Source organism: Pseudopipra pipra, chromosome 15, assembly GCF_036250125.1.
Source record: "Pseudopipra pipra isolate bDixPip1 chromosome 15, bDixPip1.hap1, whole genome shotgun sequence".
Taxonomy (NCBI): domain Eukaryota; kingdom Metazoa; phylum Chordata; class Aves; order Passeriformes; family Pipridae; genus Pseudopipra; species Pseudopipra pipra.
In genome coordinates, this window is record NC_087563.1 from 7,596,026 (window position 1) to 7,740,204 (window position 144,179).

The following is a 144,179-nucleotide window of genomic DNA, read 5'->3' on the forward strand; positions in this document are numbered from 1 at the left end:
TAAAGAACAGGTCATTATACACTCAACTCTCTACCTTATTAAGGCATTAAGAGCTTAATTTCGGGCTTGAGCTGGAATCTGGGAGAGCAGAGCTGTTCCCAGCCTCCAGGTTCAGGCCTGCGGAATCTTGCAATTAAAAAATACTAGTATTTCATTGAATAATATTAACTGAATAATGGCACTTTCAAAAATAATGCAGAAAATGCAGTTTGTCTGAAATTGTACTCACACCACCCTGTTGCTTACAGGTTTTTGAGATGCATTCTTTTCTTATTGATTTTCCAGATTTTACAAAATATCTTTATTATGGCTTTGCCATGGAGGTACGATTCAAACCTAAATGGCTGCTGTAGGAATTTTAAATATTTTAAAAAAGTTCTGTACAGCTCAGCTTCAGACCATTGTTTTTGAGATCTGCCACAGTGGCAGATACCACATGGAACATTTTTGTCTCCTTCTGAAGATAGTATCAATCACGTCTGTTCCTGACAAGCCCTGAGGAGAAGAACATTTATCAGTACCTATTAGAACAGTCTAAAAAAAATTCTAGAAATGACATTTCCTAGCGAGGGTATGATCTGGTTGGAAAATAGCAGAAGCTTGATGCTTTCCCTCAAAAATTCTGTGCTACCTCCTTATATAGCTGCTGTCATCACACCCTCCCCACACCTCATTCCTCTTATTTCAGGAGATCCTTTTTATATATTTTCACGTCAATCCCGTGGGGGAAGATTCCAAAATGGGAGTGAGCAGGAGGCCAGACCCTGTTCAGTCAGCCCCAAACCTCCCCAAAGTGCTGAGCCTACAACTTTCTGTTGGCTCCTGCCCCTCAGTCCCCAAACTAAGCAACGTCTGCTGCAGGGATTTGAGGGAAGTGTGAGGGTGGGGAGGCCCTGGCACAGGTTGCCCAGAGAAGCTGTGGCTGCCCCATCCCTGGAAGTGTTCAAGGCCAGGTTAGACAGGGCTTGGAGCAACCTGTTCTAGTGAAAAGTGTCCCTGCCCATGACAGGGGAGTGGAAGTGGATGAGCTTTAAAACCATGCTGGGATTCTGTGATTCTACAGAGCAGTGAGGGACATCAATAGGCAACATTTCCCTTTTCCTGCTCTTTCAGGGCCAGACCCAGCCAGCAGGTTCCTGCCCTGGCACTGGTGACATTCTTTCTTCAGAAGTGAGCAGAAGTGTGGGCACTCTTCATCCATGGGCATGTCTTCTCTCCAGCAGGCACTGTATCCCCCAAGAACTGTCCAGAACTTCATACGCTTAAATTTGACACCACATACCTTCAGCTGTAACAGTAAAATCAGTGGGACCATTAAAGCAGATTATGCACTAATAATTATGCAAATATTCCTTCAGTGAAACTATAAAAATCTCATGAAGATTTAGTATATGGCTATTATGGGTTAGAGGAATATGTGGGAAATGAAAATGAAGATTGTCATTAACTTTAAGGAGTTAGGGGAATTTTTTTGCTATCATTTAAATACATGATATGGGACATCTTTGCAGGTTTAACCTGGAGGAGATGATTAGTTATAATATTACTAAAATACAGCTGCAGGATGGAAATTTGGGCTGCTTGGAGACATGGTTGCTGGAAGAGAACTCACCTGCTTTGTCCTTTTAGAAAGAACTTTATTACCGCGTTAGGGCATTTATAAAAAGCAGAATAACATTTGTATTCCTATCAGGTAGATCTAAAGGGAATATCCATCCTCCTGTTTCAGGGCATAGATCAGTGGTTGGAAGAAATTACACAGGGGTTTGACCTCTCCAATGCCCTTGGATTCAGCTGTGGCTGGAGGAGCAGGAGCCTGGTGGTGGCTCCGAGTAGAGGGTGGAGCAAAGAACCCACAAGCCAGAATAGCAGGGTTTTCACTATGGTTGCAGCTGTGAAGTGATAAAATATTGAATGAAGAGACCACCCAAAGGAGAAAATTTAATTTACTGAAGTTGAGTTCAGCATCCTGGTTGTAATGTAGCACTTTGTTCTCAATTAACTTTAAACCTACAGAAACCTCTGGAGGTGTAGACACCACACTGATAGGAGGATCTTCAGAGCTGATGGATCTATCCCAGTAGAAATAAAAGAAAAAAAAAAGCTATTTTCTTCATTATGATTAATTCTTGCTTGGGTACATTGAGGTCAGAAATCTAAGTGGATTTTACTGGCCGTGGTGCAGTGCCCAGCTCTGATCCAGCTTCTGCTCACCCAGTGCAGTGCCTGAGGGAGTGAGGAGCCTGCAGCACCTTCAGACAAGGGGCCAGGATGGGATAAGCAATGTGCTGCTCCAGGATGATCTGGGTGGGCATCCAGGATGCTTGGCTGCTCATCCAGGATGCTTCAGCCCTCCACTTACTCCAAGAAGATCAGCACCAGAGGTAAGGATGCCACAGAGGTGATTGGGTGCATCCCCGACAGCTTAAAGCAGAGGAAAAGCTGTCACTGCTCTCCCCATCAGGTCCCTGTGGTACCACACAGAGCCCCAGCCACCATTCCCTTGTACCATTCCAGGGACAGGGAGAGGGAACTGTGCTTGCTCATGTTTTGTTTGCTGGGGAGGCACATTGTACAGCCACAATTGAACTGCCAGTTTTGAGTTCTGCTTTGTTACCTGGATTTATTCCTTAATCACAGTGCTGGGAGAAACAAACATGTGACAGGGTAGAGATAAGTGCTAACACTGCACTGCAGCGTGGGGCAGCACCAGCAGCACCAGCACAGGTAAGGGGCTGGGGAATGTTTTCTGGCCAGTGCAGCTCACTGTAGACACAAAGGGATGTTTAATGTATGACACAAAGATGTGAGCAATTAAAATATATGAAATTATGAGGGGAAATTTTCAGCCTTTTGTGTTGACTAAAAGCTGAAAAATGTCTGAAGAGGCTGGTGAGGAGTGGAAAGATTTCTGTAGATAATTAAATCAATATATTAGGTTTGTGGACAGCTGAAAGAGTTGCATGGAAATGTAGTGACAAATGTGGCAGTAGCTGTGTGGGAAGAACAGTTGAAAAGAACATTCCTGAGCAGGATACAAAGCCAGAGGGAAAGAGGGGCCATTGGGGCAGAGGGAAGGTATGGCTGGAGAATCCAGACCTCTGCACTTTAGGGGCCTCAGTCCTGTGGCCGCTGTAATCAGGGGCAGGTTTTCCCTTAAATAACAATTTTACCATGAAAAAAGAGAGCAGCAGTGGTGGGTGCAGGGACAGCAGGCATCTGCCTCTCTCCCTACCCTCCTCCCAAGCCTGGCCATCAGGGTTGAAATGATGGGTCATTTCATCCAGGCCAACACTGCTGTTAATTGAGGGGTTATTAGAGACATATTTTTACCCCTTCTATTACTGCCTGTGTGGGCACTGACCTTCACTGTCACCCACCCCGGGCTGCACGTCTCACCTCACTGTGTCACTCAGCACTGGCAGCTGTCCCTGTGTTGTGATGACAGAGCTCAGCCCTGCCTGCATCCTCTGCATTCCCTATCCTTTTGCCTAAAGCTGGACCACCCTAGCCCCTGCTCTCCTCAGCTCTCACAGGTTTGATTGGATTAATTCATTATGCAGAAAGCCAGGGAGAGATATGGTTGCAACAGGAAAAAATGAGTTTCTCTCTCACAAGGCCCTGTCACAAACAGTTGTCCCACCCCCCCAGGACAGGCTGCCCCAGAACCTCTTACACCTGTTTCTACCTGTCCATCTTTCCATGGCACACTACCAAAAGCACATTGGGAAAGCGTCGTGGTTGTTCACAAGGCTTGTGATAAGACAGAAAGTATCTTATGACCAAGGGAAGAAGGATTCAGATGTAATGGTTCTAATGAACAATTATAGATATTTTATATTATTATATTTTATATTCATAATGATATATTGTAGATCAAGACTTGTTCATTTGGGCTAATGATGAAAACTAAAGCTCACATGAGTAGTGCCATTGATTTTAGCACTGGTAATATCACTAAACTATACACTATTCCCAACACATTATGTTAAAATTGCACATATAAGATGTCTTTATTGGATTTAAAAAATAATTAGGGTAGCTTAATAACAATTTCCAGTAACAGAGGCAAGATCATAGAGAAAGCAGAACTCATATTTTGGGAGTGTCCCTGAGTGTCGGCACCATCCAAGTGTCCTGGAGAGGGGCCAGGTCAGGGTGGGGGCAGGTGGAACTTGGGGTTAATGTCTGGGACTGAATGAAAAGGAAGAAAACCGTGGATTTCTTTTGGTGGTTCAGCCAAAGGCATCATTGGTGCCATCAGCATGTACAGTCCATCACCCACGTGGTGCCCTTTACCTGTCACTGATCATCTGCTGGATCTTATCTGCATTTTATATCAGCTCATAACGAGGGAACGGGGGGAGGGACACAGTGATGTTGGAGTGAGATGTACTGAAATAACCCCAGCTCCGTGCAGAGGGGGGATGGTGTCCCTTTGCCCCCGGCGGTCGATGGGGGGTGGCACAGCTCCCGGGGACAGCAGTTCCCACAACCCGGCTCTCTTCCCGACCCTCCCGCCAGAGCAGCTGGGGAACACCGCCTCTCCTGACAGCCCTTCTCCTCTGGAGAGCTCAACCCTGCCCGGATCACTGTCCCATTAGCACGAAGCTCTGATCCCCAGTGATGTGACTGCCGGGATTTCAGGGCTGTAGACGAGGTCTGGGATGTCAGAGCAAAGGCAAGAACAACCCCGTCGCCTTCTGTTCCGCAGCTCAGCAAATCCAGCTGCTAAAATACATTTACATTGAAGTGTGCTAGAGGATTTTTGACAGCCCGGCACTGTCTAAAGCTGGAAGGCTTCAGCAAACCCTTCCCAGAAAGTTCAAGGGGTTAAATTCCAAGCAGAGTGTCTGCCCAAATTCCTTCTGCTCTCCCAGCTCTATTTCATGGCTAAATGGCTGCTCACAGATATTGAGTTCCCAGTTCAGTCAGCACTAAGTCTCGAAATCAGGAATGTTTTGCTTCAGTAAAGACTAAATAAAAAGTGCTAAAGGGTTTAGATGTGGCAGCCCAATGTGGCACAGGCACACCTAACTGGGAATTTGGTAAGAGGAGGTGCTTTTAGTACCTCCTGACTGCTTTTGCTGGGATCCCTGGGGCAAAATAACCCTAAGAGCTGTGCCTCGTTTTCTCCTCCCATTAAATGGGCATAATAATAAAAATACATCTGGAAAGATACAAAATTTATGCCGTGGAGAGGATGTTTATAGTATTAATGGTTTTAGTGATTTTTTAACGAGTCTCTGATGAACCTATTTTTCTCAAGCTTTTCTTTGGGAGGCAGCTCATTAACATGCAGTATAATTGCTGCAAGTTTTGTTTTTCTTGCTGTGCTTTAAAAATCCTGAGCGTTTTGGGATAATTTTTGAGCCATTTGTGATATTTGTGTCATCACAGCCCTGTTTCACGACTCAGTATCGCACCAAGATCCTGGTACAGCTCAGGGCTCACCCAGAGATGGCGACAAGCATGCAGCTCCTCTTCCCATGGACCTCAGGGGACATTTGCTCATCCACTCCATTTAAATGGGTGCTGGTCTCTCTTTGGAGAGCACCCCAGGAATTGATGTGCTGGGGAGGAGAGGCCAAGGGCTCTGCAGCTTCTCCTGTCACAGGTACCATCTCTATACTCAAGTGCCCACTAGGGGCTCAGCCTGGGTCACACAGATGATGCCAAGTGCCTTTTTTGTCTTTGGTTGATTTTTATTTATCAATAAAACAATACTACAAAACATGGGAAACATCTGCATTAAATACAGACCTGCTGATACTGTGCCAGTTTTTAACCTGCTGTATTTACAGAGCTCTCCCCACAGACACCTCGGCAGCAGTAGCACGGGGGCGGAGGCAGCACCAGTTCCCGGCTCTCGGCAGCAGCAACGGGAGAGAACAGTCGAGGGAGAAGTGAGTATCCGATGCTCTCTGCCCTCACCTGACACCATCCCGTTGTTCCAGTTCCCTGCAGCAGGTTTCCTCATCGCCCTGACTCGGGACAGAGGGGAGAGGCTGGAGGATGCAGGGTTTTGCGTCCCAGGCACTGTTATCCCACCCACATCCTGCCTGACAGTGGAGGGATCTTCTCTCCTGGATACCTCTGAACAAGCTGCTGAGCTACTTGTTTGCTCTGGTTTTGGGGCACAACAATAATTTAGTCCCATTCCTGTCAAGCCCGGAATGACCTGCAGGGTCACACCTCTCCTTGCCCGAGCATCGTGCCAAGGGGGAATCGCCCAGGTCAGGGAGCAGAAGGGGTGACAGAGGGACTGCCCACAGCCTTCCCCACCCCACACCTCCTCCAGAGACTGACCACAGCCTTCCCACCCCCCCACACCTCCTCCACAGACACCAGGCGTGGGGATAGCTTGTCATTTTGGGGGGTTGGGGATTACCTCTGGGGAGGGGTGGCCTCTCCCCTGAAAGGGCTGTGGAAAGCAGTGAGTTTGCTCTTCCCACCCCAACTCACCCTTGTGGCTTACGGCAGCACTCGGCATGGAGCAAGCCCAGTTCTAACCTAGTGCTGCCTACTCTGCTCCCAGGCCAGAACGACTGTAACTCCAGCAGCAAGAAAAAGAAATGTACGTATATGTGTGTGTGTGTGTATATATATATATATATTTCTATATATAAGCTCCTTTAATTATATAGTTGTAAGGCAGATTAAAATCATTTTCTGGTATCACCTGGTATCAAAGGGAATCTCTCCTGTTTTCCATGCACATCATCCAGTGTTGCGCAGGGGAGGTAATTAAATCCTCAGTAATTATTGTGCAGGTGTTCTAACCCGAACACCCACTACTCTTTCACATCTGCCCTGACATGAAAAGAAGACAAGACAGTGCTCAAAAGTGCTCAGAATAGCAAAATTCAGCTTTCTGCCTCAGAATGAGTGTGGGAAGCAGCAGAGGTGAGCTGCTTCTCAGAACTGAGGGGCGTCCTGCTGGAGAGAAGACCTGCCACCCATACTGGGGGTCTCAGCTGCTCCCCGTGTGTTCTCCTGTATGGAGAGATGGATTGTGAGAGACAATCCCAGCGAGGGGTAACAGGGCTGCAGACCCCTGAATTTGCTCAGGAACAGCAGCAGAACTGTCTCCTCGGTTCACCCTGCCCTCTCCCCCAGCTCCTTGGCTCCAGGCAAGGGGTGGCTAATCTGGGAGAAGCTCATCCGAGAGCTGTAAGGGGGGTTTAGGGACACTGGCCCTACTGCAGGTGTGGCTCCGAGGCAGAAGGCAGGTGCCTCCTACAGAGTTCTCTGCCAGGATAGGGATTGTGCCAGGATCACCTGGCTCATGGTGCTGCCAGCACTGGGCTGGTGCCGCAGGTACACCCGGCGAGCAGCCGCCTCACCATCTGAGGAGACACAGCTTCCAACACACTTTGCCTTCCATATGCTTGTGCAGACACTGCAACATCCAAATCCCTGCTACAGGGAAGTACCATATGGGGGAAATGCTGCAAAGATGGATCTTTCACCTTCTCCCAGAAGGGGCCGTTGGAAAGGGCTTCCTCTCAACCACAGCCAAGTACCACAGATTAAAAATAATAATAAAACCAATCATCCCTGGATCCTCAGCTCCACAAGTGAGCCATCATCTGGTTTTCTGGCTTTTTCAGCCCCAGCTTGCCTACAGCGATGCTTCCCAATTCCATCCATGCAGGTATGACTGGGAGCGTTGGGAGCTGGGCCACCCACGTGGCAGTGGCAGCAGGACAGAGCCCTAATTGCTCCCAGAGAGCTGTGCTGAAGGGAGGAAGATCATGGAATCACAGAATGGCCTGGGTGGGAAGGGACCTTAAAGCCCATCTTGTTCTACCCCCTGCCAGGGGAAGGCAGGAACACTTTCCACTAGACCAGGCTGCTCCAATCCCCATCCAACCTGGCCTTGAACACTTCCAGGGATGGGCCAAGATACAGCAGTAACCCCAAATTGTGAATCTGCTGCTCCAAGAACAGCCATGCTGGGGCAGAACAGCTCCTTCCCACCACCTTTTCCCCTTTTATCTTTGCAGCAGCTACTGCAGGAAGGTGAAGTCTTCACTGCTGGACACCATTCCCCAGGGACCTACCTGGGATGGATGACTGAGGGCCAACTCTGGAAAAGGCCACAGCTGGCTACCTCTCCATGTCCCAAAAAGATATCCTGCCTTTCCCCCTGTATCTTTCTCCTCTTGTCATGCCCTGCACCTCCTCCACTTGTAACTCAGCCGCTGGCTGGGATGAAGCCATCCCTTGCCAAGATGTCTTTAAAATGACAAAGGATAAAGTATTTTTGGATACCCTCTGGCAGGTAACCCCTAAGGCAGCAATGGCTTATCCAGCTGCTGGGGCCAGGACTTTCAAATCACAGCATCACAAAATCTCTGTGCGAGACAGGGAGGGAGAAGAACTTTCCCCTGTGACCACTGAACTGTTATTTTCAGACCAATCCAGAAATAAATGAGGAAAAATACCCATCACTTTCACAGGAGAATAATGCCCCACTGGGAGGGAGAGAAGTGGTCACAAGGCCTGATGCTAAATCCCCATGGGCAAGAAAGCCTGGATGGATCTCTGGATGTATTCCTGCGTGTGTATGTGACAGTTGAAAGATACCAACTTATTTATTCTTGTCTGTGCTCTTACAGTGTATATTCACTGCTTTATTTGAATGGCAAGACACAAATTGGCTGCAGTTTTCAGTGGCCCAGCGTCCTGACACCGGTGCTGTGCTACCCCATGCAGGGTCTGACACCCCCCCTGCACATGGAGCAGCTCTTCACTCATCATCCCCTGAGCCAAAGGCCAGCTATGCTTCCAGCAGCAATGCCAGAGCAGAAGGCAGCAGCAACACCTTCACTTCCCACCTCCCAGCCTCTAAAAATGGCATTTTTAGCGCCTGTACCACAGCGACCCAGAAGGTGCCATTGCATGAATGACCCCACACAGGTCACAGCTGTGACTTCATTTTTTCCAAGATCTCTCTTTTTCCTGGTGTTCTTTGCACCAGAGAAATACAGCAGGCTAAAAGCTACAAGATTTTTTTTTTTTTACATACCACAGTAGAAACAGTTACCGAGTTATATTTGTCAGAGTCACAGTAGTTTATGCATATTTGCTATTCACAGACTGCAGAATATTGCCAATAACCTCACTGGTGGGGACTGACAACACGGATACATGCATTCAGGTGAGACCATTAGCAAGGATGTCTATACTGTATTAAGCACATTCATTTTTTTAAACACCTTCCAGTAAAATCGATTCCTTTAAATTTGTAGTTAAAACTTTTTTTTTTTTTCCACAATTACGCACAAAAGAACCTGTAAACAGTTTGACATTACACTTATGTACAAGTGAACCACGTTGGAAAGTCGAGAGGTAATTCAGTGGGTGCCACTTAATCTACATCAATGTGCAACAGACTGACTCAGCCTCAGCGAAGTCATTAAGTGCTGTATGAGGTCCGAAAATGTAACGTAAGCAAGGCCCCGAGAGATCACAACATCACCAAACCCCCTCTACACCCCGTGTTGGCTGGGACAGTATTGCACTGGCAGCACCTGCTCTTTTGTACAACCCCAAATGACTGGGGGGGGAACTGGTCCAGCCACCTCCCTGGGGCTGGGGGTGGCCAGAGGGGACCACAAAGGGGCCCCAGGGAGGACATCATCCCCCTCAACTCCAACGCCCACCCGTTCAGCCAGCTGGGCCCTGCCTCCCTCCTGCTTCACCTCAGTAAGTTTTGTCTGTGTAACTCTGAATTCTGCTTTTTTGTGTTTGCTTTAGCATTGCTATAGTTTAAAATCTGCAATATCCTATTTATAAACGGATTTTTTAGCTAAGTGACATCGATGCCAAGAAAAATAAAGAATGTCTTTTTATAATACAAATAATTTAAAAGTGCTTTTTCTTTTTTTTTTTTTCTGTCCTTTTACTATTAATCTACAAAACCCCGTTGGGGCATAAACTATCCATAAGACTGGACAATTATTTTGTACCATGATACACATGGGGCCTTGTGCATAAAGTACTCTGAAAGTCCATACTCGCCGTGGTAGGAAGGGCTTTGGGAAGGGTAAGGAGCTGGAAAGTTTCCTCCAGCCTTCCTAGGGCTGGGAGAACAGATTGGGACACAGCTGAAGGGCTTGGCTACGTGATGGCCATTGCCAATAAACTCCAACCTTGTCTTCTCCTTCAGCCCACAATTTGAAAATGAAATTAATAAATGGACCACCAAACTAGAATTAAAACACTAAAATGTTCTCCAGAGCACTGTGAAGCCTCTGGAGAGCGTGTGCAGATGGTAAAATAATTTGGTCCCTGTGGGTCTGTGTAAACTGACACATTCTCCCTGTGTCTCCCCCTGATGCTCTGAGTCCTGCTCAGGTGTCTCGAGGTGTTTGGGCACATAACAAAACCCTTGGAAACTGGGAATTCTGCCCAGGAGAGGTGGAAGCTGTCATGGGCACCGGGGCAGGTGGGATGTGGGTGGCTGTGACAGGAGCTGTGTCACCCACCCATAGGGGCAGGGGTTGCTCACCACGTTCCCTCCCCAGCGCCCTAAGCTAAGCTTAAGTAAGACCAGGCCATGATATTTACAGACTGGCTGTGCCACACCATCCCCAAATGACTGGACCTGTGCCACGCAAGCAATGTACATGGATGTGTATGTTCTTACTCATCCTCACTGGGACAAGTGCCCATTTTTCTTGAGAAAAGTTGTTTTAGGGGAGTCTCAGTCCCACTGAAGTCAATGTAAGTTTTTCAGTTAATTTCAACAGAAGTTATATTTGGTCTTCGTTATGTGTGGAAAGTAGCTCAAAGTCCAGTTTGCCCCCAGATATTTTAGAAAGAATAAAGTACTCTGTGAACTGAGTTTAATTTTGGATTGCTACCAAAACTGTCCTAGGGAGAGACATGGGTTCTCTCACTGAAAGTAGAGAGTAGAATTGAGTAGAATATACTTTAGAGCCCCAAACCCATCTGCCTTTCTGGCAATCTCATTCCAGTTTCCTTTTTTCCTCTGAAATACCTTGTCTCCATTCTTCCCTTCATGGCCCCATTTCCCAGCACAGCCTCAGGGAAAAGCCCTGGTAGGAGGAAGGTTCTGGACACACCAAGCATGGGCCACGTTCCCCTCCTCCTGTTGGCCATAGGCTTTGAGGTACCACTTTGACACCCACCTATTGCAGGGATTTCCTGTCCCTGGGAACAGTGAGAGATGCCCACCCCTGAGGGGATGGGGAACAACCTTTCCAAGAAGGCATTGGCACCTGCCTTTCATCCCTAGGAGTGTGATTATATCTATCCAACTACATGGAAGTATATATAGTTTTGTGTCTCTATATGTCCATGGCACTATTTTTAGGAACAGGTCTTCCAGAGTTACTGTCACCCTCCTGCCGCCATCCTGGTGCCTGTAGAAGGTTTGATTGCTCTTTCCTGACCCACTGCCACACACAGCTGAACTATGGGGCCACCATGGAGCAGCATTTTTAATTCCCCTGGTCCCTGTCTCTACCTGCCCATGGTTTTTCCACACCATTGCTGGATGCTCCCATCCCCTGCCCCTGCCCAGTGGTGGCAGAATGAGGTGACCTAAATGTGGCTTTTTGAGGGGGTGCCATGGAACCGGGGTGGTGCAGAGAGAGCAGTGAGTGAGGATGGAGAGAAGGGGAGCTCTGGGCAGCATCCACACAGCTCTGACTCTGCTGGGGAGGAGTGACAGCCCCCCCCCACCACTCAGGCCTCCTGTGTTCCACCTACAGCCCACCAGTCACTGTGAGCAGCACAAAACCTGGCAGCACAGCCCCAGCTCTATACAAGCCACTCATAAAACAACCATACATGTAGTTAGACCAGAACAAGACCCCTTAGTAGCACAGCAGAACACACACAATCATGCACACACACGAGCCCCATGTCTGGGCACTGCCCTCCTCCAGCCCCATCTCAAATTGGGTTTCCCAGCAGGTTCAGCCTGCTTGTGATTACTGAAGTTTAAGACCTTTATTTCTGTAGCACTGGAGAGTAATAACCATTTCATCTCAAACTGGAGACATGAAGGCCACATAAATCAGGCCCACTCAGGCGCATTTCATTTGGTCTAATTTTTCCACAGTTATTAATCACTGAGCAATCCTGTGTCCCCGGAACATCAGCCTGGGAACACACACACACACACATCCAATGCCTGTTCTTCCACTCTCACATGCAGTTTATAGCCCAAATATTTGTGATATTAAAGAGAGACTTGGAAAGATCGGGATTGAAAGGACAAGGTTTTAGCTCCAGTCTGCTGCCAAGGAACAAGGGGACCTGTTCCCAACCCCATTCTCTGCTGGAAATCCGGAGGTTTTCTTGCTTGGTGCCAGAGCAGGAGGGTAAGGTGTGGGAAATGTTTAGCAGGAAAAGAAAAATGTTATAAACTAACCACAACACAACTAAGCAGGGCCAAATGTGTGGATCTTGTGCAAAACATTGGTTTCTGTGGGAACATGTGCCTTTTGAGCCTGTAAGTGGAAGGTGGCACAACAGCCAGGCCTGAACTCCAGCATGAGGGAATGTCCTAAAACCTGAACTCGTTCTAAAGCAGAATTCTGGGAAGCTCTGAGTTTCCTCACTGAGCATTTCCCAGCCCAGAGCCTCTCATTCCCAATCCTTGGTACCAACATGGCATGCCAGCTGTAAGGAATGGCACCTTCTTCATGTACAATCTCCATAGAGGTGGTGACCAGCTGCTACATCCAAGCCCTGTTCTGCCACAACCTGGAGATGTATTGCTGGGAGGGTTTCCCCCTCCCCACAACCAGCTCATGCTTATGGATCCCTCTGGACAAGTATTGCTTCCTATTGTTGCTGGTAAAATGTGCATCCTCACCAAAACACACCTGTGTGCTTGTGAAGACTTCACAGTTCTCTGCCAAACCCCTCTGTCCCAGCTGGGCATGATGGAACCCCACAGGAACCAAGCTTCCGTCTTGCTGGAACTGCATGAGGATCACAGAGAGAACCAGTGCAGATGGGACAGCATCATCTCCCACAGCAACCTCTGGAATTTAGTAGGTGGGAAGCCCTCGAATCTGCAGGATGCTAAATGAGTCAAAATCCAAGTGCTCTGTGCTACCAGCACTGTCATTGTCGGTAGTTTTTTCTATATATATAAAAATCTTCTTTCTGTGCCTTTAGAAAATGAAAAATTTATCCCAAATCCTCCAGCTGGGTTGTTCCCAGATGTGGCCAACACAGGCTAGCTGGAGCAACTAAGTTTTCCATCACTCTCCATGGCTTCCCTCCTTAGCAGCCTGAGCCCCCAGAGCTGATCCCCCCCGGTGCTCCCCTGCTCCCAGTTTGGTTGATCCCACGCCTTTGCCACCTGCCAACCCCCCGACGCTCTCTGGTCTGTGCTGCCATGCTCAGGCCTTACCTGGCCTTGGAACTTCTGCACCCCATAGACCCACCTGCACCCTTTCCCCGTGGGTCAGTGCAGGACCAGCCTTTCCCATGGCTCCGGGGGTGACACGGCACACACGGTGCAGTTTGCTGGCTGTCCCACCATGGGATCTGTGGGATGGAACGCAGGTACCTCCTAGGGTTGTACTTTCTCTTGGCACACACCTACTCTCTCCTCCAACAGTGGATCCCCACACACAAAGCACCATGGGGCTGGTTGGGTGGGTGATTTCTGTGGGTGCTTCTGTGCCGGATGGGATACAGTGCCCTCTGTCCCTGCCAGCTGGGATAGACACCCCTGGCACTTGTGCCTGGCATCCACAAAAACCAGCACAGCCACTCCACACACAGCCGTGGAACCAGCCCTACAGCTTTCCAGCTGGGATCAGCACACCTTTAACCCACTGACACTGGGGAGCTTTGAGGAACACAAGAGGTGTGGGGAGGACACAGAGGGACAAGATCATCCAAAACAAATGGGAGTATTTGCTGATGGTAACAAAGAACCACAGACTGCACCCTGATCTCCACTGAAACGCATTTACAGTGTCTCAGAGAAGGGGTAAAGACAGGGAGAGGGAGCAGGGGAGAGACAGTGAGATGGACTTCTACTGTTCAGCCCTCAAAGACCTGGAGAAGAAACTGAACATCCACAGACGGCTAAAAAATGCGCTTTTCTGAGAAAGTGCAGTTATGAGGAGAGAGCCAGAAAATCTTTAAGCAATATATATTGATATATATATATAGATATATATATACATATATATATACACAGAGATATATATACACACATATATATATGCACATATATATATATACACATGCTTAAACTGCCACGGCAGAGCTTGGGGCTTCGCAGTGTGCACCTCCCTCCAAACAGATGTGCTCTGAGCTGGACACAGAGGGCACGGAGCTCACATCCCCCTGACCTGCCTGTTCCCAGGCCACGCTCCCACGGCACTGGCAGCTGCATGCAACCATCCCTTGGCATGGGTCTGGTTGTGCCCTTAAGGTTTTCAGCTTGTGTAAGACTCCGAGTTTACAAACGAAAGCGTTTGTCATTGTGCTTCCAGGACTGCAAAAAATATCGTTACCCTACGACTAGAAATGTTAAGGTGAAATAGGCAAATTAGGCAGTACTAGAGATGGATTTTGGTTTCGGTGACCTAATAAATAATTATTATTGGGAATTATTTTTGTATCACTTAGGATCTGTCTCTAATGTAACAAGGTCATGTGCTCTCCCCACCCTGAGCCTAAAGGTGGTACTTCCGCAGCAGTTCAGATTGCCAGGGGTGTTTCCTCTCGGGAAACCGGTCTGGGATTTTGATTTTGAGGAAATCCTGGATACATTTTTCCAGCTCCTCCTCAATGGAGAGCTTCTCCTTCACTGCTTTTTTCTTGCTGGAGTTGGACTCCCGGGAGCCAGAGGTGAGAGTCCGGAGCAGGTCGCTCTTCCTGCGGATCTCGGACTGCTGCAGCAGCTGCACAGGGCCCTTCTTGGCCGGCCGGTCCAGAGTCTGTATGTTGGTCTGGCGCGTGACAGGGCCGCAGATGACGGTCTCCTGGGGGGAGCTGGCCTCCGACTGGCTGTCGCAGCTGGATGTTGACAGCTCGTTGCAGGATGTGCCGCTCTCTCCCTCCTTGTCGCCTTTGCCGTTCTTGCAGCAGCAGTCGCAGTGGGACGAGGACCACCGGGAGGGCTCACCTGCAAGAGGAACAGAGATTGCCTGGGGTGACCAACAGCTCCAGACCCCCACCCACACTCAGGACAGGCTGCTCAGCCCTGCCGGGACCACGGGGGCCGGGGTGGACACAGGCAGCCAGTGCCACAGGAACCCTTGCAGGGAACTTCCCTGAACGTCACCACAAACTGCCAGCAAACCCTCCAACCAGTCGCAATCAGGAGCTGATTCCTATTAACCCTGGAACTCCTCCATCCATTCTGCTGGCATGTGCTGCTCAGGTCCCTGCAATATCCAATGTGGGTCTGAAAATTTTCTGAGATCCTCAGTGAGAAATCTCCACTCAAGGATCCATGTTTAACCTGAGTGAGGGACCACAGCTGGAGCACCCAATTTCTCCAGACACCCTTTCTTCTCTGAGGCTCAATTGCTGAGCCAGCTGGGGCTGCCAGATGGTGCAGCCAGCATCGCCAGCCTCTGTCCTTGTGGGCATCAAACCCCAGCATCCCCTTACCCTCCCCAAACCCGATGCTGTGGGTGTCCCACCTGCCCCTGAGCAGTCTCCCCACACACGAGGGCCTGGTCACACACAAACCAGAGGCTTTGAGGAAACACAGTCCTCATTTGCATGACCTCAGTGATGGAACCACAGGACAGTATCTATTTCCTGATTCGTGCGGTGGAGGGATGGAATTTTTGTTTTTCAGCTGGAATCCTGCCCAGCCGCAGTAATCCGTGACAAAGGGGAGAGCTGGCACTGCTAACAACTGCTCCCTGACCACACCGCAGTCATCACGGAGATAAATGTCATTTGGAAGCATCCATCTTCCCACTAAAATGGAAGTACCATTCCCAGCTCATGCAGAGTAGTAACATTATCCAAACCAAGAGAAGCATCATTAAGCTTTGCAACATCAGAGCAGCACTGCAGCCCCTGGTCTCATCTGTGACCCAGAGTCCCACTGCAGCTCCATCCCCAGAGTCACATCCCAGGGTTGAGGGGTCTCTTACAGCGGGACAAGGAGCAGGGGACAGGATGGTCTGGTCAGAGCCACAACACTGCCCTGGGGTTTGCAGCAGTGACAGGTGACACACAGTGCCAGGGTCACAGCCCTGCCAGGGCTCCAGTGGAGCAGCAGGAGGTGAGGCCAACGAGGAAACCTCCTCACACCACGGGCTGAGGGGACAGTTTGGTGTCACCATTCCAGACACAGACCCTCACCAAAAAATGGGGGGAAAAAAGGAAAAATAAAACGGCCAATTTGCAGCTCCTGAGCCCAAGGATTAGAGCCTGGAGTACGGGCCCTGTGAGCTCATGGTGGTTACAAAGCCACTGACAGTCACTGCCCTGCTCTTCTGTGTCTCCATCTTTTCTCAACTGAGAACACAGAGCACGTAATTTACAGGAACAGGCAGAAAAACAAAGTCACCAAGCCTCCTCATCTCCTCCTTCCTCTTCCTTGTCAATGATGAAGGAGTCTCTCGGTCTGTGAGCTGTGGGGCTACATCTAATTTACAGACTCGCTTCAATTCTGTCCTGTATCTTGTCTTAAAACAGTCAATAATGGCTAAATTGAAGATTTTTATCATTTGCTGGGCTTGGACAAAGGCACCATGTACTGAGCCCGTGTAAAACCCTGATCACGTGTGCTCTGAGAACACTTCCAGGAGCTGTGTGGATTCCAGCTCCTTATTGCAGCTGACATTCCAGCTCCGTGAGGGTTTTTCTGATGGCTGCTCCCTGCGAGGGCTGGCTCCAGAGCTCTGCCCTTCCCAAACACAGAGTGAGTGATTCCAGCAAGCAGCCACTACTGCTTGGAAGGCAAAATCAATCAGGTGGAAGCAGTGAGCATTTTTGTGGCCAGCCCTGGAGAGCAGGTTGGTGTGGGAAGGGAGAGTCTCCATCCCAGCAGTTCCTGCTCAGCCCCTGTGAGCACTTTCGCTCTTCTCACCTGTAAATCAGTGATTTTCCCCATGTCGCCTCTGTGCATTTAAGGACAACAGTGAATCCTAACAGAGGAAACACATTTGACAAGCAGCAGTGCTGCCACCAGCTCTTTCCCAACATGTTTTCCCTCTGGACACTGTCTCCCTCCTTCCCAGTGAACAGCAGGACCAAGCTCGTGGCAGCAGCATGGGGGATGCTTGCCTGCCCCAGCACCAGAGTAACTTGTTCCTGTTGCCCTCGCTGCTGACCCCTCACACCAAACTGAATGAAGTCTGAGAAACAGTGAAAAACGAGCTGAGAGGGAGAAGGTTATTGCTCAGGTCAGTTGCCATTAGCACCGTGTAACCTCCTCCCACCTCCCACCGCCGGCTCTGAGCGTGGCACTTCTCGTGCCCTCCTAACAGCTTCCAAGCCAATTCATAGGGACATTCAGCCAAACCACATCTACATCCCACAGCAGAGGGACAGTCCATGAAACCCAAAGGGCTGCACTCACCCAGCCAAGGAACAGAGGTCCAAAACACGCCTTAAGTGCCCAAACAGCCCAAATCAATCATCAACCCCTGAACATCCGCCCCTGCAGCAGCACAGGACATTGCTATGATCATCCAGTGAAAGTCTGTAAGTCTGCCCTCATGTTCAGCACATGCTCAGGTCACAGACATGCTTCTCCCAGCTGTAACTTCATGGCTGTCATACAATCCCAGAATGATTTGGGTTGGAAGGGACCTTAAAGCTCATCTCATTCCAACCCCCTGCTCTGGGCAGGGATACCTTCCACTATACCAGGTTACTTCAACCCGGCCTTGAACGCTTCCAGGGATGGGGCAGCCACAGCTTCCATGGGCTGTGGGGAAGAAGGGACTCAGCCACCTGTGTCCTGGCCAGACCCACCTCGGGGTTTGTGGCTTGTGCAGAGGGACCCACCAGCTGCCATCAGGCAAAACTACAGTATAAACTTCATTATCACAAAACAAGGCTTTTATAAGTCAATTAAGACCTAATAGATGCTAATTTCAGTTAATGAATATTCACCAACTCTGGGCATACCACAGGTGAGCCGGGAGGCAGAAACTCATCTATTCACGAGGCAGAACTGCAGAACCCAGGCGAGATGTGGTACTGGGAACAGCCACAGGGTTTGGAGATGCTCCCTGGGCAGAGGCCTCCCCTGGCACCAATGCTCAGTGAGCTGGCCTGGGCCAGCTGGTGGGGAAGGGGCTCATGGGACAGAAAGATCTCCAGACCACTGGGAAATGTGAAAGCTCAGCTAAGCTGCTGGTGCTGCAGGGAGAGCTCCAGCCAGGTTGATCTTTCTGCACCCTGAACTGCTCCTCCACTCTGAGAAAACCACGGGGTAGAGGAGAACAGGTGTCTTTTTGTTAACAACCACCTCCCCACACTGGGGCACCCTCTCACACTGCCCAGCAGGAGCCTTTTGATTAGAGGAAAACTGCTGCCAGGGTCACTTTTTTCCTTTGGACAACATTTTGCCATGAAATAAACAGTTTTGCCAGAGCCCCAGGAATAATCTCAGTGCCACAGGTGAGAGATTTCACTGAGTTTGAGTCTGGGTCAGCAGAAAACATTTGTTCCCTATGGTAAGGCATTAGTGTTCAGTGTGCAGGGGATGTGCATCTCCTGGGCTGGGGGATTTGCACAGCTCCCAACAGTGTATATCTAACCAGCTCTCCTCACCCCAGATTTAAGTGCTTTCAGAGTGACAGACAGAACCAAAAGGAGAAAAAGAACTATTTCTCTGTGTTTAGCAGCAAGAGGGAAGCACCTGCAGCAGCATTCACCCTGCAGGACCCAGGGCTGGGCAACTAGAGGTGCTGAGCCTGAGCTCGGCCATGACTCTGGTGCAAACCAAGCATTGTGCTCATTTAACCATCGAATTCATTAATTAATGTCTAAATGCTATGAGATTCTTAGATAAAAGTGGCTAATTAATTCTGGCCTGGCTTTCCTGCTTTCCTCCCTGATCTCAGCACATTTCTCTCCCAGTGCCCTAATTATAATTATTATTATTAGAAGCTTCTGAAGCAGCAGCAAAGCCTCTGATGTATAATTGACACACAAACCATCAGCCACCCCGTTTTCCCCTTCTCTCCCTCCTTCCCAACAAACACACTGCAAGGAAGGAATGGGAAATCTCCAGTGGTTGGCTGCTGTAAGAAAACAGAGGAGCAGAGAGGAGTGGGATATAAACCAAGATTAGCACAGGACCTTAAAACCAAATTCAACACAGAGTTTTATGGTGAAGGATGGCACAGACCCTACCCCAACCAAGTCCAGCTCAGACATGGAGGTGTTTAAATTTGGAAGTGCTGATCCTGGCATGAACAGCCCAATGCAGATCGCCCTGGGGGTCTCAGGGCAGGGGTCCCCCATCCCCATCCCTCTGCCCCCCTGCCCCCCAGTGGTTACCACTGAAGAGCAGAGGGGTTGCAGAAAAACCTGAGGTGTCTGAAAGTGCCCCGAAGCCTAGTTCCACAGCAGGCTGGGACATCTCCCTCCGCCCCCTCACTCCAAGGGACTTTAAGAAGGAGGTTTTTGAGTTAATTCACCCAGAAAAAGGCTAACAGGGAATTTCTTACTATTCAAATGTAAATACCACCCATAGGTGACTCCCAACCAAGTCCTGTTTGACCAAGTAGCTGCACACAGGTCTGAGTCTGGTCTCAGCCTCTCCCTGTCCCCAGCATTGAATCCCCCCAGATTTAATACCAAACAAATTATCCAGCTGCTGTACTGGATAGAAATCATCCCCCACAGCTTTCCAGGCCCACCTGGGAGCACAGTGGGAGCACAGCCACACATGTGACACCTCTGACAGTCACAGGAGGAAGGGTTGAATACTTCTTGGGCATTTTTTCACTGGTAAATGCTGCTGTCTTGAAATATTCTAAAGGAGCACAGTGGCTGTGATGACATTTGCACTGGGAACGTGCTCAGCCAGATCATGACAACACCTCCTTGCATTTTGACATCTGTGTTACAACTTTAATATCACACCATATATAGTTAATTTTCTGTTATAATGCTTCAGACCTATAGAAGTACAATGTTGTGATATTTCAGAATAAGTGTTACAAATTACCATTTTACAGGAAATTTCAAAATTTTTATTTTTTTGCCTACTGAATTTGGACTGGAAGTCCCTAGGTGAGAGACAACATGCCAGGGGATGGGAACTGTGCTCTCACATAACTCTGACCTCACAGGCAGATGGCCTCATTCTCAGAACTATACTTCTTTTATTCAGTTTCTGCAGTTTTCAAAGCCCTTTTTCCTGAAGTCTGTGGCCTGTTCCAGGAACGGTGTCACACCATCCCAGGAGTGTCCAGCAGGAGTCATGGCTGGGAAGGGACAATGTTCCCAGGCAGGGCACAGAGCTAGGTACTGTCTGATGCCTGGCTTTGAGGCAGGCAGGGATATTTTCTGTGTCCAGACTCTCTACCTCCATGTGTGTGGCTGTACCAACCTCCCAGTCTGTGACCATCATTTAAGCCATGTTTCCCGCTGTTCCTAATCCAATCTGGTCTACTTACGTTGTCCTTTCACCTTTTATTCTTCTTCCAGCTTCTTCTGCTTTAGGGCTTTGATGTTGGTTTTGATTTTTTATTTCTGTTTCACATTCCTTTTCTCCTTCCTTGTCCCATGACTTTTACCTCTCCCCTGTCTTGGGGCTTTGCTGTATCCTCCACACTAATCTCTTCTCTTGGGGCTATTGCAACACCTGATTTCCATTTGGGTTGTAATTAACCACACTGCCCAGGCAGGACCTTTGGCAGGCAGGAACAGGGTGATCCCCAACCTGTGGGGACACCTCCTGACCCGCTCTCCATCCCACTGGGGTCCCATCACCTGTGTGTATGAGGGGCTGATGCCCTCGCCTCTGAGCTCACCTTTGTCTTCAACCTTGTGAAGCCAGTGTTCACCTTTCAACACCAAAAAATGAAGTGTGGAAGCTTTTAAAAATGTCACCCCTTGTTCATATGGCAAATCAAAACTGGATTGCCTCTGGGGCCCAGGATAAGTGAACGTTGGTGAGGTGACAATTTGATTTAGATCACGCACTCATGCGAGCCCAGCGCCTCCGACAGGTTTGCATCCATGCAGGAATTAAAGGTGTTGTGATTGATGAGAGACCAAGCTCTAATTGCTGTTTTAATAAATACATTCTGACGTGGTAATCGAGCCAGATTTATCAGAAGAAAATGTCCCTGTCTAAATAAAATTACCAAGGTAAAGCTGAGGAACAATGACAAATGCCAGGCAGTAACAGGCTCCAGGATCCACACTGGCAGCAGAGTGGACACACTGTGGGTTTATTCGTATTTAGGATCAAGTATCTTCAGTAAAATTTCAGTGAGAAAAAAACGGGGAAGTACTTGGTAGTAATGTCATTGGTTTGAACCCTCCCATATGTTCAAAGCCAGGACTGGGGGGAGGAAGGGAACCAGGGAAGGAAGGGAATCCACAGGTGTTTCAGCCCCCTTAGCAAGCTCATACAATTTTTACTCTTGTTGGGGAAGCTGTGGTGCTTGAGCTGCTTCCCGTAGATTCCTGGTTCCTTCCTAGCCCAGTCTACAAATTTCAATTTTCTATTTCAAAGCTTTTTTCATTTATATATTCCGAACTTGCCAACTTAATATAAACCCCAGAATTGTTCTTGTTCAGCCATGATCTCTCTTTTGTATGCAAAGAGGATTTCAGCCAGTCCCCAGCAGCACAGGCACTTCCATCAGGAGCCCAGCACATTGTCATTTTACCAACACTCCTGCAATCTTTCCTAGAAAACTCAGTTCAGGAAATGAACTTCTGTAAGAGTATCAAATTTGTTTGGAAATAAAAATAAGTTCCCCAAATGGTGGAGAAAAATAAGAGACCTGGTGTTAAAATACCAGAAGGCATTTTAAATGAGCCAAAATATTTATATATGGCTCTATCTCAAAGTAACATGTGATGAAGTTAAAACTTGGAGCGGAAAGAGAAGCCCGAAGTGTGAACAGCAGTGTGGTGAGAAACGGAAAGCGCTGGGAGAAATTGGTCAACATGGTCATGGATGTTGTCAGACTTTCTGAAAGCTGTGGTGTATCCCATGTCATACAGATGACTCCTTGCACTTCATAACAGAAGATTTTTAGAGCAGAAAACTCCTTCCATGGTCAATTTATTCTTTTGGGCATCACTTTGCTGTGTAATTTTTGACTCTACTGGCGTCCCCTGTGCTGGCTCACCTGGAGACTCAGCCTGGACCTGGGCTACTCATCACTTGTCTAAAAGTGTCCTGAGAGGACCCTTCAGCTTCAGGTGTCTCCCACCTGGGCAGGCAGGTGGTGGCAGTGGCTGCAGGAGCAGCCTGGCCTTACCCGCATCCTTCCCAGTGGATGTGGTGGCTGTCCTGCTCTGCACCCTCCAAACCAGCACAACACATGAAGGAGACAGCCTAGAGGGGCTCCAGGCAGTCTCCTCAGCAGGTCTGATGGAACCTGTGCAGATTTTCGGGTTGGGGGGCAGCAGGAGAACCCACGGCTCAGGACATCTCACCCTTAAGTGACTCACTGCCGTGCTCAGGAAACTGTTCTGCCTCTCACTGTGAAGATGTGCAGTGATACCTCAGCAAGTGTCTCCATCATTAATTCAGGTCATCTGTCAACTTTTAATTGTTTCTGATTATGGTCTCTTCAAATCAATCCTTTTTTTAAAGCTCTTTATCAGCCTGGCCGTAGCTGTGTGCTTAACCAAATCCTTCTCTGTGAGCACTGAAACCACTCTGGCCTGCATAGCCCAGACTTATCTGCACAACCCAGATCTACCTACACAATCCAGACCTATTTGCACAGTCCAGATTCATCTGGACTGCCTTCCAGTCTTTTAGTTCTCACCCAGATCTGCCTTCCTGTCTTTTAGTTCTCATCCACTAAGGAAATCCTTGGCCAGGCTGAAGCAGGGGCAGGGCTGAGCAATGCTCTTCCAATTCTCACTGGTATTTTTCATTGATGGTTTAGCAAGGACTTTGACTGAAGAAGAACAGTAAAATGACCAGCTTGGTTTGTAGGAAAGGCTGGAGAGATCTGAGCATTCAGCATTCCAATATAAGTAGTAATTCAAGCAGTAATTCAGTACTGCTTCCTTGCTTTGTGCTCCCCTTTCCCAGTGCTCTGACTAGAAACAATATTTGGCCATCAGCACAGAGGCATTTAAGTGTATTTTCCTCTGGGAAAATGACATTGATATGAGAACCTGACACCCAAGTTTTCTTCCACTCACAGTGTTTGCTCTTTCTGTCCTGCCATCTCCAGCTCTTGTAAGTTTAGTGCACAGAGAATTAATAGCTGCCACTACTGGCACCTTCCTTCTTCAAGTCCAGTCTTGCTCCCTCAAATTTAAGACTCTTCTGAATATTTTTTGATTTATTAATGATGTATTATCTTAATACAGTACCTTATCTTAATACAGCCTTTCCTTTTATCTTTTGTTACTTAAAATTTATGCTCAAGAACTTGAAAGTGAAGTTTGATGGAATTAAACCACTCTGGGCTAAGGAGTAAGGGCTTTCCTTGTCCTCTCTGGACAATTCTCAGGAGTGACCCATGGCATGGGTAAAGAGCTGCACCAAAAGGCATGAAACCCTCTGGTCATACAGCAAACTGACAGCCAGAATCCAGGGAAGTGATGCAGGCCAGGCATTAGACCAGGTTGCTCCAAGCCCCATCCAACCTGGCCTTGGACACTTCCAGGGATGGGGAGTCCACAAAGTCTCTGGGCAATATATAGGTATTTCCATACCTATAAGTAAATCCCCAATTTACATTAAACTTGAGCCCCGTTTTGAACACCTGTTTTAATTACCAAAGCCAAAGTGTGGATTGTTCCTGCTTCTATAAGATCTGTATTTTAAACTGCTGACAGATGGTTGTGCTAATGTGGGAGCCACAATTTTTGAATTTTTGAAAATTAGAGCTCATGAACTCAAAAATGCTCTGGAGATCCGAAGTTATCATGTCAGCCTATGTTGTTCCAATTAATTGCAATCAATTGCTAATTGAGAGCTATTTTAAGACTTGTCATTACTCTGAACATAATGTAGAATAAATTGCGTGTTCCCCTTTACCCCCCACCACAAATGACATCAATGCAAAGAAATCTCAGGAAACGGAGTGAAAAAGAGTAACAGGAACCTGATACCTGATCACCTTCTGCCTCTTTGGCAGGTACAACAAAACCAGGAGCTGTAGATTTAGAAAAGTAAGAAATAAGGGCTGAGACAAGGAATCTCAGGGACTTCCTGGGGCTTCACCTCTAAAACCTGCAAAAACAGCAGCTCTGATATTACTCGTATTTTAACAAGCTGGAAGTAGACGATCTTTAAGATCCCCTCCAACCCAAGCCTTTCTCTGATTCTGTGATTCTCTGATCCTATGATATACCCCTGGCGACAGGAAACACTGTTTGGAATGGGTTTATTGGGGAGAGCAGTTGGTTTGGCTTTAGCTTGACTGGCTTTACAGCAACGGCCCCAAATCCTGACAGAGCTACATTGACATAAAAATCAAATGACCTAAATAACTGTACAGCATTAGGCAACAGGCTGGATGCTTCCTGCAAAGCTGGTGAAGCAGGCAAATCCAACAGGGATAGAACTCTCAGAGGCACAAGGCACTGACGAGACCAGCACTCAAAGACAGCGAGTCTGTCACTCAACGTCGACGCTCAGACGCGCACCAGCTTGACAAGCTATTTCATGATGTCAAGTAGAAAAATCCCCAGGCAGAGAGCTAACTAATTCTTAAATGAGGAGCTTCTGCTAACAGCGCCGATTTCAACCAACAGCTAAGATATTTTTTAAATCCATCTACAGTTCGGCTGTCTTTTCATGGCATTTTACTGTGGTTACAGTCAGAGCAAACCCAGCCCTCCTTTTGAAAGACCCAACTCTGACTTTTTTCTCCTGATTATTTAATCATATATTCTCTTCCCGTTTATTTCCCACCTGGTCCTCATACATAAATATATCCTATATATAAATCTATCTCTCCTTGGATCCTGTCAGTGGCCTCTGTGTGCAATTATCCTTGCCATCATCACATGGACAAATTCACCTCTTTCACCTCTCATTTGTTCTGTTCTTGCAGTCGCTCCAGTTTCTTCCCTCTCATCTTTTACTCTCAGTATCAAGTGATTTGCTATTCTTGGAGTATCCTCCCCTTGTCTCTTTGTCTCTGCTCCAGTGCTGTTCCCAAAAGTCACCCTTCCCAGGAGGAGTTCACAGGGGCTCCTCAGTCAACTCTCCCCTGGGCTCTGCAGTCCAGTTCTTTGGGTTTCCAACTTCTTGTCTGTCTGCTTTACCAGTCCTTTCCCTTCACTTCCCACATTCACAGCAGGGGGGGGTTGTAATGCTATAAACCAATAATTAAGCTGTGTAACTGGGCTATAAATCAATAATTAAGCTGTCTAAAAGGCAGGAAGTTGTTATAACGCACAACTGAAGTGAGGCTACTGAAAAGGGGGGGTGGTGGGAGGAGATTCTTTGAATTTAAACTCAAGATTACTAAAGGTGACTTAACACAGCCCTGCAGCTCACCCTTACAGCTCACGGGATGGCTGAGCAGCCTCCCAGGGAGGAGAGGAGAGGATCAGCTGCCAGCCCCTGCTGTCTCCTGGGAAGGGAACCCCCAAGAAGGGGTCTCCAGCCTCTCCCCATGCTGGCAAAGCTCAATGCCCATGTTGGATGCCATGTGAAGGGTGGGAGTTGGAGGAAACCAGCTCTTCCATGGTGGCTCCTGTAGATCTTCCAGCAGTACCCAAGGACCTGGAGGGGAGTTGCTCCCATTCAGACCGCTTGTGAAGCACCACTGAGAACCCCTGCACAGCCAATGGAGACGCTGCAGGAGCAGCCTGGAGTCATCAGCCCACAATGAGTTTATTAGTGGCATTTCTTCTCTGCCTCGTTTAGCCCTGTGTGCTGTGTTGTCCCCCAGGCCTTGCTGGCAGCGGCAGAGCTGAGAGGAACAGCTGCTTTCTGGATGGGGAACAGTGACATGATGAATGTCGTTATTACGGCGGGAGATGGACCATGGCTGGTGCACCTGGACCAGGCACAGCGAGAGGGGTGAGAGCAGCAAAGCAGCCAGAGATGGTTCTGCTGAGAGATCCAGCTGAAAAAGTTTCTTATGAAAACAATTACTTTGGAAATCACTTTCCCTTTTCCTGCTTAAAGCCCTTACTGATCTCCTAATTAGGAGGTTGTGGCGAGGTGGGGGTCAGCCTCTTCCCACAGGCAATGAGAGATAGGACAAGAGGAAACAGCCTCAAGTTGCACCAGGGAAGGTCCAGATTGCACATCAGGGAAAATTTCTGTACTGAAAGAATGTTTAAGCATTGGAACCGGCTGTCCAGGCAGTGGTGGAGTCACCATCCCTGGAAGTGTTCAAAAACCAAGTAGATGTGGCACTTTCTGATATGGTTTGGTGGACATGGTGGTGTTCAGTCAAAGGTTGGACTTGATGACCTTGGAGGTCCTTTTCAACCTTAATGATTCCATGATTCTAATTGCCATTATATGGTTTGAAGCAGTCTAAGGACCTTCGCTTACCCTTTATTGTTGTGCAAAACGGCCACTCCTGGCCCAAGAAGGGACACCAGTGGCACTGCTAGGAGCTCCTGGTGGCTGCAGCACCCCTTGCCCATGTGGGCTGCATGCTGAGGAGCTTCCCCATAGACCCAAGGCACTCTTCCTCCATCCTAAGGATTCATCCCCAAATGAAGGCCCACATCACTTCCCTAGTTACCAGGAATTAGCTGCCTTCCATACCTAAAAGGAGCTTACTGGAAGGGTGGAGAAGGACTTTTCACAAGGGCATGGAGTGACAGGGCAAGGGGGAAAGGACTTAAGCCAATGGAGGACAGGGATAGATCAGATACTAGGAAGAAAACCTTCCCTATGAGTGTGGTGAGGCCCTGGCACAGGTTGCCCAGAGAAGCAGTGGCTGCTCCATCCCTGGAAGTGTTCAAGGACAGGTTGGATGGGGCTTGGAATAACCTGTTCTAATGGAAGGTGTCCCTGTGCGTGGCAAGGAGTGGAACAAGATGAGCTTTTAGGTCCCTTCCAACCCAAACCATCCTGGGATTCTATGATTCTATAGGGAGAGTCAGCTGCAGAAGCTGTCCAGCAGTGCTGCAGGGCATTCCCTGCTTTTTTATCACTCAGATGGCATTTTACCCTGACAATGGACACTAACAAACAACTCAGGTTCTTTGTTGCAGCCCTGAATTTGCACTAGTTCTGAACCAGCTGCATCCTTCATAAACACATTCTGAGGAAGAGCTCTGTGTGGCACTGGCAGACCCAGCAATGGATCATGGTGCAGGACAGCAGTGCCAGCCCAGAGCTGTGACACAGAGTGGTGTGTGTGGGGTGGTGGCTCATCATCCACCCAGACTGCTCATCCTCACCGGCTCCTGCTCCCACCAGCACGAGAGAACACTGCAGCTCCATAGAAAACCAGAGAGTGAGGGGCTGTGGGGTAAGGAAGCTGTGAGAAGCTGTTGATTTTTAATTATCTGAAGCATGCCCAAGAGAGTTGTTGCCAGCAGAAAGGAGGGATGGTCCAACCCCACAGCAGGAGCATGGATGGTGTTGGCATTTTGCATCAAGGCCATCACATTTGTGGGACTATCAGATATCCCTTTCCATAGGGGCAGATGCTCATTTTTTATGAGCTATTTAAGACACTCTCTCTGGAAGTTTTCTTATTTTTTCCCTGTCTGAACCTCATAAACTGGGCTTCTGCTCTACAGAGATAAATTTGATTTATGTGAGAAACATTTCCAGGCACAGTGGGCTTTGCCTTAAACCCTGTATCTCGTTGTTCAGTGTTGCTGTGGCTTAGCTTGGTTTATTTTCTATCCTCTAAGTGGTGAATTGAACTTTCAGAAATGAATGGTTTGGTTTATCTGATTTAGCATCTAGAGCAAAGCACTTTTGCATCAAATAAATGCAGGCAGTGGGAGACCCTCCAGACACTACTTTATTCCAAACATTTTCAGCACCGGTTTCAAGAGCAATTAAGTTACCCATGCCTGGGCAATCCTAAATGCTCTGAGATCACAAGCTTTTCCCTTCCATGGAGGGTTTTGAAGGGATGGGGATGGTGCTGAATTGTGGCAGGGACAGCCCCACTGTGGCTGGGCTCATCATCCGTTGCACGCAAGGCTCTGGAGGGCACCAGCTCTGAGTGCTCTCATCTTGTGTAGCATCAATGAAACACACATCTCGTTCCATTTTTGCAATGTATAAAAAGAATAAAAGTAGAAACCAGCCAAAGTCCAACGTGCCCCATCACTTCCAACATCAGAAAAGGTGCTGTGGGAAAAGGGATGAGCAATTCCAGAAAATGAATCAGAACATCGATGAAGAGGCTCCAAGGGAGTAAATCCAAGTGAAGTCTGGGATGAATCACATTTAGAGACGGAAAACACAGCACAACATCCACGCTCAGTGACAGAGGTGATGTGTGGAACACACCAGACCAGATACAATTCTCTCTGTGAAGTGAGAGGGAGGTGGTCACAGAGAGGCAGGTGGGGCTGTGGGGTCCTTGACTGTCCCCAGCCTTGGGACCACCCGACCAACCCTGCAGCAGTGCCATCCCTTGGTACAAAACAGCAGCAGTTACACACATGTCCTGTGGGAAGGGTTTTCTACCAGGTACTGAAAGACTCTTCCCTAGTGAGTCCAGAGGATAACTTGACTTTTTTGAGGTGGGCAGACTGTGTTGCCCATCTGGGGCCTGTCTGGCCCTATCCAGCACTGGGTTGGAGAGGTTTGGGGAAAATAAACTAAACTGGTTTGAGTTAACTAACCTCCAGCTCTGCCTTGCAGTTACAGAAGAAGAAAATAATTTTTTTTCCCCTGCTAAATCTGACAGATTATTTGATTTTTTTTCCATATTTTTCTAAAGGAGAATGCAAAACTCTGTAGGGATATTAGAGGTTCCTATTAAACTTCTCTGGAGGACTGCAGTAAATCTCAATGATTATGAGCCCAGCACAACTGTGGTATTCACAGGCAGTCTCAGAGCATTACAGATGTATTCAAAATCATAATAATGGAAGGAGTTTTCTACACGCTGTAATGTGGGAATGCATCAAACACGGAAAAATTGGACTAACTGTCCTTTGACCTAGAAGAAATGCTGAAAATTTAAGTAAGCTCTCAGCTATGTACAGACGTGATCCTAATCCCTCTGGAAATAATGTGAGCATTTCTGCTGACTGGAAAAGACTTCAAAAGAGCCCACCAGCTGCAGCTGCAGCCTCGTGCTCCTCACCTCACACACACTTCATTGCTTCAGAAATCACCACGTCTCACAGCTACCCCAGAGCTAATGAGGCAGATTGTGAAGGCTGGCTGAATCTAAAGAAAACTTCAGAGGGAAAAAAAATATATATACAGAGTTAATTTGAGGGTTGGTGTGTCAGGCTTCCCCAGCTGGAATAGCAATTCCTCTTCAGTACAGCACAGAGTACTGATGGAGCAGGAACAGGTCATGGGGAGCACTGACCTGGCTCTGGCCACTTGGGCAACCCCTCTGTTGGCACAATGTGACCTGTGAGTGTTGCAGAGGAAACCTCCATCTGCAGGAGACAGGACACGGGCAGGAATACATGACACCAACAGGAATACACAACGATCAGTTCATCCCCATGGCGCTGAAGCCATGGGATGGAGGTTCCAGAGCAGCTCTGGAAGAGCAGCCAGGGTTGCCTCCATCTGCCTGAAGTGGTGGAGCTGAGAAGTAACTGAACATCTCATTTGTGTTTTCCTGATTTCTGTTCCTCTTTTTCTGTTTCATCAGAAGTACTTGTAATGCATTTCTGGAGTGACTGAACGCAGAGCTTCCAGCACTTTCTAGACAGATGAGGCACACAGCCAAGGGTGGCAGACATGGGAGCCCTTGCCCTGGCAGTCTGCACACTCTGGCTCCAGCCCCACCAACCCCATGAGATGCCACCTGCAAAGTCATTCAGGAAGAATTTCGGAAAGAATTTCTTCCCAGAAAGGTCTGTCAGGCATTGGAAGGGGCTGCCCAGGGAGGTGGTGGAGTCCCCATCCCTGGAGGTGCTCAAGGAATGACTGGACGTGGCTCTCAGTGCTCTGGTCTGGTTGACGAGGTGGTGATGGGTCACAGGTTGGACTCGATGATCCTGGAGGTCTTTTCCAACCTAAATGATTCTGTGATGCGCACACATAAAATTAAAAGTAATTACAAAATTTTTGGTCGACATCTAATAACATCCAAGGAATAAGCTGACCTCCCAAAGGGCTTTCCCTGCTACTCACAGTGAAGATGTCACACGGGGGCCAGGCCATGTCCCAGCCTAGCTTCTCCAGGAAGGACTCCCAGCCCCCTGCCCATGTACCTCTGTGCTGCTGCAGCCCTTACACAACAAAAGCCTCCCGAGGAACCAGCGCAGTTTTAGGGAAGCTGAGTGTTCAGCTGCTGTAATCACTCTAATTACTTAAGACGTTTCCTTTCTCCCTTCCCTCCTGCACCCTCCTGGGCCCTTTTGCCTTCAAATCAGCTACAGAAACAAAGTAATTTGATCAAGGAAGAGGCTTATTAACGCATCAGGGAGCTCAGCAGCCCAAGAAAACAGAACCCAACAAGGTCCTTCCTCCCCACGTCCTGACAGACTGAGTGCCCTCAGCATGGCACAGGGGTTCCTCTGGTGGGGAGGGGGAGGAAACCTCAGCAGCCTGTAATTTTAAAGACCCCCCTCAGTCCTTTCCATTTCAACTCAATTCCCAGCCATAAGGAAATGGTCTAGAACTCGTTTTTGGGAGTTATTTTCTTTTGCATCCAGCACTGATGCTGACACAGGGACTGGGCTGCTCAGGTCTCACCTGTTGCTTTATTTCAGCTTTATCTGATGAAAATGAAATGCTGCAGCCCAGTTCTGTTGCTCAGGAAAGATAAACTGCAGTCTAAATGCATGCGTGACCTGCTGGTCAAGATGCTTGGTTTAGTTGTTTTATGGTCATTATTTATTGACCAGCTGTGAGATCCAAATCTAGTCCTCCGAGCTCTCTAAGCTGGGCTGGAGCTCACAGGAGCTCAGACACGGACACGGTGCAGTCGTGGGGGTGCAGGGTCTGCCCCCCTCTCTGTGAACTGCAGCAGCCTCATTTCAGCATCACTGCTCAGGTGAGAGAGTCTAAATGTTTCAGGTTCAGCTCAATACCTGATTGTGTGAGAAGAGCTTCTGCTTACATCACTCTCAGCTTCCTGAGAGCTGCTCAGGGCTGAGTCACCATGGGGCTCCCTCCTGACCTGTCCCTGGTGGCTTTGCATCTTTATAAAGCTGCTTTCAGGCAGCCTGAATCCAGCCAAAAGTACATCCTGCTTCCTCAGGGAGCTGATATTCCTGACATCTCTGCTGCCCAGCCACAAGAAGAAGCTGCAGATCCAGTGAGTAGTTCCTAATGGGAGCTGTTGGACCTGAATTAATGTGGAATATACTGCACACACATCACAGTGCCACACTCAAGGCTCATCCCAGCTGACAGCCAGACAGGGCTTGCGCCCAGGAGGGGCAGGAGGGTCCCAGTGCAGCAGGAGTGGTGCAGAGTGGTCCTAGGACTGGGGGAACAGGAATAGCAGCAGACCCCTGTGGGAAGCCAGGACTGATCCATCGGGGTGCAGTAGGTACAGCCGAAAGGAAAAAGGAGGGAGAAGTTCAGCAGCTTTGTGCCAGGAGGAAGCCCCTTTTCCACCTGAGAAGGCTCCGGCTCCCAGGGTCTGGGATTCTCATGGCTGAGTGCTCAGCTTAGCAGGATTTATCCACTCTCTGGGGCTTAATATTATACTACACTCTCAAAGTTCAACCTACTGCCTTCAAAAAATAAAACAAACTCTTATTCAACGTGGGAGATTAATCTGTAACACAAAATATTTAATTAATCCAGTGAAATTTCATTTCATGGGTACTTGCATTTGTGCTGTGATAAGCAGTAGCTGAAGATCAGTGATTCACCAAGTACTGCCGACGACAAAGGAATCGTTCGTCTACATCGCAGTCAAGCATAGCAAATATCCAAGTAGTATTTTGGCATGGTCTGTAATGTTTGCTGTATTAGTCCTGTACATGAATAATTTACAGCTAAAGGTCTGTCTCGTTGCCATCACCAAATCAAAAGCCATTTGCTCTAGTTATGATATCACAGTGACAGCTTGGCTCAGACTGTTTCCACACTGCCAGCCTATGGATTTCACTGAGTTTAATGGATTTCTCTTACGTATTAAGCAAAAGTAAAATTAAAGGAAGCATTACCAGTATCTGGAACAGAAGCTCACATTTGGTTACAGTTCAATCATGGTTCAACGACCAAAGGATGAGCTGAACTGAGACACCTCATCACTGTGAGAGCAGCCCTGGGCTATCCCATCCTCCCAGCAGAGCTGCTGGGACTGGGGTTGCCCTGTGATGGGCAGTGGGTGCTTAGGAGGGCTGGGGCAAGGGCACAGAGAGGAGCAGTGTCGGGGAGAAACCCAGGACCCTGCCAGCCCATTGGACAGAGCAGGGAGCTGTTCCACTGAGGCACATGCTGCCTCTGGCCACGCTCCCACTTATTGCAGGGAGTTTGTCATTGGGAAAGTATCACAAATCCCAAACCAGTGGAGTCAGATCCTCATTTACACATTAAGCCTTTTTATATCTCTCTTGCTGCATACGAGTGCCATAAAACAAGCAGCAATGTGATTTACTTGCGTTTCAAGGCCCCTTTACAGAGCCAAAATGATTTATGGGGCCCTCGTGCACATGACCAAGAGGCCCTTAATATTTAACAGCTGTAAAAATCCTGCATGAATGCTGCACATTCCCGAGGCAGCTCTGGCCCACAAACAGATTAAGGTAACTCTGCATACACTGCGCCTGGTCAAATATTAATCATTGAATAATTTATCCTGTGAATTTATTTTGTTTTAAAAAAATCATTCAACAGATAAATTTGCCCGCTCCAGTGCAAATACATATTTATGATATGGTTATTGGTCTAATGTATGTTTTCTGGTATCCTCATTTCAGGATATATATAATAGGAGTCAAATCCATCCCTAGGAAAAGGAAGGGCGGAGAGCCCAGCAGAAGTTTTCTATGCAGGGCTACGCTTGGCTGAACGGCACTGCCTGCACCAGGGAGCTCTGGAAATGAGCACTTGCAGTCTCTTTAAATATTGATGGCTTGGCTGGAACTGTTACAAAAGCACTGGGGAGAGCACTGGGGCTGATGGAAAAGCCCCAACACGTGGAGCAGAGCACGCAGGAATCCCGGCAGGGCTGGCTGGTACGTGTTGTCCTCAGCACCCGCCAGCCCCCACCCTAAATGAGCCCCTGCACATCTGAGCCCCAGAAGATCTGAGCCCCTGTCTTCCAGCACACCCCAGCTCCACTCCAGAGTGCACAAAACAGTGACGTGGAAGTTAGAATAGGGAACAAGTACCCACAGAGGTAGCTAAAGGTATTTGTTTCCCAGCATCTTCCAGGCTCTCAGGAGGACAGGGATCCGATGGCACAAGGCACAGCCAGCCCTGGCCCTGAGGAGCCCCTCAGGGGAGCCCGTCAGCCTGGCCAGGGCTCATGGCTCCACGGGGGCCAGGCCAGGTCTTATCCAAAGACATCCAGCCAACATGTTCCCATCACACAGCCTGATGACTCCCAGGATTTTAGGGGAGCAGTGCTCACACCAGAATTGCACTGCTCCCTTCCCAAGTCCTCACTTGGGACCCCCCCCTTAAAACATTTTGATGGTGAACTGAAGGAAAAGCTGTGAGATTTTGGCACTCATTAGTATCCTGGGAAGAGCAGAGTCAGCTTGGAGTCTGTGCTGGAGAGTGAGTCTACAAGATCCTGTAGCACATCTGAAATGTCACGTAGATGAGCCCAAAGGGACCAGTGCTCAGGCTTTTGCTGGAAACAGCTTGTGCAGGCAGCTAAAAGCAGATAATGCCTGCACTGTGAGACACACACTGCCGTGGGAGTCTGAAAGCACAAATCCGGGGGCCTTTTAGGGACAGAAAATTCATATGGGAAGCAAGTCCTGAGCTCAGGCTGGGCTTCCAGCTCCCTGAATCCCAGTACTGCCCCACTGCCTTATAATCATTACCTGTGGAGTCCTGCTAGATAATTGTAAAGTGTACACAAAAGGGGATTAAAGAAGGCAACACGACGGACATTGCTTGATTAACCTCAGCCAGGTGTTGAATTCAGATCATCAGAAGTTCCACACTAACGAGTGAGAGCTGGACCGGGGCATTTCTGAGCCCTCCTGCAGCCCATTGCTTGAAGGCTTTCACCAGAGACTCCAGCTTGGGCACTAGGGGCATGCACCTTGGGGCAAGTCAGCTCACCCAGCAAAAGAATGGCTGAAGAGCTTGGCCAGCAGGATGGGCAGGTCAGTTATTCCAGCTGTTCTCCACCACGGAGAGGCACCGGGATCATCAGAAATACCCTGATTCATGCCGTGTGTGTTGGCTGTAGAGCAGTCACTTAATGACCCTAAAATGGCACATTCACCATGTGCACTGTGAATACACCACTAGAACAGCTGAGGGGAGGTATTTCTAGCACCTCCCTTGTCAGCTCACTGCGACACAGCTGCAGCTCTTGCCCAGCTACCGGTTGTGTGGGAGACAAAAACTCTGTCAAATATATCAAACTGGAAAAGCAGGACCAAGGTCTTAACCAGGACTGACACCTCAGCCAGGACTGACACCTTAACCAGCACTGCCACAGTGATTCCTGCATCCCCTGCATCCGATTCAGCCCCTACATCCCCTTCAGTCCCTGTTTCCATCCCAGAAGCCAAGGACAAATCCAGCAACCATCTGAATGCATCAGCATATCTGAGTTCCCCGCCTGCTCTGAGCCAGCCAGCACTGCCACTCCGGATCGAGTGCCTGAAAACCCCTGTCTGAATCCTGACAATTCCTCTGTGTGCCTCCAGACAGGATCGGATCCATAGCCAAGGGCAACCTGGCTTTGTTTTAAAAGTTTTAAAAGTTGCCTCTGATTTTTAAATCAGAGCAATTGATTATTGAATCAAAGCCCCCAGGCCCTGTTGGCTCAGCTGTCCTGCTCTCCCCATGACAGCCTGCAGCAGGATGTTCCCTGTTCTTTGGGGCCTGATCCCTCATTCCCCTTACCTCCACACTGCTTCTGGGCACTGCCCCTCACACCTGCAGGTCACCTCAGGTCCTCCCTCAGCCCCCGTCCCCCAGCAGCCTTCAGTAGCACTGCCCAGCATGAGCACTTCATCCATGCTCAAACTGAACAAAACCCAGCACAAACAGCTTACCCTTGCTCCCATGGCATGAAAACTCCCACAGTAATAGTTAGGATTTTCATTTCTTCATTATGAGGTAGTTGTTGGTCGGCAACATTGAGATTTTCGCTTGGAACAAGATTTTTCTCTCTCAGGTTCACCCCACACTCATCAGACCTTCTCGAAAATCCCCCAGTGACCCTTCACACAGGAGCCGAATCACCAGGCAGTGGTGTCATTCTGCAGGAATGGGAGATTTCAGCCACGCTCCAAACAGAGGGATCAGAGAGGTCCCTCATCAGAGCAAAACATACCCTGGAAGTGGGCCCCAACTCCTCACTAGCAGCCTGAGCTGCTTCAGAATTTAGATCAGTTGGGATTTGAGCTGTGAGCATTGGACTCCTCCTCGTGCTTCCTCATGTGCCACACACAGCTCAGGTGAGACTCTGCTCAGCCCCTCTCTAAAAAGCCCAGATAGCAGGAGCTGGACTTCCAGCTACAAAGAAAGAAGTTTAAATTTGTGGTAAACTGAGAGTGATCCTCCATCACAGCAACGAGCCTGACATTCTTTTAGGAGAATATAAACTTAATTTTAAAACATCTGGGAAATTCCATTAAGCAGTTTATCCTGTAACTGATGAAACTGCAATTTACTTCAAAGCCCCAACCAGCATTAGAGCCAGTCTCGTGAGCTCAACAGTACAATATTTGACACTGAAAATTACTGTAATAGCAAATAGTGTCAGTCTCCAATTAGCCTGATGTGGTAGATCTCGGTATTGGCGAGCAGCGACCAATGCTCTGGGATGGGCACGCTCAGCTCACCACAAACTGCCTTTAAGTGCAGTGAGAGGAGTGACACAGGCACAGTCAGGGGGTCCCAGGTGAACCAGCACCATCCTGCTCCATCCCAGCCATATCTCACCCCTCCACAACCTTCTCCTCAGAGCAAAGAGCTAAATATAGTGACCCGTCACCTGCAGCCTCTCCCCTCTGCACTCTCCTCTGCAGCATCACAGGCAGCCAGAGGATTGTACTGGGATTAAGGCTGGGTAAAGAACCCACTGTGCTGCAGGAGCTGCTCTGTGCTGCCGGCCCAGCTACAGCCTCAGGCAAGTCCTGGGCTCCAGGGAATCCAGGGCAGGAGAAACCTCCATGTCCAGCCAGCACATGCCTAATTACTGTCCAACTGCCTCTTGTGGTAACTGGTGACTAAGATCCTTATTGATCTAATTAGCAGCAAGAGAAGAAAATTCTGCTTTTTTTGTTGGGGATTTTTGTTTCTGTTTTTAAAGGGCTGTTGGCTGGTTCCAGGTCCCAGCTGGAGCTCTGATAGCTCCATGCTGGCATTTGGGCAGCTGGCCCCAGAGCCCAACATCCGGATCCATCACAGGCAGGTGCCCTGGGCAGAGCTCAGCACCACACACAGCCCAGGGCTGGGCAGAGCACACAGGATGTGCCCAAACAGGACAGTCCTGAGTGAGGACTGTGAGAGCCAGTTCCTCCCCCAGAAACTGCCTTATTGAACAGCCTTGGCCCCAGTTTCAGGCTATAACTGAGCTGGATGGAACTAGAGGAGACCCAAGGATTTACACCCACCCTATGTTTCCTCCCGTTATCCTCAAACAATGCTGGGGCTGCTCCAATATACACACTCCCTGCCCCAGTTACACCACCCACCCCAGCAATCCTGGTGTGCACAGAGCAGGAAGGGAGCAGCAAGGGGATCTGCTCCTGCCCTGTGCTCTGCCATAGGGATTCATGTCCAGCAGGGAATGCTAAATGGGCAAAACATACCACTGCCTGGAAATGTTTAGTTTGAAAAAAAAAAAGGATGAATGGAGGAGGGAAGGAAGAAGAAATATGTTGGTATATGGTGTTTGTTTATCTTCTGAAAGGAAACAAAGACTTCCCGGGACTGAATAGCTCAATTAAGCGCTTGCTGAAGTGACAGATTTACTGCTTGCTCAACAAATACATCTCAGACCAGAAGCAGAAACAGAATGAGAGAATGAACAGAGAGATCAGGAGAGCCTCAGATAACCCAGGACAGGATCCACCACCCTGCACAGGCTCTGGGAGCTCCTACAGAGTCGAGTCAGATGATTTGTTCTGCAGCTCTGCATCCCTGGGAAGGAAGAATAGCCTTGAGGAGAGACACAGCTCCGCAGCCCCTGCTCACCTGGCAATTCCCAATGAACCCTCACAGCCCTGCATAGGGGATCCACCACAGCGGGATTTCAGCCAAGGCTTGTTCTATCAGGTTAAAGGTTCACCTCCAGCTGCTCTCCTGGAGACATTTTCCTAAAAACAATGACAAAGCAATTACTTCCTGGTTTCTTTTTCATTGATTGCTCCTTACTCATAGGCTGGGGATGAGGCTGTCATCAAGCACACAGTGCTGAGCACCTGCCAAAACGCTGGGAGAGATGATGAGTCCTTGTCTCTCTAGTCACACATGGGGCAGAGCCCAGCCCTGCAGTTACACCTTCATGAATACTCAGGTAGTAATTTAAACCTCAAAAATCAGATGCAATCCTTCAGTTCAATAGGAAGCACTGGACTGTGTGTCCCTCCAGGAGCAGCAAGGAGTGCATTTTTTATTATGGGGACTGTGCTGAACAATGATCCGCTCCACTGAGGTGGGTTTTGATGAAACCAGACAGAGGATCACCTATGTGAGTTAAGGTGAAGCTGTTCCCAGCCAGGCTCTCTGGCAGGCAGGTTTTGTTTCAGCCAACCAGTAGCAGTGGCAGGAATTCAAGATTTGCAGGTGCCCAGATAGAAGCTCAAACCCTCCTGTTACCAAACCTCCCTGCAGTTATGGCAGACAAATCCCTATCCCTCCGTCAGCACCCAGACCAAGAGGATTCGTGGGTTTTCCGTTTCAGGCAGATTTTGAAAGGCACAAAAGCCCATTGTGTGTGAAACTCCCGGTGATAATCAATGACAGTTGGGTCCTCATCAATCATTATGTACTCAGAAATCTTCACTTTTGTGATTAACATATTGTTTCTTTGGCTCTCCTCTTGATTAACAGGAATCACAGAGAAACACTCACACATCCTATCATTACTGGCTCAGGGAGCTCTGCAATTACAGATTTTAATTAATATCCTGGTTCATTTCAGGGAAACTCAGTTTAAGTCTACTTTTTTGACGACCAAATAGCAGCCATGGCATGGATTGAGAGCTTTCCTCCCACAGCCTGGGGAAAGGGCAAATGAGAAAGAACATCACTCGGGAAAACTTTTTTTCTTTTTTTCTAAAACCTCTTTTCTTTTCCAAACAAAATTTCTGATTTTAACCCAAGCCAAGTAGTGATCTATTTCTCTCACCCACATTGCAAAAGGCTCTTTTTGTGCAGCACAACAAACCTCTATTTGCAGTTTTTGGGGAGGTCACCATGACAATTCCCCAAAGCCATTCTTCCAAGACATCTTGAGTAAACCACAGCCCGACCATCACACCATGTTTTAATCTGGTTTTCAGTTATGTGGCACATAGGTCACATAATCACAGAATTGCTGAAGTTGGAAAAGACCTCCAAGGTCATCGACTCCAACCTGTGACTGATCCCCACCTTGTTAACCAGACCAGAGCATGGAGTGCCATGTCCAGTCGTTCCTGGAACACCTCCAGGGATGGTGACTCCACCAAAAAGTGTATCCATATGGATTCAGGACCTGGTCTGGGCCTTGACCAAATGTGGTGTGGCATTAACCTGGCTGCAGGTGAGTGTCTCATGTGGGTTTTAAAGCTGAGCCTGGCCAGGACCTGGGTGATGCCACAGCTCCCATACCTAAAAGGACCTCCATCTTGCACCATTCCCTTTTTTTCTTATACTTTCTCTTCACTCTTGACAGTTGACTTTTCAGCCTGTTCCTTTGCCGATGGCAGAGGGGTGCTGTGGCTGGGAGCTCTCCCCACAGCTGTCCCCACACTTGGGTTGCTCCCAGGGCTCTCAAGGGGTGCCTGCAGCCATCACCAAGCACAGAATCCTCCTCTGAGCTGCACGACACAGCTCAGCTGTTCTTCAACCTCCTCAATATTCTGATTGCACCCGGATGCCATGAAAGGAACAATCACACAGTTCGCACCGAAGTGCGAATCACAAATAGGAATTTTTCTGCAATAAAAAATCAAATGGTGCTGGAATGTGCTTTGGAAGAGGGTCGCACAGGCAGAAGTAAGACAAGATGGGAACTATTTTATTTTTAAAATAGGAGAACGTTTCTGTGGGGAAATACAAAATGCTTTCAGTCTTGAAATGTCTTTTTTTTTTTTTTTTGTCATGTCTTCCTAATGAAAAATGATGAACAGCCTCATCTCTGCGCAGCCTCCTGGCTGTACAGGTGAAAATGACCTGGCACCCATTGCCAAGTTCCAAACTGAGGGTTGTCAGTGCTTTGGATCCCATTTGTCCTGCTGGAAAGTATGAATCATGGAAGTCACACTTTAGGCATTCCTGAGATTTGGAGAGAGAATTTTATCCTAAATGAGAAATAAGTCAAGCAGCCACTGAAGTGAAGTGACTTGATTTGAGGATCCACTTTACCATAGTCCTGCAGGCATTTCCCCTAACTATATGCCTTTGCCTTGGAAAACAGTCAGGAGCTGAGGGCAGGACCCCCCACCTCTCTGGGGGCAGCTGCTGCTCTTCTTCCCCTCAGTATTCCAGGGTGGCCAGGGCAGAGGTGCCTCTTCCCCCCCTGAACCCTCCCTAGGTCCCAGGCCTGCTCCCCTCAGTGCCAGCTACAGCCGGTGGCATTCCTATAAACACTGGATGTGCCACCCAAAACCATAGTGAAAAAGCCAAGAGCAATTACTTAACTGCTTTGATCTGTGCTCTGGTGAGATCCACGGAGCATAATTACATTCTTGCTTTAAAAAGAGTGAAGAAGAAAAAAGGCTTTATTTTGATGTTTTAGTGTTTGCTTCACAGCAATATGTGCTTAAAGGGAACTATGGTAATTTATCTTTCCAATGCCTGTTTTCTACAACTGAAAAAACAGGAATAGCTTCTGTACATTTGCATCTCATTTTTAGCTCAAGCTTCTCAACAAGGATTCAGCCAAATGAATCGGCGCAGTTTGCACCGACAGCAGCTCAAGGAAGCAAAACCTCTAGGGATGCCGACAAAAACAGGCATTAAAATCGGGATCTGCTCTTCCGTGGGGAAAGGAATTCAGCACTTGTAGCAGGATCTGAAGTTCACTGAACTCCTTCCATCAGCTCCTCAGGCTCTGGATGGCTCCCAAAGATCCAGTGATCGACTGTGGCTGAACCTGCTGGGGCCAAATTCATCTCGAGACTCGAGACCATTCTCTCCGTGGCAGAGGAGGTGAGCACAAGCCCCTTGGTGGCCCTGTGGCATCCCCACTCCCACCAGGGCTCCAGGGAGAGTGGAGGGCAGGCACCACTGAGGGGGTCTGGGAGCAGCCAAGCTCCCCCAAGCCCCCAGGTTTATTCAGAGTGGCTCTTTCAAAGTTCCTCCCGAGATCATGCAAAAGCCTTCACTTTCAATTCACTCCGGAAAAAGTGAGGAATATTGGCCAGCTGCGCTTTTTATGGGGAAGTTATGAACACTGATCTCGGAGAGCTGGAAAACACGCACCAGTTTTGCATAACAATTAACTTTTATGTTTTTCAAGAGGGCTGTTCCCTTTGCTGTCTCGGCACTCCGCGCCAAACGCCCTCCCCGTCTCAACCACTGAAGCTCCGCTGCCTCCAGCCACGGCGATTTCCCCAAACTGAGGTTTTACTCTCTGTTTTAACCCTGCCTTTGTCTGAAGGTCACCCAGGCTCCGAGGGAGAGGTTTCAGGCGTGGGGAGGACTCGGCTGGCTCTAATCCCTGGCTCCCAGGGAAGCAGGGGCCGTTAATGCAGCGCTTTCAAACCCTTCCCGGAGCCCACTTTATCTGAAAGTGCAGCAGTCGGAGAGGCTGAAAGCAGAGGTGGGGCTGATCCAGGCACTGTGGGAGCCCAACAGACCAGTTTAATTAGTAAGACTGAACCGAGATAGAAGCTTTCATCTTTTGATACAGCAAAGAGGACAGAGGAGCAGCGAACGATCTAAAAGGTGCCCATTGCCCCGGGCTGGCTTTCACTGGGCACTGCTCCCTTTGTTGCTCAGTCCTTTTGGTCTGGTGAATTCAGTCAGTCACAATGGATTGCTTATTGCATTTGAAAGAGTGGGAGGAAAAACTACTCCCAGAAACACGCCTGCAGTCAGGGTAGAGAAGTTGGAGCAGCTCCCGGGCTCTCTACTGCTTTTTTCAATCAAAGGTGTTCAAAACTGTCACCTGGGATAGCCTGGCCAGTGAGGCTGCGAGTGACAGCCACAGTCAGGCGAAAAGTCATCCCCACGGGTTTTATTCCAGGACAAAACAGCAACAGGCATCATGCTAAGAGTCTCCATTCACCACCTGGATATCTGGGGCACAGATGGTTTTCTTCCAGCATGGAGCATCTCTGTAACCCACTGCAGCAACACTCGGGTCCCAGCTGGTACTGGCAGGGTCAGGCTCTTATTTGTCATTTTACAAAGCACATGTAAAGTCAGCAGTTTCTGAGCTCTTGACAGCAAAGCCTGAGTACTTTGCAGGGCATCATCACCACAGCATCTCTAAGAACCCACATGGAAACAGCAAGTTCACCACTGGGATCTGACTGGCCCCAGTGCCTGGCTGGGAGCACCAGGCTGGTCTGGCTCATTGGGCTGCTGGCCCTGGTCACCTGGGAATACAGGGAGGTGTCACAGCAGGATTCCCCCTCCAGACCATTGCAGATCACAGAATCATAGAATGGTTTGGGTTGGAAGGGACCTTACAGCTCATCTTGTTTCAACCCTGTGCCATAGGTAGGGACACCTTCCATTAGACCAGGCTGCTCCAAGCCCTGTCCAATCTGGACTTGAAAAGATGGATGTAAAGCTTTCCTTGCTTTCCTTGCAGACCCCTCACACTCAGAACAACTTCATCAATTTTACATTGTTGTACAACATCAAATCTAGGGCACATTCCAGGAGATGATTGGGAAGGCTCATGACATTTCCAGTGAATCCAGGACATGCAGGAACTGTGTATTGGCATCACCCCCAACTCACCCTCCTGCAGGTGGAATTTTGCCATTTAGTTGAACAGAAAGGTAAAACAACACAAGCATTTAGTTTTACTAAGAAAAGCTTCAGACAGGAAAAGAACAAATCTTTTTTCTTTGGGATCATCTTGTTTTTTTCTCCAGACAAGATGAGGCAAGTGACACAAGCAGCTATAAATGATTCTTTTCCAACAGCACCTGTATGGCCATTTTTATCTGAGACAGAGGAAGAAGAAGCCTCAGACACACAGTATTTTCAGTGGAATATCTCAGGAGCCCTTTGAGCTAGAAATGACTACACCAGCTCCCCTCTAGCAACAGACTGCTTTCTGATTCACAGAATGCAAATGCAGATGCTGTTCTTGGCACTTAACCAAATTATTGCACAACACATTTGTTTCTAGAGGAGCAGCGTTTAATACAGCAGCAATAAAAGGGAAAATAATACCTGCCATCACCTGCATTTGCCTGGGTTTGTTATTTCTGCATATGACACAGTGAAGATCCTAAACTGACAGCAACCATCAGCCCTGGAGACATCTCGGGCTGCCTGTCCTGGCAATAATGAACAGGGAGGAAAAGTAACAAGAATTTCTATGATGTCCAAGCCTTCAGCACCAGGGTCATCCTAGGGGTCACTTTGTAGGGTGAGGTCACACAACACAAGCCCTGCCTGGCTCCTGCAGTTCAGCCGGGAGGCAGAATGGTTAAATTAAAAGAAATTTTAATTTATCAAAGCCAGGGATTCAGAGTCTCTCCCACTTCAAAATATTTGGCTCAGGATCAAGAGAAAGACAATTAATCTGCATTAACAACACAAGAGCGGTTTTCTGGGATTCAGTTCTGACATATATTACAAATATGGGTTTTGAATCAAGATTGGCTGCACCAGCTGAGTCACAACCCCGTGCCCAGAGCTACCCAGAGGGACCCAGGATGGTGGCAGGGAGCCCTCCCATGTGGCTTTCTGCAGACCAGGAACATCTACTGCTGCCAAATAAAGAGAATTAGGAGAAAAGAAAAATTCCACATTTTCTCTCTGCCAGAATGACTCCAAAAAGAACCAGAACACACTTGAAAACATGGAATTGTAAGTGAGGGTCAATATCTTGCCCCTCAATAACAAGGAAGGAGAGATGCTGTCTTTTTTCCTGACATTTTCTCTCTCTGTTCCCACTTGGTTCTGCTGATGTGGCTCTCTGTGCCCCCAAAAAGGTGGGGAGCACCCAGAAACCTGCCTGGGGTAGTCCAGACCCTACTGCACCCCTTGCAGTGACCCAGCAGGCTCAGGAGGGTGAAAATATCTTCACAAAGCTGAAACTCCTGCCTCCAGAGAGCCTAGGGCAAATGCTCCTACATCCCTTTACACTTCCAACCAGTTGAGTGGATCAGGTTTTAAATGCAAGGGTCACCTTAATTAAGCTATAACATTTCCCTGCTTGAAATGAGCCCATTTCTCCCTCCAGGTTTCATCAACAGCCTCCATCTGCAACCACGTTCCCTGTAAAATGCCATTGGAACACCAGGGATTACTGACATGCCAACTCCTCACACAAATTGCATCTTATCAAAGAGGCATTGAAGTACATAATACAATTACTCAAAGAACAGTTTTCTGGTGGCAGAGCCAGTGTTTTACATCCACCACTGAATTTACAGTCAAAGACTGAACACTGTCAGTGAGCACTGATCTGATACATGTCCCTCCTTGGGGCCTTTTCTTCCTCCTTCCTTGGGGCCTTTTCTTCCTCCCTCCTTCTTCTTTCAGCTCAAGCCACAGATTAATGTCATGGCTACGCTTTGCAAATGAAGATTTGGGAACAGACTAATGTATGGTTGGAGTTAACAGCAGGTTAATGACTCCTACAGAGATGGGCAGGATCCCTGTCAGCAACCACAGCCACACTAGCACATCAAAAACAGCTCCTGCTTCCCAGTACAGGCAGGAGACAGAGCAGTGTGGTCCATACACTGGATTTCATCATCTCTCCCATAAATCACAGAATCATTTAGGTTGGAAAAGACCCCCAAGATCATCAAGTCCAGCCTTTGGCTGATCACCACCTAGTCAGCTAGACCAAAGCACTGAGTGCCACATCCAGTTGCTTCTTGAACACCCTAAACATCTTGAACATCTTAAACACATCAGGGTGAGAGAGAACGGAGCAGTGCACAGGACACATCCTCAAATGGCACCAGCAGATGAGGTTCTTCAAAACCACTTACATGATATAACATGTATTTTATGCCTATTATATATAGACACATGAATATGTATCTGCAGAACATGCAGATATTTTGCATTGCTGAAGACTGAAGAACCATTTGGTGCTTGTGTTCACTAAATCAACCTGACCTTTTGAATCACTGAGGTCTGTTTCACAACCAGGACCCTGGGAACTGGATGCACCTCATTTCAGGTGACAATGACAGCAGCTCCCTGGCCTGAGGACGTGCTGGTACCTCAGTGTAATCACAGCTCTACTCGTACAACTCAGGATGGGCAGCCTCACCTTCCACATTTTACTGTTGGTTAATTATAAATATAACATCTAGATTTTTATCTGTTTATCCAGATTTCTGTACATACAACAACCTTATTTACCCAGGCAGGGTGGTGTGGGCACCAGTAAGCAAATATTTGATGAGCATTATCTGAATCTTAAATGTTATTCCTAATAAAAATGTCAGCTTGAAAAATCAATTAAGTCCCATGGAACCAGATTCACAGCAGAGATGAATCGGTTTATTTCTGGGAAAGTCAATGAAGTTAAACTAATTTACACAGCTGCTAACGCCACCCTTACTCCTGAACAACAATAAATAGTCTGTGCTTCCCTCTATTTAAGCAAAAACACATTACTTGTTTAAAAAGAAAAAGCTTTGCAAAAATAGATAATGATCTTTTGGCCTAGAAGAGATTCTGCCTTTTTTTCACCCCAACAAGCCAAAACTGCTTTTTGCATTCTTTGCCTTATCTAATATCAGCTGCACTCACAGAGTCATTATGGCTGGAAAAGACCTTTAAGATTGCCAAGCCCAACTGTCAATACAGCCTCAGCATATTCACCACTAAACCATGTCCTCAAGTACCACCCCCACATGTTTTTTGAACACTTCCAGGGATGATGACTCTGCCACTGCCCTGAGAAGACTGTGCCAGGGATGGACAATCCTTTCCATGAAGAAAATTTTTCCTATTATCCAATCTAAACCTCCCCTGGTGCAACTTGAGCCCCTTTCCTCTCATCCTGTCACTTTGTCAAGATGTCTCCTTTTTTAAACCAATTTGCGGGGTCTGAGATAGGAGCCTGAGCCAGGCCTGTGGTGGGTTTGCCACTCAGGGTTCTGCCAGGAAAGAGTCTGACAAAACTACTTGTCACTAATTAAATCTAGCTAAACCTCCCAAATTTTATGGCCCCATGAGAACTCCCACACGAGTATTTCATGCCAATTTTATGAGCCCGAATTACAGACACTGACAACGTGATTTAGGAGGACGTGGTAAATATGCTCCTGAGGAGTGGTGCAGAGCCTGGCAGAAGGCATTAATTGAAGAGAAATCACAGGGCCCAGGCTCACTCTGGGTCAGTCCCCTGTTTGTCAATAGATGTTGGATGGAGCAGAAACAAATGCTGACAGACGCCCTTGTGGGGCACAAACCCAGTGCTACACCCACCCCAACTGCCATATCAACCCAATTCACCATCTCCTGAGATGTATTTTCTTACTGCTGTCAATATTGTACAGAAATGGGGATGTACTGTACCATAAATATTTAATTACAGGTAGCTAATGAAAACACTGAAGTTAATCAAAACCTCAATGCAACGTGCACAAATTCAGCAAGGGACCTTTTTACATGTAAATGAAAAAATAAGATAGCAAATACTCTGGGTAAAACTTTTAATGCTGCTTAACTAAATTCATTCAGGTTAATTAAATCCTTTACAAATCATTATTTGTTTAGTGTTTGTTATAGAACACATCACAAAGCACGTCCCCCACTGCTCTGTATCCAGCAATTACACAGCCTTTTCCATGACTGTTTTGTCTCTTATGTTGGATTTGGTTGAGCCTTCCTAAGCAAAATAGAGTTTAAGTGTTTCCACGTCTCCCTCAGAAGCTGAGATACTGACCTTGGCCTAAAAGAAAAAGAGCAAAAGTCAAAAAGGAAAAGTACAGAAGTACAAAAATTTAATTTCAGTGAGAAACTGAAGTGGTTTTCCAGGAAATCTGTTCTTCCCATGGGGCTGCCACAGCCAGGCATCACTGTGGCCAAGAGTGGCTGTGACATGTAACATTCCTGCATTTGGAAAACCTGATAAACAAGGGATTTAGAGGTATAAAATGAGCACAGAAAATTCCATGTTTCAGCACATGGAAAAGTCTCTAACAGACACTATTCCCTGTGAATAGCCAATAAAATTACTTGCATCTGTCTTGGAGCCATCAGCATTTTTGCCCCAGAAGCATTTCCCTTGCACTTTCCCCACCATTAAAAAACTGGTTTCTTCCTCCAAAATGTTTTTCTCCCAATGGCATTTTCTTTAAAATTTAAATTTATCTCAACAGCTGTGGAAATTCACAATATTTGCTAACTAGAAGATCCCAGAATAAATTAAATATAAACCACAATGACACTGATTTATCCAGTTCTAGCGATGCAGTATCAGGGCCAGGAGGGAGCCTTGGGTGTCCCCTGTTGTGTCTGTCCTGCATCCATGAAAGGTTCATCACCATAATTTTAAGAGACATAAGAAACTGGATTTTTTTATTTCACAGTTGGGAAGTTCAGCATGGGTCTAATTGTGAGAAAGAGTAATTAGGCATTTGCAGAGAAGTCTAGAGGGGGATGGAGATGAGGAATTTATCATACTCCTCACACCTAGACATCACCTCTGCTAGGGAAACAGGAACTTATAAACTGAGTTTCAATTCTTCAGTGGGCTACAGTACAGGTTAATGATGGCTCACGACATGAGGTGCTACGTATTATTTGTGATCTTTAAACTACTTAAAATCATTTCTTGAACTCTGTTTTTATTAGATGTGCCACTATGGTTTAGTTGACAAGGTGGTGTTTGGTCAGAGGTTGGATCTTGGAGGTCTTTTCCAGCCTCAGAGATTCTGTGATTCTATTCTATCACAATATGAAGTGATTATAAACGCACAGAACCAGAATAATTAGCACATCATTATTAATAAAAGGGGGTCATCAAATAAAAGATACAAGATAATTGTATTACATAACCCTACAGCTGGAAAGGCACAGAAAATACATGGGAAATCAGTTAAGCCCAAGGAGTGATTAGGCTGACTGGGACTGCGATGATGTAATTGCAGTAAAACAAAGCAAACATCCCTGTCCTTCCTTGGTGGCAGCGGGAAAGTCGCTGTCTGTAATTGGACTCTGCCAGGGAAGGAGCAGCCCCTAATCCCTGCTATCCTGTGTCTGGCATAACCCACTGCTCTCCCAGCCCATCGTGCACCAAATGCACCTGGAAAATGAATTGATGAGGACATTAATAATTACCAGCTTCTCAGCAAATTCCCTGAACATGCAATTATTTCACCCCGAAACGCTCCTGAGCAATCAAAGACAAGATGGAGAACAAAGCATTTAGCAAAAAATTGTGTAATCAAATAATTATTTATATTGTAATTGGCACTGAAAAAAACGTGCGTGGAGGGCGAGACAGGCAGCGCGATAACTCCAGCGCTGCAGAGACCAGCAGCCACACGAGCCTGACTGCAGCCACCCCCCAGGGTCGCTCAGCCCCCTCCCACACCATCCCGCCTCCTCACAGCCTGTGCCCACATCCCATTTGTTTTGCTCATTAGTGAGCAGCCAAGCGGAGCCAGCGGGAGCCGGGCTGGGATCAGCAGCGCCAGGCAGAAAGGATTGCTGCTATCTTAGGATATGCTTCACTGGAGCCTCTTCAGAAAGGGAACTTCACCAAACAAGAAGATAAATCACTCTAGAATGCAGGAGTGACGGGTGGATGGATATTCCCTGCATCCCTCGCAGGGCAGCGCCCACCTGAGAGCAGCCCCCGGGGAGCGGGCGGGCACTGCCCGCTGCCCATGGACACGAGGCTGATTTGAGTCAATGGAGAATTCAGACCCTAAACTGCACCAAATGACTTGGAGCATCCAAAAGCATTATATTTGTGGTGTGCATTGAAACAGAAGCACTAAACCTGAGGCCCCAATGTTGCAGCTCTCCTGGGAGAGCAGGAGTACAGCCCTGCCATGACGGCTCGCCTCGGATCAGGGAGAAAAAGAAAAAAAGGAGGGAAGAGTTTGTCTTTAGCAATCAAGTTTGCATCTGTGTTTCCTCCATCTCACACAGATTGTTGCACTGTCATCTCCTGTCACCTCACCAAGCCAGGGTTTCCAGAGAACTCACAGGCTCATGGCCACATCACTCTCACACAGCCTCCCTCTCCCAGTTCCTCAGCTCCTGGTTCTTGGTGCTCAAATGTTTGTAAATGGACTGTCTTGGTTTTATTCCAAAAAGAGCTTGGAGTCAAAGCAAACCAGGACTTCGGAGGCCTTGGGCAATGCTGATGGGAAGTGACTCAGAGCCCCGGCAGCAGAGAGCACAGTGCTGGTGGGGGGGGCTGACCACCCAAATCCAGCTTGATGCAGCTTTTAAAGTACTTGTGATTTTACCTGCACAAGTGTAAATCCATATCAACACTTCTGTGGATACAAGCAAACCCCTCTCTGCAACAGAACAGGTGGGTGTGGATGAAAGCGATGAATGGCTGCAGACCACAAACACGATAACAGCTCCTCCTAAAAGGCAGCTTTTATCGGGTTTTGGTGGCCCGTAGAGCCACTTGTGCAACTCCTCCTTTCCCCCAGCTTCCTGATCCAGCCACTCCCCTGCTCACAACATGGTCCCAGCAGCACATGCAGCCTTGGGTGCTGCTTGTCATTCCCTATCTCACATGTTCTTTTTTTGTGGTGAAAAGAGAAATGAAGTGGAGCCAGTAGGTGCAGACCAACCCTCAATCTTCTCTTCTTTCCCTAAAAAGAGCTTTTTTTCCCCCATAAGCAGGAAGGTATCAGCTCCCATAAAATGGAAACACTAAAAGGCTGGTGGAAATTGGGAGATATACGACTGCAGACACACTGGAAATGTCTCCATGTGCAGAACTGCAGCGTCTTAAGCACCTGGTCCAGGAGTCAGATAAATCACAGGCTGAAAGATGAGCTCAGGGAAGTGACTTTATGGAGGCAAGGCAGGCAGAGGAGATGGCCCATGTCAGGCAGAGGAGATGGCACACCAAGGGCAGAAGAGATGGTCCTTAAGGCTTAGGGCACAGGGGATGTAAGGAGTGTGGGAAGAGCAGCATAATAACACATCCCTCATCCTGCAGCAAAGACTGCCGAGCAGAGCCCAGAATCCCATTATGTGCACATACCTGCATTATACTGGGATGGATTACACTTGACAAAGTGCATTTCTACATCTCTTCAGCTCCTTTCAGCCTTGACACACAACTCCCAGCATTACCATCACCCACAATGCTTCCCATGGGCAACATATTGCTCTTATCATTCATGCTTTGCACTGATGCCACAAGCAGGAACAAGAAGGAAATCACCCCATTTAAACAGAAAATAAGTTTAAGAAAATCTATTCTCATTTTAGGGCTAGATCATCACTGCTCTGTGAACCAAGTTTGTGTGTGTAATTATGGCAGCTATAAACATCAGTGGAGTAACCACACATGGTAACAAGCTCTTCTGCCCAGAGGGGCAGCTCTGGGCATGGCAGTGGGACAGTCAGGGATTGAGGACTCAGTCATGGGCTCAGAACCCACAGGGACCTTGTGAACGTGCCAGGCACACGTGTGTGAGCATCACACTGTGCCTGTGTAACCCTCCATTTGAGTCAGATCTGTCTCTCAGTGGCCCAGATCTGAACCTGAAATCATTCCCCTTGAAAGCTTTAGTGTAATTTATCCAGAATCTGATCCTAGACCTGGAAAGGCCATTCCTACCACCACCCAGCTCAGCCCCACTGACAGCCAAGGGCCTTCCCCAGGATCCAGCACTACATACAAACACAAGCATTGGTGCAAAGGTGGATGCAGGCTCAGGGCTCAGAAACATTTCACTCCCCTGTTCCTCAGATCATCTGTTCCACTCTTTTCCCCATGTTATACTTGTGCTTGCACACGTCTCCTCACTTGTGACATCAGTTACCCTGGACCATTTGTTTTGAACCATATGTATGAGTGTGTGCTAAAATAGCTTATTTTTCACTATCATTACTATCCTGTTTCAGAGGAATGTATTCATATAGATATAATAGTTATTAAAATTATTATTCCATTTTAAATCTTATTCATAATCCAGGTCTAGAAGAGGATTGGTGTCAGGGAGGCGAATGGAGGGCAGCACACCCTTCCATCTGCTGGCACCAGGGCAAGATGCTCCACTGGAAACTGCTGAAGCAACTGATTCATGAGACTGAGGGAAAAGGCAGCCCCCATATGGTGGAACTGGAGCTGGTTGCAAACACCAGCCGCTATTTCTGGGTGTGACTCTGCAACACCACCGTGGTACCAGTCTCTGTTCTATGAGCTCGACTGTCAGTGCTTGCCTGGCACCACATTCCCAGGGCGAGTGTCAGATCAGGGCACAGGGATGGCAGGACTCACAGCACACCTGGCCCCTGTCGGGGTCATGCTTAAAGGTACCAAAAAGCATGAGGAGGGGGCTGAGGAGCTTCATGCAAAAAGCAAGCCTCAAATTTAAGGGGCATTATTTCTAACGTGTTGATGTCCTCAAGGCCTTTTTAAGCACAAGAGCTACTGTGCTGCTTGTGGCCTTTCCAGAACACCAGCTAACAGGCATTGATTTTTGGGTTTAGATCCATTTGCCCTGAACACTTGCTTGGGTTAGAAATGCAAATAAAAACAAAAGTGAAAGGGAAGACAGTTCTGTGGCTGCTAAATAGGGGACATGTTCACCTTCCTTGTATTGAACTGGGCTCGTCTGAGATGTTGTGTCTGAACCGAGTTGTAACATAACACCCACAGTCACTCCTTGGGGACACCAGGCCAGGGACCACATCCCAGGGCTGCCCCAGCCCAGGTGAGACAAGGTACATGCACTGCTGTTCCCACCACAGTGCCCAATCCCTGGGGAACCCAGGGACCCTGAGTCCATGAAATGCACATTAACCTGTCACAGCTGGGACTTGCTGTCCTGTCCCACACTGTCTCTCAGGAAGCAAAGGGACTGAAAAAAACACAGAATCGTCCAGGTTGGGAAAAACCTCTAAGATTATTGAGTCCAACCTGTGACCAATCCCCACCTTGTCAACCAGACCAAAGCACTGAGTTCCATGTCCAGTCATTCCTTGAACACCTCTAGGGATGGGGACTCCACCACCTCCCTGGGCAGCTCCTTCCAGTGTCTGACAACTCTTTCCATGAAGAAATTTTTCCTGATGTCCAACCTATCCAATAGCTCCATAAAGCCCAGAAGCAGAGAAAACACACTTGCACCAGCTCAGCATCATCCCTTAACATGTTCACTGTTTCCAGTCAGAGGTAACAGTGCTACAACAGGAGATTTCTTCATATCAGACATCCCCCACTGCCACACTTCCTCCCCCAACAGCCAAGAGGGAATGGTGGGAAATCAAGATCTGGTGACTGATACTGCAGGTCCTGTCCAGGCACGAAGCTGTGGGAGCTGAGGCAAAGGGAAGACACAAATACCATAATTGGAAGGTGCCAGGGAGCTGTCAGCACTATCAGCAGAAAGGCAATTACTATTTGAAAATTAATCTTTTTTTTTTTTGTTACCCTATTGTTATTCCTTTTTTAATGTCAGAATGAGCAAAACAGGAGATTACTTTGTGATGTTCTCCCTTAAGGGGAAACACAGTTTTAATGGAAATAAGCACTGAGCTGGCAGCACCCACCCTGACCAAGGGAAAGGCATCCCATACCAACTCGGTGATCAGGCTGAAGCCCTCCACTCAAATTCCTGTGCCACCTCTTATGTTTTTATCATTTCCCAACACAAATCCACTTCTCCATTGCTCCCAGACTGGCCACCCACAAGCCCACTGTCCAGGGAACAATATCCCCATCACCCCACACACCTCTCATCTGTTTCTCCACTGTCCCTGCTTTCCCCAAGGTCATTAAAAGCTCAGCTTACAGATGGTGTCTCAAGTGTGAGATGTTCTTTCTTTCACTTCCACCCAAATCCAGTTTGAGTCCTGGCCCCCACACACTGCTGGAACCTCTCCCGACCCCCCAGGTGCCCACAGGAGAGGATGCACATCTGTCAGTCCTTCCAACACAGGGATTCAGACTGCTCCTCTCCTCCAAACAAAATCTCTTCTGCAGCTCCAGCCCATCCTTTAGAGAATCCTCTCCAACAGCTTTGTTAGCTTTCTGTGCAGTACTCAAACTGTCTTGTTTGTCTTTGCTTCTCATTTGTTTTTGCGTAATTTCATCCCCCAAAACATCTTTAATTAACAGTTTTGTGTTGATGACTCACAGATGCACCTTTCAGCTTCAGGCATATCCCCTTCAGTTCAAATCCCAAATTCCACCCTCCCAGCTCTGGGGAGGTCTGGGGACACCAAAGAGATCCCTCTCTCTTTCCAGGTTCACCACACACTTGTTTCCATCACTGGGGTCAACACCTTGATCATACAAATAACTCAGCCTCATAGCTGGGATCATCCTCAGCTTGGATGTCCTGATTACATCCACACCTTGCAAGTTCTTTAGCCCAAGGATTGAAGATACCATCTCTCTCCTATTTCCATGTAAACAAAATCCCAGGTCTATAATTGTGAAATTGTTCTCTCTGACTGTTTCACCTTCCTGCCGTTCACGTGATGCCAGAAGATTCTGGGAAACGTCACACCCCCAGGTATCACCTCAGTGTCTGCTTGCAAACCCTTTCTCTACCCTCCTCTTCCTCACAACCATAAGCTGGTGCCTTACCTCCCTCCCCTCTTCTGAAACAAGGTTTGTGGTTATCACAGAATCCGAGACTGGTTTGGGTTGGAAGGAACCTTAAAGCTTGTCTCATTCCACCCCCTTGCTATGGGCAGGGACGCCTTCCACTACACCAGGTTGCTCCAAGCCCTGTCCAATCTGGCTTTGGACAGTGTCAGGGATGGGTATGGTTGTCTCCCTGGAGACCCTTGAAGGAAGGAAGCGTGACCTCTCCAAGGCTTCTGGGGAACAGCCTCTTATCCTGGCACCTAAAGCAGTGACCCAAGCCCACATTCATCCCTGTGAGTACCAGCCTGCCAGCCTTCAGGAGTCTGGCTCTGGGGATCATCAGCCAAGTTATCTGATAATTCTTGCTGTCACTATTCATAGGGAGCAATGGAGAGAAGTCACAGGCTCCAAGGCAACTCACGACTCAAAAAATTTTGTGTGGAGGTGGAGGGGGTGGTTTGAATTCACATTTATCGCATGCAAGTAAAGGGAAAACTAAGCTTTGGCTTCTTTAGCAAATCATACACTCGAGGACCAGCATCCAAAACCAAATAGAATAAAATATGTTCTTGATGCAGCAGAGAAGGCTGGTACAGAGGGAAAAGATGCCAGAAAACACAGGAGATGATAAGCTGCACTGGCTGGCTGAGGAGACCAGAAAGGAGAAGGAAGGAAAACTGAGAATGGCAAAAGAGATTCATGAATGATGCCTATTTCTTGTAAAAATAAATAAATTAAAAAAAAATCATCACTTTCAACGCTTGGTGCTGTAAACAGGCTCAGGAACACACCAGATGCCTTTTCCTGCACTGCCCCCCCCTCAGCAGGAGCCTGCAGCCCCCCGGGACCAGCACTGCCATGAACAAACGATGGGAGAACAGATTGCCTGGTGCCAGTCTTCACCTCTCTCCAAGACGCAAACAATCAGGGACATTTGATTATTAGGGTGAGAAAACCATTAATGATGTGTTGATGAACACAAAGTTAATTTTCTGATACATTTCCTACAAACTGTTTCTTTAGGAATTCTCCTCGGAGCCCAGAAAGCAGCTTGAAAGAGATACTGTTAAATATTGACTGCTGCTCTGGGATCATTATGGAAAATGTGTTTGGGTAGTGTTTTGCAGGGCACACCAAGGGGGCTGGGCAATTTCTATCAGGAGAAACGCATTTCCTACCCCAGGAGGGAGGAGGGGGAAGTGCGACACACTAAACTGGTCACTGTTTGTTTGTTGTTGAGTTTTTCCTCCCTCAGAGCTCTCCAATAAAGCCCAAGGGCAGCAGTTTCCTAAGCTGGGCCAAGCAGAGAGTGGAAATTCAATGGTAAAATGGAAATATCTTTCACTGCACCACAGGGAAAAGCAAGAGCAAAGCAATTGGGAGGGGAAATGGACATGGGGAGAGGTGACCTTGGGACCAAAAAGGTCACAGGAAGAGGGGAGGAAGGAACAAAAAGAACCCAGCAGGGTATGCAGGAGTAGTATCCAGGTGAGCAGCCACTGCCTGGATTTCCAGGATCCTGCATGGCACTAGGAAAGCCCTCGGCTGCCACGGCCCCAGGTGGAGGCACCGGGGCACCGGTTGGTGCTCGCTGCATCACTCCACAGCAAACGAGCATGACTGAGCACATGGAATGGCTAATGCTTCAGCAGCACTTAAAAAAGAGCATTAGAAACGTAGTCTGAGAGGATAAGAAATTGAATTTTAAGCCCATAAAGCGGCACCCGGCCGTATCCGTGACGGAGCCTCCGCAGCACGCGGAGCTGTGCCCATTCCCAGCTGCTCTGTGTGGGTGGGTGCAGGTGGCTGGTGATGCTCAAGAGAGGGTGCTGGGCTATTTCAGTGCCAGCACCCCAAAAGGTGACTGTTTCTAGGAATTCCTACACATTCCCAGTATCAAAAAAACATTTCCAGTGTTGATACAGAATTCGGGGGTCTGAGCAGGGAGAACAGAGCTAAGCCAGGCACTTGCAGTGGGAAGCAGATGTTCTCCACATGGATCCAAGCACCCACAGAAGAGGGTACTTTGCATTTCTGTTTCCTTCTGAATGAGAAAGCACCAACTTAGCAACAAAATGCATGGACAAATAGCTCAAGCATAACGTGGTTTTCCACTATAATTTGTACTGTACACTGCAGCTAACGTGCATTATGCTGAGGGATTGCCGATTCACTGATTTTCCAGGCTTCTTAAGCCCATAATAAAGAGCACATGTCAGGGATTTCATTGCCCGCAGGCAGTGGCAGAAGCTATTCTTCCTGGCTGGCTAATACAGTAAAAGCCACAGTTCTGCACTTGTGCAGTACATGTCACTGGGAAATACAGATCTGCGCAGTAAACGACGGCCTGCGGGGTTGAGTTCATCAGCTCAAACCCAGCAGCACGGAGAGAATGGCTCAATCCATCAGGTTATGGGAGGTTGGTGCTGTCAGGCTCCTTGGTCTAGCTGTGGAGGAAGGGAGGGACCTGTCTCCATCACTCCCAAATCTCCTGCCCGAGGAGAGGCACCATCTACCCATGAGGGTGAGAAGCGGCAGAAGTTGATACCTGGCTCCTTTCCCACAGCTCTGCTGCCCCTCCTTGTCCAGCTACCCGGGGGTCAACCCACCTCCACACCAACCAGATGAAGTCACTTTGGTTTCACACATGAGAAACTCTGGACTGCTCTGCACACACTATAACGTCTTTCAGGCATGGGAAGGGGCTGCCCAGGGAGGTGGCGGTGCCCCCATCCCTGGAAGTGTTCAAGGAATGACTGGACGTGGCACTCAGTGCTCTGGTCTGGTTGACAAGGTGGGGATCAGTCACAGGTTGGACTTGATAATCTTGGAGGTAACACATGAAGAGTAACACATGAACATCACCAGATGAAATGCTTCGCATTCTTTCCATTTTTCAAACACTGGTGGATACCAGCTAAAGGACAGCCTGTCCTTGTGCATCATTCACATTTACTAGAGCATGGCATTTATTTTCATGTAACAAACACTATAAGGAGAAGGGGTAATGACTAAATTAATTTTGTACTTTGGATTCAGTTTTACTTATGAGAGTATCTAACAACATTATGGTTTGTTTTTTTAAATAATCATACTTTAAAAATGGAAAAAACCTCACTTTTTGCTTTAAAAATTAAAATTCACTGATGATACATTCTCAGCAGTAAAACAGCTTAATTTTGCTCATCATCATCAAGAAGCATCTGAGTGACAGAGTCAAGTTAAAAAGCCCTGATTAGCACATGAAATGACATAAAAGATCCAAACAAAAGCAGAGCTTCATATCCCTCAAATACCCCAAACAAATGAAATGTTGGTGTTGGCAAAGTTTGTTTATGGGATCTCCAACTCATGAGAAAAAAGAATCCCCCTTTTCTCTTGGAGATGCCTCAGATGTGGATATATATCAGCAAGCAATTAAAACCTGATATGACAGATTGAGAGAGGAGTGATCCTGCACTGTCCCCTCTCCCTTCAGCCTGTCTAGAGCTGATAATGCAAATAATTCTGTTTGTTTGTGAATAAACAGCTCAAGAGTCAACATGGATCTGTTCCTAGTGAAGACAGTTTGTGTGCTGTGACCGCTGCTCCTGAAAGCATCTGTGAAACTTCCATATTTAGTAAATCCATGCTGAAAGGTGGCTAATGTCAGGCATGTGTCAGCCTGTGCAATAGCCACAGCATACAGCCCAGCAAGGGACAGTACCCTCTGCTCCATGACCAGGCTGGCCCTGTCCCATGGCAGCCCCCAGCCCACACACTCAGAGCTCTAAGCCCACACTACAGGCAGTGTTTTTCCCAGGTACATTGCTCCTATATTCCTGGTACACCTCAATGTCATCAGTGTCTTCCAAACAACACTGTCTTATTTCTAAGATGCAATATTTTCAGATGAAACAGCCATATTCCAAATTGACAGTCTAAGGACTGAGAGAAACCATGAAAAAAAATCCCCAATAAACACAAAAATCCTTCCCCTGCCATGGCGAACAGCACTTTGCAGTCACAGCACTGACTCCACTGTTTGAGTGCTCCAAGTCCCTGATTTCTGAAAGCCAAGCCTAAGGGGAAGCAGCCAAATAAATTCAGAGAGAGGGAAAAAAAGAGAAAGAGTGGTAGAAAAGCACCTTTTGCTCCTCTTGAGTCTTTCTGCAGGAACTTCACAAGCACAGCAGAGCAAAAGCAAAAGGGCTTCATTCAGATTTAAAGAAAGTTAAAGCCTGTTGTTCCTAATGGATTATCATACTTTAAAATAAACCAGATCAGATGTGTTCAGCTGAGCTGCCTCCCCTGACATCCTGAGCTTTTAGAGCTGGCCTCAGCACACATCCAGTAAAACTCCATGAAATAATTACCAGCAATTTGGCTGGGGGTATAACTTTAACCTCAGACTGCATAATTTGAGGAAAAATTCAAAATCTAGCTATGGCTTCTTACTTATTAAAGGAATTTTAACAGTCTGTGCTGCTGCTTCACATGCTCCAACTTGCATCTCCTGGATATTGATGAGTCCAAACCTGCATTGGCAGAGCTCCAGTGCTCTGCCTTGGCTCCTCACGGATTTTCACATTGGTGACATCCAAACTGGACAAAGAGAGGACGTGGTGGCATCAGGGATGCTTTACAATAAATGCCAGCTGGGCTTAGTCATTCCACCAGTCCAGATCCACGTCAGGAGCTTTGTCTCACAAAGACACGTCTGACCCTGTGGCATTCCCATGGTGGGACAGGAGAGCTCATTGACCCTGAGATCCCTTCTTGCCCCTCCTGCTCCCCAAAAAGTCAAAGCAGCCCCATGCAGAGCTGCCTCCAGCGTGCTGCTAAAAAGGCCACTACATTTATAGAATCATAGAATCATAGAATCATAGAATCGATTGGGTTGGAAAAGACCTCCGAGATCATCGAGTCCAACCCTTGGTCCAAATCCAGTCCATTTATTAGATCATGGCACTCAGTGCCACATCCAATCTGCGTTTAAAAATCTCCAGGGATGGTGAATCCACCACCTCTCTGGGCAGCCCATTCCAATGCCTGATCACTCTCTCTGTAAAGAATTTTCTCCTGATATCCAACTTAAATTTCCCCTGGCGGAGCTTAAGCCCGTGCCCCCTTGTCCTATTGCTGAGTGCCTGAGAGAAGAGACCAACCCCCACCTGGCTAGAACTTCCCTTCAGGTAGTTATAGACAGTGATGAGGTCACCTCTGAGCCTCCTCTTCTCCAGGCTAAACAACCCCAGCTCCCTCAGCCTCTCCCCATAGGACCTATGCTCCAGTCCCTTCACCAGCCTTGTCGCTCTTCTCTGGACCCGCTCCAGCACCTCAATATCCTTTCTGATATTGAGACATAGAATGTGGTCCCATTTTAATTTCAGCATGTGGATCAAGTAATTGTTTGGATTTTAATATTGAGTCTACTTTTCACTGATTTGCATTTAAATGTGTTGTCAAAGAACTTCCAGAAGTCTTTAATAAGAAGGCCAATTTGCATTTTAATGTGCACTTAAAGAATTTGAAGAAGTCTTTTCATGTGAGCAGTGTTATCTGAGTAACATTCGCATTGGAGGGGGAACGAGAGCTGCAAGTACAAGTCTAACAAAACTACTTTTTTGAGATAGCCCAGCCTTGTTGGACTTTGTTTAGAGAAAAAAGAAAAAGTCTTACTGAAGATGTGGTTTAAAGGCAGAGCTGGGAAGGCAGTGGAAATTCTTGGGAAGGAGTGGGGATGGCTGAGGAGGAGATCACAGGGTGGGGCAGGGGAGCCCTCACTGGGACCAAGTGCACAGAGAGGAAGCCTGAGCCTGGGGGCAGAGACCTGCAGAGAGGCCATTAGCTCTGCAGGACTGCTTGCTGGAGCTTTATAAATAATTCAGCTGGAAAATGATGTCTCACTTGCAGTACCCTGCAAGGTAAGGAACCAGCAACTTGTTTTCCAAGGCAAAAGTGAAGCCAGAGAGAAGCATGATTTCCTCCCTGTTCTCCTCAATAAAATGGATGTTTCAACCTCCTCATGACTCTCCCTGTCTCTTTAGAGCATGTTGCAGTATCTGAGCTGTACCACTCATTTATGCCTTCAGGTCACAGGGTAACCCTTCTCTCCTCAATCCAGTGCCACTTACATCCACCAGACTGATAGGACATCGAGAGGTTGGGTAGTTTCTGAGAAACAGAAATAGAACAAGTCTGCTCAAAAGCTAAAACCAAAGATGAGCTAAAATGAAAAAAGGAAGAGAAGAACCCTCCCAAACCCCAACCCTGCCCAGTCAAACAGGAACATCCCATGGAGGAACAGCCCAAAAGTGTCCCCTCACGTGCATCGCTGTCCCTCCTCTGTGAAGAGACAGGGACAGCACAGGCCAGGTCCTGCAGCCTTAGACAGAGAACTGCAGCTGCCCACCAGGTCTGAAGGCCCAGCTGGTGGCTGCACAGTCCTGACATCCATCAGTACAACAACAGCACAGGTCTTCATTAAGTTAATCATTACCAGCAGCCTGGGTTTAAGCACTAGAGAAAGAATCCATGTTTCTGATTATGAGCTCTAACCCACAGTCATTCCTAAGCAGAGCAAAACTCTGAGCTAACATGAAAACAAGCTCTTTCTTCCACCTGTAATAGCAGCAAAGAAATGGCTCCTTTAGCTTGGGCTTTCTCATGGAGCATTTGTAAGTGCCTGCAGGTTATCTTAACAGAAAATTAAATTTCTACACTGCTCAAGTTCTTTATGTTCTCATCTAAGCATCAAATGCATTCAATCTTCAGAATAACACAGCTGATCATATAGTTAAATCATAAAGTAATAAAACTTAAACTCAGTAGAATCACAGAATATTCTGAGTTGGAAGGGCCTCGCAAGGATCATCCAAGTCCAACTCCTGGCTCTGCACAGGACAACCACAAAAATGTATGTTATGTGTTTCCAGATTGTGAAAACAGACACCTGATCTAGTCTCTGCAGAAAAATTCTCAAGTTAGGTTTATCTTTAAAACAAACCATGTCAAAAATCCATGCATTAATACTCCCAGCAGCTGAGAAGCATACATTCCCACTAAGAGTAGAGTTCCAGTCTTACCTTTACCCCAGCACAACCTCACCAGTGCTCTATCCCTTTCCCAGCTCTCCCCCCACAGATAGAGGGCCTTGACTCCAACCCACAGCTGAAACAAATAAATAAACAGTGATAAATAGAAAGGGTTGGGGTACAGAGGTAGTAGGATCTGTTTCCAACAAATATATGAAGACAGGCTCATCACTAGCAACAAGTGGAGGAACTTAGAGACAATCAGAAGGTTAAAAACAGCTCCTTTAGGCCCCAGAAGCTCCTTGCAGCTCTGACAGCACCAGTGGGACACAGGAGCTTTGTCCTGCTGCTAAACAAATGCATGGCTGAGCCATTCATCAAAAATAAATGACTTGGGGAAAGATATTTATTTTTAGAAGATGAATCCTTCCCTGACGAGGCTCTGTTCAGTTCACATAACTTCACTATACCCAGTGACTTGGGTTGTTTCCCTGTCTCCTCGGTGGCTGCTGGCACTGGAGAGGCACCGCTGCCACCCCCTGCCCCTGGCACCACCAGTGCTGTGAGGGAGAACTTCTGAGCTGGGAGAGGAACTGCAGAGCTTGGGTTCAACCTCTGCACCCTCCCTCCCAGCCCAAGCTGGGACAACAGTCCTATCCTGTGCTCAACAGAGATAGCTCTAATTAAAAAAAGGTTGGCAAAGACCTCCAAGATCATCAAGCCCAATGTTTGATAAATGTATATATATGTATATAAATGTATACTCACATCTATACACTGCTGTCAACCATGGCCACCCTCCCTGCAGAGCTCTCCCCAGGCAGCTTTGCAGACTGGCCGATATTCCACAGTGCAATCCAAACTTTAAAAACTGCAATTAACCAAGTGGAGACATATGCAAGGAGGCAGCACAATAATTAGTGAAAAGCAAACCGGGTACTTCAGAGTTTCCATTCCATAACACATAATTGGTACATAAGTGAGAGTGTTTGTTTACATGGTGCGGGGTCACCTACTGCTGTCACTGAACAAAGCTGTCACTGGTTTAGATGGAATAGGCTCCTGCTCCATAAGCCAATTATTTTCTCACCAGAGACCAGAGCATCAATAAAAATGAACAAATAAGCCCATTCTGATCAGCTGAAATATTGGCTATGTGGGACTTTGATCATATTCTTTACTGTAATAAACATAAACAGAGTTATCACATCCACATGGGCACTGACAGCTCCTGGGGTGTTCCTGAGCCTGCCCTGAGCTGAGGTTGTCCCCATCCACCAGCCTGGGGGGCTGAGGGGGGGTTATGTCAGTACCATGGGTTGCAGGAAACACCTGTAAGTTACACTGGGCACCACGTTACCAGCGAGAGCTTTTCCATCATGTCAAAGACAACACAGCTGCTTCTCAAGGCCCCAGCGTTTCAAGCCCAGGCTCCTGCTCTTCTCGGATTTGTCCTGGTCAACCAGCCAGGAGGGAAGGGCTGTCACCCCTGTGATGGGGCATATGGCTCACTACTGACAAGAAAAACACACACAGCTATCAGGCAGGAGTGGTCCTGTGTTGTTCTAAAGATCTGCTAATCCTGTTTCAGAGCCAGCAATGCATTCTTAGGGGAGCACACTGGATGGTCTTTAACATCCATTAATGAGTTGTGGAGGAGAAAACATAGTGACAAGACAGGTTTTGCATCATCCTGTCTTTAACCAGCAGGCCCAAGCACAAGGAGACCTTCCCTTGTTGTAGAGCTGGTTCTGTTTCTGGTGGATTTGGGAGGATCACAATAATACACATGTTATTTGGGATATTGTTGTCAGGGTGTGCAATACACACCAAATGAAACTTCAGCTATGGAGGGTGAAAACAAGGTAAAGGTCTCACCAAAATAATTTTAATCATGCTGGTGGATGGACTCAGCAATCCTGATCCTGCCATCACAGACAGGTTCATCCATTTTTACTCAGGACCTTGTGGTTAATACACGTCAGCTCCAAGGGCCGATGAGCAAGGACTCATCACATGGATTCAGCCTCCTTTGGGGACATATGGGACGTGTCCCTGTCCTGCAGAAGGGGCCTGTTTTGTATGAGCTTATATCCAGGTGGACGTGTTCAGAACAGCTCAGTAAAGATGTGACTCCTGTACAACCAAACAGCTTTTGGCAAACTGTGTCATTGTGGATTTATCAAACCTGACGTGTCTCTCCGGAGTGGCCGTGTCACAGCACTGGGTGAGCACAGGGGAGGATGGACCAGACTGTGACAGGCAGAAACACAGACAAGCACTTCAGCGCACACACAGACATCCCTGGTTTGCATTTTCAGCTGGGAGTAGAAGATTTAGATTAAAAATGCAGCGTCTCCTGCCTCCTGCAAGCCCTGGCTCTCACATGACCCTGCCAGGGAAAGGGGGAATGAGCACAGGAATGTGTAGGTCAGGGAACCCCATTCCAGCACTAACCTCCCACCCTGGTCCCATTGAGGGGACAGGGTGGGAACAGCCTTTCTTGAAAGGCTTTTGGAATATCCCTGACTTGGGTCTTATTTCTGCATTTGGGCCAAGAGCATGGCAGAAAAGGGTTCACCACACTCTGGCCATGCCCACTGCACATATCAGCAGGAACAAATACAGACCAATGCCTCATAACCTTACACAAAGCCTTTTTAAAGGAAATATAATTTTCCCCACAAAATATTCTTTAAGGTTTAACTTAATCTGTTCTCTTCAGTCACTGCATCCCTTGGGAATAAGCACATTAAACCAGTGATGATCTGTACAAGCAAAGAAAGGCATTACAGTGCCATTATCAATACAAACCAATTTAAAATCCTTCCAATATTTGGAGAAGAGCTACAGCACAGTTGCAAACAAAATCTCTGATCACTTTTTCAAACAATGTTTAATCTGTCCTATAGCCATCGTCTGTAGAAGCTGTGTCTGCATAGAAAAAATAGTGTGGAACTGAGGTCGTCAGCAAATGCTTTCTAGCTAACATTTTACTTATTATTCCATTTACTTGGCATAACGAAACATACTTATTATTACTCCTTGGAGTGGAGAAACCTGGAAGGGTCAGGTGCAGGAAATTTGAGTACAGAAAAGTCTCTCTGTCCCCAAGGTGATGGTTCATGTCACCAAACAGCACGGTGGACACTTGGAACACGACATTGGAACTCAGGTTTGAGTTTTTTGGCAGACGTACTGACACTGATTTCAGGCCTGGTTTGATTTCAAGCCGTCGAGATGTAGATGCAGCGACATGTGGGAAGAGCTGCGTGGGTTGATAATCCCATGGACATGACTGGCAGGGAGCGGGCAGGAGGGTGGTGGGTGTGTGGAGGGGATGTGGGACATGGTTAGAGAGGATGGAGCAGCCCATGCCAGGTTGTACCAGGCTGTGCCAGCTCCAGAACAGCTCACCCATGGGGAGAAAAGCAGGGAGCAACAGCCCCACATGGTGGAGCGGTCACCCACGCTCAATCCTACAGGGATGTGTCATGTGGGGACCATCCCCAGCACTCCCAGAAGGGAAAAGGAACAGTGTAAAGCTGTAACCTGCTCCCTGCAGCCAGGACCCAGTCAGCAGCGCACAGACCAAGGCCCCACCAGCTTGGGGATCTCCACTGGGGATGGAGAAACAGGATCATCGCTGCAGTGAACTCTGGGGGCGGAGGGTGACCCCTTTCTATCCCACAGATCGGGGGGCTGTGGGTTTCAAACACAGTGTAAAGTGCAAGAAGTTAATATTTCAGAGCTCTATAATCCCCTCCTTCAGAAGCAGCAAGACAAACTTTTAAATATTTATGCTTGTGAGGGAGAAGGTGGCAGCGGGGATGGGAGCACCGTGTGTTCCTGTCATTGCCGCGCTCCACCAGGTAAACAGAGTCAAAACACACTGCCAAAAGCGAGGAGGCAGCTGCCAGGATGTGATGGAGTCAGTTGCTCTCCTATACGGTGTTGTAATGTTTTCCCATGAAATATTCATTGCTCATCCCCACTCACCCCGTCCCCATTAGTACTTCAGCAGAGCAGCGGCTCTGCCTCCCCTCTGCAGCACGGTGCCTGCCCTTCCTGGGTACTCTGAGGGAAACCAAATTAGCTCAGACACCTCTGGCTATGGCACAGGCATCTCGGTCAATGTCATCTTATCTGGGATAATTACGGAAAATACTAATTATCGGAAATAGGTGGGAGTGTGATTTTTTGCGCTCCAAGGGATCCCAGAAGCCCTTTCTGCATCAGCATGGCCACCCCAACAAGAGGGGACATGCCAGTCTTTGGAGATGTGGTCCAACATCCCTGAGCCTCCCTGCAGCTCTCAGTCAGCCCCACTGCACCCTCCAGAACCTTTGCATCCTCCATCACTTTCTGAAAAAGCAGAAAAAATTGCAAGTGAGGGACCCGGATGGGGGTCTGGGGCTCAGGAGTCCCTGGGTGCCAGGTCCCTGCCTCTGTCCCCTCAATGCTGCACTTCCAGACCCACTACATTTGAAGGATGGGAACAGTCTTCTAAACCACCGTGGGCTTCAGCAGGGAGATTTGTGATTTGTACATTTGCATGCGAGAGGAATGAGTAATGGCAGCAGGCACGAGGGAGGAATAAATGAACCTGATTATACCCACACCTGCACTGCTGCCTTTGCCCTTGTGCCATATGTTTGCATCGTCTTTCGTGGAACCCTCCCCTGCAGCTGGTACTCCAGGACATACATGTGAAATGCATCAAGGACAGGAACAGACTAAGATTAATTTTTGCTGGCCCGGCCACTTGATCACAGTCAGACCTCAGCAATACATTCCCTTGTTAGGAGTAAGCTGGGCAGACACTTACTCAATGGTTTAACCCTTGGGAAATGTTGTTTTCCCCAAATCTACAGATCTCAAACACCTACAGCTTGTTTCAAATGCAGGAGGCTCTGGGACTCTCCTGCTTTTTGGATCAGGCTCTAAATCCAACACCAACACTAGCTGGCACAAGGTCCCCCTGACCAGCTGCACACAGCAAACATCCCTGCAGGAGGCAGCTCCACGTGCCACATCAAACCTCACCCCTCTGAGAAGATGCCACCAACTGCAGCCCTGGCAGAGACAGAGCCAAAGCAGAACCAGTGTTGGCACACGAGGGATGCTCACAGGTCCCTCCCCTGAGCGTGTGATGTGGGGCAGGAGGAACAGAGGGAACACGTGCACAGGTGCTTTGTGTGAAACACTGGGGTCTCTGCAGGAAAATTAGTGCTTTGTAGTGGGTGTAAAATATGCAGGTGGACATTAATAATTTGTAGCAGTAAATTTTCTTTCTATAAAAGATTAATTAAGCTTATGAATTATGACAAAAATATTACCCCATGTTTCACAACAGGGTTAGATAATCAGATCCTTATGGCATAAAACTGGGGTCAACCTGGGTTTATTCCAACGCAACCAAGACCAGAATCCTGCCTGGCCATCATTATTCCCATCAGATGTACAAGTCCTGTGTCGGGATTCAGAGTCACAGGAGGTTTGGGAACAAGTGGCTGCCTCCCCATGAGGCTGGTGCAGGACTTGCTCACCCTGGGCACAGGGACAGTTTTCCCAGAGGAGGTTGGACCGAGCACATGGGACAATTTTCCCAGAGGAGGCTGGGCTGAGCTGATGGCACTGGCTCTTCTGCAAAGCTCAGCTCTGCAACCCCACACCTCTCGAGGAGAACAGCAACAGGCCTGAGGGGAAATAAAAGGATCGCTGGGAAGGAAATTAAATATACACAGAGAGGAGTTTTAGGCAGAAATAGGGCTGTTTCAATCTAGCAGTCCATGGAAAAGAGATTCTGAGAGGACTTGCACATGTGCACAGACACACAGAAACACACACATGCACAGGGAAAGAAGAAATGACAAGCAGAGCAGTAACAATAGTCAAAGTGTAATTCGTTCTTAACCTGTTCAAAATAAAAATAACTGGTGTACAAGTTCACTCCTTGGACCATCTGCATCTCATAAGCATAAGTTAAAATCCTGACACCATCTGTTCCATTGAAATTTTAATACTGCACCAATATGCCAAATCACAATCCTGCAGCAAGGACAGCAGCCCCCTCACTTCCCAACCAACCTGCTGGGCTCTAATGAGAGGGGAAGAAACTGGAGTGAGCTTGTTGCCAAATGAACCAGGGGCTTCTGCTCCTGGGGTGGGAGAAGCAGGCCCAGGCCATCAGCATCACCCCAGGAGCCCTCACAGCCCCAACAGGAATTTGGGTGGGACATCCGAAGACTAAAATATAAACAGAAAAAAATCCTTCGGGTTCTCAACAAGAACACCCTTTTCCATCCTCCAGAGCCAACAGCCCCATGGAGCCCTTCCAGAGGAGAGATCCATCACTGCTGCAGTGAGGGTCCAGTGCCCTGTGTTGGCCACAGAGATGGGTGTGACTGTCTAGTCCTTCTGCACCTCTGCCAGGCACCAGCCATGGGCACCTCCTGACTTCTGTTTGTGATAACATACAGACACTCAGACCCCAGCCAGACCCACAATGGTTGATAAAGTGAATTCAGGGATAAGCTTGGATTCAATGGCAAAAAAAATGTCTTGTGAAGTGTCTAAAAAAACCTACCTTGCTAAATTAGCCTAGAAAGATTTTTCCCATCTTTTAATTAATCATTACTAGAGAGGCTGTTGAAAAATCTTTGCATATTTTTTATTGGTCCTAGTGGGAAAAAATCCATTTTAAAATGGAAATTAATATAATATCTGCACAGCCTTCTTCAGTGATTTCTTTTTGCTTAGCAATATTGTAGAGTTACAAACCATACATCATGTCCTGTGCTCCTCAGAATCAATTTCTCCGAGGAAGAAAACCAGAAATGCGTTCCCTTACCACTGCAGGATATGAAGTGAATGAAGCCGAGGGAGGGGAGGAAGGCAAAACACAGCCAAGCAAGTAAATCTTACAGACGTAGCACATATCCATTTTTTCCTGATCAATGGAACTATGTAGGCATGTTCACGAAATTTAATTAAGTTCTGTTCCCCAAGAAATCTATGTGCAATGTTTCCCTGCAATTATTTATTTACTATCTGCCATGTAGCTTTTAGCTTTCCTCCAGAGAATGATGGGTTTCCACTGCATTTCCATCAGCAGGAGCACAGCAGAGACTGCTTCCAAACGGTTTGGGGGAAGGTTTGCTCTTCCCTCGCTGTCTGTAGGTTGACTGTCTCCTCCAAAAAAAAAAAATCTATTAATGTCTTAAACATGCTTAAGTATCACAGAATCATAGAACCATAGAATGGTTGGTGTTGGAAGGGACCTTAAAGCTCCTCTCATTCCACCCTCCTGCCATGGGCAGGGACACCTTCCACTATCCCAGGTTGCTCCAAGCCCCATCCAACTTGGCCTTGGACACTTCCAGGGATGGGGCAGCCACAGCTTCTCTGGGCAACCTGTGCCAGGGCCTCACCACCCTCACAGCCAAGAATTTTTTTTCTAATATCTAATCTAAACCTACTCTCTTGTCCTGTCCCCCCAGACTCTTGTAAACAGTCTCTATCTTTCTTGTAGGCTCCCTTCAGGTACTGGAAGGCCACAATTAGGTGACCCCAAAGCCTTCTCTTCTCCAGGCTGGAATTATGATGGTGTTTGAACCAAAACCAGGAGCAAAAGCTGGAAAAACAATTTCCAAGCGAACCAAAAGCTGTTCTGCTGCCAGCAGCCATGGATGCTGGGGGAGCTGGGGCTTTTGCCTGCTCGCATCCAGACTTGGTTTGATCCCAAGTCTGTTATTGCTGGATTGTGACTACACAAACTCAAACCCTGTGCTATTTGGGCACAGCACTACATGCAACAGCCAGTCACAGGGATGGGAAACATCCCATGGAAGGGAACAGCCCAGTCCGAGCCAGGTCTGAATCCCTCGGTTTATCTGTTGGAACAGGGAGAGGTGGGCAAATCTGTCATCCTGCCCACGTGAGCAGCGCCTGGCTGCCAACATGCCACCTGCCTTGTTCCAGCCTGATTGGGGACACGTGGACTGCTGGTAGAGAGGAAGGGATGCAATTATTGAGAGTTTCAAATGGATCATCTCCAGTCCTTTGAATTTCAGCACAGGAAAGGTTTTCAAACTTTTTAAACCCAGAAAACTTGTATAAAGTGAACACTGGTGCTTCCTAGCTACAAGTCAAATATTTTGAAGATTTTGAAATGGAAGTAAATTAGAGCAGGGTTTGATCCTCCCCATCAGTGACCTCCACTAGGTCTGGGATGTGGGGTCTCCTCAGCACTGGAGATGTCACTGAGTTGTGGAAATTCTTCCCACAGACCAAACTTCAACGAACTTTTTAATTCCTCTGCAAGAAATGGTGCCTCTTGACTTCTGCCTTCTCTTACAGGACTTTAAAACAGCAGATTCTTTAATGATGTCTTTACCAGTGAAAGCATTTTTATCAACATCCTTATTTAAATATTCTTTCTCTATGCAAGGTAAGGCATAGCAGCTTTCTATCTGCAGACTCTGCACGGAGGGAAGGGAATGATTTAATCCTCATGTAATATAAGTGCATTGACTTGAGAGAATAGAGGGTTTATTCTCTTGAATGCTCACAAATGAATGAAATCAAGAATACCTAGAAACTGCTCTTCTCCCAGCTAGAAAACAGAAGGTTTATGTCTTGGTAATTGTGGCTTCATGAGGGAAAGTGAAGGTACCCTTGGGTTGCACGTGGTTTGGGTTATAAACAGTGACCAAGGGAATGAGAGAATTTATACAAGCCATGGGTACAAAACCTCTCTAACTACAAGTCTGTGGTTCAAGACATGATGGCAGGGTTAGAGAAAGTCATTCCATTCAGTCCTGGCAGGAATGGCAGAGAGATAACTCAGTCAGGGAAGAGCAGGCTATAAAATGTTGCAGTCAAACTCACAAAACAAAATGAGCCCAACTTCCAAAAGTCAGCAACATGTTTCCAACAGTGACCTCTCAAGGAAGCACAGCTGTACTTAAATAAAATACATTAAATATATTCTCTGTGTCACGCAATGGGCTATCTTCTATGGCAACCCGTCCTAATTAGCCAGTCCCCACAGGAGTACACACTGCCAGGGTAAGCAGCAGCACAGCTGCAGAAATGCTTGGCCAGATCTGCAGCTTCTGGAGCTGGTGCAGCTCTGCTGGGCTCAGCTTCTGTCCTTAACCTGAGCTCTTCCTAGCTACTCTTCTGCCTATAAACATAACATTAACAATAAAGGTAATAAATAATGTAATAAATAGCATTATTTATGCATAAAAATTATATTATCACTGACCACGATTGGGCCATTAATTCAGAAACAGAATTCCCTCTGTAATTCTGCAGGAGGACAGTGGTCATTTTTTTTCTCCCACAATTATGCTGCAACATCAAACCAAAGCAAAAAGCACCAGGCAATCTCTTGAGGACCTGCACTGACTGATGATCATCTACCAGGAGAGTAAACCAAAGAAAATCAAAGCCAACATACTTTTAAAACAATCAGCAACTCCGCAAATTCCTCCCTATTGATCTTGGCATGTTAGAACAGGGAGATTTGAGATCTTTGGTGAAGCATCTCAATGTTTTCGGAGGCCCCAGGTTTCTGGTCTGGTGCCTACGCTCACTTTCCATATGACAACACACCAAGGCAAAGGCACTGTGAGGGAAAATTCTGTTCCAATTGAACGTTATGGACGCAGGTGGTATATTTAGTGTAACTGGTGGTCAAAAATCACAGTTTTGTAGGAGCATGCAAAGAGTAAATTTGCAAGAAGCCACGTTCACCTCCCTGTCTCAGGATCAGCTTCTGTGATCCCTCTGGGGATCCCTCATGGAACCAATGTTGGACTTGCCCACGCTACCAGTGAAAACTCTGAGCTGAGAAAAACCCAGTGAAATTCCCTTCATAGGAGCACAAACACTTTTCCAAGCTCTTCTCTGTTTTTTGCTCTCTCAAGCTTTGCTCAGAGTTTTTGGCTTTGAGAATATTTAAAGTGCAAAATTCAGTCAAAATCAGCATGTTCCACTGGGTTCTATTTCAGCCTGATTTAATTCCGCTGTAAAAATACACTCTGATTCAGTTTGATGGAAATTCAATCTGAAGTCTTGAAATAAGTCTCCTCGAAAATATGCAGAGAGAGAGAGTTTTTTCTTTAAATTTGGCTCTCAGGCCCTGTCCAAAGCCTAAAGCTCGGAGAGCAGCACCCAGCAGTTGCCAGCTGCAGTCCCAGCTCAGAGCGAGGATAAGAATGTCTCTTGGGCTGCTGCTCCCTCCAAACTAGTTTTGCTCTTCTAGGAGCACAAATTAAAGTTCAGGTTCATTTTCCTGCTTGGAATTAAATGTTTGGGGATATTGTAGTCACTTTCCAACATACTCCAGAGCCCTGTGATGAAGCACAGCTGAGGAGATTTTCACAGGCAGAGTTAAAGGTTCTTGTAGAATCACAGAATATCCTGAGTTGGAAGGGATCCACCAAGATCATCAAAATCCAACTTCTGGCCATGCAGAGGACAATCTCAAGAATCTCACCATGTCCCAGAAATGAAGGAATTGTAAGCAAAAAAAAGAAAGAAAACATCTCCAAAAAACCCCCCACAAAATCAGGCAAGTCCCTTCTACAGAACTGCTCTGAACATCCACGATGAAACAATTTCCATCAAATATGGTGCGTTATCAAAGCCTACGAGTTTTGCTGACACACAGGGTAACCTAAAAAATTTGTGGCAGGACTTATGTGTGTCAGATCATCTCAGAGAAAGAAAACTGAGAGACATGAGTGATTTAAAGGAGAAATCTAAAGCTGCTGGATCCAACCTGCTGCTGCTGCGACGCAGCCCCGGTGCCGAGTGGCATCACAGCAGCAGGATTTTCAGGATGGTTTGCAAACCAGGATGGCCACAGTTCTCACTGTATTTTTTGGTAGAGGAATTATTTAGCTGCCTTAGCAGCTAATCAATGAACTCCTAGAAATCATTAATCACTTTGTTAGTAGATCCAGAGGCAGTGCTGGAAAACCTGTAACGCTAGTGATGTATGAACTAGCTCATGGACTGAAAGGACATGAATGAGAGTCGATACAAAGGGGTCACCAGGAGCACACTCCAATTGACCAGTTTATATTTATGGGTATTTCAACAAAGCTTGTTCCAGCTATTGAAATACAAAAACTATTCTCACAATTCCAGACTTTTCCTTTAACCATTATTAGACAACTAATTTAACAAGCTAATGTAGGACAGCTAAGGAAAACAGCCCACACAGTTCTCTGATGTTCATTCCCTATTTTGTTTACTCATATCCTACTACCAAAGATAAAGCCAAGGGACTTTCATTCCAGAGGAAAAGTTATAGAGTCAGAGAGTCACAGAATGGTTTGAGTTGGAAGAGACCATAAAGCTCATCCCATTCCACCTCTCTTTTACTAGAGCAGGATGCTCCAAGCCCTGAACAACGTGGCCTTGAACGCTTCCAGAGATGGGGCAGCCACAACTTCAGTGGACAATCTGTGCCAGGGCCTCATTACCCTCACAGGGAAGATTTTTTTCCTAATATCTAATCTAAATCTACTCTCTGTCAGCATGAAGCAGTTCTTGCTTGTCCTGTCACTACAGCACTACACTTCTACGAAATGTCCTTCTCCATAAATCCAGGGGTCCTGGGAAGGCCTTACTAAGGGCCATTAGCCCAGGAATAACCACCAGGTTCCTGCACTGAGCCAGGGAACAGCCACATCACCTTAGCTTTTATATGGCACATGAGTCGATCAGACCCAACCCTTTATGAACTTGAGAGGCATTCCAGGTGTTCAGTACTTCCCAAACCATCCAAATACCACACTTCCTTGCACCATCAGATTTGGAGCTTGAGCTCCACTGTTCCTTAACTACTTAGGTTAATATTAGGAGGCCTAGTAATGGCAGCAGTGTTTGACTGTGTTCCAGAACTGACTTGAGCATGTCTGAAAGTAGCAGGGAAATCATTCCCGCAGGATTCTCTGACCTGGCCAGCTCAGTCAGCATTACACCTGAGTAACCTTAAAGCAGTTCCACCAAGTATAACTCACTACAGTCTATTTTCTTCTTTTATAAAATATACAATTTTGAGCAAGTTTCAAGAAAAAAAAGAGTTACTCTTTCTGTTTGCAAAGAAGTAATTTAGATTTTGCTTCATGTCTCCATATTTGCTGTATGTTAGCCTTGAACTTGAAAAGCTGAAAAAAAAAAAAAAAGGAGAAGAAACTGAGAAAATATTGTGGTTAGGAAATTAAACAAATCCAGGATGGCTGGACAGAAAAAACCCAACCTGCTGCAAGGAAGTGTTTGTCTGTGTGCACAATATGTTGCTGCTATTCACTGAATGGCAAATATATGAGTTGTGTTTTCTTGTTTACACTCCTTTGCTCTTTCTGATTCTGTTTTCCTAAGAAACACACCAACATTTCAGTAAGTTTTGGAAAAGGCCAGACCTGACCAGGCTGAAGGAAGCTGCAGAAAGCGGCTAGTGGGAGCCGCTCCTTGCCGCTCCGCAGCCATAGTCCAGGGACACTGGGCCACTTCCACCCGGCATTCTGCTGTCCCAGGGCAGCAAACCAGGCATTCCCTATTTCCACACCTCCCTCTCTCTGGCACACATCTACTTTTATTACAGTAAACCCCTCCTCTGATCAGCCTCCCGAAATGGTGCTGTGGGACCTCATGCACGCTGTTCCTGGCCAAAAGCCAGCTCGAGACTGCAGTTTAAAATACATTGATTTTTTTTTTCCTCCCCTAAATGCCAGCCCTCCTTGGTTAATCCTTTAGTCATTATAGTCTTTTTCTGGATCACAGAGCAGCAGCAGCAGTGAAGTGCCACAGGGGAGGCTCTGTCTCCAGTCCCACCCAGGGTCCTGCAGAGCTGTGGTGGTGCCCGAGGGTGGCCAGGACATGCCCACAGCCTGTCCCTGTGGCCAGGCCCTCACTCCACCCAGCCCTAGGGGATTATTTCCACCAATCCCTGGCGCACAGCCCTCCTGAGACCTTGGAAACAGGGGGAAGACACAAACATCAGATCATAGCCCACTCAACAGCTCTTTGGGCCATGCTGATTTAACTTTCACAAAGCCCCTTCCACCACAGAGACCTCCACAGACAGGGGACAGAGGGATAAGGATTGTCCTTGGCAAGGAACCTGCCTGGCTGCTGCACAGGTGTTGGGACAGAGGAAGGATTCCTATCACCAAGAGTTGCTTTGGAGCAGGAGGGAACAGGTCTGTACAATATTGCTAATGTCTATCTCAAACATTCCAGTCAATGAAGATCATATCCAAAGGGTCAGGAAATCACGAGCTGTGCCATGAATGCTGGGTAGAGACAAAGGACAGGACCCAAAAGTCATTCTTGCTGGTTCCTCAACATCACTTTTCATACCCTGTTAGAATGAACTCCAAGTCCTATATCAAATCAACCATTTTATGAAATTTTGCTTCGGTTTCCCATTAAGCTGGAGATTCTTGGCCTAATCTGACAATCAGATTTGACACTACTGGTTTCCAAAAGGAACAGAATTTTTCATCTATGGAATAACTCTAATCAGTAACTATGCAGGCTTTTCAGTCTGCCATGACAAATTGGGAAAAAATCAACACAAGTCTGACCAAAAAAGCTCAGAGCAAGGTCCTTCTGACATGGATAAACTAACAGACTTGGCTGGCTACAGCCCCACCACCTGCAGATGATCATCCCGTAAGAGTTTGGTTTGGCAAGAGGGACCAGAGGCATCAATGATGACAGTAATGACCTGGAAACAGAAACATCTCCTGTTAGCAGGGCAGAAGCTTGTATTATTCATTGGATTTGACTTCATTTTGCTTGCTTTTGGGTCATTTTGATCTTCACTGATTTAAAACCAGACAGAAGCAACTACTAGATCATATGACAGTATCAGTTTAAAGAGAGGGGAAATGGGTGATGTTCCTCTCCCACATCTAGCCCGTTTGACAGCACAGCTGTGGGTGTCACTGTGCAAGAGTGTTCCGTTTTGTTAGTCAAATTTCTGCCACGCAATGAATTTATGAGTCAGTGGTAGGCACATCAGTATGGGATCCTTTAGTTCTATTCACACATGCACAGTGACGGGTCCCAGCTGGCTGCAATAATCCCAAATGGATCATCTTGTCTAACAGACACCAGGATTATCCCAGAGATATGTGTCCAACAGATGGGCACCAGGGCATTCGCAGAGGGTATCGCTTGGCACTTCTCCTTCCTCCTGCACATCCCAGCCCAAGAGGATTCACCTGTTTATCCCAGGACAATCTGAAACCTGCTTCACACACATCTCTGCACACCAGCCTCCTACCAGCAGCTGCAAACCACAACCAGCCACCACTTTCTCCATGGAGCAAGGTGAGGCACCAACATTTACAGCTGTCCCTGGAACAAGTGGAGCCAGTACTCATCCTTCAGGAGCAAGAGCATTATTAATTCAATTTTGGCTTTCAGAGCTACAGTGCCAGAAAATCTCATGGTTAACTTTGCACATCTGCAGGTGCTTGAGCTGCTCCCCATGTGTAGGTGTGAAGTGGCCAGTGCAAGGCAAGGCTTCCCCAATCAGACTCACTGTCCTGATTTTCTTGTGCCTGCTCAGACTTTGAAACACAGCCCTAGCAGGGGCAGGAGCAGTTGTCTGTCTACATCTCTGTATTCCTTTTTGTTTCATCTCATTGTAAAGGCTTAAAACAGGTAAAAATGAAGATCCAAGAACAGGCTACTCACCTTTTTCAAAAATTAGAGGGTTGGAGATAAGGTTTTACTTTAAGACCATCAAAACAACAGTGGGAGGGGAGCAAAATAGCTCAGATCAGAAAGCCAACCTTAGCCAGTATAAAATGTAAGGAAACATCTTCGCTATAAGAGAAACTGGAGGGAAAAAAAATCTGCATGAGCAAACTCTCAGCTTCTTTCCTCCCCTCAGTCGCCCTTCGAGCCTGAGCCCGGCTGTGCCTCCTGCCCACCCACCCCGCAGGAGCTGTGTGTCACAGAACCCTTCAGTGACAGCTCTAGTGGACCATCCCAGCCTGTCTCCAAACCCTCCTGTGCCTCGGCCTATTTGGAGCTGGAGTGGAGCCCAGCTGTGCCCCAAGGACTGCACTGTCATCCCCAGCACCGCTCTGAGCCCATCCTGCCACGACTCAGCAAACAGCTGTAGGTCGGCTGTGCTGGACACGTTCTGCATTTCGGGAAAACCTCCTCCACAAAAGAACAGGCATCTCCCATTAGCCTTAATAGAACCTAAATCTGAACGCAGGGAGAAAACCTCATGCAATATTGATGGTACAGTACTTTAACAGCACACACTGTACCCGTGTGAGAGGCTGCTCAGCTCACACCCTCTCTGGCCCATCTGAGCTACTTTCAGATGAATTTGCACATGAAGAACGTTCTTTATCTTCACACCAGCCTTTACCTTCTGAGTGGTATTTGGAGCATACAATGTATTTGGTGTATCAAAAAAATATTCCTCCCTCTATTCTTCCATCCTTGGAACTAGTTCCCAGTTGGGAAGAGTCCCTCCAATGGGCCTTTCACAGGAGCTACTAAGTGGCTCTGCAAGGACCACCTCTGCCTTTGCCTCACCAGTGGTGTAAGACACCTCCCAGGTTTAGGCCCATTAACCTGATCAAAACATCTTGATGAATTAATGCTCAATATAGACACAGTTGGTAGCTTCTAAATAAATAAATATGGCTAAGCAGCTGCAAAGGAGACGTCATGTTCCACTGGAAAGCCAGATGTCAATTTTATTGGTCCTCAAAGTTTTAAATGAAATGGTTTTGGGAAATTTTGAATGAAATTATTTTGGGAAATTTGGAAAGGAGGTTCTTTTGCTCTGGGTGAATTCTCTGCCTGCCTTCAGGGGGACCAGCTGCAGCCAGACCTGAGCATGTGGCTGGAGAACCCCTGCAGCCCACCCGTGGCTCCATCGCAGCAGCAAATGGTTCGGAGCGTAACAGAACCATTCGGATTGAGATAAGAGAGACTCATTTGGCATCACAGCCATGGCTTCAGATTTTACCTAGGAAAGGACCCTTTGAAAAATCCATCTCTGAAATTGTATCAGTGTCAAAAATCCACAAAACTTACAGGAACCAAATGCAAAGCCTATTGAACTGGGTAAGAGTCTTTCCAGGAACTTTAATTGGATTGGGCTTTCCTTGCACTGGTGATGCCTGCTATAGACTTTTACTCTCCAAAATTTCTAAGGTTCCTAACCGTGGCTGTAGTGCTCTGGAAGCAGTGAGAGCAACCCCTGAAGATAAAGATTTGAATAACATGAAAATCAGGAGTCTGTGTTTGCTAATTCAGGCAAAACCCATGTTAATTCTCTCTTCAATTAGTAAAAAACATTGTGTCTATATGGCATTCATATTTTTTCTCTGATTTGAAATATAAATGCAAACACAATTTATTTTAATCCATTCCTTTAACTACATTAGTTCTCCTCCTAGAACTTGTATGAATTTCAAGCAGAAGCTGCCTAACAACATAAATCATCCATCCCTGTCGGAATATAAGCGGATCCATGACCTTAGAACAATTTTGCTAAGAAATCCAGCTAGAAAACTAATTTTAAGTAAATCTATGGATGTCAAAAACCCAGATGGCTTTTCAGGATGCTAACTTAAGCTTCATTACATAAGCAGATTAGGGCTGCCTGTTGAGCCCCGCACAAGAGTAGATGTGTGCTGAATCCACGGAATTACATCCAAACTGTTCACTTCCTGATACATCTTACATCTAAAACTTTTGTCAGCTCCCCACGCCTCGAGCCTGTTAACTGTGAGCACCACACACACCCAGAACAGCAGCTCTGCCAACCAAATGTTATCCCTCTATCCCTCTCCCAAGGCCACTATCCAAAGCAGCAGCTGGATAAAGCCCATTTCTACAGGCAGACTGGGGAATTGTTCCATCCTTCACCCTCTGCAAATGAAAATGGAGGGAAAAAGCCTCATGAGCCTCTCAAATATTTAAGCACAGCAGTTGTGGAATGATTTTTTGATACAGACTTATAGAATCAAAATTACCCTCATGTTACCAATGGTAACCAGCCTCTACCTGAGTATCAGCTTAGGAAGTTAATGAGCCCAGCAGCGCTACCGGCTCAAATCAGCACAGCAGAGTGAGATCTGATGTGACTGCAGGAAGCAGGGCACACACTCCTCATGGATGAGGACAGTTGATTTTCCACAGGCATGTTGCATAACAAGGCACAGCACCCTGCCCCTCTCTGCATGAGCCCCCATTTCAGAGCACGGCAGCCGGCTCCAAGGCGGCCCCGTTGAAACGCAGCCAGAGGGACAGGATTGTGTTTTCCCTTCCCTGTGTGGAAGTGTGTCAGGTCTGCTGACAGATGGCTTGGCTGACTGTGCTTGACAATTATCAAGCTGCTATTACCTTTGTAAAGTGACTCCCATTTGAAGATTTTCTGTAATTAATTCCGCAGCGTGTTTGCAAGGCTCATTTTATGTCCCGCACATCCCAGGAAGTGTGCAAGGCACTCAGCTGGCTGATTTACACAGCTAGAGGCACCACATCCTCCAGGCAGGTGGACGGGGTGCTTTCAGCAGTCTGTGCTGCCACCTAGCCAAGGCCAACCCGCTGAGCTCAGCCCCGGTTTGCATTTCCAAAGCTTAAACTGAAATGTATCCCCCCAGATCTAAATAAAGCCTTAGTCTGCAGCAGACACAAGGAAATCGGCACTCTTTGTGCCTTGGGAACTGTACGGTCAACGGAAGAGAGCAGCTTAAAGCAGGGAGTTACATTTCCCTCTGAAACGTCCTGTACTTACGGTAGAAGACATATTCGGTGTAGCTGGACCAGACCTTGTCATCTGTGTACTGGTTGACGAAGGAAGCTGTCACCGAGGAGTTACAGGCCACCATGTGGAATCCACACTCGGACAACATGTCGAAAGCCCTCTCCAGGTGCTTGAACTTGAGATAAAACCTGGAGGTGTACCTTTCTGGAGCCCTGTCTGGGTCCCTGCTTTCATTTAAACTTTCTCCAAAGACCTCTTTGACCAGAGCAATCCTTCCACAAACCAAAATCCTTGGGACCCTCCTGAATTTGGCATCTGCTTGGCTCTCCCTGCCAATAGTGCACGACCCCCGGTACCCGATGGTAATGAATCCCCACTTCCGATCTGACGGTAAGAGCGATGAGGGTGGGCATATTCTCGTGTCACTGCCTTGGGAGACCTCTTCGTAGTCACTGTGGCAATAATCATCAGGGCTTTGCTTGTTGTCATCAGGAGTCAGGAGTTTGACTAAGTCTGGGAGCTGGAAGTACTCAGCCTCCCTCTTGAGCCTTCCCTTCTCTGGGAAGTGGTCAGGCAAAACCACTTGCTTGTCCCTGAGATAGTCCAGAATATAGCGGAAAAGGAAACCATCTCTGTCAATGAAGAATCTTCCCTTGGAGTCCTTGGCCAGATCGTTGGCTGTGTCTCTCTTTGGGGTGAACATTTTCCACAGCAGGGAGTGAGGGGTGCCAACCAAGGTGGAGTGGCGAGTGAAGTAAACCTGGCCACCCACGTTGAGCTCCACTACCTCTGGGAAGGAGTGTAGTCCAGTCCCCTGCTCCCGAGGAGGCAGGTAAGTCCTGCAGTTGCCACTTAGAGCCATTGTATTTTAAACCAGAAATCAGCAGCGCAAAGCAGCAGGACTATCAATCACATCAGAGGGTAGAATAAGGCTCCCAGCATTAAGGAGAAACAGCAGGGAAAGGAGGAGTGAGAAAATAATGGTAGCCAAAAGGTTTGTTTAAAAAAAAAATCTGAATTGTCCATGAGTGACAGTGTGGCAGAAGCGGTTTATACCCTGAGCCACGGAGGCTGGAGAGCAATCACCTCGTGAAATGCAATCACATCATTAGATCTTCCAACAAAGCCATCAAAATCAAGGTCAAGCCAAGCCTATGGTCACTCACAGGTCTGTCGAAAGGGAAAACAAAATAAGGCACAAATTACTCTTCTAAGCATCACAGCAGCTGTAACAGAGCAAAGCAGAGCAGTTTGTAGAGCCAAGCTAGATCTCCTGCTAAATAGGTCTCTTTTTTTGCAAGTTCTATGCTTCTTTTTCACAAGTATTCATCAATGGAAGGGCTACATATGACTCCACTGTTTAAAAGAATATGCATACTTCATCTTTAAAGAAATGTTTAAATTTGACATGCACACGAGGGAACAAAAACAGGGAGTCTTACCTTGGTTACAATTAATGCATAGCTCTTGTAAAGGAATCAAAATGTCAAGACACTCAGAACACACATACAGGCACACAGGGTCCGGGTAGTGTGAATCCGATCCCAGCAAGGGACAGCAAAGGCAAGAGAAGTGCTCTTAGCAACATCCACGTAGATCTCAAGAGTTAAACCGAGTCACAGGGAAGTTAACCGTGGCGGGTGACGAGGAAAACCAGTACATACAGCACGGGGGAGGAAAATAAAATAAAAAAAATAAAATAAAAAAACCCAACAAACCCAAAAATTCCCGAGTGGATGCGCTGGGCTGGGGGAGCGGTAGGGCAGCGCGGGGTGCGTCCGCCGGCCCCGATGACTTGCAGAAAGCCCGCAGCCTGCGCTAGGGACTGCCGGGCTCCGGCGGCTCCCGCGGCGGCAGCGAGGCGGGCAGCGCGGCCGGCGGCACCGCCATGGCCCGCCGGGACCGCCGGGGCCGCCCCGCGCCGTCCGCTCCGCCCCGCTGCGCGGCTCCGCGCCGCTCCGCTCAGCCGCGCGGGGCCGGGAGCGCGGAGGGCGATGCCGATTGCATCATCTTAAAGGAGTCGGGCCGGGATGGGCTCCCGCGTCCCGCGCCGGGAGCGGGCACAGCCGGGCAGAGCCGGGCAGAGCTGGGGCAGAGCTGGGCAGAACCGTGCACGGCCGGGCAGAGCCGGGCAGAGCTGGGGCAGAGCCGGGTCAGAGCCGGGCACGGCGGGACACCGCGGGCAGCAGCAGCACCGCGGACAGCGCCAGTCGCCGCCGCGCCGGGTCCGCCACCGCCCGCTCCGCTCGAGTTGGGCTGAAGTCCCCGCCCCGCTCCGTCCCCTCGGCCGGCAGCGCCCATCCCTGCCCCTCCACAACGTGCCTTTCCTGGCTCCGTGCAGCCCCGCGGGGGTCTCAGCCGGCGATGCGGGCGGGCAGGGCTGGAGCGCCCGGCGCGGGGGGGCTCCCGGCGCCCGCCGCTGTCGGGCAGGACCGGGCTTTTATCCCCATCGCCCCAGCGGCGACTGGCGCAGGCAGGAGCCAGCAGGGACGGGAGGAGGAGGAGGGACCGGGGGCGGCTCGGGCGCACCCGCTCTAGTTGTGGGTCTGTAACAGGGGGAGCCGCGGCCGCGGCTCCGCGCCCGCCCCGCGCTGCCCGCGGGCGCGCCGGCACCGCCACCTCGTGTCTGTCCGCGATGCTCGGCCCCGGCGCTGCGGGCAGGGAGAGAGAGCTGAGAGCTCCGGGAGCTCCGGCGGGACACCGGGAGCCCCCGCTCACAGAGCTCGGGGGAAGGAGCCCGGCACGGTGCCGAAACGCAGCGGTGGAGTTGCGGGAGCGGCTTTCGAAGCGCGGCCACAGCGCCGGGGGGACAGGGGGCACAACCCTGTGCCAACACGCACCGGTCCTGGGCAAAAATACGCTAGTCAGAATGATAACCGTGTGAGAAAATAAAGCCTTTTACTCAAACGTGGACCAAAAGCTCTAGAGTGAAATCTCTGTGGGATGGAGTCACTGTGCGCAGATACATTTCGCTGAGATACTTCAATGAGATTCTTTTGAAAACATGGCAGTAATTTAAAACAAAATAGTCAAAAAGTACTATTTTCAAGGCTAAGGCAGGAAATCATTATTTGTGTACTTACAGACTATTCAAATTAAATCTGAGAGCTGAACAGTTAATCAAATTCTTGATTTTTACCTTAATTCATTAATTCTGAAACAACTGCTGTGCTCCTGAACCAAGGGTCTGTCTCTCACTTCAGGATCTGATTCCTGATTTTCAAACCAGCAGAGTCTGGTGCTGCTACAGAGAGTCCTCGTTGTGGCTCAGAGAAAAGCCCACGTCCTGTGCCCCTGCCCTCTGCAGAGCAGCTGAAGCAATACAGGTCAAGGGCTTCATAACCCTTGCACAGAGGATTTAAAGGTGGGATGTGAGATCATGTTCACTTAAATGTCTTCATTACTTTTTTAAGAGCCTTGATGCAGCCAGTGCAGCCAGGATTTAACATGTGCATGACCAGCCAGAGCAAACAGCAGCTCCCTTCGGGAACTGAGTCCACCAGTGCTGCCCCTGTTCAAAGCAGGGAGTATTGCATCACCTTTCCCAAGTATTTTGGTTGTCCATGCTAATTAATATGCTGTAATCATATTAAAATCCATTTTCATAAGGCAGTAGTGCCATATTGGCGGGGCTTGAAGAATCAATTCCCTCTCCCCAGTAAAAACTAATGGTGTTCAAAGTAGCACAGAAACGTTTGTGATCTCACTGTGATTAAGATCCAAACCTCCAAGGCTGGGGTTAAAGATCACCTGTGTGGATGCTTTGAGGGCCAAGACAACACAGTGAGTCTGATGTGCAGGTGCTCAGTGAACAGTGGGTGACAAGAGTCTTATAAAAACCTGTGATTCCTGACAAGATCCGTGAAGCATTCCGGCAAGGATTCCATGTGATTAGCCAATACAGAGAGCTCTAAGCTCTATGTCTTTTTGAAACATTATCATCAGAATTGCCCTTTGAAAAGAACAAAAACCTTAGAATTTTAATCACAACAGCTTTAGAAATGCATCTGCACTTTTCAAATAATAATGAAAGCAATTCAGCATCTGCTTTTATTTCTTTACATGGGATGTTCCAATCATTTCACTGTAACACAATTTCCTTTGATGAAATGACTTCAGTCATAAAAGCATCACGTAAGGCTCCCCAGCCAAATACAAGCCATTGGCCAAATCCATCAAAATGCAGCCCGAGAGAGTGAAACTTTAAAATCTGGGCCAAATACATGGTGATGACCTAAATGTAAAATATGTGTCAGGACCATGCCAAGGAGCAGCTCAGTTCTGATGGAAAGAAAAACAGCATCCATCAAAGCGGGGAGGATAGAGCACGTCTCACTTCTAACAAATGTCTTTATAACCTTCAGCACAGCCAGGGGAAAATTTAGCCTGAGCTTAAAGTGTACGTTCCAAAAGTCCCAGCAGAGCTATGCTTAAACCTGATCTATGAGTGATGTGACATCATTCACAGGTTTGAGGTCATTCCTTATGACAAAGTGCTAAATTAGCATTTCAGGAAAACATGGGACAACCGACTTCATTGAATTTGGTGGGTGCTAAAAAAAGGTGTCTGAAAAGAAGCAGCAATGAGTGCTAGAAAGGAAGGGCAGTGTTCAGCTGGGCTGTAGTGGCAGTGGAGTGTGTACGCATCACCTCCACACATCTCCAGTGTGAACACACAAGCTGGAAATTCAAATCAAGTCACCCACATGTAATGAGAAACATCAGAGTTGTTTATCAGCAACAAACACTATGCAGTGCTTTGAGGTGCTCAGTGAAGAAACAACTGAAAGTAGCAGAAACTGAATGAGTAATTCTGGGGGAAAAAAAAATCTAAGTTGGATTTTGGACAGCAGATTTCAGCTAAAAAGCCACGTGAGAATTTTCATCACTCTGGGTGGTTTTTACACACAATAGTTTAAATAAAAAAGGAAGAAAGAAGAACAGTACTTCCAGTTCTAGGTCTGTGCTTTGATTCAGGGACAACTTCAAGGTGCCACCTAAGGATCCTTCAGCCCTGTTCCCTGTAATGTTCTCTGCTCCTCAGTAGGCTTGTGTCTAAGTACTGAGCCAAGGCGACATTTCCGAGGGCAGAACTCCAGGCAGCCAGAGGGAAGATGGCAGTTTCTGAGAAGGATGGCATGGTAAAGGACAAGGAAATGTCTGGATTGGGCTTATTGTGAGGGCCAGTGGTTTTCCCGAGAGGCAGAAACCACTTCCTGCGCTAGTGCTCCCAGACAAGACTGCCAATCCGACCTCAATCCATGGCAAAGGACAGAGCCTGGTAGGAGTCAATTCCAGGCTCCTGCAAAGTTGCAGACACCTCTCTAAAAGGTGTGTATGCTTTCCATCACTCAGGCAGCTCCACAGATTGAGCTCCCAAGAAAAGAGCAGGTAAGAACAAGTACGGTACAAGCTAAAATAAGAGATTATCCCCTGCTCCAGCAGTGTGAATTACACACAGTGAAAGTCTCATCTGCTGAAATCCAGCAGTATGTGGGAATGGGAAGCCCTCACAAATCTTTCACTTTGAAGAAAAAGCATAAAGTAACACTAAATGGCAGAGTCTCCCTGAGAAAGGATCTTCCAGCAAAGAGCATGAGTGCCTTGAAGCCGGGTTTATTCACAAATGCAGAGTAAAGCATTACACAGTTTTGCCCTTGATCTTTTATTCATAACTCATGTGTATAATGTATTTTCATCAAAAACAGGCAAAGGGGAAGAGCAGCTTTCCCAGATGCTCTGGACGTGAGCACAGGCACGGTGCAAGCCAGATGATTCAAACACAGACATGAGACAACATTTCTTCCCACCATGTAACACACAGGGGGGGTCACAGCTTCTGCAGATGAAACCATTCGATTCTTCTGGCAAACACCAAACCCACAGCACAAGGACAACATAAGGTTGGAGGTTTACAAAAACTGACATTAAGGGGCTATCATGTTCCACTGATTTTGATATCAATCATTGTACATCAAACAACATTTTGGAAAAGAGTTGATATACCCAGTGCTGATAACTTCTTTGGAATTCCACGGCCACTGTTCAACAAAGCAACATGCTACACAAACAACTCTAACACTGTAAGAGATCCAGCATGTACAGGTAGTCCTTATGGACTCACATCAACAACCAAGGACTAAAATCAAATAAAAATCGCTCTTTTCAGTCCCCCCTCTGCAAGGAACTTTCTTTCTCCCTTACAAGTTCTGCCATAGCAAGGCCTATTTCAGCAGACTTCTTCTTCCTCTCCCTTTTTCCATCCCCCCATACTTCCAAAGTTCTTTGAATAATCCTTTTATTCTCAGTCTGGTTCAAATTATCCCGTCATTAATACCAGTGTATTTAAAGTGTATTTTTTAATGTTACAGCTAAAACAAAGTTTGGTCTTCACTGGGTAGCATGATGATGATAATGATAATGATAACAATTATGATGTTGATAATAATGATGATGACAATGATAATGATGATCATAATAATACTAGCAATGATGTGTAACCCATGCACTAAGTTTATGAATATCTTCACTTTTCTCATCTTGGAGTCATTTCAAGGCCTCTTGCAAAACCAGACTCTCTGTTCAGAGAGTGTTCCAAGCCAGGCTGGACAGAGCTTGGAGCAATCTGGTCTACTGGAAGGTGTCCCTGCCCATGGTAGGGGGCGAAACTCTGTGAGGCTTAAGGTCCCTTCCAACCCAAACCTTTCTGGGATTCTGTGATTCTACAGCCACCAGTGCAGCTTGTGCTGGTGCCTCAGGGAAGGGACAGTGTTTGGTATTTGGTGCTGCACCAGGCTATAGTTCCAGGTTGTAGCTCCAGGCTCAGTGATCCAGGCAATCCATGTACTGCCCTTCTCAAGTCATGCAGGAAGGAGCAGCTGTGCAGCTGCAGTGTCTGCCCTCCCCTTGAACCCACAGCCTGTATGAGAGCACACACTGCTCCAGAGGGTGTGAATTCATCCTGCACAGCTGAAGCAGATGATGCCCTACAGCAATGGTGAGGTGCCTGGTGCACAGAGAACTAATTAATGAAAGCTCGACCTAAGCTGTCAGTAAATTCTAATAATCTAAGCAATCCCAAACAGATTTCTAGCCAGAGAGCGTTTCCCCAGCAGATCACAATTACACAGCCCAGTGCCTGGGATTTGGGTCTCATTTCACTGCCCAGTGAACTGCAACAAGTCACACAGCTCAGCGAAGTGGCACTAAGGCACCACCATCAGATGCAGCCCACACACTGTACGGTCTTCCATGAAAGCTGGGCTCTTCTCAGCCTTCAAACACTAATTTTCCTAAAGCATAGATTTGCAAGAAGCAGCTTATACCACAGTTACTGATCTCTGTTATCCATGGTTGCAATTCCCCCACCGTTATTCCATTCAGCTCTACAAACTGACATATTTCCCGGGAGCCTGTTTTTGGGAGATATCGTGGACGCTGCACCGCAAGATACGCTTTGCGGGAGAGGCTTGTAACAGGGCTGTAATTTAAATACAGTAATCTCACTAGCAGAAGATTACATATAGGAGTTTGTAACACAGTAACTGTAATCATTTCCTGAGTCAAAATGAATTTTTAAAAAAAGAAAAATGTAGACACACTTCAAACCAGGGGCTCGGCTTGTGGAAGCTCGTGTGCCCAGCAGGCAAGTGAGAGGTCAGGGGACATCAAGCATGGGACTAAACCGTTTATGTGTGCACAGCTGGTGTGTTTCTGAACCTCATCACCACCTACCTGTTCAGTGACAATGATAAAGTAGCAATCAAAACTCATTTCATTTTGAAGTTTCAGCTAAACTTCCTTAGCTGGGGTTTTCCCTGAGTGTCCACCTCAAAGCCCACCCAAGCCAGCAAAGCATGGTCAGTCCTTCCTGCATTCAGCACTGGGACCCGAGAGAGTTAATAAAAACAATTTCTAATTAACAGTCCCAGTACAGCCTTTTTCCCTGGCCCTGCATGAAGAAAGGGAGCGAAAGGATGAAACTAGAGGGATAAACAATGAGTGACACTGGGTTGTGAAGCAAAGAAGCTTCTGCACATGAAAGTGTCTGCACAGTCCCAGTTATGTTTTTCTCAATTCTCCAGTATTCCCAGCTCCTGCAGCTCATTTGTGAAGAATGGGCTAACAGCTAATCTTTAATAAAGACAGGAAGATTCATGGCTCTAGAAAAGTTTTTGTGTGACCTCAGGAAAATATTTCTTGTGGACATATAAAAGGGTATGAAAGTCTAGTACTAAATAACAACAATTATTGACTTTTTGCTCAGCAGCACCATCAGCTCCTCCATTTCCCCAGCACCTTCAAGGCCACATAAACCCTCCCATCCATGCAGAGAGCAGGGCACAGACTGTTCTCTTTGGGAGATGAGACAGATCACAGGGAAAAGGCTAAATCTGCAGGCAAACTCATTTCATGTCACTAAGCTGTGGCCTTGAGGAGATAAACACACCTCAAATGAACATTATGCATAACAGTATCTCTAGGGCCAAGTCTACTCTTACTGATGCCCACAGGAATTCTGTCTCAATCATGGAAATGGCACTTCATCTCTGCTCTGCTCCATATTTATACAAGTGTTCACAACACCATTTTATTTAATGAATATTAGGGAAAAAAAATCCTTGAAAGAGATTTTTGACAAAAAATCACGTTTTTTACTCCATCCCATTCTGCTCTGTGCGACCAGAGTAAGACCTGCCAGCTGGGTTTCCCTGCACAGGGCAATACTGATAGAAGGATTTACAGTGACAATTAATTTTTTTTACATGTCCTTGGATCAATAAGAATGAAGAGCAATGAGTGGTAACACAGTGGCTCCTGGACTCTCCTCAGGTAAATCAGTATTTGGTGTTTACTTCACAGCTGGGAGATGTAGGGATGGACTCTTCTCCCAGGTAACAAGTGACAGGACAAGAGGACATAGTCTTTAACTGGACCAGGAGAGGTTCAGGTTGGCCCTCAGAAGGAATTTCTTCACGGAAAGGGTTGTCAGGCTTTGGAAGGGGCTGCCCAGGGAGGTGGTGGAGTCACAATCCCTGGAGGTGTTCAGGGAGTCACAATCCACGTGGCAGTGAGCGCTCTGGTCTGGTTGACAAGGCAGGGATCGGTCACAGCTTGGACTCTTGGTGGCCAGGGAGGTCATTTCCAACCTCAGCGATTCCGGGATTCTGGGATCCCACTCCGTGCCCAGCATCAGGCACTTCATTAAAGGGAGGTTCTAACTGCTGATGCTTTAGCGCCCAGTGAAACGTAGACACCACTTTATTCCTCGAGTGTATTTAAAGGGGAATGTTTCTCCTTTCTTTCGATTTGCGGCAAAACAACGACGAGAACTGACTGCGTTTCCCAGCCTCGGCTCTAACGATGCAGGCAGGGAATGCCTCCAGCTCCTCCTGCGCGGGGGCTCTGCCACCGCCGGCCTGCCACATCCCACAGCCCGGCGGGAGAAGCCGAGGCGTCCCACGGACCGGGCAGAAGGACACCGACACCCGTCCGTATCCCGGCCGCTCCCGCCGCGGCCACCCCGCGCCCTCCCGCCGCCATTGCCCCTCCGCCCCGCGGGGCGGGAGGCGGGGCCACGGCGGGGAGGGGCTGTGGGCGGGGCCAGTCAGTGGGCGGGGCCAGGGCCGTGGACGGGGCCCCGTGGTGCGCACGCGCGGAGCGGCCCGCCCTGTCCCGGAAGCGGTGTCGCGGCCGTGACACGTCGCAGGGGCCGCGGCGGGAGCGGGGCCGGGCCGGGGCCGCGGGTGCGTTCGGGACTCGACCGGACCGGGCTGGGCCGGGGGCACCACGGGGAGGAGACGGCACGGGGGCACCACGGGGGTGGGGGGGAGCGGCGGCCGAGGCGCTGGGGCAGCGCGCGGCCCGAGGGAGGGAGGGAGGGAGGGAGGGCTGGGGGCCGCGGCGGGGGCCGAGCGGCGGAGGAGGCAGCGGGCAGAGCGGGCCCGGCCCCGGCCTGGGGAGGGTTTTGGACCCGCCTCGCTGTTCCCTTGCAGAGGTGGCGATGTCCGGGTTCGACGGCTTCAACACCGAGTTCTTCCAGACCAGCTACAGCATCGAGGACCAGTCGCAGCCCTACGACTACAACGCGCGGCAGTACAGCAAGTAAGTCCTGCGTGTGCCTGTGCACCCCCGGCGCCCCTCGGCCTCGTAGGGTCATGGATGGGGTTGGTTGGAAGGGACATTAAAGTCACCCCTTTCCACACCCTGCCATGAGCAGAGACACCTTCCACTATCCCAGGTTGCTCCAAGCCCCATCCAGCCTGCCCTTGGACACTTCCAGGAATGGGGCAGACACAGCTTTTCTGGGAATTCCATCGCGTCCCCTCACCAACCTTCAGAGGGAAGAACTTCTTCTCAGTGTCCCATCTAACCCTGCTCTCTGTCAGTGGGAAGCCATTCCCCCTTGTCGTGTCACTCGGGGCCCTTGTCCAAAGTCCCTCTCCACCTCTCCTGTAGGCCCCCTTAGAATGCTTCTGGGACAGTCTGTGTATTTGGGAAAGGATTGGCATTTCAGCCAACTACTGTTCCTTGTAAATGAATTCCTGTTGCTCTGTTTGATGAAGAGCTTAACTCACAGTGTGTAAAAGGAGATATAAGTTTTGTGTTTAATTCTCTGCCTGCTACATTTTAAAGCAAGTACTAGAAGACTGAAAGAAAGGCTATATGAATAATCTTAATTATCTGAGTAACCTGCATCTCCTTGGGAAAAGAAATGGTGTTCTTCTGCAAGTCCTTCTGCACTTGGGGACTAAAAATTAGTGTCACGCAAATGAGCCAGCAATGTCATGGTGATTCCCAGGCTGCAGGAGGGAAGTGTGGTGGATGTTCCTGGGTCAGGGGAGATCCTGGGAGCCCTGTGTGAATATCCAGCCTTGGGCTGAGCGGTTTGGCCACTTCCCTATGATGGATGGAGCAGGTCAGTGCCTCTTTGTGACCTGAACAGGGTTACAGTGCTGAGACTGAGCTCTGCTAACACAAGGAGAGAAATGACAAGGAGTTCTAAATTTTTTTCTTTATATTTCCAGAGTTAAATATTTTGGAGATGTTTACTGAAACCTCTGTGGTCAGACTTGGGAATGATCAGTGGCCAGAATAACTTGGGAGTTTGTTTAGGGCAGAGGATGTATTTGATTGGGCTTTTTCATAAAGGATCTGAGTACAGAACCTGGGGCTTTTAAGAAAGAATGAGGGATTTGCTGTGGTTTATTTGCTGAAATAAGCTTTGCCTTAGCAGGAGGTGTCTCAAATGCAGCTCTGTGTGTGTCCTAACGACGTGTTGTGCTTTGCAGGCACTATGGAGGCTACGAGTACTCTCAGCAGGGTGGGTTTGTCCCTCCCGACATGATGCAGCAGCAGCAGCCCTACACGGGGCAGATCTACCAGCCAACACAGACCTACACTCCTACTTCAGCACAGTCTTTTTATGGAAGTAATTTTGAGGATGAGCCGCCACTGTTAGAAGGTATAACTTTATGTTATGGCCCAAATCCAAAACTATTCCTAGTTTGGGGATAAGTTGGTAGCATTGTGTGGATTCCCTGCTGCTGAAAGTGCTCAGTGGATTTGAAATTCTCATTGATTTTTTTTTTAACCTGTATTTTGGTATATGAAATACCTGGTTTTGTGTGAACTTTTGCACTTTTCAATTTCTGCTTTATTGCTTCACACCAGTTGCTCTGTGGCAGACTTAATCAATTAACTGGAAAACCTGACTGCATGAAAAAACCCTTTATAGTTCTGTTGTTGCAAATAATACTTATAACTGCCCAGTTTTGCTAAAATAAATGGCTTACAGGAACTTACAGTTTATTCTTGGTTAGAACTGGAATGTTTCATTGCCAGCAAGGAATGCTAAACACTGCAGAAATGCCTGTGCAGAATACAGCCTGTGCAGAGTACCAGAGCGGATGTTCATTTACTGACTGGATTGATGAAATCAGTTTCCAGCTTATATCCATTATTTTTCAGTTCCAAACAACTGAATAAACCCTTATTGTTGCTGGGTAGAGAGGCAGGTGTCTGTCACACCTGCCACCTGTACCCAGTCACGATACCTTCCACCCTCTGGGCTTATTTTAAGTTATTTTTTTAATTTTAATTTATTTTTTATTAATATTCAAATTAGTATTTGACTTACATAGATGCTTCCCAGAACAGTGGGCAAGATGTAACTGCATCTTAACTCGGGTTTGAGGCACAGCTCTGGGCAGACTGGAGGGAGGGAGACTGGAAATCAAACCCAGCTGGAGGGAGCTGGGGAACTCCTTGTCACTAGACACTGCTCCAAGGGGTGAGGGGTTTTTAGTGGGCTCACTGGCTGGTGTGTGAAAGGGAAATCCCTCAGGGATAATTAACTGTAGAGAAGCTCCTTTGAATTAGAAATCCTTGAGGCAGCAGTTGTTGGACACCTGGGGAAGCTGCATGGTCTGTGCTGATACCTTTGATGCACCTGCTTTTGGTGCACAACAGGGAACTAGGCTGAAGGAACCTCTAGGCTGCCCCAAAACACTGTTTATGTTCTTACCTGGTCCTTCAGAAACCACCTGGGCACTTCCCAGCGTTTGAGACCAGGAATGTGTGAAGGCAACACAAGGAAAGATGGGATCAGTCAATTCTCTGCTCCCCATCGGGTGGCTCTGGACACGTAAAAGAGGAGAGGCAGGAAAAACTTAAGAGTCGAGCAAATGGGGGTGACAGAAAGGGGAGGAGTGAAATCAGTGTGCATCATTCTTTTCATTTGTAGAACTGGGGATCAATTTTGACCACATCTGGCAGAAGACACTGACGGTGCTGCACCCCCTGAAAGTGGCCGACGGGAGCATCATGAACGAGACGGATTTGGCCGGACCCATGGTCTTCTGCCTGGCTTTTGGAGCCACGTTACTGCTGGTGAGACACTGCCTGCAAAACGTGGCTGTTTGTGCATTAATGTTCTTGGAAACACTGGGAAAAGAGCCACGTTACCTGTGGGTTTATTGGAAGTGACTTCTTGGCATGGAGGACAAAAAAGCACATCCTGGCCAAGGATTTCTTAGAGCATCCTGAGTTGGAAAGGACCCCCAAAGGTCATCAAAGTCTGACTCCTGGCCCTGCACAGGACAATAATTTGTAGCTATATGGAAGAGGCACTGGGGCCTCACACACCAATAGAATCAATAAGTCCTGGCATGTGAGGTGTGACTTTCAGTGTCAAGTCACTTCTGAAACAAACCTGCTTTCACATTCATTTATTCTGCTTAATAGGTCAGTTAGTGGTGAGGCCTGGTGGGTTTTTTTAATTGAGCTTAATTGGAATAAGATTGTGCTTTAATGCCTCACAAGTGTCAATGATGAGATGACAGAGTAGCAGCAAACAGTGTTCCTTGGCATTGAAAGCTTCAGGGTTTTTAATCAGTTTTTATCTTTGAATGCCTCAAGGCACTGCTTTTCATTTCTGCCTAAATCTTCACGTTGCTGTGACAGTTAGAACACGTTTTGGTACCGAGGGGACTTCAAACCTACTTCAATAAGTAACCTTTATTTATGGAAACTAGGCCAGTCAAATTAATGAACGTGTTTATAACAGATATGTTTGAAATTTCTTTCCCTAAGAAATTGTTGGTTTCTCCTGTGTGCTTTCTTAAAAAAATCCATGGAATGAAGTGAAAGGAAGTGAGCTGAGCATGGCACAGGTCGCAGAAAGTGTGATTGTTTCCTGCAGTGCTTGAGGAAGAGGAGAGTGGGATTTTAAGTACCTTTAGGGGGGACACCCTGGAAGCTGCACCCTGGATGCTACCTGGCCCCATGTCCTTTTGGGTGTACCTTGGGGCAGGGAACCATCAATTTTGGCCTAGGAAAGCCAGGTGATGAAATAAGATACACTGAAATAATCTGGATGTGCTTTCTGCATGCTTGTTATCAAGCAAACTTTGATTTTTGACTTTTTAAAATCTGAGTTAATCCTGAGTTCATACTCAGTCTTTGCAGCTCAGCTTCAACTGTTCCTGGGAATTATAATTTACCTTGTGCCATAACTTTGTGCAGTCTGTCACAAATTAAAGGACTTCAGCTCTGGATTTGTTAAAAAGTTCCTCAATTACAGTTTGTCGGTCTTTATGTACTTGTTCTGTAAAGATTATTATTGCAAGTAATCAGTCTGCACGAGCAGTTATTGATTAAACCTGAAGAGTTCATAGGCTGAGATCAGAGAATAACAGTCTGATAAAAATCTGTTCATTAAGATCCGCAGAGTCAGGAGAAATTCCAGCCTCCTGGGTGGCTGGAGTGTGCAGGTGCCCTGGGGCTCAGGTGGGGGAGCAACTGCCTGTGGGATGTGAGGGTGGGGGTAAAGGGGAATGAAGATACCTGTAACCATCCCTTCCTTATCCCTGTGGAGGTGGATAGATTTTTATCCCTCCCATAACTAGCACACATCCCTCTGCTTGGCTTCCAGGCTGGGAAAATCCAGTTCGGTTACGTGTACGGGATCAGTGCAATCGGCTGTGTGGGGATGTTTTGCCTCCTGAACCTGATGAGCATGACTGGGGTCTCCTTTGGCTGCGTGGCCAGTGTCCTGGGATACTGCCTGCTTCCCATGATCCTGCTCTCCTCTTTTGCAATTGTATTTTCACTACAGTAAGTACTTATACTCTATAATTTGATAAAAGATTCCTCTCCCGAGATGATGAAGGAAGTTATTGAAAGGAATTCTCATATGCAGTGATAAAGCTTTGTATAATTTGAATATGACAGGTTTTTTTAGTAAATGTAAAAGCATAATCATCAACAGTTTTCAGGTATTTACTGGGGGAAAGGTGAGTGAATACTGGTTTTATCTCAAAGTCAAGTGACAGCTTTTAAATAAATAGACTCCAAGAAAAATCTCAGGTTTGTTTTCAGCCAGCTCTGAATCTGATCTCAGTACCTGTAAAATCTAAAAGTAAATATTATTTAAGATGCAAATTAGAATTTTACAAACAGAAGAAAATGAGTGTGGTTCCTCATAACTATGAAATTAGGGACTGAAAAGAAACAGTTACCACAATTAGTCCACTCACTGCTTTTATGTTTCAGATGCACAGAGTTAATTTTGAGGGAGTCTTATGCTGTTGTAGTTGACTAATACTGTTCTGGAGTTTCAGAATCACAGACTGGTTTGGGTTGGAAGGGACCTTAAAGCTCATCCAGTTCCACCCCCCTGCCATGGGTGGGGACACCTTCCACTATCCCAGGTTGCTCCAAGCCCTGTCCAGCTTGGCTTTGGACACTTCCAGGGATGGACAGTCCACAACCTCTCAGGGCAACCCGTACCAGTGCTTTTAATGGGTCTATTTCATTTAATGTCAAACATAAAAGCTAAAATTCATCATAGAATCTGTACAAGGTGTCAGATGAGTCCAGGTGTGACTCCTGTTAAGTGTGTATACACATGGCTTACATGAATTCTTTTTTTCACCTTTCCAGGGGGATGATGGGGATTATTCTCACGGCTGGAATTATTGGCTGGTGCAGCTTTTCTGCTTCCAAGATCTTTATCTCTGCCTTAGCCATGGAAGGACAGCAGCTCCTCGTAGCCTATCCCTGCGCTTTGCTGTACGGAGTCTTCGCCCTCATTTCAGTGTTTTGAACAGACTGTCCAAACTGGGGGACTCTGGTGGGCCAAAAGGAAAATCCCAACTTGGAACTTGGAATTGGACCAGAAACAGCTGCAAACAACTGTCTTGTGTTGCTATCATGAAACTTAGACCAGTTCGAATCACCTGGAACAATGGAAAAATGTCTCGTGTTCACTTTTTTAGGACTTTGAATACTGTTTTCAATGACCTGGGGTGCCCAGAGCTTTAATACGTGTTCATGCTTATCAAGTTCCTGTGATTTCTTTCCCATTCCTAGATCTTTAGAAAAAGTAACTTTTGGTCGTTTATTTGAGGGTTGTGATTTTTGTTTGTTTGTTTTGTTTTGTTTTTTAGGGGAGGGAGAAGGGTTACAAAGGTTATAAATTGGTAGATTTTTATCCAAAACTGTTAATGGATTTGGGGTACTCTGTATAAATCTGCAGTAATGAGGAACCTGTTTCCTGACCCCTCTTACCAAAAACAAAATGCACAAATGAACAAAAGGAATTAGACTATTTCCTATATCTTAACCAATATACTCTTAAGCTCTTTGGTCTCAATTATTTGTTCATTTGCTGTGAGAGTATTTCAGGATTTAAGATACTTAAATTATGAGTTAGAAAACAGATGCTTAAAAGTGAAAGGGATCTGTAATTCTGTCACACTTGAAACATGACCACATTTGGGTGTCTGAGTAGCTTTATGTTAACATGGATTTCTGAAGAGGACTTCGACAGAGGTTCTTTCCTTCATGGTGCACATACTGGTAGATGAAGAGGAATCTCTTTTGCAGTACTTCCAAGGAAAACACCATTTTGAAAACGTTAATGCTTGTCAGTATTGTAGTTACTGTAAAATAATTTAAGGCATATTGATTAAATTTTCCTTAAATTTTGAAAAAGGTCTTTTATCTTCCTAATCTTTCTTTTTTAATGTTCAGTTACTAAAATAGAAACTTCCATATCGAAGCAAAATCACAATTAAAATTGAATTCCATGAGTGGATTTGGTATTTGCTTCAGTCACAAATAGTTAATGAGACATATAACCTGGTTTGCAGTGTTAATCACAAGAATTCTTACAAGTGTGAGAAGTGGGAAAGTAGAAGTGGTTGTTCTTCACAAAAGCACTTGATAATTTGTAAAATAACCAGGAGCAGGCTACAGACACGTTTTATTTTTATACAGGGGAGGTTACTTACATACGTAATAATTCCATGCCCCCAACCTGGAAATGAAAAAGCTCTGGCAAAGTGCTGGATTACAACTCCCATTATTTCAGCAATTTAACCTGAGGGATTTAATGTCACTGCAATGATTCAGGTGTCACTCTGGTGTCCCTTTGTCCTACCCATGGAATGAGCTATTCCAGAGTTGAATCAGCTCAGCTGTGTTCTGTTATCACTTTCTGGTAAGACTCCACTTGGAATCCATCTTCAGGGGAAGCTTTCATCCCAGTGACAAAGGAATGAATCATTCCAAAGGCTCAGCACACACTTCTGTTTGTTTTCCCTTAGTTCTGTACATTCTCCTTGAAATATCTTCCTAGTGCCACTGGAAGTTACTGCCCAGGTCCTTTGCTGGCCAGAGGCAGCTTCTGCTCATGTCTCTGGAAGCTGTGGGAAGTGTCTCTTGAGTGTTAAGCCTTCAAGGACGCCACACTGATGCACAAACCATTTTGACTTCATTGTGTGCTGAAACAGGCTGGGACAGTGAATTTTGAAGCTCACAGGCACACAAAACCCTGCAATTGCCTTCCAGAAATGAACTCAAGAGCCCGGACGATTTTCTCCTTTGATATGCTGTTACGAATTACCATCCTAAATAAATGTGGTGAGTGGATTTTATTGAGCAAAATGTTTTACTCTGTAGTTCTGATGACTCTGGGACAGATCTCCCCTGCCCCAGGGCACCAAGTTCTTTTAGTCAAGAACACGATGGAGCACCATGTCCTGTGTCTGTGCAAATAAACTGCAGTGATTACTAATGAGAACTAATTAAATACACAGTGACTCTAGTACATAGAAAAGCTCCCATACTTTGAGCACATCAGGTTCTAATATTCCAGTATTTATTTTGAGAAGCAGCTAATTCAGCTTACCCTGCATATTCCAGTGGGTCTTGAAGCTTGCAGTGATTACATAGATACCTTCCAGGGTGATCACCTGATTGTTGAACTGTTAGAAATAATATCTTCTTTCACCACAGAACAAGCAAGATTCAGTGCGCAGGAAAAAAATAAAATTATCTTCTCTCAGTGTAGCCCTGGCAATGCAGCTGCTGGGTTTGGAGAGACCACAGGAGAAGGGCTTTATTTAGATTTAGATGCTCACAGTGAGCAGTGGAGGATACTGCATGTTCTACTCCAGCAGTGGGAGTTTTCAGGAGTGTTTTGTGTTCCTCAGCACAGAATTTAGCAGTGGGTTTCTAAGTGGTCTCTTGGGGGCAGAGAGGCACATTTGGAACAGAAGGTCCAACACTTGAATTCATGGAGGACTTGAAAAAAGCACAGTGTTATGTCTAGACTGGTTGTATTAAATACCCCACATTTCTGGTACATTAATTAATGTGATTGCATTGACTGCTTATTGCCTTTCCAAAATCAATCCCATTGATTCTCTGTAATGAAGTTTTGTCCTAGTTCTTGCTTCAATTTTAGTTACATTTCAGATGATTAAATCTTCCCATCCTATAGAATGTCAAGATTGGATACTGTAGCTCTGTGCTCCCACATCTGCCTTTCATAGTAGGACTTTTTTTTTTTTTTATTTTCCAAATCTGAACTCGCCCACAACTGTTCTTGTCAGGATTGTCACCTGGTTTTCAGGTGAAATACCAGCGTCACTTCTTCCACTCTGTATTGTCTCTTGACGTTTTCCTTGTTACTCACCTTAAACCATTCACACACAAATGCTGGAGCTGCTTTTTTAAACCCACTTTTATTACCCCACCCAATCTTGAACTCACTTCCTATCCTACAAAGTTGAGAATTACCTTTCCCAGCTTGTCCATTTCTCATCCCAGTTTGTTGGTGCTGTGACACTGACTCTGTTTTTCAGGTCATTTGTGCTGTGAGGCAGCTGCTGCTGCAGTTCAGTTTGGTTCTGTTTCTGTGAGTATCAGCAAATTGTGGGGCACATCCTGTACAAAAAGCATGTTTTTAATGTGGTCTTGTGCCTGTCACCCCTGCACTGGTGCTGGGATCTGTCCCTGAGGGGCTGGTGCTGGGTCAGTGGTGGGTGGAGGCCTGAGTGGGGGCTGATGTGGGTTGTTGTGTGGGCCAGATGTTCCTCCATCCTTGAGGTGGGAGTGGAGCATCCTGGAGGTGTGTGGGAGCACCAGCAATTCCTCGTGCTTTGAACAGCCTTCTCTCCAAAACTACCTTATTTCCATGGGGTTGAGTGATCCACTGGGATACTGGAAAGGCCATAAGAAGCTGGAATACCCTCAGGCTTGGCTCCAGTATCAGCACTGGGAAATTTTCATTAGATTATCTGTGCATGAAGGAACTGGGACTCTGACTGTGATGCTGCAGTTGGGAACAGGCTTTGTGATGTGAGGCTGGGCTGGGGCACAGCCCGAGGCACTCGGTGGGAGGGGGATCACCGGCCGATGCACCAGGGGTGCCTTAGTTCCTGTCTACACCATCGTTCAAAAGCTAGTTACTGTTTTTTAGGAACTGTGTTTGCTAAAAGAGCAGCTGGAGCTTTGGGCACAACACACGAGTACACCACAGACCCGGGCTTTGCAGAGAGAGCAGCCCTCGCTGTTCCTGTCCAGTTACCTGGCTGTGGCTTCACCGGGATGCTCTGGAGTGTCTGCGCTCCATGTCATGCGGCGTCCTGACAAAAACCGCAGGAATGGAGGAACCGGGGCTTGCTGTTTCCTGCTTCTCCACTGGGTGGGCCTGCAGGACTCCTGATGTGCTACAGTGAACCTGATCACAGTCACAGAATCATTTAGGCTGGAAAGGACCTCCAAGATCACAAAGTCCACCTATGACCCATTCCCACCTTGTCACCCAGACCAGAGCACTGAGTGCCAGGTCCAGTCGTTCCTTGAACACCTCCAGGGATGGTGACTCCACCATCTCCCTGGGCAGCCTCTTCCAATGCCTGACAACCTTTTCCATGAAGAAATTCTTCCTCATGTCCAACCTGAACCTCTCCTGGCACAGCTTGAGGCCATTTCCTCTCCACCTGTCACTCGTTGCCTGGGAGAAGGTACTTTTAGTTTTTGTTCAAATATCTTCATAGAAACTCTTGTTAGTCTTGTTTGCAGTGTTGTTTCCTGATCACTTACTGCTCTTCCTTTTACCTCAGCACAGGCCTCATATTCCTTCACCATCTTTACTAGAAGAAGATGCATTAAAATTTTCCTTGATGACCTCACGTACTGTCATCACCATTGAGAGGTTATTCAGAGAGGAGCTGCAGTAATCAGACTGGAGTATTATAAAAATAGCCCTCTGCATTTTAACCTTCTCAATGCCTTTCAGACATACAATTTCACCACTGGATATTTTGGGTATACTTCAGTCTTTAAGTACATGCAAAATGGTGGCTTTGGGAGCTTTTGGATTAGGCAATTCATGAGAAATTAATAAATCATTTGATTACATTTCACTTGAATAAAGCTGCAGCTGTTGTACTGTCCCGAAAAGCCAAACAAGGAAAAGGGATCTGCAAATATAATCTTATGTGGTAAAAGAATACCCTGGGTACAGATGATTAATTGAACTTTGCTTTAATGATTTCTCTGGACATTTTATATTCTCCTGGAATTCTTATAATCTAGATCCTTCTCTCTGAACTAGATGTACTTGACGATGATGTCATAGTGGGTTTGATCTGGAGGTTGGGAATTCACAGGTTTATATGTCAGTAACAGCTTGGAAAGCCACAGATGTTTCACATGAACTTGATTTCAGTGTCTTCGATCTGAACGCACTGATGTATTCACATGTTTACACAGTCAGGATGACAATTCTGACACCATGGGTACTTTATTTCTGTTCATTTATTTAATGTTTAAATAACATTATCTGCTTTAAATTGCAAGGTTTGTGTGGGGGGTTTTGTTGTTTTTTAGTTGTACAGGCCTCTCCTCCTCATTTCAATCCTTCATCCCTGGCAATTTCCCTGTCATTGCTGGATACAGCCTCAGAATTCAATTTCCAGTGTGAATATTGACAGAAGAGAATATCATAATTACAAATGATTGATCGGTCCAAGCCCACATCATTGGATTAATTCTTCCCTCCTTCCCACCACCGTTAATTCAGAATAAATTTGAAGCAATCAAGAGATTTTCACTCATGTGCTAATGATCGTTATGTTCTGCCTGAGCTGTAATTGAGCTTAAAAGGACTCATTCTGCCTCAAATCTATTCTTAGTTTGGTTTCAGACCTGAAAGTAGAGCCTAATTTTGAAAATGATCCTCCTGTCTACATATTAGCTTGGGACAGTTTTTCCCACCCAGTCAGTGCTTCCATTAAAGGCTCTGACTCCCTGGCGGGGTGGGAGGATGTGGGGAGCTGTGCCAGGCTATTGCAGACCACTCCAACGCCTGCAGGGAAGGAATGGGATTGTATCCCACCCCTCACTTCTCCTAAGCTTTATTGAAAATACACAGTGATATGTTTAGAGGATGCCAGGAGGAAATAAAGCCACAAAAGGTCTTGGAGCCTCCGCATGAGGTCAGCATGAGGTGGTGGTAAATTTAACAGCTGATCCTGGAAAACACAGGAAGAGAGAGAGGAAATATCTGTCCATACCTCTGAAGTTGTTTCAGAGTCAGGAGCACTGTTCAGTCAGGAGGATCTTCTTGGCTTTTCTCTATGTAAATAAATCATCCCAGTGTACACAGTGAATGTAGTCATGGGTAATGAGTGAATTCTAATCTGAAAGCTCCTTGCCCTGCACTGCCCTCCCTGTCAGGATCCCAAACCCTGCATGATGTCAGGCCGGAATGGTGTGTGGGATGCAATCCTGGCCATGGTGCATGGGATGCAGCCCTGGGATGCTCCCAGGTGTGTCTGGATGTTGGCAGGGCCAGGGCTGGTACAGGGGATCTGGTGGAGCCTTCAACAACCCCAGGACCCAAGGGAGCTGTGCAGGTCACCCACAATGCAGAGCAAGTCTCCTGTTGGGAAGCAGCAAGAGTTTTTTCTCAGCACATTTGTTTCACTGTTTTTGCACTGGATTGTTGAGCAGGTGATTGAATAACCACAGAGGCCCTTTCTTGTTCCTTTGTTATTTTCAAAGCAAGTACAAGCACAATTCTGGACCCTGGAGAAAAGACAGCAAAGTTAAATTTTGGACTTGTAAAGCACTGGCAGCAGCCAGATAACGCTCATCAAAAACATCAAGCTGAAGCTCTGAAACCTCTCCTCAGTTCACAGAGTAATTTGTCTGGAAGGCTGTTCTACGGGAGCTTTTTCCATGGAAACCTGCAGTGTGATCCCCCAAACAACTCTCTCTGCTCTGATGTATATGGTGTTCGGTGTTTAGATCCCACCCAGCTCTGTTAGTCTGGTTGCCATGGTCCTGTTTTGTTCTTCATACACCCTCTGATGGATACGGGAGCCATCTCAGGGAGCCGTAGGGCCGTGCTCTGACCGTGCGGAGTGCGCTGGTCAGGGATGTGCTGTGAGGGGTGGGAACGCTGCAGGTTCCTCCCAAGGATCTCTGGCAGCACAAACAGCCCTGGCCTGTGCTTATCCAGCATCTCCAGCCCCTTTGTGCACAGACATTCCCCACTGCAGACTTTTTCAGCCATCACTCCCACCTCATTACCGGGTCCTGGAGCTGGATGCCAGCTGGGGGGGCTGCCCATGACCCACCACCTGGCCAACTCCCCCAGGTCCCAGCCCCGGCCCCTCACCAGCTGAAGCTGATGTTACTCACAACTTTTTACAAGAGCATGTACTGACAGGACAAGGGGGAACGGTTTTAAACTGAAAGAGAGTAGGTTTAGGTTAGATATTACTGTGAGAGTGGTGAGGCCCTGCACAGGCTGAAACTGTGGCTGCCCCATCCCTGGAAGCATCCAAGGCCAGGTTGGATGGGGCTTGGAGCAAGCTGTTTGAGTGGAAGATGTCCCTGCCCATGGCAGGGAGGTTGGAACTAGATGACTTTAAGTTCCTTCCAACCCAAACCATTCTGTGATTCTGTAATTAACTTGCTGCAGTGGTTTGTGCAACACACAGCAGGCTTAGACCAGGCACATCCAACACAAACCTCTGATGTTTTTACCCAGCTTGGCCCTTGCAGCTCTTTTCTCATCAAGTCTCTGTTGTTCACAGGCTGCAGCTGACACATCTTGGCCTTGGAGCACAAGGGTCACCCATGATCCTTGACACTTGAAGAGGCTTAGAAAGCCAGGAAAGCTTCATGGAGTGCAGTTCTACTCCACTTTTCTCCTACTATAAAATGCCTTTTCCCTTTTTGCCAGTTTCAGCCAATCCAGTTTACAAAGGTGTTGGTTAATTATCATCATATCTATATCACAGAGGGAGAAATTGAGACACAGAGAAGTGGAACGTTCATTGGGAGGTCACTAAGCAAAACCCCAGCCTGGGCCCCCAGTTCTCCTGGGAAAACAAAACCAGAACCAAAGTGTATCTTTACTTTTTACTCATTAATCCCACTTTCAGCATCTTATCTGCATCATTCTCTGAACCAAGAAGCTATTTTTGACTGCTGTATTTATATTACTGTGGTTCTTGATACTGCTCACTGTTTTCAGCCTTTATTTCAACACATCTACCGTGGGATTCTCCTGATTAGGCACAGATCTGTCGTGCAGATGTAGATAGATGAGTAACTCATCCTAGGCTTTACAGGCAGTGGAAATAAATTGGCTCCAGAAGGCCCTTTCCTTATCTTATGGAGCCATAATGTCAGATGAGTCACCCCCTCCCACAGAAAAGGGGTAGCCTGGGTGACTCAGAGACACCCATGAGACCTTGGTCACTTCTGAGATGGATTCCTCTGGGGGCAGGAGGGGGGACACGGGGAGCTGGTGGGTGAGGCTGGCTCAGGTGGAGCACACGGACAGACCTGGGCACGGTGGCACCTTCAGTGGCACCTGACAGGTGGGAATGAGCAGGACCCTTGTGCTCCACACCAAACTGAAGGGGGACAGCAGGGCCTGAACCCAGTGGCACTGCTGAGTCCAAGCTGGCTGCCTGAGCATTCCATGTCCTGCACATCCCTGCACGCTGGGAACATGTGTGAGGGTTTGGACAAGGCCACTGGGGTTTCCCTAAACTTCCTGGTGCAAAATGTGGGTGTGGGCAGAGCATCCCTGACCTTGAATCTGTCTGTCACCCAGGAGAAGTATCACCAACAATGTGCCTTCTTCCCAGAGTCACTCTTTGGCCATATTTCTAGCAAAAATATTCTGAAAATTTAAAATATGGAATTAATAAATGAAGAAAGGAGCAAATATAACTTCATCCCCAAACTGTTGACTGCAGTGGGGTTGCACTGCTACAAGTGGGGAGAACGATGGGACCAGCTCAGAGCAGCTTCGCAGGAACACTGAGACTCAGCATCCCCTGTCACCAAAACTGGAGTGACAGAAGTTCTGAACGACCATTTTTAGATGCCACTAGATGGCAATCCATGTATTCCAATCGGCCTATTCCAACCGTTCCTGTAATGTGTGCTCCGAGGTGGGATCTGCTCGCACGCTGCTGGGTCCCTTCTGGGCAGTGCCAGTGCTGCAGGTGGGTGCCAGAGCAGGGGCTCAGGGAGCTGGACAGAGGAACTGGACCAGGGAGTTGCTCCTGCTAATGACTGGGTCTGGTTTAACTTCATCAGGTTAATTTTCAGCTGAAATCAGTTCCCTGGTGTCAGACTTGTGGCAGGGCCATGAATGCTGCAGGAGGGGACAAGAAGGTGTGTGAGCAACAAGCTAGAGCCTCCTCCACAGCAGTGCTGGGTGACAGCACGGCCCAGCAAACAGAGCCAAAGCTGTGATTCTATTTTAAGAATGTTCACTAGTGACATATTTCAGATGTATTTAACAAAATGTCAGAGCATAAGGAAAGAAATCTCCCTTTGATCCGTGAATTACCCAAAGTTTCTACCTGAGGCAGGGCTTGCATTTTTAAGGAAAACTCAAAGGAGGTGGTCAGCATTTACTGTTTCCATGCTCTTTTCCCTGTTGACTAAAGTTCAGTGATGTCTCCAGATCCTACAAGAACCCAGTGCGTCACTGGGGTCTGATCTTGCCACAAACCCTGTCTCACACTGGAGTGCAGCCCTAGGGCACATGCGGGGTGTGTGCACTTGGCTCCTCATCCTCCCCGACAGAAGCTCCAAATCCTGTGCAACAATACTAAAAAAACCAAAAAGGGGTGGAGAGGACAATGATTTTTGGCCAACTGCCACTTCCCTGAGCAGGGAAAAGTTACTGGCTGTTCTAGTGACCTCCACAGTAATTTAACCAGTTACACTTAATTATGCTGAGTAATATAAAAATTTCTTATGTTTTGTGAGCAAATTCCTCCTTGGTCGATGGAAAACAGAAATCCAGTGGAGCAGGAAAATGCCTGTGCCTGACAGCGCTGCCTTATAATCTATTTTTAACTGAATTTCTCCATCTTCTTTGTAAAGAAATAACACTTCTTCATTGCCTCTGGCCATAATTATTGTGCCATAACTCAAGTCCAAGAGACATATAAAACCAGACTAAAAGCAGAGTGTTAGCTTTCAAGCAGAGCAAATAATTTTGGAGAAGATCGGTATTTTCTGTACTTAAAACTCTTTTCCCTGGTTTCCATTAAAGCCCTTCAGCTGCTCAAATACAGAACGTGCTTTCCCCAGCCCTGCACTGTTTTGAGCATGTCCATCTCCGCAGGACCAGGTGAGGAGCTGCTGTTGGCAGAGCTTTTCCACACAGATCCAAAACAGAAGGAGCATCCAGGAGGATTCACCCGCTGGCACTGCCTCTGGTTTATTTTGTTTGAAAATAATACTGTCATTTTGTTGGAAAAAAAAAAAGGAATACAGAGGAGAATAAATATTTGAAAATGTTTAAAACCTGTGTTTAGTAATCATTGGGCTGAGTTGGGTCCAACAGCCACATCTCCCTTCTTACAGTGACCTGGTGACCAGGCAGCTCCTGGGAAACAAAGTCCTGTTTAAGCAGAAGAAATGCATTTCAGATAAAACATGTTTTGAAGCAATAAAGAGCTTCTATACAGGACTAACCCTGAAGAGGTTCTGCCCACTGCCAGGGGCCCTGGGGCTGCCCAAGCCTGACAGCAGCAGCCCCAATCCAACCCTCCTGCTGTCACTGGATGAGGAGCAAAGCATAGTGAGCAGGATACCACTCTGTTCACCCCTCTCCTCTGTGCTCCCTCCTCCTCTGTACCCCTGGAGCTCTCTGGGGCAAATTTTAACAAGCCCCTCAGTCCCCAGCCGTGCGCAATCGGCACCACAGGGAGGATTCTTGTCTCTCCTCCTCCCTTAGTCTTGGGTCATTGTGGCCACAGCAACAACACTATTTACTAGCAAAAACATATATTCTAAAGGTCACATGCAATCATAGCAGGGAAAAAGGGGGGGTGAGGCCCTGGGATCCAAGGCAGGACGGCAGCAAGGAAACCCATCACTGCCTGCTCCAATCACGCCTGCTCAGCACCTGAGCTACTGCCACGACCCTCCAGCCAACACAGGCACTGCTCTACCTGTCACAGAGCTCTGCCCTGGGGCAGCATAGAGCATCCTGATCCCTGCCAGCTGCAGGTGTGGGCAGAATGTCTGTGTAAATAGGGCAGAAGGGCTACAGGTGTGTCCATTCACATGGGGGAATGAAATGGCACAGCATGGCATGGAATAGAATAGAATATTGCAGTTAGAAGGGACCTACAACGACCATCTGCTTGACCTGACAAGTCAGGTGTGCCCCACCCACTCAGGTGTGCCCCATGAGCAACCTGGGCTAGTGGAAGGTGTCCCTGCCTGTGGCAGGGGGTGGAACCAAAATGATCTTTAAGGCCTCTTCCAACCAAAACCATTCTGTAATTCTGTCTACACAGGTGTTCCCCATTTACTCAAGTCCCATCCACACAGGTGTTCCTCATCCACCCCGGTGTGCCCCACCCACCCAGCCCAGCTTATCAATTCAGCTACGGGGGTGGTTCTGGCTTTTCCTCCAAGGGTCACTCTGCTCATGGGGAGGGTGCTGGATGCAGGTAAGGCCTTCTCTGGGGAGCTGGGGGGTGTTGGGGTGTGCGAGAGGGGCTTCTTGGGCACTATGCAGAAGTTACTGAGCCCAGAAAACAGGTGGTTGATGCTGTTGGGCTGCTGGATCTTTTTCTCTGGCTGTTTTTCCCCATGTGCCTGGGACAGTGCAGCTGTAGCTGGGCTCCTGGGTTTACTCTCACTGGCCACATGCAGTTCACAAGTGCTCTGTGCTGGGGGTGCCCTGGGGCAGGGGAGCTTTCTCCCCCTTGGGGCATGGTGGGTGGTCAGTGCTCTGCTGTGCACTAGAAGGAAGCACAGGCTCATTTCAGTAAATGCTATATGGTAAAATATGTTGTTATGGCAACTAAAGCTCTAAAAATAAGAAGAAAGAGTTGATGTACGTAAAAATGACCACATTTTATTTTAATTATGAGAGGTTTTAAATGATTTCTATGTGAAAAATTCTGAAGTTTATTTCTAAGTTTTGCTTGTCTTTGTAACTCGGAGCCTGGAAGGAGCTGGGCACTGCAGGGATGTTTCTAGAACTGCTGAGTTACAGCTCTGGTGAGCCTTGGGCTGAGCAGTTGGGCTGTGGTGCAGCTGCTGTGCTGGGATGTAACAGAGAGAAACTCAGTCTTTGGGAGATCCTGCTCAGAAACTGAATGTGTAGTCATAAAATTCCATTTGAGGGAAGAACTTCATCTTTGGGTTAATTTAAAAATCTTTCTGAGCAAACCTTGAAGTTGGACTTGGAGAGCAACCAGGTCAGCAGGAGCTCTTCTGTGGCTGTATCTATTCAGTTTGCCAAGAGAAGCTGTGGCTGCCCCATCCCTGGAAGTGTCCAAGGCCAGGTTGGATAGGGCATGGAGCAACCTGTTCTAGTGGAAGCTGTCCCTGCCTGAGGTAGGAAGTGGAACAAGATGAGCTTTAAGGTCACTTCCAATCCAAATGAGTCTGTGGTTCTCTGATTCTATGATCTGCAAGTGCTGGGGCAGGACACAGTTCTGGGCTGCTGGTTGTAGACAAAGAGTAACTGCTAATCGTATTTTGGCATTATGAACCAGTGGCTTTACAGGGAATCTTCATCCAGTTGCATTGTTCTGTTTGTCCAGACGTGGCTGCCCTCCCTGTCCCTTGTCACCCAGGTCAGGAGCTTTGACTTCTTTGCTTTTCCCACTAGTTCTGTGTTGTGAAAGGCAATTCTTGAAACTGAGTCTATTGTTTTCTCTTAATAATAATAACAAACAGTCTTGCTTTGGTGGGCTAGCTAAATATAGTCGGTTTCATTGCAAAACTTTCAGGCTCTGCTGTATCCAAAGGAGAGCGGCTGCTCTGCCTGCTGAGGCTGCCTGGGAGCAGCATTTGAATTACAGAGAACAGTGAACTTCAGTCATTCTTGGAACGACTGAAGAAATTAGGGGTTTATGTCAAAATCCAAATTGTGGCTGCAATCCTTTTATTGATTATAATTGGGCTTTTCTGGAGTTGCCCATGGCTGGGCTGGGGGGTCAGGAGAGCCCTCGCAGGGAGGGCACGTGGTTATGGCAGTGCCAGAGCAGCAAATTCACCGGGCAGGAGGGTTTTCCACCCGTATCCCCGCAGACTGCAGTGCCCCCGATGGGAATCCTGGGGCGGGTGCCATTCCCGACGGCTCCCCGCTGCCAGACACGGCTCAGCCGCTTCCCAAGCTCGTGCCTCTGCCAGGGTTAAGCCCCCAGTGTTTTCACTGTGTTGGAAGAGGGCCATTCCACGTGCTTTGCCTGCCTTACCTGGGGGTCCCTGTTCAGTTTAGATCCCTTAGGACCGGAGGCAGCACCTTCCCCGAACAGCAGCGCCTCTCCCGGGCTCCCCAGGTAGATTTCCCTGGGCTCACATGTGCCCTCTTTGGGGGACTCAGCACCAAAAGGAGAGCAGGGTGATCAGCTACTGAGGTTTCTTGACCTGCAGTGCTGTCATTAGACACCCCCACAGCCTCATAGGTGTGGTGAGAGGCAGCGACCCCTTCTTGGAGGTGGGGCGTCCCCTCCAGACCTGGGGTCACACAACAGGTTGTGAAGCTCCCATGTGGAAGTCATGAAAACCTGTCCCTTTCTGCTGATAGCTGAGTGTGCAGAGAGAAAAGGGGGGAGGTCGGACTCCCGTTGTGGGAGTGGAGCTCCGTGGGAGGTTTTTGGGGTGCAGGGAGCTGCCTCGCACCCCTCTGCTTGGTGCTGTGTATGCAGTGGGAGCCGGCCGGGGGGGCCCTGCCCCTCTGCTGCCCTCATCCCCACCAAGCCTCGGGGCAGGAACACACACTCCTGGTGTGGGATGATTCTGGGTACAGTGGGGTGAGGTAGGAGCATTTCTCCCACAGCTGGATGAGTCCTGCATCCTTTAAAAGGCAAACATCTGGAGAAGGGGCCACAGAGAGGAAACTTTCCTTGATACAGAAGGAGAGCTGTGAGTGTCAGCTGCATAGTATGTGTGTATGAAAAGCAGCATTTAATTAAATAAAGATAATGTAAATAGAAATCTGCATCAGCTTGCTGTGTGCCACAGAGCAAAGGCGCTTCCAAGGAGCAGGGAGGGGAGAGGCAGGAATTCCCTCCCTGGATCCTGCCTGCCAGCAGGAACAAATTAACTGCCAAGGCTGTGCTGTTTCTCTTTATATGTATAGACACATAAATAGGGTGCATGTGTGTTTACTATGTGCTGTAATTTCTTAGGTGCTATAAATTTCATGCCTCTTCCAAATATTTGACCACTACTCTGACCTTCTAACCAAAACACACAAAGTAAACTGTATGAGATCTATATGTACAGTGGCTGTCGGTGAGCACTAACATTTACCCAGAGTTGGGGCTGTTTATATTGCAGCAGCATGAAAAATGGCAAATGTGGAGCAGAGAGGCTGCTCCCGATGGGAAGCGCTTTGAATCCCAGGGAAGGGAAGGCCTGGGAGTGGTGCTGTGCTGGTGGGAATTGGGCTTTTCCACCATCTCTGAGCATTCCCTTTGCATGCCCTGTCCCACCAAGGAGACCCTCCTGGGTTGGGACTCTGATTTGTGTCCTGTTAGTGCGTGTTTGAACCATTGCTGGTGCTATGTTGGTTCAGTCATTCTTTTGAGACTGCAGCAAATGGCTGCTGGTTGTCATGGCTGTGTCCCCCCTCATTGTGGGTCATTGGCATTCTAGGCCAATAGATGGTAAAAGTGATGATTTCTGTGTGAGGTTTTGATATCTCCTGTTAATGATGTCTCTGCAGCTTATACATTGCTCTCTTTGTCTTCATCCTTCATCTCTTTTCTGCTGCTGTTTTGGGATGAAAGGGCCCCAAAGAGCTGATGGCTGCACCCCTGTCCTTATCCTTTGTGACACACAGAACTGTTTGCAGAAGCTCTGTCAAGCTCTGTAGGTGTGGTACAGGCTTCTCAACCCAGACCACTGCAGCCCAAGGTGCTCTGGGAAGCTTGGCAATGGGTGTGGATACAGACACTCCAGCCCAGGTCGTTGGAGCCTGAGTTCAGGGCTGTGGTGGGATAAGAGCAGCCCCTGAACTCCCAGGACTGCTGCGAACTGGGAAACCCAAACCCACTGAGGACTTGGAGTGTCCCAGCCTGATGCCACCAAACCCATCTGTGCTCCCAGTGCTGGTGTCTGGGGACAGCTTGGGGAAAAAAGTGTAAAAAAACCAGGGGATTATCCTTTCTCACACTTAAATTAAAAAGGAAAAGATTGAAACAAATTTTACGTTTTAAAATGTTGGTTATGAGGCATTTTGAATTCCCCTCTTACCCACTGGCAGAGGTGGCTGTGTAGGGAACTGGTCCTCTGTTATTACCCCTCTGCTCTTTCTGTGGTGTGACCAAACTATGTTTGATATGGCTCTTTAGCCCTGTGAAAATGAAAGAAATTGTATCTGATCGAGAACACTTAATAGGCATTAAATTAGATGTTAGACATATAAAAAAGGGACAGGACATGTATATCGACAGCTGTGGGAGGAAAAAGGATCAGCTTTCCTACCAACGGAGGGGAGATTCCCGTCAGTCCAGTATTATCCATATACTATACTGAAACCAGTGCTTGGAACACTGCAGGCCTTCCTACCCCTACCTTGTTTTCCTTGGCCATTTTGTTGGCTAAATCTCTACTAACTTTTGGATAAAATCCTGTGGTTTTTTTTTTTTTTTAAGTTAATGGAAGTTTGCATGTGCTTAGATGTTGGGTTTGCCCTTTCTTATTGCAAGTTTGTTTTTTAACCATTTTTCTGGATTGTTACACTGCCGCAGGCTGGTATTCCTAATCGTGTATTTCTGTGCCCTGCAGACCTGTCACAGCTCGGGATTGGTAATGAATAGTGACATTTTGGAAACTTCCTACCTTTTTTTTTTTTTTTAACTTCCCTCCTTTCTTCTTTTTATTCCTGCTTCTCCTTTATTCCTTGTTTCTCTGTGCCTGTTTAAATCAGATGCACATGTTGAGTGAGGTGAGAAGAGCTTGTGGATGGTAAAGAAAATGTTCACCGAGTGGTACCACACGTGTTACTCAGAGATTAGAGGTAACACAGCTGTTATTCTGGAGTCAATAACAGATATTCTGCACCCCCAACTCACAGATAATGAGAGAGGGATGGATTATTTTTAAGGACATTGCAGAACTTAATTTTCTTTCTCCCTTTCATAATACCAGGGATGAAATATCCATGCATCAGGAGGAACGTAGTTAATCTGTAATGAGCTGCCAATATGCAAATGAAGTTGCTCTTTAGCAGTAATTGAAACCATCTCTGGATGTCTGACTGTTGGCTCAAAGGGTCCTGTGGTGCTGGGGCTGTGACAGCAGTGAGCTGTGTGTATATCCTGGCACTGAGCAGGGAGTCACAGCCCTGGGAAACCTCGGCTGGGAAGGAGGTGACCCACACTGGCACAGACATTGCTTTTTAAGGTCCTGGGCATCTTGTTCCATTTGAGAGAGAGAAAAAATAAAGAAGTTGTCTTGCTTTGAAACAAGTGGTTTTTTTGTTCTGCAAAAATCTGCCAGTGCTGTGGACCCCAGTAGATGGTTCTCAGGGGGTGTTGAGCGTTTTTGGAGGGCTTTGGAGAGAGGAGCTTTGAGACAGAGGAGCATCACAGCTGCCTGTGTAAGCAGGACATCATACCTTGGGGCTACCAAGGTGAAGTCCATAACAAAGTTTAATGTCCCTACAACAATTGTGTGGAATGGTGTCTCTCCAGGACCTCACAGCCAAGCCAAGCAGCAGAATTCCATCACAAAGAGACCATTTAGCTCCTGCTGTCTCCTCTGGGCAGTGCTGCATTCCCTGTTTCCTTGTGCCAGCTGCAACCCTTACAGGGATGGTTTTCATCTGGGATAGCCCAGGTGAGCAGGGCTGGCAGAGGAACAACCACCACAGCATCAGGGCAGGAGGAGGAAGGTGCTGCTGTGAGCTGCAGCTGGTTTGTCAGTGTTTGTCCTAGCTCAGTGCTGTTTACTGGGACCACTGCAAGGGATTGAGGCTATTGTAGACTTTAGTGATGGAAACCCTTATAAAACAGGAGTCTTTACAGTGGTGTTTGTAGCTGGATGCCAGACTCAATCTGAGGATGGTTTGTAGTGTTTTCCAGCTGGTGATCCTCCTGCAGCCTGCTCAGGGTGTGAGGGCACAGGGCTGGCTGGGGACACCAGGGATGCTCATGAATGGCAGGAGAATACAAAGTCAAGGAGCAAGTCAGTGCCCCAGCAAAACCAGTCTGAGTTGTTATATTCTTTTCAGATGCCAAAGGAAGCTTTAAAGCAATCCCACTGTGCACCTCCCAATCCAGACCTGTTGGCAAAATGCATTGCCCTCCATCTTCTTCCACAAAACAAGGAACACCTGCTGCATGTAAGACAAGTTCTGGGTTAAAAGATGACAGCAGATAAATAGTTTTGCTTCTGCTGGTGGTAGTTTTCCAGTGAGTTACTCTGGAAATGCAGAGCAGGTGTTTTTAACCTACCCTTGGAAAAGCAGGAGTGAATAGTTTGGGTTACATAGTGCTGGAGATGTTCTCTCAGAGCAGTGCAGGCTTTGCATGGTGGGTGAGGTTTTCTTACAGAGATCTATGCACAGAGTGACCCAAGGCCATGTTCAGCCTTAGAGAACCGGAGTCACACAGCAACAGCTGAACAAAAGCAGAAATTTCATGCAAGAGAAATGAGATATTTGGGAGGAAAAGTTAAACTATAGCCAAACTATAGAAATAGATCACAGGCAGTCTGAGGTCTACACTAGCTAGGAGGGAAAGCTTTGGTCCTGGTCCATGAGCACTTTGAAATCTGGGATGGCAGGGTTTGCTGACACAAACACAAACCACTTGTTGATGTTGGCAAAGGCTGGGTCCTTCAGATCCACGGGTTTCTCCAGCATGGATGCACAGTTTCCAAACTGAGCATGGAACAAGGAGATGCGGTAGCTGCAGACCCTTCTAGAAGAATAGGCAGACTTTAAACAGGGAAAAAGGAGAATGCCCCTTTCCTGAGCCAGCCCTGGGTGTGTGGGGAGGGGAGGGGATGGAGATGCTTCCTGACAGGGGCCTGCTGAGCTTCAACCTCCAGCTGTAGCCAGACTCAGAAGGGAGAATGTGACTGCAAAGGGAAATGGATTAAACACTTTCCCTTTGACAGCTCTGCCTCCTGCTTTACTTGTTTGACTTCCTAGTGCTGTCCCAGAGTTACACTGGTCTCTGCTCAGGGCAGGCTGTGAAAGTGCAAACGGAGCCTCTTCTCCAAACCAGGCAGGGACCAGTGGGGACCTGGGGGCCAACACTGGAGCTACCAGGATGGTGTTTTTCTCCCAAAGCTGCTGCCACTGTGAGCTGATGTCATGCTCTCTGTTGAGAGAGGGCAGCAGGGATAGTGTGTGGGATGGAGCACGTTCCCATTGCAGTGTTACTGAGCCTTTTGGCAGCTGTGTCCTGTGGGACCATCAGCAGTGGCTTGTGCAGGAGCTACCCCTGGTCCTGCTTGCCAGGAATGATTTATTTTAAAAACAAGTAAATAAAAACTGCATCACTCATCTCTCATCTGCACAGGCTACTGTAGGTCCCAAAGTTCAGGAGAGATCGGTGACCCTTAGTCACTACCTTTCCAGCCTGAGCATTGGTCTGTGGTTTGTTGCACCGAGTTTGTAGGAGGGATCAGGCAACGTATTGCTCAGAATATATTAGGACAATGATGTGTAAAAATGCTGCCTTGGAACAGTGAGTGTGAGCCCATTGCAAACAGTTTAGTGAGAAACACGAGACATCTCCTCTTGCCAGTTCACGGCACGTATCTCAGCTGGTCCTTGAGGTGTTGAGCGGGCTGAGTTGCCAACTGGCTCTCAATGGGCTGTGCAAGGGCTCCAGCTTTCCTTCTGGGCTCCTTTTGAGTACGTTGCAATCACACTCAGCAACTATGTACCTTTCTTTCAGGCTTCTTCCTTGCCTGGCTACTTCTCTAATTTTGCCTGTTTTTCCCTGTCATTGTCTCTATTCTGTTGCTGTTTTGTAGAACTTCACCCAAACCAGTTCAGCTCTCCCCATTTCTCAGCCACTAAAAACATTACTTGAAAAGGCTGCTCTTTGTCCCCCAGCAGCCATTCCCTCTCTGCAGGGTTTTCTCTCCAGTTCCCGCTCCTCAAGCATTGCCTGTTTCTGTTTAGATTTTGTTCTGCCCAGTTCCAGCTGCTCCTCCCATCGCGTGAGGTGCGAGGCTGTGCTTCTGCCTCCCTCACTCCTCACCTGCCATTCCTGGGCTTCCAAACATCACACACAGCAGGTAGGACAGGGAGGATTCTTCAGTCAGACTGCTGTCCTTGCTGTCTGGGAATCCTTTAAGCTTGTCATTCAAGGAGCACTGTTTATATATATATGATGATAATAATTATTTGTAAGGAAAAACATGCCATCCAGCTCTTTCTTCCTTTCCCCCCTTGGGCTTCAACCACCCCTTTTGAGTGGTAAACCTGTATAGACACAAAGATTTAGCTGCTGTATGCAAAGCTGTTACCTTGTGTGTTCTGTGATGTGGCAGAGGAAAACAAACCTACCTGAGCAATGCTGCAGCTGTGGCATGACAACCTGTCAGGAGCGTTGGCCAGTACTGTGGGTTAAATTAATGACAAATAGGCAGGAGTACATTTTGTGCATGTAGTGTCTGCTGATGACTCAATATTTTCATCTAAACATATTTACCTGAATATTCATAGTCACTTAAAAGGTGGCTGCATCTTCTGAGCTCAGCTAATCATTTAAATTCTATTAACTGCACCACTTTGCTCCAGCCCACAGCATTGCTGTTTGCAACCTATTTACTATGTACTCTTTCGCTTCAAAAAAAACAAACCAACAAAAAAAAAAACCCTGAAACAAAACAAAACCCTGCTTGAGGCACCTGAGCTCACTGTGGTGGGAGAGGGGGTGACTGTAGGAGCAGCTGATCCACCCCGGTCCCCTCAGGGGACAAGGTCCCTTGTGATCAAGAGAAAACTGCTTCAAGTTGTGCTAGGAGAGGTTTAGGTTGGATATTAGGAAAAATTCCTTCATGGAAAGGTCTGTCCAGCCCTGGCAGAGGCTGCCCAGGGCAGTGGTGGATCACCATCCCTGAAGGAATTTAAAAGCTGTGTAAATGTGGCGCTTGGGGCCATGGATTAGCGGTGGCCTTGGCAGTGTTGGGGGAATGGTTGAACTCAATGCTCTTAAAGGGCTTTTCCAACCCGAATTATTCCATGATCCTTTGCAGGGACTCATGGTCCAGGGTGCCCACAGTGTGCTGCTAGGGGACTTGAGCCAAATCAGGTGATAGATGTGCATGGGTTGGTTTATGTCCTTTTAAAGAGATTCCATCCACCTTCCAGGTCAGTGGGAGGTGTGGGGAGAACTGCTGGACAGGGAGGGGTTTTGAGGGGACCAAGCCATGGCAGTGCCAGCTGCAAGGCCAGAGGAAACAAACTGGGATTATTTTTAAAACTTGAGAGAACAGTCACTGCTGAGCATTTTCCTCAAGGGCAAAGAAAAATAATTGAGGGTGTGTTCAGGTGAAGGTGTTTGTCACAGCCCTGCCTCTGAAAGAGCCTGTGGTCACAATCTCAGAGGCTGCAGCTCTTCCTGGGGTATTGGAATGGCAAAACCCCATTCAGCTGATCCAAATGCTGCCTGGAAAACCCAGGGGAGATGCAGGGTTCTGCTGAGGCTGCAAACTCACCTGACAAAAGACCCAGCAGCCTGGGTGAGATGCCGCTTTCCCAGTGGAGACAACAAATCCCATTTGATGCCTGAAGGTCTCTGCAGGGGTTCCTGCTTGGCAGCAGGAGCTTGGCATAAAGCACTGAGGCCACAGAGCTGGTTACTGCATTTTCCCCTCTGGGAGGTTTTTACCAGGGAACAGATGGTGCTGAGATGCTGTTGCATCTCAATGTCACCTTAGCTAATCCTCTGTGAAGTTTTGAGGTTTCTCAGAAAGCCATGGCTGCCAGCTCAGCCCTGCTCTGGCAGAAGGACCTGGGATCAGAGAGCCAGGAGTCAGTGTGGGGGCTTTACAATAACAGACATCAGCCCTGAGGGCTGGTTGGAATGTTTTGAATTTGAAAGGGAATTGAAGTTCTTCAGAAAGCATGAGTTAAAGTTAGAAATGAAAAACAAACAAAAAGGAAAAAATAAAACCCCCAAACTGAGCCTTTTCTTTTGCTGGATTAAGGAATTTATAAGATGAGGAGGTTGCAGCCAGGTAGGGGTTGACCTTTTCTCACAGGTAACAAGTGATAGGACAAGGAGGAATGGCCTCAAGATGTGCTAAGGGAGGTTCAGGTTGGACATCAGGAGGAATTTCTTCACTGAAAGGGTGTCAGACATTGGAATGGGCTGCCCAGGGAGGTGGTGGAGTCCCCATCCCTGGAGGTGTTCAAGGAATGACTGGATGTGGCACTCAGTGCTCTGGTCTGGTTGGCAAGGTGGGGATTGGTCACAGGTTGGACTCTGTGATTTTGGAGGCCTTTTCCAACTTCAGTGATTTTGTGACAAAAGGATCAGAGACACCTTGCTAACGGGTGTGCTGGGGGTGATGGTGCCATCCCCAGAGGTGGGCAGCCAGCTGTGCACAGGGCTGGGTCAGGTGAGGCTGGCACAGGTGAGGGTCTGGCATGGGCACAGCCGGTTGCTGGGAAAGGCTGACCTGATGCTCCGGCGTCTGAGTGACTTCAGCGTTACACGCACTGACTGTGAAACAGCTTCCATAAATTCCTGTGGATTGTGTACCCGCCTGCAGTTAATCAATTTTATGAAAGCAGCTAATTAGGAAACAGAGCGTTTGGTGCTGTGGGCGCAGGGCCGGGCCAGTGGCTGCCCAGACCTTGGGCAGGGCACTGCTGAGAGCACTGGCAGAGTGGCCATGTCAGTGGGGGCTTAATTAAATAGCAAATGGGGTGTTTGGGGCTTTCTATCCCTGGCTGAGTGTTGTTGCCTGATGTTAAGCTTTTTCCATCAGCTGAGTGATGCTGAGGCCATCCAAGACCTCTGCAGAGAGCCTGTCCTGGAGAGCTTGGCCACCAGTGATGGATGAGTATGGCCACTGGCCAGGGACTGAGGGTAGTGACAAAAAGTTGTGCTCCAGAGGCTAATGATGCTCTGATAAAGCTGGATCAGACACACTTGGAGTGTGCCACTCACTGCTGCTCTGTCCTGTTTGATGAAGTGCATTTGACCCAGGATGTCACTTGTTCCTGTGCAGCCTTTACTTTCCCTGTGGTCAGTGCCAGGTAAGGGACGTGTTAATGTGGGATGTTGATTTGGAAATGTAAATGTGGCCAGTAAGGGAAGTCTTTAACAGGAAAAATAATAGCATGTTCTTAATGAATCCTGGGAATGTTTAACCTGTTCAGCTGGAGTAGGTGAGCTGCTCTGTTAGAACACCTTTCTGTCCACTGACCAGCCATAGGAAGGCTTCAGGGTATTTTCTGGGGGAAAATAGAAGGGTACTAAGTATTGCCTCTGTTTTGAGAACATAGCCTCATTGCAGTGGGCATTTACCACCACACTTGAGGAGTGCTTCAAAAGCTGGCAATTCCTGTGCCTGCCACCCCACAAAACTGAAGCCTACAGGTCAAGGAATGAACTGTACTAAGTTTCATTGAGGGCCATGAGCAAAGGTTTTCACTCTTTTCTGTGAAATGTTCACAAACACTCAAATTCTACGAAGTTTTGAATTTTACAAAGTCTGTGTACCGCTGTGCCTTACTGCTCAGGACCTGTGAGTGTGTTCCTGAGCAACCTGTGTGTGACTGCACAGTAAAGCCATTGTTAATGGGAAGGTTTCAGGTGCAACCCTTGTCCACTACTGTTTATCATTTATATTGTACAGCCCACTATTTTAGTGGTTGGGCTTTCTCTTGTAACAGCAGAATGGATATAATTGAAGGTGCTGTATGTGGGAAGAGGCAGGGGAAAAGGGGGAATAATTTGATCGGGGGGAAGGGGGGAATAACTTAATCTACAGGACATCCATTTGCATTAATCACTTGTGTACCAGGTATCAGATTCTTCCTGCTTAGACTGTCCTGTAGAGTCAGATTTCCTTGAATCAGGAACAGGTCCTTCTGTATGTGTGCTGAGACTTTCCTAGAATTTTTAAAACAAAACCTAGGAGCTGTCAAACAATGTCGGTGCTTTAAAACCACATTCTGTGCTTGAATAGGGGCTGATTTGCACTAGTGCTGCCTACTCCAATCATCCCAGCTGGACTTCAGGCCCTCTCAAACCTCAGTATTAGAGATAAGATTTTTGTATCTTCCATCTGTAGTTAAAAATCTGTGAAAATCTTTGTGGTTTATGTCACTAAAGATACTTTAACTATTTGATTTTTACTTTTTTAATAGTTGAGGAGTTTATTTTTAAATCCTTGACTTTTCAATAGCTTCATCCCAGTAATTGCTGAGGAAAATCATGTTGTAGTCGATACAAAACTGCTTTTATAGCAGTGCAGAATTGGAACAAAGTGCTTGTGCCCTGCCTGCCTTTGTGGGGGTGCTGCTTATGGATCCCCATGACATGATGTTCACAGCACATTGTACAGCTGGTGGAGGAGCCTCTGGGAGGAGGAATTCAAGTAGCTCATCTACATGGATGTTTCAGGTCTATCTTCGCTTATTGGTTGGTACCAATGTCCTTGACAGCCCTGTCCCTGCTCTCTTTCTCTAAACTAGCTAGACCGAGCTCGGTGCAATGCAGACAGAACCCAACACACTTCTGGAGATATTTCTGCTGTTATGGGAGGCAAAATCTTCTTTGATCCCAAATCCAAGTCATGTGCACTCTGATCATCTCTTTCTGCCATGAAGTGAATGACTCTGTTCTGCTCCTCAGTTCTATCCAGCTGTCTGAAGTGGAGCTGCTCCTATTGAGTCACTTTTAGCACTGAGGATGCTTAAAGCCTCTCAGGTCTAACAAGATGTGTTGTTAAACATAGAAACATTCACTAAATATCACATTGATGCAATTGCTGGTGTTCTTGTCAGGGTAAGGGGGACATGTGCACCCTCTGGGGTAGTGATGGCTGTAGGTGAACTCAACAGGTGGAAGAAGCTTCACTCTGCACTAACATGAAATAATAACATCAAAGGAAAGCTTGATGGACTTGCATGTGTGAATTTATTGGCAGTAATTTGCATTTTTCCTCATTAAGGGCTGATTATTCTGATAATAAAGAATGAACTTTGCCTTGGAGTATCTCAAGGCTTAACAGTCCTTAATTAAACATCATAATTGCCTTTGAAGCAGGTAAATGTTATTGCATATCACAGGTGGGCAGACTGGAGCTGAGGAGCAAATGAAGCTTGTCGTGTTCAAGAGCAAAGCTTTACTGAAAATGAATATTTTAAGATCTGTATGTTGTCATCAGAGGATAGACCTTAAACAAGGGGACTTAATTTTCCAACTTTCTTGTGTTATTTGTGATTTCTCACTGTAAAGGGGGAATATTATACAGTTTGTCTGCTTGATCTCAGCATTTGTCTCAATCTTCACATTTTATGTGAAATTTGCACGAGAATAAGTGTCCTTATGGCAAAACCAACAGGAGTCCTTAAATGTGTGACTGAAACTAATTGTGCACCAGTGGGAGGTACAGCAGGGAGTACCTCAGGCAATCTTGCCTTCTGAAGGACCACAGCTTGACACAGGCAGTGCTGGGTGCCCAAGAAAGAAGATCTCTCTCAGTTCCTCTATACCAGTGTCTCTTCCAAGAGGTGGGTTCCACTTGCTGTGGAGAAATTCTTGCCTTGGAAGGAAGAGACAAGACCTAAGGAAAATGATACTGAATCTTTACCACTGGTATAGCCATTAAGTGTGATAAAATCTCATTTATAGTTGGGGATAGAAGAATTGCAAGGGCTTTGAGCGCAGATTTAACCCTTGAGTGAAGATTTAATCCTTACAGCAATACAGGTGTGCACTTCTTACCCCTGCAGAGGAGCACAGCCTTTACCACAGGCATGAATTTGGCATCCCCTCTCTGGTGCTGTTCCAGCAATGGCATTGGATTTAAACATTTGGTGTTCTGGTCAGCTAAAAGGAAATGCTACAACAGGCTACTGACACTGGGTTTTGTTCTGCTGTTGTAATTAACCTGTATCACCAGAGGAGAGAAAACAAAGAAAAATGAGCCTTTGTGGAAGGGCAGGAGGCTTCTGCTGGGGCCGTTGGGAACAGAGGGATGCTCCTAGAATTAATGTTCAAGAGTCACTGTATCTTTCTAAGGTGCAAAACTCTCTTGTAGTTAGAAATCTTGGGAAATAAAGTTACTTGTGTTGTCCATACTGCAGGAAGGCTGGATTAAGCCCTCTGGACTCTGGAGCCAAAGTAGATTTACCCACTGGTGGCATTTTTTCTGTCCTATTACCTGGCAAAAGCTGGTGCAAGCTGAGGTGAGGGTTTGATCAGCACCCAAGGCAGCCTCAGACGTGTTGCTGTGCTACAAATGCACTCAGCTTTATTCCATGAGGAGGCTGAGAGGTGTTAATGTACCTGATATGGATAATTTTAAATACTGAACTGGAGATGGGTTTCAAAAAGTGTTAGCCAGGAGTCATTTCCTCCTGCCTCATTAAGGCAAATAAATCTGCTCAGCTGCTGAAAGGGTGTTCTGTGGTTGGAGCAATTCCCTCTGCTCATGTGTCCTGACTCCCAGCCTCTGGATCCCTTCTGGAACATCCCTGGGGTCCTGTCTGGAGGGGCAGCAGGCAGCTGTTCATGCCCCTGGGCTGTGGAAGGTGTGATTGCAGATGTGGGACCTACTTCTCCTCCCACCCACCTGGCCCAGCCCCGTTGTACCCCCACTGCTCTCTGATTTATACCAGTTTTAGCAAGACGAGGACTGCCTCCCTCTGCCCGTGTGCATCAATTACCTTCCAGGGTCACTGATAACAGATTCTGAATAATAAACCGAGCCAATTAATTAGAGTGCTGGTGCTCCCCTGCGCTGCGGAAAGGTCACAGCCATATTTACCTCTTTCTACTATTAGAGTGGGCAGGGAAAATCAGCTTCATGGTGCATCCATGTGTTTATTTATCAATGACTTGGAGGCGTGTGTGTGCTGAGCCGTTAAACCACAGCGATGGGTATCTGGGTGACTGTTGTTGCTGTGGTTATTTGCAAACATGTCACGGCAGCATCATTTGGGAGCTGGGGTTTCATATATGGGGTGGTTTCTTTTTCTTAAAAATCTGTCTTGCAAAGCAGTGATGCTGGCACAGAGCAAACACATCCTGGTGCTGCTTAGGTCCTCGAACCTGCTTGGGCACAGCTCCTGTTTGGAGCAGCCCTGCACAAACTAGGGGTGGGGAGGGGTGGGGTGTCATAGGATCATAGAATCCCAGACTGGTTCGGGTTGGAAGGGACCTTAAAGCTCATCTTGTTTCACCCTACCTGGGCAGGGACACCTTCCATTAGACCAGGTTGCTCCAAGCCCCATCCAACCTGGTCTTGAACACTTCCAGGGATGGGGCAATCACCACTGCCAAAGTTTTGTATTGTGTCAGCAGCCTGTGGCTAGAGACATATACAGTAAACATTTCTGATGGAAAGTGTGGTGGTTAAAAGGTTCAGATAGACAAATATTTTCCTTCCATGCACACTGAGCAGTTGTGATGAGCTCATGTGTTAAGCTATGATTGTTCTGGAGAGGCCCCTGCCTTTATTTCCATGTGATACTGTGCAACCTATTCCCCAATTCTGTTCTGAATTAGCTTTAACATTTGGTAAGGTCTTCAACTGCAAATACCTAATTTCTTATTCAATATTGAGAATTCCAAATGACATAAATGATCTGTTTACATGCATCAGTCAGACCATCTGGTTCCATAGGAGAATTCAACAAAGAATATATTAATTGTCATGCATGTTTATTCATCATTCTTAATTCATAATTCTTATAAATAATTAAATCAGAGGCTCTTTTGCAAATAAATGAGCCAAATGATTATTTTGGAGCTCCAGTTTCCATACCTAAAAGAAAACAAAATTAATAGCTCATGTAAATATCCAAGAAAAGGAAAACATTCAATTGTGTGAATACATAAAGAGCTATAATTTTCTGCAACTAGCTCAGTTTCTTTCATCTTGCATTTAAAACCGTAATTACTATCACCAGTAGAACATGGAGAAGACAGCAGAAAGAGAAAACAATGTATAAAAAGAAAGCATGAAGGTAAATTATGTGAAAGTACCGAGAAAAGACAATTTGTCTGAGCTGCTCTTCCCAGTTTCTATCGTTATCTCCCTTCAGTCGGCAGTGCTAGTGTTACATCCAGGTATTATAACCCTGTGCTGGGCATAATGTTCAAAGAATGAGCACAAATGTCCTTTGCTAAAGTCTCTGGAAGATTAGAAATAGAGGGATGATCGTAGTCTTTGGGGGAAATTTAGAGGTACATCTAAATAGCGTCCCTACAGCCATTGCAACCTGATTTTTTTTTCCTCCCAGCCACTCCAAGCTTTATTTCTGGAAATCAAGAGTCCTTGAGCACATAGTGCTTTCACTGTGAGTGACTTCAAGCTGGAAAATGTGATTCATTGGAGCTAAAATGTAATTTCCAGAATAGTCATCTCTCTCAGCTTATCTTCTGGGGAAAAAAAGACATTTCAGCGTGTCAGCAGGTGAAAGGGTTTGAGACCTGCTGCACCTTATGGATAGTGTTTTATTACTTTCACATTTCTTATTTTAACTTCATTGTCTGACACAGCCATTACCTTTTCAAGGATAGAGTTTTTAAAAGTATTGGGAGTCTTGCACCCAGAGTATAGTGAAACTCCTGTAATGTAAGACATAAATGTACCTAATGCATCTCTGGCTTTCCTGCCGAGCCTTGGAAATGACATGGCCGTGTTCATTATAGCCTAATGGTTTGGCTCAAGTTCTGCTGCCAGGTTGCTGTAATTTTAAAAAATTGGTGTCTTTATTCCCACAGCAAAGAAGGGTACAAAATCAGTAAGGATTTATGGGTGTGCCCCTCTGCTTTAATAATCCAAATTAGCACAGCTCCATAGTGCCAGAGATTGTTCCTGCCTGATAATTTGGGGGGGGTCTGTGCGGGCATACTGGAGTTGGAAATTTTGAAGTCCCATTAAACATTAGACCAGTCTAATCTAACAGGACTGACAGATGTCAGGTCCAAGTCAGAACTCAAAGCCAGGTACTGGAAACTAAACTGCCTTTCCTGAAATCTTGGTTCGTGACATCCATCCCTCCCTTCCTCCCTCCTGCTGATATTTCATCTCTTCATTCCAAGAGTGAAAAACAGGCTTTCTGTCACCCAAAGCTGACAGTTTAACAGCTTCCTGTTATGATGCCTAAAACCTGTGTGTGATGTGCTTTAGTCACAGGGTTTCCTTTCCTTGCAGTCATGTTGAGCAGTGCCAATGGGATGTGATGGACACTGCATTCCTGCCCTGCATTGCCTGAGAGAGAAACTCATACTTGATAATATCTGGTAGAGGCTGTGTGAGCCACAGGTTGCTGTTACCAGGTACATAAACAGGAATCTTTATGAGCAAATCACAAACCATGAGGGCTGGCTGAGCCCTTGGCAGCAGGAGAGGAGGCTCTTCTTTCTTTTGGATACAGATGAGGTGACAATTGTAATGTGAATTGTTCTTCCATGTGCTTTCTTCTTCTATGACTTCTCTGGCTGTTGGTGTAATACTGGAGCAGTGTGTGGATGACCCTAAAATAGAAAACAGAATTCCAGGTGTTCTGAATCTGTAACCTTTCAGGTTCAGTTTTGGTTGCAGAAGGAAAATATTTGTAGAACAGACAGAAGTGAAGGACTGACCTGTTTATCTGTGCTTTTTGCTTTTGTTGAAGATAATGACATCCCAGACTGGTTTGGGTTGGAAGGGACCTTAAAGCTCATCCAGTTCCATGCCCTGCTATTGATAGGGACACTTTCCACTATCCCAGGTTGCTCCAAGCCCTGTCTAACCTGGCCTTGGAAGCTTCTAGGAATGGGGCAGCTACAGCTTCTCTGGGCAGCCTGTGCCAGTGCCTCACCACCCTCACAGTGACATACTCTTCCATTCTCTCCACTGCTTACTCTGGGAGCAGAGCAGGCAGCACTCACTGCTGTGTTCTCACACAGTGGCTGATGAGAGAAAGTCAGGAAAACTTGTTCTGGAGCACTGTCAGGTGGATGGGTTTGGCGAAGGCATCTCATGTTTCGTCTTGCAGCCAAGAGAAACTGTTCCAGTGTTTCAGGCATTAAGGTTAGAGAAAACCTGGAACAGGTTTTATAGGAAGATTTATGCAGCTTCCGAGGACAAGCGCGCACATGCTCCTAATTATTGCTCACCCGTGAGGGAGCTGGAGTCTGACTCGGCTCCGGAGTGACAGGGATAAACTACTGTGCAACTGCGTCTCCCTTTCTAATGAACTCACAGCCTCGTTTGTGAGTGGAACGAGGAATCAATGCAATCAGACCACAAGAAGTAGATATTCTGTATAGATCAGAGCGCAAGGTATTGCATCTAAACCTTATCCCGCATTCCGTCACCATTTATCCAGGTAATGGAAAATATTGATTCCAAATACTGTTGCCAAAATGGGAGAGCGTGTTTCAAAACTTGCTTCCTCTTGGAATTTCGTCTCCCTTGTTAAAAACTTTTTGAGGTTACCTGAAAAACTACTCTGATGTTAATATCTTCTAAACTGGGTAACAAAGAAGTGTCCAAAATGTCTTTAATAAAATATTCTCATACTTTATATCCTAAAAAATAGAACTATTATTTAATGTTTTTGTGATTTGGGCATCTTTATGATGCTTCTTTTGTCATCATGTGTGGGGAAACATGCTTATGGACTCCCCAGGTGGCCAGAACTTTTCCCAAAAGCTTGACATGGAAGTGGTAATAGTTTTAATAAGAACTAATATAAATATATTGTTCAACAGAATTTAAATGTGCATTGTTTTAGAGGTGTGAGTGTCCTCTTTGTCTGGGCAAATGTTCTCACTGGTATATAAAATATACTGTGAAAAGCATGAAGTAGTGCTTATGTAACCTGAAACCCCTGAAACATGAGATTATTTATACAACTGTCTGCTGGTGAAGTTGTGGTAACAGTCACAGTTTAATAGAAAGTCAGTAGGAGAGGAGAAAGAAAACATTAGTCTGTAGCAATTACAGTAACTCTGTTGCTGAGGAATTTATCTTAAGGCAGTTTAATGAGTGTAATATCATAGAATATTCTGGGCTGGAAGGGAACTTAAAGATCATCCAGATACAACCCCATGCTGTGGGCTGCGGCAACCTTCCACTAGACCAGGTTGCTCCAAGCTTTGTCCAGCCTGACCTTGAACACTTCCAGGGATGAGGCAGCCACAGCTTCTCTGGCAACCTGTGCCAGGGCCTCACCACCCTCACAGCCAAAAATTTCTTTCCAATATCTAATCTAAACCTGCCCCCTCTGTCCATTTAAAATCATAAATTCTTGCATAGGTGAGGGAAAAGCTGTAGGTCTGAAAGGAGAAGTGGTGTCAGGTGAGAACATTTTCTCGGTGTAATTGGACAAAAACTCACAAATGCGTGGCTAGAATTATTCCAGTGTCTCACACAGATATCCATTAGCATCCCCTGCTGGACTGGCTCCGGGCTGCTCCCAACATCCTTATCCCTTGGGTTTTGACCTGTTGGGTCTAACATGTTTTAATTTCTTGCTGCTGACTTGATGCCTTGGGTCAGGGCTGCCCAGCTCCTTTTGTCAGGGTGTGGGCTCTGCTGCAGCACGGAACATGCTGGAGCTGAGGGGCTGAGTGTGCTCACGGGGTGACAACATTAGGGTAAGGTCTGTTCTGGGCATGTCCCAGTGTGGCTGCTGAGCCAGGCAGAGCTCACACCCAACTCACAGATGTTATTCTGGCTGCAACGTGAAAGGAGATTATCTGGTGTCCATCTTGCAGACCCAGTTTTATCGTCTGCCTGGGGGGTTTTCCTAAATTGACTTGTTCTCCAGCATTGAGCAGACTGGCATGAAAGAGCAAGTGCAACTTTGTGACTCTCAGTGTCACAGTCCAAGCTGAAAGTATGCTTCAGATCACTGTTGAGCTGCAGACAGAGCAGAGCTTTTCTCCCTCTCTCTTCTTTTTCTTTTTATTTTTTTTTTTCCTGTACCATTCCCAGAGAGGGAGCTTGTCCCCACATCCCACCCTGTGTGGGTTCTCCATGCACTTCCTGGCTGGGAGAGTTTGATCCTTGAAAGTGGCTCCTGCCGGATCATAAATCAAGGTGTGACCCAACCACTCCTGGCCTTTCTGTGTGTTCCCAGGGACCAGGACTGGTCTTGTGGCAGGAAAATCCCTGAGCCAGAGCTCACACTGCATTTGGGCCCGGGGGCTGTCCCTGCTGTCTGATAGCCATCGGTGACCGGTGACGTCTCAGTGCCAAGCATCCTCCTCCTCCTCCTCCTCCTCCTCCTCCTCTCACGCCAGCTCAGGCAGACGGAGCAGAGACTGCGGTCTAACTACTGAGCACTTTGGTTCCTGTGTTATCATCTGCTGCAGGCAGGGTGACTCATTCCAGGATTATGTAGGCATTTTATTCACTGTGTTATTACTGGAAAGTTCTTTCTGCAGAGGCTTGGAATATAAAACTGAAAATCTTCTGATTGTAAACTGTCTCAGATAACACACAGCCTGTTGTCAAAGTAGGGCCTGTCTGTGCAACACTAATTCCACAACTGCAGAAGCCAGAGTAAGTGTTGTTCCTTCTCCTATGTAAGTGTTCTTGGTACTGCCAAAATTGAGATTCTCATCACAAAACAGTCAGTAGTCTGCCTTCTCCTCGCATTCAATTCTTTTCTAGTTGAAAAACAAAGTCTGTTTAATGCGCTACTGCTGGGAGGCTTGGGTATTTTCTTCAAGATTATGACAATCTGAGAATTTCGAAGATGTGGGTGGTTATAAACTCACCCTTGAAATGTGCCATAAAGCAGCAAAAGGAGCCAGAATTCACATTATTTCCTTGCTTTACCTCCCAGGAGCTGTCATCTAAGGGGCATGTGGCTGTTGAATCAAAATTAAGCTGGAGAGACTTCAGCAGTACTGTGGAGTTCTTTTTGTGGCTTTTACCGTAATTTATCTCTTCTACTCAGGTGCCTGTATTGGATTTCTGAGTTTTCCATCATTATATGCCTGTACCCTCCTCTATAGTGATCCAGCTCAAAATAGGATGTTTTTCCTTTAAGAAGGATTTCCCTGAAGAGCAGGTTTCTCTCTCAGGATTTCTAGTCTGTAGTTTTAAAGTCTAGAGTGTTTTCCTTCTCCCTTTGAGCTCCTGGCAATGTGAGGAGCTTTAAAACACAAATATTTATGGACGAGTCAGTGTTTGGATTAGGGAATGAAGAGTCTGGATGAGCTGCGTTGCTTATCTCGTTCAGAGAAAGACTCTGAGGAGCCCCGGGTGTGCTCCTTAGATCACAGCTTTGATTCCACAGAACAGGCTTGATTAAAGAGCAGCCCATAGAAAGAAGAGTCTCATTTTTCAGGAAGAATTCCTGCATGGAAAGGGTTGTCAGGCATTGGAAGGGGCTGCCCAGGGGGGTGGTGGAGTCACAATCCCTGGAGATGTTCAAGGAATGACTGGACGTGGCACTCAGTGCTCTGGTCTGGGTGACAAGGTGGTGATGGGTCACAGGTTGGACCCGATGGCCCTGGAGGTCTTTTCCAACCTCAGTGATTCTGTGAATCTGTGATTTTACATCTTCCTGCAAAGATACAGGATTTGGCACCATTTCTCAGCTCCTTGGCAACATGGCTCTTCCTGGGAAAAAAGGTTATTAATATATATGTGTGTGTGTGTATATATATATACACATTCTTATAGAATAATGATGATTATAGGAGCACCTGGATGCCAGGAGCTGTGCTGGGCTCAGCAAGTGATAGCAGACCCAGGGCAGAGCAAGGCACTGGGAAGGGAAATGATTCTTGGCCCCATATCCCATCAAAATCCAGCAAAAAGGCATCTGTGCTTTAAGAAGTGATTTATATTTGTTCCTTGGGTAAATAGTGAACCCAACCAGGCTCTGCCAGTCCAGCACCTTTCAGGCACAGTTAAATTAACTTTTAGAAAAATAATAAAAATAATGGTCTGACTAATGAATGCCTGAGGAATTCTATAAAAGGCCTTGTGACACCTGCATTAATACCAAATGAGTTCATTATGATTAATGTTATTAAAATAAATGTCATGGGGATGAATAACAGCTCGGCCATTATTTTAAAGTGTTGCCACTGGATCTATAAAAGCTCACGAGTCAACCCTGAGGAAGGAATTCTGCACGTTTATTTCTAAAACCTGTGGAGAATTCAAAGTTCTCTGCAAAAAATAGCCCCAAAAATAACATGGGAAGATGTGTGTGTTCTCTGAAAGACAGAGCATGCCCTGGCTCAGGAAGGCCTGGTTTTCTTATGGCTGAGAAGTGGGATGAGAAGCTGTCTGACCCGGAAATTTCTTGATGCTTGAGGATGTTTCCAAAATTGTTTGGGCTTTCATCAGGCCAGATTTTTTTTATTGACATTTTTAAAGGAGGATTTAACTTCTTGACTTTCCTACCACAGCACAGTAGCCTTACAAACGTGACAAACTTGTCCTTACAAAAGAGAAAAGGCTGAGTGAAAATATTTGCCATAGTGACATGTAAAATCCAACTCTTTTCAGTGGGTTTTGCCTATGCAAATGTTTTTAGTAACTTGTGAAACCTTAGGAGAGATATTCTTTAGAATCTTGATTGAAGTCTCAGTTGGAACAAAATATTTAGCACAAATATGTTTCCCTACTTTTCAGTTACTCCTTAATGAATCATCTTTGTTAACTGACTAGGAGATGTCCTGTTTCATTCAAGGTCTGCTGCTAATTTTTCCTTTTTGACTTAGTATAATATATTTAATATATTTAAATTCATTTCTGGTTGTGTAATCCTATCAAAAAAAAAAAAAAAAGAACTTTGCTGCCACAGATAGTGTGGTGGTGTGTTGCCAGCAGGATAAAGAAAATGAAAAGCTACTGGTCACGATGTCATGAGGGGATGATGACAAGCAATGTGCTGGCACTGAGCCAGGAGAGAGGGGCCATAACGTGTCCAATAAAACCCATATAAACATGAATAAAGAGATCAATATCTGATTCCATGTATTGTCAAAACAGCACAGTAAAGTTTCAGAGGTCTGTCTTGCTGGGGAGTTAAAACCACCAGGGGTGTAAGAAATGTAATAAGGGGGAAAATTTATGTAACATATATAATTATTTTTAAAGCAATGCATTTGCCCGGTCACAAAACTATTTTAACTGTGGTGACGTAAGGTCCAATTAGCAGAATGACATTGGGAGAAGAGGGATAAATCTGCAGAGTGTACATTTTATTGCTGCTGCTGTAATTGCGCTGCAGCGACAGAGTCGCGCGCGTTAACCCCGACACAGCTGGTGTTTGCTAAATAAACTCAGCGAGGCAGGAGAGGGCTGTGCTGTGCCATGCCAGGCTGTGCCGTGCCAGGTGCATGTGCTCTGGGGATGGTGACATTGCTGAGCTGACCAACTCAGTGAGGACAGAGCTGACTGCACATAAACACAGAAGATGCTCCCCATGCCGAGTGATAAGGCGATGGAAGGGTAGGTGGAATTTGGTGTAAATAAATGTAAAGCCAATGGAAAAGGGGAGGGGAAAGCAGCCTGGCTTGCAGGAAGTGCAGTGTTGGGATTTAGGCTGACTTGTCCCACTGAAGGATCAGAGCTCCAAGGTGAACGTGGGGGTGGTGCTGTGTAGACAGTTGGACTTGATGATCTTAAAGGTCTTTTCCAGCCTTAATGATTCTGTGATTCTATCTCAGAGCTACAGGAGATCATCTTACAAAAATGCAAACTCAGTGTTCAGGGTGCCCACAAAGCCTGCAGAGGATTGGGAGTAGGAAAATTAGGAAAGGATGGGGATGGAGCCCAATGTGGTTTTAAAATCAAAACACGCACTATGCACTTTGTTGTTGCTAGGACCTCAAACCTCCTTCTGAGGAGGTGTTTAATTTATTTTCTTTTTAATTTAAAGCTTTGATAGGAATGAATCATTCAGTTCCATTTACCAGAAGACCTTTGCTCCTGGGCTTTGTTTCTGTGGATGTTTGCAGCTCTTAGCAATGCTGAGGGTGGATGCTGTTACTGCAGTGTTAGGGGCAAGATACTGGTAAGGGAGACTGAGAAAACCGATTAATTTAAGGTTTATAAACCACAGAAAGAAGTCCCACAGACTGATGAGAATGATAGTGTGTGTACCAGCAGAATGAGAACAAGAGGCTTAAGAAATTAGGTTTGAGATGGAATGATATGCTGCAGATGGGTGCAGCAGAGCTGGTGGTTGCCAGAACTGAGTTGCAATTATTTTTCTCGTGATTTCTTGACTGTGCGGAAATACTAAACATAACTAAAGGATGTGGAAACCCCCCTTATCTTCCTGTTCTAAATGTCTTTATGCTTCACCAGGGAGGGTTTGTGTCTGTACAGATGTAGACAGCTGTGTGCATGCCATGCCCCCAGCTTGGCACTGGGAACCAGGGGGAGAGAAAGGATAAGGAACAAATATTCACGTTTCTGGTATATTGCCAAAACTAGAGGTTGATAATTTAATTTGCTGCCTAACAGCTTGATAGTCTGCAAAAACACCCCCCTTTTTTTCCAAACCTTAGAGCCACAGGTGCTGGGAAAGCCCAGGAAACAAATAGGCTCCCTGCAGTTCCTAAATGTGATGGTTGGCATTCAAACCCAGGTCAAATAACTCATTTCTCAGCTTCAGCATTGTAATATATCCAGTTATTTCTGATTTATGCAGCTGTCATAAACACTTTCATCCATGGAAACCTACAGAAGTCACACTAAGGCCTTTGAGTAAAGCCAGAGATATTTCTTCAAGCTGGAGGTTTTTGATGGAACACCAGATCCCTTTATGTGCCTCTTCTGGAAGTATTTTGTCATCTCACACCAAAACTACCACCATAATGTTACCACCTGTGCATGTCTCCTAGTTGGAGCTGGTTGGGTTATTTTTGGGGATGTCATGGCATTGACCCCCCAGTGTCACCTGCCTGTTGGTGCCACACGTGCCTGATGGCCGGTCCCTAAGCAACAAATATCACAGAGTTCACGTGGAAATGGCTCTTTTCACAGCAAATGGAGCAGCATGAGAGCTGCAGCTTCAAACAGCAGCGTGAGGCAGTGCAGGGTACCTGTGGGGCTGTGCCTGGGACTGAGTTCTGTCCTTGCTCCCTCTGCTCGAATCAGAGCTTCGGATCAGCAAACAAAGTTTTCTCAGGCACAGGCTCTTTTTTGCCTTAACCCAGGATATAAAATCTGTTGCTGCTTTTGTGCATTCAGTGCTGCCTGCCTGCCCTTACATGGGTTTTTTTTACAATTTCTGGTCACGCAAAGAGCTGCATCATTTACAGGCAGGATTCGCAGGAATGCGGCTCTGCTGCTGCAGAGCAGCTGGAGGACACCCTTAAATAAAACAGGAATCTTCCTCACAAGCTGTTTCATGTTACCGTGACGGCTTGTAGATAGAGATAAATCCTTTCTGACCTATGTGACCTGGCTGGCAAGCAATGACAGGTTCCTGCTGAGCCTGGACCCAGGTTCTTTTAATATTTCTGAAACTTCTGGAGCATCCCTCCCTCCTTGTGCACATGACTAAGTACAAAGGGAATTTAATCTCCTTCTCTCACAATCCTGATCTCTGGGGTCTGACTTTCATAGACTGTTCATGGAGCATCCCTGCAAAAAGCAGAGTTCTCTGCACACCAAAACTGCTCCCAAATTCACCCCAAAACGCATCACCCAAACCTGACCGAGGCTGGAAAGTCTCTGTAGTCTATTTCACTGCTCCTCTCTGTGCCAGAGCCAATTCCTGGGCAGGAGCCACTCCAGCTTCCCCCTTTGCAGACAGGTTGGGAATACAGAGACCAGGATGGTGCTTGTCCAGTGCTGGAGGCTCAGAGTGCTTTGAGCACTGGGCATCTTCTCCAGCCTTCCTTCCCAAAACATTTATGCTCCAAGAGAACACAATAACTTTGCTCATGCCTGATTTTTACCCAGCTGCAGTCAAGGATGGATGTCAAGTGTTTTTCTGCTTGCAAACACTTTCACACACCTCTCCCTTTAGGCTTGCAGGGCTCTTAATGGAGCATAATAATGGAAGTTCAAGCTTTTCTGGGAAGTTTTTGTGGACCTGCTGCCAGCCCTGCTGAGGTGTTGGCAGTGTGTGAGCTCAGCGATTCTGTGATCACATTTCACAGAAACTGCCCCAACAGGCTGTGGCAAAACACAGCTCCTAACACGCTGTGTCAGTGCTGTTCTCCCCCTCGGTACAATGGCTGAACAACATGGAGCTGTGTCAGGGGAGGTTTAGGTTGGATATCAGGAAAACTTCTTTCCCCAGAGGGTGGCTGGGCACTGAACAGGCTCCCCAGGGCAGTGGTCACAGCCCCAAGGCTACCAGAGCTCAAGGAGCATTTGGACAATGCTCTCAGGTGGGATTGTTGGAGTGTCCTGTACGTGCAGGGTCAGGAATTGGACTTGATGATCCCTGTGGGTCCCTTCCAGCTCAGGATATTCTGTGATTCCATGAACCCCAGGTGCCCAGGCTGTGCTCGGTGACAGATGAGGAGCTGCTGTGACATCGCTGCAGCTGCCACAGCCTGTGCTGTGGTTTGGCTGCTCATGGGCTCTCTAGACAAGCCTTTGAGAGAGCCATGTTCCTCTGGTTCCCATTTGATTATGAGACAGGCTTTTTCATCTCTAATGTAAACATGCCTGAATAAAATAACTCTGCTATGGCATTTCTTGTACAAAGCCCCTTTTCTGGAAGGAGTGATTTGATTCATACGTTTCCATTCCCCACCACGGATATAATTTCATCTTTCCCATTTGGGCATTAGGTTTCCTGAAAAAAAGGGTGGGGTGAAAATGCTGAGCCCCAAAGAAAGTGCTCATATTTAGCAAAGAGCTGCAGCTGTGCAAATACAAGGCTTTGCCTGGAACAAGTGAACTGAAATCCACCTGGTTTCATCGCTTCCACTTAACACATCCAGCCCCAGGCTCTCCCTGCCTGGCAGGAGCGAGGTTGGTGCCTGTGCTGGGGCACAGCAGGGCTGGGACAGCTCTGCCATCGCCAGAACTTCTGTAAGATGGAACGTTGGGATGGGTCTGAGGGGACCATTGTGGTGGCAGTTCCTCTGAGCAGTGTGAAAACACACATTAATTTCCTTGTAAATCAAGTGGCATATCTCAGTGGCGAGGAGAGAGGGCCTTGGATCAAGAGCCAGGGCTTTTGCCGGCTCCTTGTTGGCTGCTGCTGGTTCATCCCTTTGCTTTGTGCTCATATTCTCCTCACCCACCTCCTACTGTGGGCACTGGGTGCCTCTCCAGGGGTGCCAGGGCACAGGTGCTGCTGGGTGTTTGCTGTGGATAAGGGTACCAACTGTGTGTAAAGAGGGATCGAAAAGGTCACTTGGGAAGTCTTGGGAACTTCAGAGGGAGTTGGAGACAACTCCTGCTGTTTGATCATTGCATTCCCCTAACGTTGCTCTTGTGTATCTGAAGTAGAACTGAACCAAGGCTGGGTTGGAGCTACCTCTGAGGTTTTGCATTGTCCTGGAAAAATGGATATGAAAGCCAAATCTTCCCTTTGCACTTCATACCGAGCTCCTGCGAATGGCCCAAGTTACTGAACCTCCAGAAACTATTTACAAGGGCCTGGAGTGACAGACAAGGGCAAGTGGCTTCACACTGCCAGAGGGCAGAGTTAGATGAGATATTAGGAAAAAATTCTTTCTTCTGAGGGTGGGGAGGCCCTGGCACAGGTTGCCCAGAGAACCTGTGGCTGCCCCATCCCTGAAAGTGTTCAAGGCCAGGTTGGATGGGGCTTGGAGTAACTTGGTCTAGTGGAAGGTGTCCCTGCCCACAGCAGGAGTTAGAAGTAGAGGATCTTTAAGGTTACTTTCAATCCAAACCATTCTGGGATTCTCTGAAGAAAGACAAGTGAGCACAAAGCCAGCACAGAGCCCTGCTCCCACTGCTCACGCTCAGCACGGGCATCGTGTGCTCCCGGGCTGGCAGCCAGTTCAGGGGGAATGTTTCTGCTCACTGAAAGGGGATCAGACCCCTGGATAAACTCAACAGCTTCTCTCCATAAAGGGTTTGAAATTGGGTGAGTGGCTGCATCATCTGGAGCTAAATAAATGAGAGATTTTCATTTTGAAATGGGCTCTCTTCCAAGCATGTCTTAGTTTGGGGAAAATCTGCTCTCTGCAGCTTTTCTGAAGACTTTCTCTGCTCTTCTGTTGATTATTCTGCTTTTGTTTATGAAATTAGACTGGTGGTGAATTTCATATGTTATTGAATAGTTCTGAGCATGCTTTGGCTCTAAGCAAATATATGGTAATAGCATAAGATCAGTCAAGGAAAACACAGAAATTCTCAGTTTGTCACCACACACCTCACTGTGTTTGCAGGAGATAAGGAGATCAGACTTTCCCAGCCCTGTCCAGCATGATCCTGTCCCTAGATTGGATCAGCAGTACAACATATCTAGCACTTCAGTGAGAATCCCTTTTTTTATCCAATCAAGAATATAAAAAGAATTCTGTGGAATAGCTATAAATTCAAACATAGAGACTTTTGTTGAGCAAGAAAAAGAAATTAAGATTATAAAAGATCAGAATGCAAAATTAAAAAAAAAGTCTGCTGTATCACTAAAGGACAAGGATTTATTTGTCAGCTTCCTTACTTACAATTCAGAAATTGGTTTGAGGATTGAAATGCAGTACAACAGCAAAACTGCTGCAGGTGCTTTTCATAAAAGCAACATTCAGTTATTGTGTTATTGGATCTTATCTGAAAGGGCTTTTAAAATATTTGTTATCCGATCCTACATGTAACATAGTGTTGTCATTATGTGTCTAAATATTTTTTCCATTAGACCACCCGTGTTCATGTCAACAAACGCCAGAAATTAAATTTATTCACTTCATGGAATCGTGGAATCCCAGAATGGTTAGGGTTGGAAGGGACTTCAAAGCTCATCAAGTTCCATCCCCTTGCTGTGGGCAGGGACACCTTCCACTAGACCAGGTTGCTCCAAGCCCCATCCAACCTGGTCTTGGACACTTCCAGGGATGGAGCAGGCACAGCTTCTCTGGGCAACCTGTGCCAGGGCCTCACCACCCTCACAGGAAAGAATTTCTTCTGTATATCTCACCCAAATTTTCCTTCTTTCAGTTTGAACCCACTACTCTTTGTCCTGTTGCTACAGTTGCTGCTGAACTTCTTGAACACCAGTTCCTGATGAATTTCTTGCCTGTTTGATGGCTCTTGCTCCTTGTGATGGGGTGTTGGATAGATTTTGGATGACTAGTGAGTGAGAGGGGTCTTACAGAGCTTAGTGGAAAACCCTGAGTTTGGATCAGTCATTTTCATTTATTTTAGTGGAAACATGGACCTCTCTGTTATGAATTTAGGAGCACTGGATATAGTTTTGCTGTCTTTAGTTACCTTTCATGGTCCCCTGCAGAGCAGTTCCTGAGCCAAAAAGGTCCACAGGTGACAGCTTCAAAGCCACAGGTGTTCCCAGTGATTCTGAAGAACACAGTAGAAATTCTGTGCCTTTGATAAAATAGTGAACTCTATTAAATTTGTATGGCTTCTAGATAAACTTCTGTGGAAACCTATTAGTTAGGTGTGTTAAATTTTACAAGACTTCCTTGCAAGCTGTGCTGGTTTTGGTCAACCACCAGCTCAGATGAGTTCAATCTATCTACTCCTGGCTATTTACAAGAAAGGATTTAACCCCCAAAATAATAGAAGATCAAACCATTTAGCATCAGCAAGGCAAGGAAATGGGGCATGCCATGTTCTGTCAACAGCAGCTATGCTCTGTGTAAAGAAATTAACTCCCCAAGTGTACTTGCCCTTTGGGTCTGAGTTTAATCCCATGTATTTCTATCACTTTTAATAAGTAGATTTATATTGGACACCAAATGTTAAAATTAGCTAAACTTGAAAGGCCTGGCTTTGAAATGAGTCAGAATAGATTCTCCGTCGAAGTTACTGCAGTGCCAATAAGGATTAATTAAAACTCAAATGTTCTTCATTGTGTGTTAATTGAAGAATTGTTATTCAGTCAACCTTCTTGATTTTTCTCTGTGTTAAATAATCATGGAAGTATTTCACCTAGTCTCACTGTTTATTTAACCAATTAATTAAGGGAGGGGATATTCTGCATTTATTAGTATTTTAATTGGAGAATTTTTATTCCCGGTGGCCTAAACATCTACATATGTTCAGGTTTTGTGTTTAGCTTTTTTGTCTTTTAAATGACCAGTGTTCCTGATTGTACACACTACAGACTGGGGGGAAAAAAAGCTTTCAAGTACTCTGCACAATTGAACTTCATTAGGGATTGAAGACCAGGGGCCAGGTTTCCATCTCAGCTGTGCTCATGTAAAACAAAGTAATTCCCCACTGTAATAATGGACTTGCTCTGAGCTGGTTCTGGCATCGAGATGAGAATTTGGCCTTTGTGACTTAAATAATTAGAGCGCACATTGTATAATGGTATTTAACGGCTCAAAACATTCTATTTAATGGCCACTGATTTATAAAAGGTTACTTTATAATGTATTCACAGTTCAGTGGGTGCCACAAAATTTAAAGCTCCATGGAGAGCCCTCTTGCAGGCAAAGCATGAGAAAATCTTCACTTTAAAGGGATAAGATTCACGTGTGTATGTGGCTTTTTTTCCTGTGTGACCACACTCTACATGACATTATCATTTGCCCCATCCCTGGAAGTGTTCAAGGCCAGATTGGATGGGGCTTGGAGCAACCTGGTCTAGTGGAAGGTGTCTCTGCTTATGGCAGGGGATGGAACAGGATGAGCTTTAAAAGTCCCTTACAACCCAAACTATTCTGTGATTCTATGATGTTATTAAAAAAAATTCCCAACTTGTGGGGTCCTGCAAATCTGTAGATATTTGCAACTCTGAAACAAATCAAGGTGCTTCAATATTTTTCTCTGCTTCCCTTCCCTACACTCTGCTGTGAACCAGAAGGCAGCAAACACCAACACAGGTTTCATGCTGACAGTCCATATTCTTTTTGTTCTTTATTTAATTTCTATCTTCAGTAACCCTAGAAATACATTTTTTCCTCCTGACTTCACCCAGCTTTTCTATTTCATTGGTGAGATCAAGACAGAGATTACTCCAAATAAACTAAGACCTTATCTTGCACAGAAAAATATGAAAAACATATAAGCATGTCCAGTATCTCTTTGTTTCTCTGTACCGATGCTGAGTGATTTATAGTCACAATTCTTATTTCCCTGATAAGAAAAGTGTCTTCAGATTAAAAATTTGGCAAAACAAATATTTTTTTTCCATGTAAAATCAAAGATGAATGTGAATTACTTTTTAAGTCCAGATTCCAAGCATAGTTTCTGATTTAGCAATGCAGTTAGGATACAGTTACATTAGAAAATATGAACAAGCTCCTCAGTCAGGGAAGCCTTTGGGTACGTATTTAACTCCCACTGGGTTTACTAGGAATATGAATATTTGGTTGAAGCCAGGTCACTGTGATAAATATAGAATGTTAGATTAGGAAGCACTGCCTTGGTGATATACTCAGGTGAGTTGATGTCACCGACATTGGAATTTTACATTCACCTTATCTGAGTTGTCAGGGCATCCTTCTCAACTTGTGCCTTAGGTGAATCTCTGTAGGTAGTTTGTCTTTATTGCTCTGAATTGATGGTTTTCTCAGTGACTGCCCATTGATTTGCTTTTAAAAGGTATTAAATGTTTTGCAAATAAATGTTCTGCCGGTAATGATGCATTGAACACTCAGCAAAGGAGAAGGGTTCACGCCAGGCATGAAAAGCCAAAGGTGGTCAGAAAAAGCCTGGGTGACAGAAGATTAAGAAAGTGAAGAGCAGAGAACAAATCATGACAAAATTTGGGAGGACTTCTCTCTGCTCTGCTGTTCATGACAATGCAGGGAGTCATAAAGCCTTGAGCTAATACTGGTTGTCACTGAATCCTGGCAAATAACCAGAACTGAAAATTAGGGTGAATCACGATTTGTGCTTTTAAAGGAAAAGAAATGAAGAATCCTATTATATCCATCCACCAGTGCCCATCCATCCAAATCTGCTCGTTGGAGTCTACTATTAACCACTCTTACTGTCTGGGGTAATGGCTTTTCCTAAGAGAGCCTTTTCCATGGAAGCACTGTCAAAACAAGGACAAGTTTTGGGCCCATCAACCTTGAGAATGTCCTCTGACATTATTAGCTGAATTCATCAGCTATTAATGACTGCAAGATATATAGGATAGACTCTGGTTAGCACTGGGGAAGACTTTCAATTCACTCCACTCCAAGCTCTATTTATTCATTTAGACTAAATGGAGTTATTAAAGGTCATGACTTCATTTCCAAAGTATCAGGTGAAAATACTTTCCAATTTGACAAATAGAGGACACCAATTGCAATAAAATTAAATCTTCAACAATTTCTTTGATTTTAAAGGATATTTCCTCTAAGTTTTACTTTCATTAACTCAATCCAGGTGGGACCTGGAGAAGTGAGTGATGGTTCTCAGTGCTCAGAAGAGAGTTGTGGATGCCAATAATGAATTTGGGGACTTTGGGTTTTAAGAGAACAGCAGCGGGATTTTTTTGTCCTACTCAGCACTGAGTGACATGGAAAACCTGAAATATAATAACCACCATGTGCAGAGGGAATTCACAATAAAGCTTGTGATTTTATTTTGTAATCTGAGATTTACCTGTGATATGTGAGTGAATCAGTTGTGACTAAAGAAAAAATCCTCTCTGCCCTTAAGTTCCCTAAGGAGTGCCTACACTCCTTATCCTTTTACCTGTAGATGTTACTGCCCAAGTGCTTTTGATAAGGGCATTGCAATACAAATCACAGATACAGTAATATTAAAGTTTTATTGAACTTTTTTTTCCCCCAGCAGGAAATCTGGAAAGCCATCTGCACCACTGACTTCTGCCAGAGCAGGGTTCACCTTTCTATGTCCTGTGACTGTTTGAGCTCTCAGCAACCTGTGCTGTGGTTGTGATACAAATCCCTAAACCCAGCCAATGTGGTGAGATTGGCCCTGTTGAAGATTCCCACCGTGCCTTCCACGGGACCTGTGCTTTCTGGATGGATTTGGCTGGAGGGTGGGTGGCTGGCCTTCTCCAGGAGCTTCCAAAAAAAGATGGAGGAAGAGCAGAGAGGTTGATTTGTTGACCTTTGCAGGAGACACTCAACCCAGGCGAGGACAATCTTCACAGGTGGAAACAGGGGCACCCGTGCCTAAGAGGTGATGGAAAGGGCTGCAGAAGAATCCTGGGAGGACTGACCTTATGGCATCTGGGATTTTGCAGGGTCGTTGAAGGATGACAGATTAAGTGTCTCCAGGCATAATCAGACATGTCAGGTAGGATTGATATTAGTCCTACTTTCTGTGCCCAAAAGCATATGATAAGAATAGAAAATGTTCTGGAGTCACAGCTGGGTGATGGGTCTCTCCTCTCATGTGCCTTGTAGGGCTGGGTGAGCTGCCCATGTTGCGAGAAAAAGCCTCCCAGAATCACTGCATGCTTGCATTGCCCTCAGATTCCTAACAGGATAGCTCAGATAAAGATCTTTACTAATTTGAAATAACACAGCCTGCAGGATTCCCCCCTTTGCTGGCTGAGAAAGTTGAAAATGTTCCATGAATAATTTTACTCGAGTTGTAGGAGGAAACTTCAGGTCCCCCAAAGGGAACGTGGAAGAACTCTGATTTAACTCCAGTTCCTCCCCTGCTCAGGAAGGGGTAAAATGCAGTGAAGTTTAGATTGCAGGATCCACCCCCCCCCAGGCAGGTTCCTCCTGTGAGCACAGGAACTCACCTGCTTCACTTGAAAACTGCAAAGCAAGTGGTTCTATGGAAACTTTGAGAATGTCCAGGCATGTGAGCGTGGCCAGATGTGTGTGCTGCATCAGATTGGAATAAAATGGTGCTTTAGACAGAAAAATAGGTCAACACAAGATGAGTATGATGCCAAAATGACATAAAAACCCCTTTGCAAGCTTTTATCCAGCAGTTTGGGGCTTTGTGCCACCTTCATTTTGTCAGAGCTGTATATTTAGTTCTCCAAAGACTGTATTAAGAAATCAAGGTGTAATCAATCAGATCTTCTTTCTGTAGTTGCTGTTCCCCACGAGGAATTCTTTCAGTTGTAGGGGCAGGAGATTAATTTGTGAAGGTGACGGTGGTCTTGGAATGTGTTTGGGCATTATGGGAGTAACAGTAGCAAACAAAAACTATTTCCTAGGAGGTCTGGCCTAAAGATGTTATAAACACCATAAGATGGTGTAAATAAGAATTAATTAAAAGTCCTGGTCAGAGCTTGTTCCATGACTTAAAGCAGGACCAGCACAACTACAGAGATTTGAGCCATGTCAAAATATTTGCTTTACACTGTTTGTTTGCAATGGCTTGGCCAAAGTGCGTTTCTCTGGACACTGAGGCTGGGTCACAGAGACAGAGATTTCAAGTGTCTTCCCTACTGCTGTGGCTGGTGGACAGGAATGGTCTGGTGAGTCCCAGCTTACCCTGGCAAACTGGAATGGAAATTGCAGCTTCCAGCTGAATCCTGGATAATAGTGAGATAAGAAACAGAATAGACACGAAGAAGCAGAGCCTGTGTGTCCTCCCCATGGTGTTGCAGCAGGAGGGCTGCTCCCAAAGTCATCATTCATGGTGGTTTAGAGTGGATAATGCCTGAATTTTGTAGTGTTTTCTGTTTTTCTTAGGAGGTGACAAAATGACTGATACTCATAGGGATCATGGTTTTGATGGGAGCAGCTGGGGCACAGTGAGGTGAAATGCTGTGCCTGATGTTGCTCTGCAAATCCATCAGAGCCCAGAATCCAATCCATAGAGCTGGCAGTGTGGCAATAATCATTTCTTTGCAGAGATCCACGAGGGATCTTTGTAGGTCTGATCCAGGTGGCTGGATCTGCCTGTGCCATAGTGCTGCAGGCACAGGAGAGCAGCCAGAGCTGCTGGCAAACAGCCTGTGAGCAGAAGGTGCTCCTGTGCCTTTGGCTGGCCAAGAGTTACAGTTGTGAGTTTTGCTCAAATATGATAACTTTTCACTTGGAATAAGAGAATGATGGGGAAACAAAACAATGGGATCATCTGCAGCTTGGGGCTCACCATCCTCCACAGCTTCTCCCTGAAGGGAGGGGCCTGCCATGGGCTGCCAGGAGAAAGTACACTCTCCCTTTGGGATGTAGCCTCTCTCTTCAGGATGTATTTTCTCCTTTTGGGATGTAGTCTCTCCCTTGTGAATATGTAGCCTTTGGGTCATTTTAAGAAGAGGAATATAAATCAACTATATTTTTTTAATTACAGCCTATAGTTTCTCTAAGCTACACCAAAACCACCTGAAGATAATATTACTGGGTTTTTCTCCTGACACTGTCTGTCCAGTGGGATGGTACAAATGCTTTGTATTTCCTATCAGTATCCAAATCAATAACATTTTCATCTGGCAAAGCTGGTGAAAACTGAAAGCCTTGTGAAGGTGTCCTGTTAACAATGTCTTAACCACTGCTGGCAAAGCCAAGCTCCCCCTATTAAGAATGATGATTTAAAATCCAGTAATATCTAGATATTTATCAGGAGATAAAAATGTTGGCTTCTTGCTGTAATTGAAAAGAAAGGAGTCATGAATATGTGGGGCTTTTTAATAACTTCTAATGAAGATTTTGAAACAATATCCTTATATTTTTGCATTTCAGTCTATCCAGGAGCTGGCAGAGCAGGCAGTAACATGTAATGTAAAATGAGTTGAAAAGAAAATCTGGGATAATCATTTGTTACCACAGAAAAAAAAGTAGGGGCTGTTTTTTTTTAGAGAAAAAACCAAAAGTTCAGGGTAAACTTGCCATTTTTAGGTTTTATTACTCTCTGTGAGACTTTGAGGAGTAATTATTGGCAGTCACAGCACTAATCCACCCAATGCTCAGAGATTAAAATGCTTTATCAGATTAAGGGGTTATAAAACTTTGAGAAGACTGGTTAAGGTCATATCAAAGTTTTAGTGATTAGATTTTATTTTAGGAATTGCTAAAGTGAAGCGAACAGGTGCTTGTGCTTCTGCAGCTGGATGGCACTTGGACCCACAGGCTGTGGAACTGGACAAAACCCACTTTGAAGTGTTTCCTCTGTCCTGCAAAGCAAGCGGTTCCTCAGGGCTTGGGAGGTAGAGAGCCTGTTATACCTGGAGAAAATGTGGAAATTGATGTTGGTGATGACAGAGAGGGCAGTGTGTGCTGTAAGGGCTGGGTGGGAGGAATCAGCTGGATCGGCACAACCGCGCTCGGTCCCAGCTCCACATGGTGCTTCCCCACCCCAGAAGGCTCTGTGAGCAAGGCAGGATCACATAAACCCACGTGCAGAGTGGCGTGAGAGGTGGAGAACCCTCAGGTGTCGGAATAACTGACTTCTCTTTATTTAGGGATTACGTTTTAATTCCTACTTTCAGATACGGCCAGGAATACACGTAGCCACTAATTAAAGTAAATAGGTGCATGAAAGATGTGTTGAAAACTCTCTGTCTGTCTGCCAAGGGGATGTGTGAGATTCTGGCGGGTGTGTGAATGTGCTTTGCTGGGAGTTTCCCAGTCAGTTGTGATTTTTCTTATGCTTCCCCTTCAACCAACTGGTTTGTGCAGTTCAGAAAGGAAATATCCAGAGATATTTCCCATATGGGAAAATACCAGCAGCAGTGCCACACACTGTGATCACCGTGTTCCTACTGAGCAGGGTGTTTTCAAGCACCAAACTTTTATTTTTTTTTTCAGTTAAAAAATAAACTTTAAAATATTTAGATGGTTTAGGAATGATAATAGGAATAACCACCCCTGCTGTGAGAGATGCCTTTGCCAGAGGAGGGGACACTGTGTCACACAGCCTCATCTCCCAGCAACATGGCACTGGTTAATAGGGCACAGGTCACTAGGATGAAGAGTTGAGCTCACTCCTGGAAGAAGCCCAGAGGGACCTGGCTCAGAAATCACCAGGAGCAAGACACCCCAACAGCGAGGGCACTGGGATAACCAAGGGCAGGACCAGTGCATCCCCCAGCAGTGAGTGGGGAATGTTCCTTGCTTTTCACCTTTGCAAATCTCTCGCAGCCTCTCTCCAGGAACTTCACAAATTGTTTGGCTTTGCCTGAACAAGTGAATAAAGTCCCTGGAGCAGGAGAGCAAACCTCAGGAGCAGGAGAGGGTGTCTGCTGCAGGGAGCTGAGCCCCATCAAACCAGCTCTGCAGAGTTTGCCCCACAGTCACCTGGACAGTGACTTATTACTGGTGGTAGCTCTGTCCCACCAAACACTCTAAAAACAGAGCACAAAATCCTGATTAACATCTCTAACTCTTCACAAACCCCAAGGACAGTGAGGGGGTAACAGACTAAGCAGAGGATGTTAGAGGATGTCCCAGAGGACATCCCACATTTACTCCACCATCAGGGCTTCTTCACGTCCCACGTGTGACCTGATTCAATGATCAGTTTATTCTTTAGTGATTTTCATTGATCAAACACGGTATTGAGAGTAGAGGCAGCTATCAAACTGCAAATACTTTTTGCATTATGCCGATGGTAGGGAATAACTCATTTTCTGCACAGCAAACCATGCTCAGGGAGAAAAGTGATCCATAAGCATGAGAAAACAGGCAAAGTTTTAGCTCAAAATCTTGGGAAACTCAGCATTAGCCTGCCTTAAAATGTGTTGGAGTGGGAGTCTGCATTTCTAACATCCCTGTAAGCACTACTTAGCATTTAAATTTAGGATTTTCTCTGTGGGCGACACTAAAGTCGACAAATGTTTGCCAAACCAGTGGCATCACACTGCATATGACCTTTTGGCAAGCCCTGCAGTTTAACAGCCTGCTGGCAAGTTCCTCTTGCTTCAATCCTGATGTAAACAGAGTGGTTGGTGGTGTTCCGGAGGCGTGAGGGATGGCACCCACTGCAGGGAGCCCTGTGTGGTACCTCGGGGAGCTCAGCCTCAAACAGCGGCCCCTGGGAAACATCTGGAATGTGCAAAACATCATTGCTGAGCTTTAAGGTCCCTTCCACCCCAAACGGTTCCATGTCTTTACAACACCAGGTTTCACCTGGCAGAGGAGGCTGCGTGGAAATGTCCTGACGCCCAAACTGGGGAAGACTTTGTGCCTGTTTTACATCTGCCACCAGAAAATTTGACCTTTTTAATCTTTTCAGGTGAATGTCAGTAACTTTGGAGGACCTCAGCCTGGGAGGATGTGACTCCTGGTCTGACGAGAATGGCGTGCTCTTACAGCAGCACCACGTACCTTTAAAATGTAACTTCTGCCCTTGTCGTGACCTCGTGTCTTTCATAGCTTTGCTGTCATTGATTTTCAGTCTCCCTATTGGTTTATTTTTGTACCACATGTGCTCAGTGGAAACAGAGAGCCCAAGAGCATGGCTTGGTCAGTCCTTTATCTGCTGACACTACTGAAGGGTCCATCATGATTCTTAAGAACCAGCAGAAGGAAGAGAAGCACAGAAAGAAAATCAGCAGTGAGGGGAGTTGTTCTACTTTTTCATGTAGCATAAGGCAGAGCCAGGGGAAAGGTGGCTGCAGGATGTGGTGTTGCTGTGTCTCTACTTTCATAGCAGTTTTCCTCTGTTATTCTCTGCTGGGGGTTTAGGAGAGGAGACCTCAAAATAAAATTAAAAAAAAAGAAAAAAAAGCACTGTCAGGAAATGTTATGCTTTGCTAAAATGGAATCAGAGATTGTCGAAAAGATTTGGGGAGCTGCTTTTTCAGAAACAAAGGTGGGAGTGAAATCCAGGTATTGGTGCTGGCTTTGCTTGTGCTGTGCCAGTTACAGCATTTGCATAAATGGGGCTACTGGAGAAAGTGTCTGCTCTGTGTGACTTTCTTAACAGGACTGTGCCAACACCAGAACTTAGTGAGAGAAAGGATAGGGTGTCACCTACAGCAGCGAAGAAACTGTAGAGCGTGTGTTCAAACCAGCGTTCGTGACTGTCTCCTCCTCAGCAGTTTTCATCCAGAGCCAATGTCAACAGCAGGGAACTGCACCGGCTTCCCATGTCAGTAATTGCTGCTGTGGAATATGAATATTGTGGAATATTGACTTTGCGAGTCAGTAGATCTGAATAATTGATTTGAACAGTGTTTGCACACTCTTCCCCCCCCAATATGACAGTGAAGAGCTGCCGACTTCCTGGATAATTTGCTCTGCAAATTTTTGCCGGGCAAGTCGACTACACAGCTGTTTGTTTCACTGCTGATGCAGGAGTTCACAGGAGTCAGAGAGGTTTTAAATCCACTGGGAGGTGCAGACAAAGTTGACAGGACAAAAGGTTTCCTTGTGTTCCTCCTTGCCATTTCACCTTCCTTTTCAGTTCAGTTTGATTTTATTGAGATATATATATATATGTGTG

General features: G+C 46.8%; 2 protein-coding genes across 4 annotated transcripts; one reads left to right on the forward strand and one right to left on the reverse strand.

Moving 5' to 3' along the window:
• Positions 1–5,684: 5,684 nt before the first annotated feature.
• Positions 5,685–80,195, reverse strand: KCTD16 (potassium channel tetramerization domain containing 16). 3 transcript variants are annotated; one of them, XR_010434497.1, is made up of 4 exons: positions 79,739–80,195; positions 78,327–79,466; positions 6,334–15,139; positions 5,685–6,292 (listed from the first exon to the last, which is right to left on the reverse strand). XR_010434497.1 is itself a non-coding variant. In XM_064671657.1 (3 exons), exons 2-3 carry the CDS (start codon positions 79,156–79,158, stop codon positions 14,688–14,690), a joined length of 1,284 nt encoding a protein of 427 aa, XP_064527727.1. In that variant the 5' UTR covers positions 79,159–79,466; positions 79,739–80,195; the 3' UTR covers positions 5,685–14,687. The 3 variants fall into 3 exon arrangements, 2 of the variants coding, with proteins under 2 accessions (XP_064527727.1, XP_064527728.1); XM_064671657.1 differs by having other exon boundaries at positions 5,685–15,139; XM_064671658.1 differs by having other exon boundaries at positions 5,685–15,139; positions 80,015–80,182.
• Positions 80,196–87,890: 7,695 nt separating this feature from the next.
• On the forward strand, positions 87,891–94,793 carry YIPF5 (Yip1 domain family member 5). Its single transcript, XM_064671660.1, has 6 exons — positions 87,891–88,042; positions 88,292–88,400; positions 89,588–89,760; positions 91,042–91,187; positions 92,731–92,912; positions 93,741–94,793. The coding sequence occupies exons 2-6, from the start codon at positions 88,300–88,302 to the stop codon at positions 93,901–93,903; spliced, it is 765 nt and encodes a 254-aa protein (XP_064527730.1). The 5' UTR covers positions 87,891–88,042; positions 88,292–88,299; the 3' UTR covers positions 93,904–94,793.
• Positions 94,794–144,179: the final 49,386 nt, after the last annotated feature.

Excerpts from the sequence above, each read along its gene's own strand:
- KCTD16 (XM_064671657.1), bottom strand. The coding sequence starts at position 79,158 with ATGGCTCTAAGTGGCAACTGCAGGACTTACCTGCCTCCTCGGGAGCAG. Across the intron at positions 15,140-78,326 it reads CACCGAATATGTCTTCTACC|GTGAGCCCTCCCGGTGGTCC; the intron begins GTAAGTACAGGA and ends TTCCTCTTGCAG.
- YIPF5 (XM_064671660.1), top strand. The coding sequence starts at position 88,300 with ATGTCCGGGTTCGACGGCTTCAACACCGAGTTCTTCCAGACCAGCTAC. Across the intron at positions 88,401-89,587 it reads AACGCGCGGCAGTACAGCAA|GCACTATGGAGGCTACGAGT; the intron begins GTAAGTCCTGCG and ends TGTGCTTTGCAG. Across the intron at positions 91,188-92,730 it reads TTGGAGCCACGTTACTGCTG|GCTGGGAAAATCCAGTTCGG; the intron begins GTGAGACACTGC and ends CTTGGCTTCCAG.